General features: G+C 33.2%; 1 pseudogene; it reads right to left on the bottom strand.

Moving 5' to 3' along the window:
• Positions 1–52,786: 52,786 nt before the first annotated feature.
• LOC102131192 (ADP/ATP translocase 2 pseudogene) lies at positions 52,787–106,353 on the bottom strand (annotated as a pseudogene).
• Between the last annotated feature and the right edge of the window lie 37,826 nt (positions 106,354–144,179).

Genomic DNA, 144,179 nt, shown 5'->3' with positions numbered 1-144,179 from the left:
GAAATATGGTCATTATATATACACAAGTCAAAATAAGTATTTTCAAAGCAAGGCTATTTATTTTAAAAAATTAGCTATTATTTTAGAACAAACAGCATAGTTGATTTTTAATGAAAACTTTTCTAGAAATAAATTTACAATTCATTTATACAGATTACTGACTTCAATCACTCTCTTTTTATACTACTGTGATCACTGGAAGAATTTGAAAACATGTCACTGTGGAAAGTTATCGTTCTTTATACATGAAAAGCTATCACAAGTACTTTTAGCCAATTAAAGATTTGCTTCAGGAGGAAGTGAATTATAAGAATTTTTATCTATCCCTAAGACTAGCTGTAACAGCTATTTCTTTATTACCCACATGGTCAGACAAAAGAGAACATTTCTTCTCAGTTATATTTAGCATTGTTCAAGTTGCGTGGAAATGAAAATATTTTGCAATTCTGTTTGAAATAGTAACTGAAAAGTAACTTTAAAAATATGGCATTTACAAATTTTCAACCAGGACTACTACAAACTTGGTGCATTCATAGAATTTTCTGCAACACAGTACATGGCTTTGCCTTATGGATACTCAAGGTGTTCCTTCAAAACCTCATACTTGCATCCACTTTTCTTTGCAAGGAAATAAACTTCATTGTTATAAAAAAAAAATCCGAGTAAGCATTTAATACAAAATGGAAGTCTGCAAAGAGTCCAGAATTGCTGATTTCCTCTGGAAATTCAACAACTCATGTTCCTTGTCTAACTTTAAAATTGGGTTTTAGACATCTGAATATGAGGAGAAAATGGGGAAACTTGCATTATTAAAATAGTGAATTTTGAAAAATTTAATTAAAATGAATTTCAAATTAAATGATCTTTTGCATACATGTATGCATATACACACAGAATACACTGCTGACAACAGATGTCAATGCTGACCAGTATAGGTGACTCTGCCTCTACATATACATATAGGCCCTGGCACACAAAAAAATAAGATATATTCTTTGGACACATACTCAATACAATTAAAACGATTATATTGATTTGTACCTGCTTTAAGCAGTTTGTGGTTTTCAGTATTCTTTTTTATCATAAATTAGAAAAAATGTTATTTATTCACTTTAATAATTAAATGTTAAAATTAATAAGAATTTAACTTTTTGTTCTCATTTACAGTATATTTTAGCCATTTATTATTTATGACAAGTTTAGCATCTTCATATTATAAACCCAGACAGATAAAACAGATTTTCTTTCTAAATCCACCCCCTGCATCCATTGCCAAATAAATTATAATCACAGATGTATCACACCTCATTTAGGTTTCAACCCACTTTCACTTGATTAGGAACTTGACTACAATTTTCATTCATTCTGGAATTTCTCAAAAATAGCCTTTTAAAGTTTGAATGATTTTTGAACTTCTCTTTCTTTATCCACACATTCCTGCTGCATAATAAGGTGTTTTGAAGATTACCTAACAATTAGTATAAAACACAAGGCACACCATATGACATTAGTAAATGGTAGCTATTATTATTATTGTTGCTGTTGTTATTTAGCTCATCACAATATGCCAGGTAATGCCAGCACATCAGCAGTAAAGCTCTAATTCTCTTATCTCTAAATGTCTTATCTAGATTCAAACCAGTGGTTACAGTCTTTGCAAGTTCTGTATTTGTTTTCTTAGCTTCAAAACTTTTACTGCCTTTCTCACAGAACTGGAACTTAAATAACAATTGTATCAAGAGTAAAGCATTAACATTGGTAGGCATTGTGTTCAGTACTTTTTATGTACTTCATCTCATTTAATCTCCACAACTTTGTGCTAAGGTATTATTAGCTCTGTTTTACAGAGAAAACATAAAGGCTCAGAGTAGTTCAATAACTTGCCTAAGCCAGTATAGCTTGTCAACTGTTGATTCAGAATTCAATCCCAGCTATGTTTCACTTCCAAGGCAAAAACCTTAAATACCCTGTGGCATAATTGTTGGGGGGCGGGGGAAGAGTTTCAGGTAGACCAATTCCTGTGCAGCAACACCTAATTAATATTTTCTAGAAAATTACAATCTCTTAAATGGTAATATCTACATAATTCAGGTATAATCTTTTACCCAGTGCAGAGAATTAAAACACCTTATAAGCGTGTCAGTCAGCATTGTATGAACTATTGAGCATATAGAGTCTAAAAATTGAAGGTAAAAATTCAGATTTCTTGGTGATAATTTCTTGATATTTCTAATAAGTCTGAGTTTTGGAAGAACTCTCAATTTAATTGGACCCTTTTTTAGGTGGAGATATTTAAAGTTAAATGTTGAGCTTCTGAATAGAAAATGCTTTTAAAGCAAAATGGCCTTTATTCTTTCTTTGCTATGACAGAAACCATCTTCTTAAGAGACTGAACACAAACATAATGTGATATTTGTACATCATGGTAGGAGAAATCTAAAGTTTTATAATTACTTAAGTTCTATGTATCATTGGACAACATGACATCATGTTATTAGTAGAAATGATGTGTTCCTAGTGGTATAATTGAGGGATTTCATTTTTGTAGGAGAATGCAACAGCCTCAATGACCTATTTCATTATAACCTGACAATTTGAAGTGTTAAAAATTTGAAAATTTTGCCTAAGTCATAATGGATATAGCATATATGATGTCTTACAATATTTAAAAGGACCATGCTCTTAGCAATATTTACCAAGAGGGAGGATAGATGGGCAAAACCAAAGTGCAAGCTAAATAATAAGTCACTGAATACACAATTGCTCAAATAAGTGAATAATAAAAGTAGTCATAATTTTATATGGTACTATAGCTTATAATGTGCTTTCAAAAATATTCAGACACTTATTTTTTTAACAAATAATTATGGAGCAACTATATTTTGTAAGCGTGAGGTTATTAAAATTAACATGATAAGCTCCTTTTATTCAAAAATGTTATGGTCTAATAGAAAATACAGATAAGTAGGTGATTTTAACATATTTCCTAGCACAGTATCTAACACATAATAAAAAATAATGCTTCTGCATTGAAGAAAGAGTAAATAATGAGCATAGCATAACTGAGTGATACTGACTAAAGTAGTATGATTAATAATGCTAACAACAACAATAACTAAATATAGTTATAAGGCTGGCAGCTGACATTTATTGAAGGATTACTATCTACAGGACACTGTACTGACACTTTACTTGTGCTGTTTCTTTTAGTTCTTACAGCAGCCATATGATGTAAGAACAGAAGTAGTTACATAATTTGCAAGACCCAGTGCAAAGCAAAATTGTGGGGCCTTTTATTCAAAACCTACCAGTGTAAAAATGGCAAAAGGTAAGCATTAAGCCAAAGGCAAGAGGCTCCTAAATATGGGGTCCTATGCAACTATTTATGTCACATGCACATGAAGCCACTAAAATCATAACTATCCTCCATGTAATACTTCAGGAAATAAAGTACACATTTATTGGAAATGCTTGCTCATATATTTTTCTAAATGTTTGTAAACCACTGCTTTATGACAATATTCTTGCTATAGCATGTAGGATAACTTAAAACGGATAAGATTGGATTCAAAGGCCAATTCAGAGGCTGTTGAATTAATCCATGCTGGTGATGATTATCTACTTGGCTCATACGGAAAATTAGAGTTATAACACTAATATTGATGCCCTAGTATATTCCTTTTCAATAATGGGATTATAAAGTCCTGGCCGGGCACAGTGGGTCACTCCTGTAATCCCAGCACTTTGGGAGGCTGAAGTCGGTGGATCATTAGAGGTCAGGAGTTTGAGAACAGCTCAGCCAATGTAGTGAAACTCTGTCTTTACTAAAAATACAAAAATTAGCTGGGCGTGGTGGTGCCTGCCTGAAATCCCAGCTACTTGGGAGGCTGAGGCAGGAGAATTGCTCAAACATGGAGGCACAGGTTGCAGTGAGCTGAGGTTGCACCACTGTACACCAGCCTGGGCAACAAGAGCAAAACTCTGTCAAAAAAAAAAACAACAACAAAAACAAACAAACAAAAATCTCAGTACTACCTTTTCAAGGCTATTCTAGGACATTTTATTTGTAATGTCCTAAGCCTAAGTATTCTTGTAACCATTTCTCTCGGGGGAGAGTTATTATAAAAAATATTTTACATTGTTCTAAGTAGTGTAATATTTGAATATTGCTCAAAGATTGAAATCTGCCAAAATTATCAAGCTTTTGGTGTTCGAACTTCGGCCTGAATGAACTGTACTTGTAAGCCCAGTTAGTGAAGTAATACTTATCTAGGACACCAGTAGTATCATAAGCCCCTCAACTGTCCATACTCATGCCACCATCACAATCCTGTTTGTGTTACAAGATCCTACCCCAGGTGATTTCTTCCATTGCTGAATTCCTTCACACCCTTTATATTTTAGTTCATTGAAATTGTGTTCCATTTAAAATACAGCACCTGGACTTTTGGCTAAACACAGAAGATGAAGATGATATCAGCTTCCTACCAAAAACAAAGCACACTAAAACACTAAAATGCCTTAGCTAGATATTAGAAAGAAATATATCCAAAAGAATAAAGAAGAGAAGAGACAACTGGATGTCAAAATTTTAAAGCATAAATGTCAATAAATGTTGCCAAAAGAAAAACTGAGAGATAAGTGGTCACTGACAGAGCAGGTGAAACTGAAACCTAAGTGTTGGCAGAGGGGAAGCCCATGAGGACCAAGTCAATCTCTCACGCAGAACCTGCACGTGTGTGTGGAGTAGAGGCACTAGGAACTCAGAGTATGGAAGTGGGGGGAGTTCTGAAAGAGAAAGGATCTGTTAAAAAAGCAACCCCACCGAAATCCACCTTGTAGGAGAGAAGACTTTTATGCTCTTGAGGTATAAAATCATAGACTGTAGATCAGTAACTTCAGAACCTACTGAAAGGGTGGTAGGTTGTGAAAGTGTGATAGGTTCTGAAGTTACTGATCTATAGAGTCTCGATTTTATGCCACAAGAACATAAAAGTCCTCTCTTCTACAAGGGTAGGACCAAAAAAGTCTTCTCGTGTTGCACTAAAGGTGGCGAGATTAAGTCAAATTCTCCGTATTAAGTAACAGTGGCAGCCCCTTGTCACACACTGACTCCTAGTGCATGCATATATGTATACACAGACACACACACACATATTCATATATATACACATACGTACATATATATACACATATATACATATATACAAATATATACACATATATACACACACACACATATATACACACACATAGAAGCTTAGAAGACTAGGGCAAGAGCAAGCTGAATTCCCCTCTGGAGCCAATAAAAGACCAATGACAGATTAAGAGAAAGATTTGCAAGTATTGATATTTGGAGGCCATTCCCTAATCTTCTACATTGAATTTCATTCATTCACAATTCCCACCAGGCTCACAGAACTTCCAGAGAGTACACTAACACCTCATAGTTTATTATGAAAGTACAACTAAGAATTGTGACACATTTGAAGGCAATATCAAATAAAAGTGGACATGAATAAAACAGATATAAAGTAGAAGGCAGAAGAAATTTAATTCTTACAGCAAGAATAACAATAAACAATCAGATAATAGAAAAGGTGTTTTTAATTGAAATTTGCTAGAATATAAAAATATATAAACATAAATGGTGAAAAGACATTTTGGAAAATCTCCAAGAAAGTAAAATGAAATAGAGAGTTATATAAATTCATAAAATCATAAATCATTGCAAAACTTGAAGATCAATTGTGGGAAAGCCTGGGGGGAGGAAATTGTGAAATAAATGATGTAAGAATACTTTTCAAAGTTGAGAGACATGAAATTTTCAATTCAAAGAGCACACTGGGTACCTGGATAAAGAATTTTAAAATACCCATGTTAACACATCAATAATGACTATATTGATATGTCAAAGCCCCTGAGAAAAAATTAACAATCTTAAAAACTTCCAGAGAGAAAGAAAGCATACACAGACAAAATCATGTTAAATAATGGTGTTACTTTATTAAAGCAACCCTGGAAATTAGAAGTCATTGAAGAAACCCTTCAAAATCCAAAGGACATTTATTTCCAATATATAATAATCTTCTCATATGATGTATCAAGTGTCAGCATAGAATAAAGGCATTTCTACAAATGCCACTCTCAACAATGTTGCCTCTCATGCTTCCTTTCTCTAAAAGCTACTTGGGTAATGTTACTTTAACAAATAAATTAACAAAATCTAGCAAATAAAACAAGAAGAAGAAATACATACGGGGAACGGCAAGAACTCTCCAGCATAATGGGCTTGGACATCCGTCTGAAAAATCACTGCAGATTGCTAGAGAATGGGTGCTTAGGAGGAGATAGAGTTCCCTACTATCACAAACACCCAAAAGAAAGAAAAAATCTATTACTTCATATGCGTCCAACAAGGGGTTTTACTATTACTCTGAATAACTTTGAAGAAAAGTAACAATTAGTGTCTAGAGAATCAAGCAAATGAAAAATAATAGCACACATTACATTCAAAAAATGTTGAACAATGTAGGTAACATTACTATTGAGGCTCACTGTCTTACTGTCTTTGTTCTTACCCTCTCACCATCATTGCTTTAGTTTATCTCTTCCCTACTATGACATTTGTATTGTGAATAGTTTTCTTACTGTCATTATTACTTCTCTCTAATCTATTCTTCAGCTTGCAATTAGAATGATTTTAAAAATAAAATTTAAAAATCGGTTGGATTACTCAGAGAGGAAACAGTTTCACATAACATATGGTAATTACCAAATGTGAATGTTTTAGCTTAAGTAAAGGGGACAACTTGAAAAATAAGTTTAGAGATATGGCAATACAACTATAAATTATTGTTCATGAGTTTTGATTCAATCAGTGAGAAGTTAGCTGATTAAATAAGGTCTTGGAACAGAGACGAGGTAGGAAAGCAGAGTTTTAAAAGCCCAAACTGTTTGCAATATAAAGGTACACGTGAGTTACAGATATTTGTTTGGTGATGCTTACAATTCTTTAGAAGCAAAATGGGAAGATCATTGGTTAACTCAAGACGGGTGGAAATATGAAAACATAGGGAAAGAATGCATTTAAGAATGAAAAATGAACTTGGATGTTGTGATAAATTTGACATACAGTGTTATAAAGAGGAAGGAGTCAGTTATTCTGTTGTGTGGTGTTAAAAGTTTTTCTCCATTAAAAAAAAATATATTTTTCTTTACAAAAGAAAAAAAGACATAAAATTGAAGATATCCCACTGTGAAATTCAAATGTTGTTAACTTCTTGTACAGGCTGCATCGTCAGGTTCTATTGTTAATGAGGAAAGAGAATGAAAAAAAAAAATAGAGCTAGCTGAGTACTTGTTATTCATTCATTTACTCAGTTATTCACTAAATAATTAATTGGAGATTTTGATAAGACAACAGAAGGATTATTTGAAAAATAAAGGAAATAAGAGCTTATACATTTATGGAAGGATATATCTAACAATCAATACAAATTTACAGGTAGGGTTCTATTTGCGACTGTTAATAGCTCATCACTAGAAATTGATCTGACTGTAGTCAAATTTATCCAAGGAAATTGTTATAATTTTGGTCTAGATAACAATTCTTATCAGCTGATACTCTAGTCTGAGGTCCATGCTATATGGGGTCACTTCTTTTTTCACGGAACCTCTTGCAAAGATTGTCTTGATGCTGCGTATCACACCAATTTGTTTCCCACCAATGTCAGTTTTTAAAAATCTGTATATAGTTACTAAAAATTTATTTCTAAAAGTAGTTTTTACTTTTTACTCTCTCTGAGAACCCTGATTTCTGCCTCCATGTTGTGCTCCTGTGTTCAAGTATGGGTTTTAAACAGTGGTTTTCTTTGGATACAAGTTAAAAATAATCCTTCCCTCACAAAGAAGCCAGTAATGACATTATAGTTTTTAAACATCGTTATTAAACACACAGTTTGTTTTTAATGATGATCACTTTTCAGCTAATAGCTCACAGGCTACATAGTATGAGTTATGTCAACTCTACCCAAGTAACTGACAGAGAAAGTTCTTCTTATCTTCTAATTAAATTGCTTTAACCACTGATTATGTTTCTTCACATGAATACCTTTTAGACTGCTTTCTGGTCTTACGCAAGATTTAAAGTGCCTCAGAAACTTAATATTTTTCCTTTGTTCTCCTTACCTGTCTCCTGGGAAACTTTGTGAAAACTTTAGCCTGAATGGGAAGAGTTTAAATGTTTATATTAGTACACGCTAGTCCTCACAGCAGAAAACTTTGCTTGCTTTTGTTAATTGAATTCTTTTTTTGGTTATGATTTATAATATTCCAGTGTTTCTAAGAATTATAGAATATACACAAAGACTTACAACTGACAACTTTCTGATATCCTCTTTTTAATTTTTTATGGGTACATAGTGTATAGTGTATACATGAGGTACATGTCATATTTTAATGTTTTAATGTGTACATAGTATATATATTTGTGGGATACAGGAGTTATCACTTGAATATAATTTCTTTCTTTTGGGCATATACTCAGCAATGGGATTACTGGATCATATGATGGTTTAAGTTTTAGGTTTTTGAGAAACCTTTATATAAGTCTCCATAGTGGTTGTACTATTTACTTTCCCACCAACAGTATACAAAAATTTTCTTTTATCTACATCATTGCCAGCTTGTGTTGCTGCCTGTTTTTTGAATAAAAGCCATTTTAACTGGGGTGAGATGATATCTCATTGTAGTCTCGCTTCATATTTCTCTGATGATCAATGATGATCATGTTTTCATACAACGGTTTGTCATTTGTATGTCTTCTTTTGAGAAATGTCTATTCAGAAATTTTATCTATTTTTAAATTGGATTATTAGAATTTTTTCTTATTGCATTGTTTGGGCTTCTTATATATTCTGGTTATTAATCCCTTGTCAGATGGGTAGTTTGCAAATATTTTCTTCCATTCTGTGGGTTATATCTTCAGTTTATTGATTGTTTACATTACTATGCAGAGCCTTTTTAACATGATGTGATCCATTTTGTCCATTTTTGCTCTGGGTGTCTGTGCTTGTAGGATATACTCAAGAAATCTTTGCCCATACCAATGTCCTGGAGAGATTCTCCTATGTTTTCTTATAGTAGTTTTATAGTTTGAGGTATTATATTTAAGTTTTTAATTTTTTTTTAAATAAGTGAAGAGATAGTGGTCTAGTTTCATTCTTCTGCATGTGAATATCCAGGTTTTTTTTTTGTTGTTGTTGTTTTGTTTTGTTTTTTAGTGCCATTTAATTAAGAGACTCTCCTTTTCACAATTATGTTCTTGGCTCCTTTTTTCTAAAATGAATTCACTGTAGATATATGAGTTTAGGTCTAGGTTTTCTATTCTGTTACATTGGTTTATGTGTCTGTTTTTATGCCAGTACCATGCTGTTTTGATTAAAATAGTTCTGCAGTATAATTTGAAGTCAGGTAATGTGATTCCTCTGGTTTGTACATTTTGCTCAGGATGGCTTTGACTACTCTGGGATTTTTGTGGTGCCACATGAATTTTAGGATTTTCTTTCTGTTTCTGTGAAGAATGTTGTTGTTATTATTATTATTATTATTATTATTATTGGTCAGGGATTTCATTGAATCTATAGATTGCTTTGGGTAGTATGGACATTTTAACAATATTGATGATTCCAATCCATGAACATGGAATATCTTTCCATTTTTTTGTGTGGGTCATTTTCAATTTCTTTCATCAATGTTTTATAGTTTTTATTGTAGACATCTTTTACTTCTTTGATAAAATTTACCACTAGGTGTTTTATTTTATTCATAGCTATTGTCCAAGGGATTATTTTCTTGATTCCTTTTTCACATTGTTCACTGTGGTCATAAAGAAATGCTACTGATTTTTGTACATTGATTTTGTATCCAGCAACTTTACAGAATTTGTCCTAATATCTTTTTGGTAGGGTCTAGGTTTTTCCAAATGTAAGTTACATCATCTGCAAACAAAGATAATTTGACTTCTTCTTTTCCAATTTGGATGCCCTTTCTCCCTCTTTTCTGATTGTTCTACCTAGAAACTTCAGTACTATGTTAAATAACACAAATGAAAGTGGTGATCCTTGTCTTATTCCAGATCTTAGAGGAAAGGGTTTCAGTTTTTCCTCATTGAGTATGATACTAGCTGTAGATCTGTCATATAGGGCTTTTATTGTGTTGAGGTAAGTTCTTTCTATACTGAGAATTTTGACAATTTTTGCAATAAAGTGATGTTGAAATGTATCCAATGAATTTTCAGCATCAATTGATATTATCATATGGTTTCACCCTTTATTCCATTGATAGGATGTATCACATCATTGGAGTAAGTATGATGAACCACCCTTGCATCCCTGGGATAAACACCATTTGATAATAATGAATCTTCTTTTTAATCAGTTATTGAATTTTATTTGCAGGTATTATTTTGAACAGTTTTGCATCAATGTTTATAAGAAATATTGACCTGGAGCTTTCTTTTTTAAATTTGTCTTTGATTGATTTTGTTATCAGAGTAATCTTTTCATGATTTATGGTCATATTCTGTTTCTTTTTTTTAGGTTTTGTCTTGAAATTTATTTTCTCTGATGTAAGTATAGCTCTCTTGCTCTTTTTTTAGTTTCCATTTTCATGGAATATCCTTTTTCATTCTTTTGTTTTCTGTTTATGTTTGTGTTTATAGGCGAAGTGTGTTTCTTGAAGGCAACTGATCATTAAGGACTTTTTTTTTTTGTAATCTATTCAGCCAGTCTATGTGTTTTGATTGGAGACTTTAGTCCTTTTACAGTCAATGTTATTATTGATAAGTAAGGACTTATTCCTGTCATTTTGCTATCAGTTTTCTTGTGATTTTGTGGTATCATCTTCCTTCGTTCCTTTCATCCCATCTTCCTTATACTGAAGGTAATTTTTTGTTGTATTATAATTTCTTGCTTTCTGCTTTTTTGTGTACTTGTATATTTTTTATTTGCGGTTACCAGGAGGCTTGCTAATAACATCTTATAACCTGTTATTTTGAATTTATGACAACTTAACAGTTAATAATAAACTAGCAAAGAGCCACTCAAAAAACTATACACTTTAACTTTATCCCTTTTGCTTTTTAAGTTTTCATTGTTTTTATTTATATCTAATTGCACGGTTTATGTCTTTAAAAGTTGCTGTAGTTATTGTTTTTGACAGGTTTATCTTTTAGTTGTTTCAGTCAAGATATAAGTAGTTTACACACCAGAATTACAATATTGTAATATTTTGTGCTTTTCTATATACCTACTAATGCCCATGAGTTTTGTACATTCACATGATTTCCTACTGCTCATTAAAGTCCTTTTTTTTTTTCCACAATAAACTTTCTTTAGCATTTCTTGTAGGACAGCTCTAATGTAAATAAAATTCCTCAGCTTTTGATTGTCTGGGAAAGTTTTTATTTCTCATTTATGTTTGAATAATATTTTATTATTGTATTGTATTATGCTCTCCTGGCTGTAAGGTTTCCACTGAGAACTCGACTGCCAGATGTGTTGGTGCTCTTTTGTATGTTTTTTTGTTGTTGTTGTTGTTGTTTTCTCTTTGTGTTTTAAGGATATATTCTTTGTCTTTGACTTCTGGGAATTCGCTGATTTACTATCTGGAGATAGTGTCTTTTGGGTTAAATCCACTTGGCATTGTATGATCATTTTCTGTTTGGATATTGAGATCTTTCTCCAGGTTTGGAAAGTTCTCCATTATTATCCCTTTGAATAAAATTTCCACTTCAATCGCTCTCTCTATTTCCTCCTTAAGGCCATAACCCTTAGGTTTAATCTCTTGAGGGTATTTCCAAATCTTGTAGGAATGCTTCATTTTTTAAGTTTTTTCTTTTGTATCCTCTGAATGTGTATGTTCAAATAGTATTCTTTAAGCTCTCTAAATCTGTCTTCCGCTTGGTCATTTCTGGTGTTAAGGCACTCTGATACAATCTTCAGTATGACAATTGAATTTTTCAGTTCCAGAATTTCTGCTTTATTTTTAAATATTATTTTAATCTTTTTGTTAAATTTATCCAATAGGATTCTAAGTTCCTTCTTTGGGCTATTTTGGATTTCACTGAGTTTTTTAAAAACAGCTATTTTGAATTATCTGTATGAAAGGTCATATATCTGTCTATCTTGGATCAGTAACTGGTGCCTTATTTATTTCCTTTGGTAAAGTCATATTTTCCTGCATGGTATTGATCCCTGTGTATGTTCATCAATGTTTGGGCATTAAGGAGTTAAAGTATTTATTGTAATCTTCACAGTCTGGGCTTGTTTATGCCTCTCTTTTTGGGATGGCTTTCCAAATATTCATAGAATTTTGAGTGCTGTGATTTATCTCCTTGGTCACTGCAGTCATATCTGCATTAGGGTGTACTCCAAGGCCAGTAACACTGTTACAGACTCATGGAGACTCATGGAGGTACTGCTTTTGTGATCTTGGTTAAGATCATAGAAAATTTCCTTGATTTCCCAGAAAGGGCTCTTGATCTCTTCCCTTACTTTTCCCCAAATGATCAGAGTCTCTCTCTCCTTGCTGAGCTGCCTGGAGCTGGCAGAGGGAAGACACAAGCACCCCTCTGGCCACCACCACTGGGACTGCAGTGGATCAGAACTGAAGCCAGGACAGCACTGAGTCTCACCCAAGAGGTGTGGCGCCAACTGCCTGGCTACTGTTGATGTTCACTCAAAGCCCAAGCGCTCAACAGTCAGCAAGTGGTGAATCCAGCCAGGCTTGTGTTCTTCCCTTCAGTGTGTCAAGCTCCCCTCTGGCCCAAGGCAGGTCCAGAAATGCCATGTAGCAGATGTGGCCTGGCGTTAGGAGCCTAAGGAATCTACCTAGTGCTCTATTCTACCGTAACTGAGCTTCACCCAAGCAGAAAAGTCCTTCCCACTTGTCCCTCTCATTTTCTCACACAGAAGGAGTCTCTCCCCATGTCCACCACTGCTGTAAGTCCATAGGGAGCACTGCCTGGCTATCTCTGACGTTCATTTAAGGCCCAAAGGTTTTCCAATCAACTGTGTTTCATGTTACCAGGCCTGGGTCTTTGTGGCCTAGATTTCCATACAAGTTTATTTAGGCCCCCAGAGTGCTTTAACCTGTGGTGATGGGGTCAGGCGGAATTCAGGCTCTGATCGCTAGGATGGTTGATTCTTCCCCAGATAGGACTGCCAAAATGCTCCCTCTGTGTGTACTGGCTGAATTCTCCCTCTGTTGCTTTCCACCGTGACAGGACAGCACTGAATTCCAATGCAAAATCTCACAATCACTGCGCTGTCCCTCCCCCAAGCACACTGATTCTCTCTCTGTCACAGAGCTGCTGCTAGGATATAGGGGAAGAGTGATGTCAGCAATTCAAAACCATCTTTTGTACTTTATTTAGTGTCTCTTTCCTTGACATAATTTTAAAACCAGGTACTCATATTGCTCACCTGAGTTTTGTTTTTTCCTGAAGGTGCATTTTTGTGGTTGTTCAATTTGGTGTTTCTGCAGAGGGTTCCTTTTGCCTATCTTGCTCCATCTCCTTTCACATTCCTTCTGTTAATGTGTGGTTTCAGTTGTAAAATTCACACTTTGCAGAGAACTATTTTTTTTTTTTTTTTCCAGTGACTGAGATATCCATTATCATGATAGCACAGAGATGTTACTGCTAATGTTACGGACATTATGACTTTCTGATATATTATTTAAAATACGGCTTGTGTCTAAAGTACACATCTTGGTTTATTTGTTCCTCTCCTCAATTTTTTAAATACCTATTGCTTAGATTGTCTTAATCTTAACAATACAATTTGCCAGGCAGTTGCGAGAAAACCGAGAAACTGAATTTTCCTTGTTACTTGTTTTCTTCAATTCTAATGCCCCAGGGCATAAACCACCCAAAAGGAGCTTCAGAGAAGGCTTTGAGCTAGAGTAGAAAAGGCTAAATTGCCCCTCAGGGTTAGAATATGCTTCCAGACAATATGTTTTCTTGACATCTGTAGATCTCACTGATGAGCTAAGGAAGAAGATCTCCCAAGAGATACCAGGCAGAAAAACCACTCTGAGAGGATCAACTTCCATCATCTTGATTGACAGAGTGGGGCAGCTCTTCCCTGAAGTCTGTAATGCTACAATTTAGATCTTAGCAAACAATTGATAAAGAATTTTTTCCCTATTTTAGATTTTTGTCTTCTCCTCATTGTTCATTTGGGTGCAACTGTAACAGAATTTGCTAAACTCTGCATTTTATTTCTGAAGTGGATTTTAATTATTCTGTCATAAACTTGCAGTGGAATATCAGGCAGGTGACATATCTCAGTTCATTGCCTTGGTTTCCTGGGCAATTGACTGAAATGACAAATTACGAAAAATGGCTACACTAAGCTGAAACAGTACATTAACAGTCATTTCTACAAGAACAGTAAAATTGATGTTATAAAAATGTGCTATAACACAAACAATTGCTTTATAGCAGGACTCTATAACTTTCTATTTTGTCTAAAATAATCTAAACAAAATAACAATTGTATGGATAAAAGGTGAAATAGGACATCAGTAAGAAAACTTGTTTTGCTAGTGTATGGATGGTTTTAGGATAAAAAACTGAGAAATAAAAGAAGAGATACAAATTTAATGAATTTGCATTCATGGGTGTGTTCTAAAAATTTTTATATAGACCATCTATATTAGTCAGGTTCTCTAGAGAGACAGAACTATAGGATAGATGTATATATAAAGGGGACTTTATTAAGCAGTATTTACTCACACTAGGGTGAGTCCCACTATAGGCCGTCTGCAAGTTGAGGAGCAAGGGAGTCAGTCTGAGTCTTAAAACCTCAAAAAGTAAGGAAGCTGACAGTGCAGTCTTCAGTCTATGGCTGAGGGCCCAAGAGCCCCTGGCAAACAACTGGTGTAATCCCCAGAGTCCAAAAGCTGAAGAATTTGGAGTCTGATGTTCGAGGGTGGGAAGTATCCAGCATGGGAGAAAGGTGAAGGCCAGAAGACTCAGCAAGTCTGCTCATTCCACCTTCTGCCTGCTTTTTCTAGCTGTGCTGGCAGCCAAGGGGATGGTGCCCACCCAGATTGAGGGTGGGTCTGCCTCTCCCAGTCCACTGATTCAAATGTTAGTCTCCTCTAGCAACAACCTCAAGATAACCCAGGGAAATTACTTTGCATTCTTCAAGCCAGTCAAGTTGACATTTAATATTAACCATCATACCATCTTAATCAATCTTCAAAAACACAAATTATGCAATTGATATAAATTTTAAAGGAGAAGGGCACATCACAGCCCAGGTGAGGTTTCTAAGGAAAGGAGAAATGCACAACAGTTTTTAGAAAATGATGTTGTTGCTGCATATGAATTATGTTTTCATTTTCTATTGTCTTGAATAGGGCAAAGAGGAAAATCAGGTGACAAATTGCTAGTTAGTGAGCAACTGAGTCATTCAATTTAATGTGGGAACTGTGAAGGTGAACGAATGATTATATCAAAACTGTTCTAAATTATCATAAACAAGGGAGGGGGCCAACTCACAAGTTTTGAAGACAGTTTATTAAATTGATTTAAATTGATAATAGGTAAACATCAAGTAGTAATACATAGCTTTAAAATGAGACCATTAGCAAATTGAGATCACTTTATTTAACACATAAAAATTCTTCTGTGGGGAAGAATAATATATATGTGTAATTTGGCTTATATTTCAGACAATAATTTTATTTGTGTTTATGTGGGCCATGTGAAAGAAGCAGTTGTAGAGCCTATATAATAATCACATCTTCAATAGCACCTCCACACTACATGCATTCAATTCTGAGTTTCTTCTTGAGGAATCTTCATTTTGTCTCTACAAATAAAAATTGAATGCATTTTTGCCAAACATGAATTGGGAGAGTTATTTTCATGGCTACATATTAAAAATAGTTTGAACTTTTTAGATCTTATTTTTACATGAAGGTTTGGGCAGGTGTGCATAACTTAAATCTGTAGACAATACTGCCAAAAACATATATGTCTTTTTGTCTTAAAAAATGTACTTTTAATAGTCTGGATTGGGAACCCAGAAAACGGGTTCAAAACAATGATGTTCTTGCACTCTATAGATAGAGAATTTTGTGGAAGAAATTTTGTTTCTAAAATCCAACATTAATAATCTTTTTAAAAGATTGTAGGTTGAAATGCTGCAATAAATTTATTACAACATTCTTTTCTTTCTTCTACCTGTTTGCTTACTTGAAGCTATAAGCTACTAAAAAAATATATTACAAAATATCTGCTGTATTATAAGGATTACACTGCTTTTTATTTTTTAGCAATAAAATATATATATCTATATATTTAAAGCTAAAAAATTGGCTATGATGACTTTCAATATTTCCATTTATTTAAATACCACCAACAAATCCAAGGAAGATATTTACACATAGAAAATATCATTATCACACACATTCATGTGAAGATACCACCAAATGGGCTTTGTGTGAGCAATAAAGCTTTTTAATCACCTGGGTGCAGGCGGGCTGAGTCCGATAAGAGAGTCAGCAAAGGGTGGTGGGATTATCATTATCATTAGTTCTTATCAGTTTGGGATAGGCAGTGGAGTTAAGAGCAATTTTTTGCAGGCAGGGGATGGCTCTCACAAAGCGCATTCTCAAGGGTGGGGAGAATATTACAAAGTACCTTCTTAAGGGCAGGGGAGGATATTACAAAGTACGTTTTCAAGGGTGGGGAGGGTGTATCTACAAAGTACATTCACAAGGGTGGGGGAATAACACAAAGTACATTATCGCAAGGGTGGGGAGGGTTTATTGTCACAAAGTCAATTGATCAGTTAGGGTGGGGCAGGAACAGATCACAATGGTGGAATGTCATCTTTTGTGGATCTTCAGTTGCTCCAGGCCATCTGGATGTATACCTGCAGGTCACAGGGTTTATGAGGGCTTAGCTTGGGCTCAGAGGCCTGACAATCCTTTATTTATTCTGCTTTTGTGATGATTTTGGGGGGCCTTCAATAATCTGAGCTTCTAAATATCCACAGGATATAATCATATTTAGAAATTCATAAAAATTGACAATGGGAATGGACTCTCTATTGTATGGAATTCTCTGCACTCTCTACTGCTTGGCTGAAACCACCTAACAATTAGCACAGTGAGGGAATCAAGTACTTGGGGAAATGTTTTTTTTTTTTTTTTTTTTAATGTATAAACTAGGGCCAGATGCGGTGGCTTACGCCTATAATCCCAGCACATTGGGGGGCAGAGGCAGGAGGATCACAAGGTCAGGAGATCGAGACCATCCTGGTAACACAGTGAAACCCCGTCTCTACTAAAAATACAAAAAATTAGCCGGGCATGGTGGTGGGCACCTGTAGTTATAGGTACTCGGGAGACTGAGGCAGGAGAATGGCGTGAACCCAGGAGGCGGAACTTGCAGTGAGCCAAGATCCTGCCACTGTACTCCTGCCTGGGCGACAGAATGAGATTCTATCTCAAAAAAAAAGAAAAAAAAAGTATAAACTACATTAATACTAGATTACCTTTTGTCTCATTAATGTGATGATATGAAATATGTTTTATAAGAAGTCATCTCACCATTACACACCCACACACCCACACCCACACACACACAACTTACTAATTTCAACAAAAATATGCATTCACCCTAGGCTCATGTAATTTAAATATGGGCATAAAATAACAAGACGTAAAGTCCAAAGGAAGTCAAACTTTTTTAGCATATAGATGGCTGCTATAGAGTAGGCATGTTATAGGGGTAAAAACAAAGAAATTGAGAAAGACATATTGAAAGATTTATATCTCAAGACATCAATATATACCTCCCAAATCAAAAATAATTATATTCCTGTAGAAAGCGTAACGTTTCACCATTCAAAATCAGTTACATAATCTGTCTTGGTAATTAATCAATGAAAAAAATATATTGGTCTTCTAGTGAAACACTATTTGAAACACTGACGACTTCACAATTGAGAAAATCATTTAGACAAAGACATATTAATGCCTTTAAAAACAATACAGGTATTGTATAGGACATTTAGCCTTTAAGATTTTAAAAACGGTAAATTTTAAAGGTTTATCAAGAATACCATCATAGTTTTTTCATGATAAAAAATTACATCAAATATTTTTTTCTTATTTTTAATATACTAGTAATTATAGCTAAGAAGTAAAATTTATATTCTGTTGTTGATTATCAAGATATTTAAAAAATGTATTTCTTCCTTGGAAATTTACTTTACCTAATTTGTATTCATTTTATTTATTCTAAATGATTTTACATTTGTTTTAGAAACTAAATCAGATACAGAAAAACATATTCATTAATTTTGATAATTTTTCTGTTAAATGTGTAGAGGAAAACCTGCATGAAACTGAGTAAGTAGAGGTTGTGTCTTCTTTAATTTTGTACTAAGTCTCTAGAGGCATTTACTAAAAAAAATACTTTTATTTGGTTTTGCAGGAACAGAATTTTATTTGTTAAAATGTGGCCAATCATAAGAATAATGTGTCTATTACTTTCTTAATTAAAAAATGGTTTTATTCCTGTTAGGAATATTTAAATGCTTCTTGTCTAGGAATTTGGGGAGAAATTATAAGTATTTATTTTCTAGAAATGTCTATTGCAAACGTGAAAACAACTTTTATATGAATTATATTATTAGGTATATTTTTATTTTAGCTTTTTTCCCATAATCAATAACATTGAAATAATTTTAATAGTAAGCTCTTTAATTGTAAAGCATCCTATTTTTTTACAGATGGTGTTTTGCTGTCTTGCTCAGGCTAGACTTGAATTATTTGGCTCTAGTGATAATCCTTTGGCTTCAGCCTCCCAAGTAACTCAGACTATAGGTGCTTGCCACCACGCCCAGCTAAAGCACCCTTTTGAATTAAACATTGGGGTAAACTATGAACCTTATGTGCCTGGAATTTTTTTTTTGGACAAGGAGAATATTTTAATTCATTCTCTTTTTTTGAAATTACATATTTTGGAATATTTTTCCTTCCTCCTTCTGAAAAATGCTTGTGTGTGCCATGAAGTAAATATTTTGTTGACGCAGTTTTGTACCTGGAACACAAAGCCCTCATAAGAACATGTTTAAACAAGGTGAAACATGTACCAACACTAAGAAAATTAAACATGTACCAGCACTAAGAAAATTTTATGACTGGAAGAAAATATATAGAAAAACTTTACTTCTTAATGTCAATATAATATTCATAAAAGAAAATGATTAATAAAAATGTACATGGGGGTTAATACAACCATTACAAAATTATATTCAGTATATTTACACCTTCATTCATTTTAGAAGTGGATAAAAAGAATCACATTATCTTATTTTCACATAATTTTAACTTTAAATATTTTTAGTAACAAGTATAGAGAAAAATGAACATTGCCTTTTAAAAGACAAATGAATCAGTTTTTTTTTGTGTGTAAAAATGTGGGTCCTTAATGTAAAGATAGAGGTATTTGTGTTAATCTTTAGTATATCTTTTAAAACTCTATGACATTTAGTAAATACATGTTTTAAATTCATTCTTCAGATTGAGTTATGGCAGTAGAGAAAAGATGTGCACCATTAGCTTTTGTGATATTTTTATGAGAAGTACTAAGTTAAAATAGTATAATTTAGAACTGAAGAACTTTGAGATGTGTATTACAGAAAATACTAAATATTCTTAACATTTTATTTAATCATCTCAGTTAATTTTTATCATGTTGAATAACCTAAAATCATAAGCTTAAAAAAGTCAATTATATTTTCAAATAATTTTTGAAAGTATTTTTTAAAATGTGAGGATAAAAAATATCAAAATTCTTATTAAAATTTTAAGATTAACTTAAGGGACATTTGGGAAGAAAGACATTAAAAGATATAATTTATATCCCATACTGTGCTTTGTTTGGAAATATTTAGGCCATTGATCATAGCTACTTCAATCTTACCTAATTACTAATTTAAGAAATAAAAGAATACTGAGTTGAAATGTATAAGTTTCTTGTATAGATAAATATATATTTTATTATTTTATTTTATTTTATTTTATTTTATTTTATTTTATTTATTTATTTATTTTTTGCGACGGAGTTTCGCTCTGTTGCCCAGGCTGGAGTGCAGTGGCACAATCTCGGCTCACTGCAACCTCCACCTCCTGGGTTCAAAGGATTCCCCCTGCCTCAGCCTCCCAAGTAGCTGGGACTACAGGCATGTGCCGCCATGCCTGGCAAATGTTTGGATTTTTAGTAGAGATGGGGTTTCTCTATGTTGGCCAGGTTGATATTGAACTTCTGACCTTAAGTGATTTGCCCACCTCAGCCTCCCAAAGTGTTGGAATTACAGGCGTGAGCCACTGCGCCCGGCCCTTTTATTACTTTTTTTTTTTTTTTTTTTTTTTTTTACTTTCTTACAGAGTATTACTGTGTGTGGGGTGGAAAAAGGAAAATAAAAAGAAATAAAAATAAAATAAATATAAGATACAGAAAAATACATTTATTAATTTTGATAAATTTTCTGTTTTCCGTGTAGGGAAATACCTGCATAAATTTGAATAAATAGTGGTTGTGTCTTCTGCTATTTTTTGCCAAGTCTCTAGAGGATGCAATATAAATTCCCATCAGAATCCCAAAGGCTTTATTAAGCAGTGGTGACATAAAATGAAAGGGAGAAAATACCAGAAAGTACACAAATATAAACTAATATTATCAAGCTGATAAATGCAAACATGCTATTCAGTACAAAGTGAAGCAAATGGGATAGAGAATAAAAAACTTTGTACAAAGAGATTTCCTTGAGTAAATGACAGCATATATTTCTTTAAAGAAAAAATACAAAGTAATTGGGTAAACAATTTTCAAAAAGCCAGTTCTGGACAGAGGGGAAAGAAGAATACAGCTTCTTTATTTTACATATACATAGTGCAAAGGTAGATAGGGTCACCACTAGAAAGAGTATGAATTCCAGACTGAACAGCTTAAACAGCATCTTTTAGGTTATAGAAAAAAAATAGTTAATAGTTTAAAAATGTGGAAAGAGAAGGTTCAATTTGCATTTGCTAATGTGTCACTTGAAGGTGTATCAGTAGAATGAGACTGGAAAAAAGAAGTCCAGTTCTTTAATAATGGTTGAGCTCACAATAATGAGGGCCTGAATTAAGTTATAATACTAGGGTCAGAAATTAGAATTGACAAGTCTTGATGATTGATTAGATGAAGTAGCAATGAGAAAAGTAATCTATGTAGAAAGATCACCAAGTGAAAAAGAAAAAAAATATTTAATGGCATAAATTGAGAATGAAGGGTTGAAAGACTGAAGAAGAATCCAGAGAAAAAGTGATCTTTCAGAAATGATGGAACTAGAAGAAAAATTTCACAGAGAATAATGGCAACCATCACACAAAGATTCAGGAAATTTATAAAAGAGCATTTTTAATAAATATAGCATATAATTATTGATGATTTATTCAGTTTAACTATATTTAAATGGTCTGATTGCAATGACATGAATAGGGGCTAAAAAGCTTTTGAAGAAATAATGCTTAAAAGATTCTAAAATTTGGCCGGGCGCGGTGGCTCACGCCTGTAATCCCAGCACTTTGGAAGGCCGAGGCGGGCGGATCACAAGGTCAGGAGATCGAGACCATGGTGAAACCCCGTCTCTACTAAAAATAGAAAAAATTAGCCGGGTGCAGTGGCGGGCGCCTGTAGTCCCAGCTACTCGGGAGGCTGAGGCCAGAGAATGGCGTGAACCCGGGAGGCGGAGCTTGCAGTGAGCCGAGATTGCGCCACTGCACTCCAGCCTGGGCGACAGAGCGAGACTCTGTCTCAAAAAAAAAAAAAAAAAAAAAAAAAAAGATTCTAAAATTTATTGGAAACATTAGCATACAGATCCAAGGAGTTCTACATAAGTCAAGCAGAGTAAATATAAAGAGAATCACATCTAGACTGGCCACGGTGGCTCACGTCTATAATTCCAGCACTTTGGCAGGCCTAGGCGGATGGATCACCTGAGGTCAGGGGTTTGAGACCAGACTGACCTATATGGCGAAACCCCCCATCTCTACTAAAAATACAAAAAGTTGCTGGACTTGGTGGTGCATGCCTGTAATCTCAGTTACTTGGGAGGCTGAGGCAGGGGAATTGTTTGAACCCAGGAGGCAGAGGTTGCAGTGAGTCAAAATCATGCCGCTACACTCCAGCCTGGGGGACAGTCAAGACTCCATGCCTCTCCCACCCAAAAAAAGAAAATCCACATCTGATATATTACAGTTAAAATACTAAAATCAAGTAGAAAAATTATTTTGAAAGCAGCCAGAGGAGAAAATAAGAGCATTACATACAGGGGAACCATGATATGAAAACATGACTTCTCAGCAAGACAATGGAGACTTAAAGAAAACGAAAAACTATTCTAAAACTGCTTTTTAAAAAAGTCTGTCCAAAATTCTTTATGTAGTAAAGGTAGCTTTTAAATCATAAGGCAAAGCAAAAACATGCAAACATACATAAAAATTGAATGAATTTCTAGCCGTTATACCTACAGTATGGAAAATATTAAAGAGGTCTTTGGTATGATGGGGAATAACATAAAATAGAACCCCAGTTCCATAATAAGAAGTGAATATCACCAAAAGTAGTAAACATTGGAGTATGTAAAAATATTTTTCACTCTTCTCATATTTATTATAAGACAATGACTATTTAATGTAAAAATTGTTAGACAAATATAACAGGAATAAAAGAGAACTTTCTCCGTCTCATAAATAGCATCAGGAGCTCCTAAAGTTATCCTTATACTTAATTGTGAAACAGTAAATGCTTTTATTCTAAGATTGAGGTAAAAGCTTTGTTGGTAATTGTTGCACGCTATATTAAACATTACACGAGGTAGACTGTGTAACAGAGAAAGAAAATAATTGGCATAAATATCAGAAAAAAATAAGTAATTATTTAATCCATTTGAGGAGATTTTTGTTTATGATATAACGTGGGAGTCTAATTTCATTTTTTGCATGTGGATATTCAGTTTTTTCAACATCGTTTGTTGAAGAGACTATCCTTACCTCATTGTGTGTTCTTGTCATCCTTGCTGAACATCAGCTAACTGTACATGTTTGAATAATACTGTTTGTTTCATACTGTTTTAATTGCTGTAGATTTGTAATATACTTGAGGCTATAAAACTCCTTAAAAAATAATAGGTGAACATGTTCTTGACATTGGTTTTGGCAATGATTTCTTGGGTGCGACACCAAAAGTACAGGCAACAAAGCCAAAAATAAACAAATGGGATTTTATCGAACTGAAAAGCTTCTGCACAGCAAAGAAGAAAAAAAAAAAAAAACAAGCAAAGTGAAGAGGAAACCTACAGAATAAAAAAAGATATTTGCAAAACATCTATCTGTTAAGGGATTAGTATCTAAAATATAGAAGTGTCTCTTACAACTTAATAGCAAGAAAACAAATACCCCAATTAAAAAATTGAGCGAATGACCAGCATAGACTTCCCCTCAACCAAAGAGCACATGTAAATGGCCACCAAATATATGAAAAGGTGTTCAACATCATTACTAATCAGTAAAATGCAGATCAAAGCCACAGTGAAATATCACCTCATGCTTGTTATGATGGTTATGATAAAAAAGATGAGAGAAGTGATGGTGAGGTTGTGAAAAAATGGGAACCTTTATACACTGTTGGGTGGGAATGAGGAATGGTGTAGCCAATATTAAATATAGAATGAAAGTTCCTCAGAAAATAACAAAAACAACAAAAAAATACTAGCACCACCATATGATTTAGCAATACCGCTTCTAGTTATATATTAAAAAGAATTGAAATCAGGATCTTGAAGAGATATCTGCATTCTCTCATTAACTGCAGCATTACTCAAAAAAGTCAAGATATGGAAATACCCTAAATGTCTATTGTCGGATGGACAGAGAAAATGTGCCATATAAACACAATGAAATATTATTCAGTCTTAAAAATTAAGGAAATCATTCAATTTACAACAACATGGGTTAAATTAGAGGTCATCAAGTTAAATAAGCCAGTAACAGAAGAACAAATGCTGCATGATTTCACTTATATGAGGTATCTAAAATAATCAAACTGTTTTACAAGAGACACAGAAAATAGTGATTGCCAGGAGCTGGTTAGAACAGGGAATTGGGAATTGTTACTCAATGGGTATAAAGTTCCAGTTATGCAATCTTAATAAATTCTAGAGATCTGTACAATGTAGTATTATAGTTAATAATACAGTATTGTGCACTTTAAAATATACTAAGGGGATGGAACTCATGTAAAATGTTGCTACCACTAAAACAACAACAAAAACAAAAACACGTGTACACACATAGAAGAACACAAAGATATATTTGAAAGTTTTGGATATGTTTAGTATCTTGGTTGTGGTGATAGCAACATGGGTACGTGCACATGCCTAAACTCATCAAAATGAATATGTTAAATATGTGCAATTTTTATGTATCAATTATACTTCAAAAAATCAAAAAAGAAAGGAATAAGTAATGTTGCTATTAGCAATGATATGCATAGTTGTGTACATCATACGTAAAATCTTAAGTAATTTAGCACAAAAATATTAAGACAAGAAGTGAACTTAGTGTTCTTGCTGAACACAGGGTCGATATACCGCTTTCAATCTTTATTCTAGTAGCAAGGAAATAAAAAGAAAGTTGTAAAAGTTGTACCATTTCCAATAATATCAAAAAGTAAAATACTTAGGAACAAATTTAAGAAATGATATTTTACAATACTACACTGAAAATATTAAATGTTGCTGAGAGAAATTAAAGAGAATCCATATAAATGAAGAAATACATCATGTCAATATATTCAAAAACCTCATTTTAGTTAGTTTTTAATTCTCCTAATATTAATTCATAGATTCAATGTGATGCAATCAAACCCCAAAAAAGCTTTAGTGTTTTAATTGAAAAATTAATTTTTTATATGGAAAAGGATAAGACCAACAATAAATAAAATGGTCTTAATGAATTGTGTTAAAGACTTAACTACTAAATATTGATACTTATTTGTATTTTAAGTTTAGTAATAGAAACAGTGCAGTATTGTTGTGAAAACACATAAATAGATCAATGAAACAGAGCAGAAAGTCAAAAAGTAGACTGACATATACATAATATGTTATGCAGGATAATTGTTCCCCAAAGATTTCCACATCATAATCTCCCAAATCTAGGAAAATGTTATCAGTAAGGAAAAGAGAATTCAGGTTGCAGACTAAATTAAAATTCTGAATCAGCTGACTTTAAAATAGGGAGATTATCCCAGATCATTTAGGTGGGCCCAATATAATCACAATGCTTCTTAAAAGTGGATGAAGAAAACAGAAGACAGAAATGTGACTATCGAAGGTAAAAGCATTGGCCTGCCCCTGCTGGCTTTGAAGGTGGAGAATGTGATCATGACACAAAAACGTTAAGCCAAAAAAGCAAGAAGCAGTTTTTCCTCTACAGCCTCCAAAAAGAATCACAACTCTGACAACAGTTGATTTTGCCTAGGAAGACCCAGGTTGGATCCTATCTACACAATTCTATGATATCAATTTGTGTTGTTTTCAGCCATTAAGTTTATGGCATTTTGTTATAGGACCAAGAGAAAATTAATACAAATGTTCCCTTAATTTTCTACAAAGGTTCAAAGTTAACTGCATGAGGAAATGAAAGTTTGTCAACAAATGGTCTTACAATAACTGGGCAAAAAAAAGGCTGACAAACAAACAAACAAAAACCAAAGATTTATGAACCCAACCTCATATCTCACAAAAAATTAAATGAGCACAGTAATTACATTATCACAGCTGTAAAGCCAACGCCAAGTCATACTGACTTTGCTTTTGCTTTCTCTTACTGCATCTATTCTAAAATCTAAAACCATATAGATTTCAGAATAAAGGATAGCAGCATATTTTTGCTACCATCAGATGAGCAAAGGTCTTAGGTTCTATGTGCAAAGAACCATCTGATAGAAGTCTGATATATTAACAACAAAAGATAAATAGTCCAATGAAACAATAGGCCAGAGCTTAAAGAGACATTTAACAAAAGGAGATTTTCAGAAGACCAAAAGCACACAGAAGCTGTTAAGCACCATTAGTCATCAGGGAAAGGAATCTTAAAACAATGATGGGACGTCACTTAACATTCTTCAGTTTGACTAAATTAAATCAATATTGGTGAGAATTTGGGACAACTCAAAATCTCAGAGATTTCTGTTGGGATTGTTAAGTGATACATTATTTAAAATGGTAGGTGCAGCAAACCACTATGGCACATGTATACCTATGTAACAAACCTGCACGTTCTGCACATGTATCCCAGAACTTAAAGTAAAAGAAAAAACAAACAACAACAACAACAACAAAATGGTTTTTCTGTTTTTTGAATTTGAGCATATACATATCCTAAGAGTCAGTTATTTCAATCTTAGATATTTATCAAAGGGAAATAAAAACATATTTCTGCAAAAAGACTTGTACATGAGTGATCATAGCAACTTTATTCATTTATACCCTCAAACTTAAACAATCTGAATACTCATAAACAAGAAAATGCATACATAAATAATCCTACATTCAGAGAATACTAGCCAGCAGTGAAAAATAATGAACTACTAATTTATAAAAACAGTAGGAATAAATATCTAAAACATTGTGTGAAGCAAAAGAAGCTAGACAAAAGTTTCACATTGCATATTAATTCATTTATGTTATAAAGTTCAAAATTAGATAAAACCAAGAAAATACAACACAGAAAAGTCTGAAAGTCTGTGCCTGGGGAGCGCAGATTGCCTAGAAAAAGGAACATTATGGGATGCTATAACTACTCTCTATTTTCCATGAGGTAGTGCTCATTTAAGTGTATACATTTAACAAAATTCATGACTTATACAATTAAGGTTTGTGTGATTTATTCATGTAAATTTTATGAGACCAAAAATAATTCTGGAATGTATGGAATAGATTGAAAGAGACAGAGTAAAAGCAACTGTAGGGGGTATAAGGCTATTACAGTGATTCGGGCGATAGATGATAAGCAGTTGCTCAAATCAGGTATATAATTCCATAGCTGACAAAATTATTTGGCCTTTGCTTAAATTTTTAGATAAAACCAACATTATCACCCAAGAGACTGGTTATAGAAAGTGGTGAGAAGATGTCATTATCACTCAAAGGTTTTTGCCTTAGTGACCGAAAAACTGAAGTTGCTATGAACTGAAATTTGTAAGTTCATAAAAATGACAAATTTGGATGAAAGAATGTTTAATTTTTAAAATGTGTTTAGTTTGATTCACTAGACATTTAAGAGAAGATGTCAAGTAGGTAGTTGGGTATATGGATCAGAGGCTCAAGACAGAGAACTAGGAGGGGAGCAGTACATAGCTAGTATGTAACACCACAAGACTGGTTGTATTAATAGAGTGGTAAACAGAAAATAAGACAAGACCTGAGCCCTGGGGTTTTCAAGTTCTTAGGAGTGAGGGATACCAGGAGGAACTTACCAACAACAACAACGAAAAAGAAAGACAGTGAGTAGTAACACAGGAAATACAAAAAAAAATATGGTAGGAAGGAAAGGTGATCAATTATGTCAAAACTAATGATGGGTCAAGTAAGATGAGGAAAATAACACATTGGATTTAACGATATGTTAATTTTTTTGTCTTGAAAATAGTTTCAAAGATATTTTCTAAATAGAAGTCTGTTGTACTGGTTTTAAGAAATAATGAAGAAAAGAACTTTGATACCATAAATATGGACAACTTACTTAAGAATTTCCCCTGTGTGGGAGAGCGTTGTCCCACGGTTAGATGAAGGGGAAGGGTAGGTGTTCGGTCAATTTAAAAATTAATGTGAGAAATAAAATCTTTCTTCCAGTCTGTGTAGAATAATTCAGTAGAATTTTAAAAAATTATAACATAAGAGGGAAAAAAGATGGTGGAGTGATTTCCTTTAATACATAAAAGGAGACAGGATTTAATGCATGTATAGGGGTATAGCTTTAGGTGAGAGCATGGATGTGTCATGTGTGTTAAGAGTCAGGTAATCAAAATGTGTACTGTTGCTGCTGGCAAAAGGGTATATATGAAGTCTGGAATTCTTAGATGTTCCTTTCTATTTATTTATTTTTTGTCTCCAGTAAGGTTAGGTGAGTATTTTATGATCTTATTGAAATAAGAAGGAAAATCATCTGAGTGGAGTAAATTTAGGCAAGGATGTGCTGGAGTCTGGGGAGGAAAGAGGTATGAAATAGTGTTCTAGGATCCTGGGAAAATAAAAGGGCTATGGATATGGAATTAGAAATGCTCACTGGGCAACATCAAGAGCTCACTTAAAGTCTGTTGTCAGGAATTAAAAGTGAAGCTTAGTGTAATCCTTCACATGTATGGACACAGAACTGGGTGTGGAAAGTTGGATAGATGCAAGATGATGCTTTTTGTTTTTATTTTAAGAGTATAATAAAAGTGCCACTGAGCATACAATGTAAGCAAGGGAGTAATTAGAAGAATTAGGTATTTACTTATTTAACAATTATTTATCAGTTGCCTTTTGTGTGCCAAACACTATCCGAGGACACTGAGATACATAGGAGAGTCAAAATGTAGACACCTAACCTTATTGGAAATAGAAAGTAAAATGAAATAAATAAATTACACAATATGCTAGAAGATAGTATGCTAGAAGATGAAATGCACTATTAAATAAAAGATAAATAACAATTAGGCTATAGTAAGGAGGAATTAAAATGCAGGATGAGAAGATTTGTTAAATAGATTGGTCAAGTAGGACTAATTGAGAAGATGAGGCCTGGGGAAAAAAAAATAAAACAAAACAAAAGACGAGAACAGGTGAGCCACTTAGTTAAGTGAATATTTGAGGAACAGGTGAGAAAAAGGCAGTTACATGTTAAAGGCCTTCCAGGAGGACTATGCCTTCATGTTTGGAAAATAGCATGGCAGTCATCGAGACTGAAAAGTGTGAGCAGAAGATAGTGTAATTGGAGAGAAGTGAATCATTTAGCTTACATTTTAGAGGGATTTCTATTGCAAGGTGAGAAATAGAAGAAACCACGAGTGAAAAACAATGAAAAGTTTATTGGATCATGGATTGGAGGTCTTGAGGGACCTGAGAATTGTTGGAAATACTGGGAAGAGTAAACTTGAAAATTAGGAAGAGGTAGTCAGAGAGTAGTATGCAGGCAATTTAATTTACGCAAATTCATACAAGGTCATACAAGGTCTTTAGTGTATGATCTGGGGAACAAGTGGTTGAAATCTATTTTCTATTATCATTGGTGGTGACAAGTGAATGTAATGCAAAGGCCAGATTATTTCTCTTTCTTTTTAAATTATTTTTTTCTTTTAAAAATATGTAAATTGGTATAATCATGCCATGAATGAAATGAATTGGTCAGAGTTAAGGAGTTAATAGGGTTTGTTAAATGGCAATCAGTATCCTAAGTTATATACATAAATGAGCATCAAAATTGGAATTTTTAAAGGGAGACTGTCTTAAAGCAACAATGAGAAGCCAGTGAGGAGAAGAAGCATTTGAACAAGAACATTTGTAGTGCCTCAAGATGAGCTATACCCAGTGTTATATAAACATACATCAGAGGTATCTATGGTGCAATGTGTGGGGTAGAAATGTAGGGCTCCCTGGAAGGACTGATGCTTAAGCTGAGACATTAGGCGTAATTCAGATCTAGAGAAGTAAAGAGAAACCATAATACAGTCAAAGGTATAGAAAGAAGTAAACAAAAAGGTTTTAAAGAGAAATAAAGTAATGAAGTAAAGTCAATGGTAAAGGATTAATTTGCAAGTTTGATGGAGTTTATGTCACAAGGGGATTTTTGAATCCTAAAGATATTTTTGGGACATATAAGATTCTAGATTTTTTGCTAAAAGTAATATAAAGACATTGGTGAGTTGGAAGTAGGAAAGAAATGTGATAAGATTTGCATTTCACAGTAAATTACTCTAAATATGGAGAGGGGTCTGAATTGGAAGAGCAGTTTTTAAGCAGAACATCCTTAGCAGACAATTGACTGATGGTGGAATTCAGTCTGGTAGAGGGTCTGCAGTTGAATAGCATACATAGATAGCAGGTAAGAGATTTGGGACTACTGACTGGAAAATGTTTAAATTATGAGCCACAGGGAGAGAAGTGAAGGGGTGGTTGAGAGATAGGAAGACGTAGAGAGGTTCATGAGAAGGAGAGTTTAATATTAATGTCAAAATGTAGGAATGATAAAAGCACTTGAGTGATTAAAGTGGAAGAGACCGGATTACCTAAGTGACTTCAGAGAAAGAAAATCTTGGGGTGATAGCAAAGTACATAGAAAAAGATGATGAACAAAGTGCACAGGAAAAGGAAAGAAGATATAGGGGTTACAAAGCAGGCAGGCCATAATATTGAAGAGACTATATTAACTTTCTTGATGTGTTGTGGAAGATGCAGAGCCAAGTGGCAAATCTTCAGTAAAAGAAATAGGTTAGCTTGTCAGTTGGAAATCAGCAGGAACTAATGGAGATAGAAGGTGGGCCCTCACAAAATATCTAAAATCATAAAGAATTTTTTGATATGTATTTTTGAATAAAAATGTAAAGTAGTAGTGTCATTTAGGAGCATAGAGGTCCAATCCTAACTCTTCACACTTAAGTATGTTGAACAATGAAGGAAAAACAGATTTCATTAAGTGTTATTTTTCAACAAAGTTCAAAGTGTAAAAGTAAGGTTTCATAAAATAAAATAAAAATAAGGTTTAAGAGTGCTTGGTAGAGTCTTTTCTAGTATGGGCCAGGCAAAATGGCTCCAGCAAACAAGGGTGAGGATAAAAAGAAGAGTTCTTCTGCCATCAACAAGAGAATGATCAGAGGATACTCATAAATGCACTTATGGAGTGGGGTTCAAGAAGCATGTTCCTTGACAACTCAGAGAGATCCAGAAATTTTCCATGAAGAAGATGGAAATACCAGATGTACTATTGACACCAGGCTCAACAAAGCTGTTTGAGCCAAAGAAATAAGGAATGTTCCATACTATATTCATAAGTGATTGTCCAAAATACAACAAATAAATAATTTATTAAACAAACTTTATACATTGGTTAACTATGCACACTGAAAAATCTACAGATAGTCAACATGAACAAGGAATAGCTGCTCACTGTCACACAATGTTAGGAAACCATACACACACAATGAGTACAAGGGAGAGTGCTGTCATGGAAATGAGGTTTTAGAAGTTACAGTAGAATGTCTAGAAAGGGAGGAGAATCCGTGAAGACTGAATTTGGAATTCGTTTGGATAAGGCACTATGGAAATAACTTTGAAGAAAAATAACAAAATGATTCTATATAGTGCATGGTGAAAAGGAAAATTAGGAAATATGGTATATATTTTGCTCTCACAAGTTTGTAAGATAATTAATTTTTGCTGGAAATATTTCATTTATTTAATTAAGTCACTTTAACATCCGGCTTTAAGATATGTTGAATGGAGATCTTTAATTAACATTGTTTACGATCCTGAAATTTTCTTATTAGGATTTCTTTTGGGTAATATATTCAGCATAACTCAAAGAGTTTTTAAATTCATGTTTACTGAATCCATTATATTTAATGAAAATCTACTTGTTATTTTAATGTATAAGATAGCAATACCTCCTTATAACTTCTGTTCAAGGTTAGATCTGAACTAACCTGGTCATAGATTTTTTAAACAGAGAATAGCAAGATAAATGTGTCTTATAAATCTATGTGAAGGGGTTTTGCCAAGTGCTTTCATTTATTAATCTTGCTCTAGTGATGAAAAGGTTGGTGTTTTTATAAATTACAGTGAGCATGCCATTTTTAAATTCATGCTTTAAATTTTGACTATATTTTGCTAGTGAGCTTGTCTTTATTGAGACACTACTACATGTGTAACGATGTGCTAAGGGCTTTTGGAGACTAATAAGCACATACACTCTCTAAAAGCTTAAAGCTTTATTAGAGATGCATGGCCCATACAATGTGTCAGGTAAAAAACAATATGAATTATGAAATGTTAGTCATGTGCTACAGATTATAGGCCACTATTACAAAACAGTATACTATGGTTTGAATGTCCTCTCCAAAACTCATGTTGAAACTTAATCTCAACTGTGACAATATTAAAAGTTGAACCCATTCATTGATTCATGTATTAAAGGATTAATGAGTTAATGGGTTATCATGGGAACGGCATTAGCAGCTTTGTAGAAGGACGAGATACCTGAGCTAGCATGCTCAGCCTCCTCACCGTGGGATGCCCTGTGCCATCTCAGAGCTCTGCCGAGAACCAAGCAGCAAGAAGGCTCTCATCAGATGCAGCCCTTCCCTCTAATGAGAATTTCATTTCTCATTAGTCACCCAGTTTCAGGTATTTTGTTGTCAACAGAAAACTGACTAAAACACAGTGAAAACAAAATAATAATCAAGTAAGGTATTAGGAAGAACTAATTGGGAATGATTTTTATTACTGTGATTTGCAACCCTTTTGAAAATTAGTATCTCATATTTATAATGAATGTTTTTTGTCTTCACAATAGTTGTAATACAATTCTTTAGCTATTAACACAAGTCCTGTGATGAAATCCGATGAATAAACTTTCTTAAAAAGTGCCAGTAAAAAAGATTTGAGCTTACACCTAAGTTCTATTTTATCAGCTTTTTTGCTTTTGGGAATTTCATTTTGTGTGAAAATGGAAATAATAATTAACTAGTGTAAATATGAGGATTAATAATATGCACTGTTATTAAATGTATGTTAACTAAACAATTGCTGAGAATACAAAGATGTGATTCTCATCTCCAGAGTTTGATTAGATAGAAATACTTTGCGTCGTTATTTGTCTTCCATGTGTTTGCACTGCTTAATAGCTGTAGGGAACAAACTACGTAGCTTCTTAGAGAACTCAACAGTGGGAATTATGCTACTGCATACTCTGAGCTGTTACCTTTTTATTTGGTTTTATTCATGAACACCTGTTGTAAGTATATGTTACCTGCACTGTTGCTACTAAAAATATGGAGCACCATATGTGAAATATATGGGAAAGAATAAAAGAATGGTGAACAAATGGGAACACTAAAATGGTGGTATTATTTCTGCAGTTTCTTCCAAGTTTCCAAGCCTAGGAGAGAAAAGAACGATAATTCAATATTGATTATATACACCAAAGCATGTTGTGTCCCCAAACAATACTGTTAACAAACGTAGGAACAATAGAAATAATTATACATCTGATGTGAATTTATACCAGAAAAAAGTCACACACCAATAAAGTACTTTTCTTAAATAAGTTTTGTATTTTCTTACAAAAAGTTATTAAGTTGTTGCTTTACATTTATTTTGATGCGTAACTTCTAGTAAGCTCAAGGTGGGCTTTTCCACAAAGGCAGATTGTCTCCTTTTCTGAACTAAAATCCAAATTTTGATGTCTTTATGGAATGTTTTCGTACCTCATAGTAAATTTCAGTAACAACCTGTACCTGGTCTACTAGGTTAGGGTTCAGTAAGCCTAAGGAACAGATGAGCTGATTGCTAGTCGGCCAGTGGTAGCTCTTTGTTTCAGCAGGAATTTGCTTTATAGTGGCCCACATGTACAACCAGCTTCATTCGGTGATGAGGAGACCTCTAAAACCATACTTCCACTTGCTAAGGCACACGCTTTTTTTTTCTTCTTTATCCAGGACTGTATAATAGAAGTGCAACACAATAGATGGGAGAAATGTCTTTCTTGTGTGGTCCTTAATGACCTCAGAAACTACTTAGCCTGACCACATTTTGGTAGATGCTTGAGATCTTTCTGACCCAGCAACACACTGTCTGGGTTTATCCTGAAAGGGTAATTTAAAACCTTCCACAAAAGTGGAAGGTATATCTCTGGAAATACAGGAACAAGCTGTAAGTGCTCTTCTTATTCCTATCTACATTGTGTAATTTTGTGCAATAACCCTTTGCCAAATTTGACCTTAACAGTTCTCCTTTCAACCACTGCCATTATATTCATTGAAGCAATACTGTATTTAGTATACAATCATCTCCATAGAATAACCTTTCCCAATATTGTGTTTTAATGTATTTTTATGTTCTTACCTTTTTTTTCTTGTAATGAAAACCATCTTGTGTTTATTTGAGTTACAAATAGGACAATCTCAGTCAAATGTCAATATCTAACCTAAAACTACATCTTAAATACTCTTCTTTGTATTCTTTCTTTGTTCCTTTACTCTGCCATAACACAATTAGAAATATCTTACTTTCTTAAGAAAAATACTGCAGTTTTTATACAGAAAAAGATTCAGTTATATCACAATATTATGTCTAGCTCCTTTTAAAGCCATATTGTATCATATAATTTTGTTTACATTGGTGAAATTATGTGATTGCTATATATTTTATGTATAATTAAAATCTTATTTTATTTCTTAGATTTTGTGCTTTAAAATCAGGTTGTATGTCTGTAATAATCACTTTCAATGGAACCAAATGCAGTTGTGTGTACAAAAATACAATATTTAAATATAGAATTCATTTGTCCATATTGTGTTCTTTATATATTCTTGTAAAGTATATAATTTAATTTATATTTTATTTTTATATAAAGAACTGTACAAAAAGGAAGTATAAAGAAAAATAATAAAAATGTTGAAGTATGTGGTTTCTGAATCTCAGTGACTGAGTTATTATTTTGTCTCAGCCTTTATACCCTCTGAAGTTAAAAGTGGATTATTTTTAAGAGAAAAACAATTATTCATAGTTGGGCTCAGTACTTTTATGGCACCCCCTTGGTTGCAGTGTTCTGAAAATAAATGTAATTGAAGAGAGAGAAAATAAATTCATGCCACAAGACCTGTGATCTTTTACAGTCAGTATTTTTTTGTGTGTGCCAATATTATTATAGTGTAGGAAAAGACTGATAAAATATACCCATATAATTTCAGTGTGGCAATTCAATTTCAATATAAGAAATGAATCTAATAAAAAGAAAGGTCAAGAAAGCATCTTATCTCAATAATTAACAATATATTTGAAAGAGCTAGCTCAGACAAAATTCATAAAATTAGTGAAGTTTGGCTTAGGAGCTTTTCAAAATCTCGGTTCTTCTCACCATATCTTCCCTGCTGTCCACTGACATCTTCAGGTCCTTCTGTCCAGGACCATTCTTGTGGGCTTGACCAGACAGTTTGACTTGACATCCACTATGGAAGAGTCTGGTGGGTGGGTCCCAGGAGACTCCAGACAATACTTCTAGGATATACATCAATTCAAAACTATTCTTACAATACTCCGATTGTTTGGTGTTTTTTGAAGTCGCATGATGTGATAACAGTATAAAAGGTTGAAATCAGAGCTTATATGACAATTTATTTGTCTTCTTTAATCCAGACATAATTTACAAAAATGTTAAGCAGTGACACTCTTCTCATATTTTTTTGAAAAAACATTTTTTCATTAAAAATATGGTATTTATGTTTATATATGGGCTTGTTATTGCCATTTTAAAATTAGCACATAAATATTTACAACCTTATTAGTTTTAATATCGAATACTAAATATAAATAGCTATATACTATATGAGCAAAAGCTTGTGTTGGGAACCTTAATTAGTTTTAAGGGTCCAAACAACTCGTAAACAAATTTAAGAATTGACATGCTAGTCTAAAATACTGAGTGGTGTCAAGTAGGACACTGAGTGAATATTTCAGATAATAAATTTGTATTTTATAGGAGCCTCCTGGATATTGATACTTTATTCCAAAGTAATAAAGATAAGAATGATTAAGTAATTTGTGGCAAGCTATTAAGGCAGATTTTATTGTGGAGATGGGAGAGTAGTATGGCCAGGGAAGACAATACATGGTCTACAGAGGATTCTACCTACTTGTTCCAGAGCTGGCAGATGTGGGTTTGTCTCAGATTCCAAATGCATCTTGCAGAATGCTACCATGAGATGGGCTGTGCACTTTAAAAGTGGAGCAGGTAGCAGATGGAACCCCGTGTGTTTAAAACCATTTTCTGAAATTGTGAATTTTTTTTTCTGTTCTGAAAGGATTATTATAATTACATGTACTATTTTGGTTAGTTCTATGGAGGAAAATGTTCCAAGTATGTCAAAGAAACTTGATCTAATTTTATTTATTTAGTTATTAAAACACGATAGCATTCCCAAGATACCTGAATAATTTAATTTTATTAAGCAATTACAATGTTTATGTCTGATTAATTTTCTGTTGAACTAAAATAGTGTGTCAATAAACTGTAAAAACATCAATATCCAGCTTACTTATGTGGAGTCCGTGTTGAAAATCAAACTGATTATTTTTTGGAAGCTTAATAAAAATGGCCTTTGAACTGCCCAGATGGAAAAAATCTAAATACAATATAAACAGCAAAAATGTTAGATGGAAATACTAAAAAAAATCTGTTAACTGGCCTGTTTATAAAAATACTGTAACTGTTGAAATTTTATTTTAAATTTGGCTAAAATTTTTTGCTCAATATTTTTATTTATTTTAGTATATTTTGCAAATATTGCACATGGACTGCTGATATATTTTGCTTGGTTAATTTGGTCCAAATTTTTAAACTAAAAAAGTTAAGATAGTTTATAAATTTTATGAGTATATGCATATATATATATATATCCATAAAAATTATAAAAAATATAAATAGGCTGGGCGCAGTGGCTCATCCTTGTAATCCTAGCACTTTGGGAGACCAAGATGGGTGAATCAACTGAAGTCGGGAGTTCAAGACCAGCCTGACCAACATGGAGAAACTCCATCTCTACTAAAAATACAAAAAAAAAAAAAAAAAAAAATAGCCAGGCATGGTGGCACATGCCTGTAATCCCAGCTACTCAGGAGGCTGAAACAGGAGAATCGCTTTAACTCGGGAGGCAGAGGTTGCAGTGAACTGAGATCGCACCATTGTACTCCAGCCTGGGCAACAAGAGTGAAACTTTGTCTCAAATATAAATATACATACACACACACACATATATGTGTATATATGTGTATACATATATGTGGATATATGTATATATGTGTGTATATGTATATGTATATATATAAATAAATAATGTATTCTAAATTCTTTAAAGGAAAAAAGAAAATATTCTAGGCAATTTTTTCAAACATTTGTTAAGATAAACAGTGTTCCCATGGAATTTCATAAGGATTTAGTCAAAAAACATTTTTGTAAAATAAGCCTGGGAAATATTGCATACTTTTCTTTTGTAGATTTAAGATACATGTGATTATTATACATTGTGTTCTTATATCAACATATCTCATATATCCCATAAATACATTAACTTACTATGTACACACAAACATTAAAAAGTAAAATTAGCAAAATTCATTTTAGCTTTTTAAATGCACAGACATATTCCAATAAAAGAAAATGGGTACTTTCTCTCTCTATATGTCATTTAAACATAAAGTCACTTGTTTTGGAACACTAATAAATAATTGCAAATTAGTGCTTTGAAAAAAACTGATCTGAAAGTGTTCTTTGAGAGTATTTCAGTTGGTTATAAGTTGCGTGAAAGTTGAATTTACCATTTTTGAATATCTTCTTGTCTGATGTAGAACAATATATTTTTATCTCATTTAAGTAAAAATTAATTCTATAAATGTTTTGTGAATAAATTTTATCTAGACAAATATAAAATATTTTGTATATCAAAAATATAGTAACTGCATTATTAAAATATTAAGCTATAGTCTTCAGGACTTTTCATGCTTTCTACATATGTTTTGTCCCTATTGGTTGAGATATAGAATCCATTTACTCTGATAAATATACTCTATATATAGTTCTTTTTAAAATCTGAAATATTACTACTTTTTTGGTATATTATCTCTTAGAGAATGTTCTATTGAGTAGTTTTAAAAGATTCTAAATGATTTATGATTTTGTGTGGATAACTAGTGGAGAAAGTTGACATGAGACTGCTTTATATTGAGTACTATTATCCCACTCAGTATCTTGGTTAAGTGTTAATCTGTTAGCCACTAACATGTAACATAGAGTCAGAGGAAGCAGAGGAAGCTAGTAAATCCCTCATCTTATTGGCCCAAAATAAAATACATTTCAAAGAAAGAAAGAAACACATTTTGACAAACTATAACATTAAAGAAACTGATATTACACACTTGCAATTCTCCAAGTTGGAATTCAAGAGAAAGCTTGCTTAATTAAATGAATTTGCAGTCCAACAAATGTCTTGTTCACTTTGTATGCAGTGAGCTTACCAAATTTAATTATTAGTTTATATAGTTGTTTTTCAAACTTGTTAGAATTTTCAAACACTGAATTGCACAATACTGCAGTCATTCAACCACATGTGGCTGCTGACCAATTGTAACAGGGCTAGTCCAAATTGAGATGCAACTCTAAGTATAAAATATACATTAGATTTTAAAGACAGTAAGATAAAATGATTAAAATATTTTAAGATGAGATGTATTTTGGATATATTGCATTAAGTAAAGTATCTTATCAAGTTAATTTCACCTGCTTCATTTTATTTTTTAATGTCACTACTAGACATTTAATGTGCTTCTCATTATATTCCTATTACATAATTTTGCTGTAATAGATAATTGTATACTCTGTGCATAAGGAAAGTTTTACCACTTCTTTTCCAATCTGTATGCCTTTTTAAAAAAAACTTTCCTTATTACACTTCTAAGAGCTCAAATAGACAGTTAAACGAAAATAAAGAAACAGGAAATATTCTTAATTTGCTTATTTATCTCAGAAAAGAAAAAAAGAAAGAAAACCTTTTGGTATTTCACTATTGTATAAGAGAAGATACACCAGAGAACCATTAGGAAATGCACACACACACACACAAATATACACACACACACACACACACACACACACATATATATATGTAGAGAGAGGGGGAGTGACATTGATATTTTAAGGAATTTTCTCATGTGATTATGCATCTGGGAAGTCTGAAATTCCAGGGCAAGCCAGCAGGCTGGAAATTCAGGTAAAATTTAATATTGAAACCTTGAGGCCCATTCCTTGCTTTGGGAAACCTCTGGCATTGTTCCTAAGAACTTCAAATAATTGAATGAGACCCACCCATATTATGGAGTGCAAGTAATCTGCCTCACTCAAAGTCTACTGATTTAAATATTAATTATATGTGATAAATATCTTCACACTTATATCTGGAATGGTAGTGAACAAACAACTGTAAACTATAGTCTAGACAAGTTGACATATAAAATTGACCATTAGAGTATTTAAATATGATGTTAGATGCTGTTTATATTTTGTTATCATACTGAACAAGATTCTTCTATATTTACCTAGTTTTCTAAGATATCAAAAATGTTTCATATCTTCTTCACATGATTTTACTGCCTCTGTTAGAATAAACTTATTTTTGGCATTTTATTCTGCAAATATAGGAAATTTGATTGATTCGTATTTGAATCATAAACCAGCCTTGAGTTCCTGGGCTAAGCCCTGTCATAGTCAGCTTGGGCTTCTGTAACAAAGTGCTACAGACTAAGTAACTTAAACAGCAGACATTTACTTCTCACATATTTGGGGCCTCAGAAGTCAAAGACGAATGTGTTGGTAGATTTGACTTCCGGTAAGAGCCTTCCTCCTGGCTCATAGACAGCCTTCTTGCTTTCTGTCCATTCTGACAATTTTTGCCAGTTGATGGAAATATAGATGACTTAGAATATATAGGTATATTTCTTATACATTCTTATACTATTTATTTTTACTTATGTAAGTACATTAAATAAAATACATCTTTGCCACTTGATTTAAATATATATTACTTAGAAAATATATTTATATACTCTATAAATTATTCTATATTAAATGTGATACAGTAGATTATAATTTAAATTACAATTATATAAGTTTATATCATCTACTATATAACATATAAGTAATCAATATTTCAATTAAGTGGCAAAGATATATTTTATTTAATTATTTAAATTTAATGTAATTATTGTTATAGTTGAGTTAGTTATATTATTTTGCAAGTTAATCTCTATGGGTCACTTTTTTTATACGTCTCTTCTTTCCTGTTAACAACTTGGTTAATGTATTATTTTAATTATTACATTCTAATTATTCTATAGTGTTGCTATAATTCCTGGCAATCTTTTTTATTTTATTTTATTATTTTATTTGTTGCTTTCAATTATTTATATATGCATTCTTAATTTATCATCAACAGATAGAATGGCTGTATAAATACTAGACAGAGTATACTTCAACATAAGAAATTTATAAGATCTTTTAAAATAATAAGAGGGCCAATTCATCAAACAGGTCTAACAATTCCAAAAAAAAAAAAAAAAAAAATTGCACTTAAGAATAGGGCCAATACATGAAATAAAAACTGGCAAAATAAAAGGAAGATATGACCATTATGACCATTAAACAATAATAGTTGGACTCTTAACTACTCCATTTTCAATAATGGATGCAATACCTTGGCAGCAAATCAACAAGGAATTAGAAGACCTGGATGACACGCTAAACCAAATCTCCTAACAGACATCTATGGACCACTTTTTGAACAAGAGAAGATGACACATTTTTTTTCTCAAGCACAAGTGGACATTTGCCAGAATAGACTACAAAACAAGCCTCCACAAGGTTAGGTTAAGGAATTCCACTCTTACAGAGAATCTTCTCTGAAAACAGTGGGATTAAATTAGAAATCAAGGCAGAAGAAAATCTGGAAAATTTATAATTGTATGGAAATTCATCAGAATACTTCTTAAAAAAACCCATGGGTCAGAAAATAACTCACAGGAAAACACTTAGAAAATATAGTGTGATGAGAGAAAACAAGGGCATAACATACCAAGACTCGTTGGACACAGTTAAAGTAGTGCTCAGAGTGTAATTTACTCTCTGAGCTGTAAATACCTGTATTTAAGAAGAAAAAGAATGACCTCAAATTCTTTAGAAAAGAAAACAGAGAGGAAACTAAAGCCAACACAAACAGAATAAAGTAATAAATAGAAGAATAGAGATAAATGAAAGAGAGAACATAGAAACAGAGAATAGAAATCAAACCAAAAGAAACTTTTTTGATAAGATCAATCACTTTGACAAATTTTTAGCTAGACTGACTAAGAAAAAAATGAGAGAAAATGAAAATAAAGTCAAGAATAAAAAGGGGGCCATTACTGGCAACTTTACAGAAATTAAGAAGATTATGAGAGAAAAATATTCGCAATTGCAAACCAAACAAATTAGATAATTTACATAAAATGGACTTATTTCTAGAAAGCAAAAAATTGCCAAATTGAACTCAAAAAGACATAGAAAATCTTAACAGACCTATAATAAATAAAGTGATTTAACTGGTCATCAACAACGTCTTAGAAATAAAAGGATAAGATGGCTTCATTCTTGAATTTTAGCAAATCTTTAGAGAATAATTAACATCCATCATATTCGTACTCTTTCAAAAGTATATGAGGAATAAAATTCCAAGCTCTTCTGTGAGGCCAACATTACTCTGATACCAAAGTCAGAAAAAAATACCAGAAACTAAGAAAACTACAGATTAATATGTTTTTTAATGAATGCAAGCACAAAATACTTAACAACAGCCACAGCAACACCACCACCACCAACACTGACAACAAACTTAGCAAGATGAATTCAACAGTACATTAAAAATGCTATACACTATGACCTTAAGAATTTACCTTAACAATGTGGATTTACCTTAAGAATGTAAGATTGGTTGAACATAAGAAAACGAATCAATGTACTATACCACATTAAGAGAATAAATAAGACAGGAGACCCATGATTATTTTAATAAATGCTGAAAAAGTATTTGAAAAAAATCACCATCTTTTTATCATTAAAACACTAATCAAACTAGAAATAGAAGGAAACTTTCTTAATGTAATAAAGGGCTTATAGTATATAAGTCAAATCTTAAAATAGCATTACTTATAATGTAACTAGAGCACTAATTTTCTTGCCAAATTCAATATATTTTATGTGACATACATCTTACTCAAACTCATTGGAGTCAGTGCTTAAAATAATAACAGAATGTTTCATACATGATAAAATGAACGTAGAATAGGTAATAAAAACTAGATGTGGGCTTATTTATTGTATAGTTTAGTATAAATTATAATAAAATTCTAAAAAATATTGATGGTATTGTCTGTGCTTTGGAGTTCAGCAAACTAGAGTTTAACAGAGATATATATTAAGCATTCTATAGTTATGCATTATTTTTCAAGATTCTCTTTTATTCATTATTTGGAAGATTTAGAAACTAATGATGCACTGTACTAAAACTGCCTTTCTCTTTTTGTCATAAAAAGACACACTAAAACCAGTAATTATAATTTACTTTGAGTTTGTATTTCAACTTGAGTGACATTTATTTTTATTCTTGAATTGTACATAAAGTCATTGGGGGAGAAAATAGGTTAATGCATTTAGTATGCCTGTGTTATAGGAATGAAATACTATTGCTTCAGTCATGGTGTTTGTCTACAACATAATCAGTGATATCCTTAATGGGGTTATGATGCATATTGTGGATTCATTCTTCTGTTTTATGATATATTTCTGGCAAGAGTGAGCTAAAAGTAGAGTTAGTTTCACTGTGTCAGTCATATATGATAAAGAATAGATACCTAACTTAAAGTACTTTTAAGAAATATATATATATGTATGTGTGTATGTATATTATATGTGTGTGTACATATATACATACATATATACACACACACACATATATATGTGTATATATAGCCTCACATATGTATAACCTCATGCCACCAAAAAGTTCAAGGATTGTTTTGGGTTTAGAAATATTTGGATCCATGGGCTGAGATAATTCACTGGGAATCAACCTATCAATCAGTCAAGTCAATCCATGGCTTAGCATGTCACGCTTGGAGGACGTGATTCCCAGGTGAGTCCTGAGCAAATAACCATCAAAGGCTTCAGGATTCTACCCAATTATTTTGGCAACTTCAGTGGAAAAAGTAAACCTTTTCTCAGTATTTCAATAACAGTTCCTGTAAGGTTCTTCTTGGTTTGGCTTGCTTCTCTTACGGTCCTTGGCTATCCCTAAATAACGGTGGTCAATCACTTGATATTCTAATGAGCCACGCCTGCATCATGTGCTCTAGGAATCTAGATGTGAGTCAGTCCTATCAGCACCACAGAAACTGAATGAAAAAGGAACATTTACCAGAGAAAAATCAAGGGACTTCACCAAACCAAAGGTGTATAGATATTAGACAGGCTAAAAAATTTATGTCCATATCATTTAATAATAACTGTTATGATGTTTATGCAGCTGAAAAACTGCCTTCCTCATATACATCAAATTGTTGACATTATAACTTAATTTGTACCCATGCATATTAAAAAGAAAATTCTGTAAGGAATGTGCATTTCTACAGAAACACATCTCAAATTCTACATGTGCTACATTTACACCTTGGAAAATAAAGCCTGCTGTAAACAGATCAGCAATTCTGATTCAATCAATGTTGAAAGAAGAATAAAGGTTGCTCATTTTGAAGATATGTATAATACTTTGATTTCTATAATAATTAGAAACAAAGATCAACCAGCAGCCACTCTAGGATGAAGAGTGTATCAAATAATGAGAAAGTCAGCATATTGCTTATGAATACTCACAAGCATATATTTTTAAGAAATCAATTTGTTACCCATCAAAAAAAGTTATGACTACTATAGCCTCAAAGCGGCATGAGGAATGTTGTCAATAAGCTTGAATATAAAGCAATGATACAACCTAAAACATACTCTTATTTCTCTATTTGAAATATCTTTAATTCTATTTAATTTCTTTAAAATAGTTCTTAATTTTCCAAAAATGTGGATGCCCGATCTCAGTTCTAGGAAGGATTTACCATTAGAATTCAGTAGTTTATTTTTAATCAGTATGTGCTGAATATCTGAGTATTAACTTAAAGTAAAACTGAGTAATATACAAAAACTTGGCTATCAAATTGCTCACAGTCCACTAATATTTATCACCACAAAACAGCACTGAAAAATATGTATTGAGAAAACATATGTGAGAAGGTAAAGGATTCTATATTTGGACGGGCCAAAGAAACAATATAAACAAGTATTACTTAAAAAGTGTTTTCTTTTTGTAATACACATAGAAGTGTATCTATTAAAGGAGAAAGCATTACATGAAAGAGGAATACTGTAAAAAAATGCACATTTAAAGTATAAGGCATTTGTGTAAAGAAAAGGCATTTCAATGAAATTGATTTATTTATTGTCTACGGAGTCACTCAGAATTTCTGGGAAGCGAATCTATTGCCAGGCTTTTAGAACTCTACTTAATTATCCAATAGACTTGTATTTTATCCCATTAACTAGCAATCTTCAAATATTTCTATCTCAGGAAGTTTTCACATTCTTGTAAAGACTGACAAGTCCAAAGAGCTTTAGTTGGGTTGGATAATTTAGGTGGATAGTCTCTATAGTAGAAATTAAAATGGAGAAACTGTTAAAATATTTATTTAATGTTTTTAACTGAGTTATACAAATATTCCACATATCGACACATTTCAATATAGAACAAAATTAACATTTATTAATATAATTACTAATCTTTTCTGTGAAGTCTTTTAAGTATTGAGAAGTTGTGACAGAAGAAAATTTTTCAAGATTTTAATTCTCACTTTAAACTGTACATTTTAGTATTGTTATTAGGCACCGTTGTTTGTTTTCATTGTAGTGACTGACTTTCTTGGTTCATCTTCCAGAAAATATCTGTCAAATACCCAAGTATGAAAAGTCTAGCTGTCTGTGAGTCTTTAGAATAAAAACAGTGATCAATGAAAAAATAGCAAATTCAATGCAGAAAGCAAATAATCACTCATGTGTTTTCCCAAAAACAACTGTCATATGGTATGCAGCAGCAATTCTTTATGCTTTCTTCCATTTTGTTCCTCAAAGAATAATGTAAAAATACATATTTGAGGGTATAGATTTAATAAAATTAATGTTTTGTACTGTTTTAATCAAGGACATTCTAAATGAAGAATAAAACAGTAATTTAAAAAATAATTATCAGTGTGCAGCAGTAAATATTAAAATGATTTTCAGAACGGTTTGGTGCTACTGGCTTAATTTGTGCCAAGGGGCAAGAAATTTTACCCAATGTCACTTTTGCACCATTAGGTAAAATTTCCACATAGTGACAAAGGAAAAAAAAAACTTAATGTAATTATGAATATATTTTGATCCCACAGACTCCTGAAAATGTCTTGCAAATTCCCAGGGACTATGGGTCACATTTTGAGAACTGTTGTCTTAGGTAATTAGAAGAAACAGAAAATTCAAAGCTGACATATATGAATTCCAGATATCTGCCAGGGATGGTAGTTATAGGTTTTAAAATTTTACTGCATATGATGACTTTCTTATATTTGGATTCTAGAGATTTAGTTAATTTGACCCCAAATTGAACATGATTGGAGGGAGGCAAGGTCCACGTTCTCAGTTAAGTGGCTTACGCCTGTAATCCCAGCACCTTGAGAAGCCGAGACAGAATGATCACTTGAGCTCAGGGGTTTCAGACCAGCCTGAGCAACATTGTGAGACTCCCATTTCTACTGAAAATAAAATAAAAAAAATAGCTGAGTGCAGTGGCATATGCCTGCAGTCTCCGTTACAGGTAGGAAATTGAGGCAGGAGGATCCCTTGAGCTCAGGAGTTTGCGGTTGCAATGAGCTCAGGAGTTTGAGGTTGCAATGAGCTATAATCGCACCACTGCACCCCAGTGTGGGTGAAAAAAAAAACAAAAAACAAATTATTGTTTGATATTGCAGGTTAAGAGGCAACAGGAGGCTGAAATGGATCATAATGACAATTATAAAAAGCAAGGAAAATGATTAGTTTAGAAATCAACAAAAACTGATAATTGATTTAATGGAGGGATTGAGTCAAAGTACAGTGTTCATTCATCCCTCAGGTATCACATTTTTTGACCAAGTTAGTAATGATGTTTTTACTTGAGGCGAAGTTGGCTGCCCAAAGGTGTATTGAGTTAATTCAAGACAATGTGTGACTATACATTTCACATGCTTTTTAAAAACATGTTGATGTGATGGTACTTATACAGAATAATGGTCAAGTAGAGATATATAATGAAATAGAATGAATAGTAAGAAACATTCTTGGGAAAGCAAGGGAGCTATAGAACCAATTCAGGCATCAGCCATACAGATGAACCAATTGGAGACTATGAGGATTCCTCCTCTAGCTGTGTGTATTATAGTCCTAGTATCTGAAGCTTTCATCTCTGTTCCCCACTATCCAACACACTGTGTGATATGGAGTAAATAAGTAAACAAATAAAAAGCATCTAAGGACAAAGCAAAGAACAAAATTCCAGAGAAGATAATATTTTTGAAGATGGCAGAGCAAGTACATAATGAATGGTGAAGGTAACATCACAGGAATAATATGAAATAGTCTCGTAATAACTTGATTCTAGAAATAATTTTAAAAATTATACAGGCAGTATTATAAATGAATGATGAAGAGATACTTTATATGCTACTGTTAGGAAAATTAATGAGTAATTAAAATAACTTAGTTTCACACACTGTAAAACAATACATAACAGTCAAAATAAAGTGTTAATGTTAACAACACAAACAATCCAACAGAAAAAACATAGAGGTAAATATTTATCCACTGCTATGCAAGGATTTTCTAAGCATAAAAAAAAATGAAAAAAATAGAGAAATAATTCATGCGACAAAATTAAAATTAAAATATGCAAAAAATTAGAAAAGAAAAAAGAAAGAAGACAGGAAAAATGCTAGCAACAAAGATAAAATATCAGCACTCTTATGGAGATATAATTTTTAAGACATAAACATGTAATTCTTTGCTTTTGTGTACTCCTACTTTTATGCCTTCCACCATGAAAAAGTATGAAAGAGAACACATAAGAACGTGCTACAAGAAAAACTTCTCTTCCTAGTTGCCACAATGGAAAGAAAAGTTGTGTTTATTGTAAGACGGATTAGAGCCACATCCTGTCTTAAACTCTTTATATTCACGTTCTCATTAAATTACTATTTTCAAAAATTAAAAAATGGAGAAATAAAGATAGTAATATCTGACATAAAACGTTTGTTAATAAACATGTTTGAATTAAAGCTCAAGAGAATTTTTCTTCCAACTGTCAAATGTTGAAAATTGACACCACTCAGTGTGAGTGGGTGAAAGAAACATTCCAATACATTTATCTTGTAAGAGTAAATTAGTGTCATTTTTATTTTTAATTATTTATGTTTATACTAAATGCCTAATAAATATTGGCACTTTATATTTATTATAAAAACATAAATAATATTGATCAGAGACCGAGATGATGAATAGCTAAAATTAGCACTTCGGAAGAAAAGGAAAAATAAATGTTCAAAAAGCCCATGTAATCAGTCAACATTGTCAAATGCTATGCATGTGTGGAGATGGTAGAGTTTCAAGTACTGAGTTTGTGGTTATTAGTGACATTTCACATTTCCAGATTACCAGTTTTCTATGATATATATACAATATCATCGTGAGAGAATGAGCAAGAGAAAGAGAAACTCAAGCAATAAAGAGTAAGAACTTTCCTCACTTAAAATTCCTTACCATCTTCTGCTATAGAAAATTGGAGGATATTTCTCTGTAATATTCAAGGTGATGCTTAACCCTCTCTCTGTTCATAACTTATCCTCTTCAATAGTTTGCTATATTAATTTTCCTCCTGAGTAATTTTGATATCATTATACTTCTGCTTATTTCACATGTCAGTGTTTATAATTGAATGCTTAATACTATCTCTGAGTATGAATTTGTTAAAATAATAGGCACCATATACCTGATGAATATTAATTGAAGTAATGATAAATATTTCTCCAATAGACATAAAAATGTCAACTTTGAATATCTCTGATGCTTTTCTTGTAATATATTAAACTATAATAATGTGAATAAGAGACCTATGTACAATAATGTTAAATTTTCTCACACTTCCTACTTTTTCTCATCTTTCCTCTCCTGCTTTTCTCTTTCTCTCTTACTATCTTTACAAAACATAAGTCACAAATTTAACATATTTGTTATCAGTAAGGATATTAACAGGGAAGCAATTCTAGAAAAGGATAATAAAATAACTAGAGTTCCAGTAATTCATCAAGTGAAATAAATAGTTCTCTATAGGTAATTAAGAATGATCAGCTGGATCCTCCATCTGCTCGGGGAGCATGAATTCCCTGCTCTCCAAGAAAATAGTTGTTTTTCTTTTACCCCTCCAGGAACCTACATTTTATCAAATGAAAGGTAAAATTAACACAGTAATTTGACAAGCCCTGATAAATTTTACATATTCATCTTCCATCATTCATATTCTATGATCATAACTAATTAAATATCTGCTTATATTGACACTTAATTACCTTGTGTAACATACAGATACACAATAACAGTTTGTTAGAAAATGAATATATGTTACATATGAGCATTTTTCCATTTTTCAAAATCAAAAAACGATTCCAAGATATCATCATATTTCTCCTACCTGAAATATCCAATTTCCCCTCATGTTATCTTCTGGCCATGGTATCTAACTATTGCAATACCACAGCTAGAAGATAAAATGGGGAAAATCTATGTAACCATTGGTTTGTTAATGAGTGTTTGGATAAATAACAAAAGCTCAATCATGAAAGACATCAATAAAATGGATTTCCTTTATTTTGACAAATTTACTATCCTAATACAACGTGTTCATAATAGAGAAACCTGGGTGTGAGATATCCTAGATCTCTATTATTAATATATTGAATTTTTGATAAATCTAGAACTGTAATGAAATGATACATTTATTTTAAAGAAACTTGGAGGAATATTTTAAAATGTAAAAAAATTGAGAAAATCATTTATTAAAATTCTGTAGTACACTATGTTTAAAATATAAAGCCCAATAATATGACTTGTAGGATCTTTTAATATGGTTAACAACATCCTGAATGATATATTCTTCATCAATCACTGTCTCAGCCTCATCTTGAACCACCCTTTCCCTTAATGCACATCATGATCCTACTTCCCTGTTCTTTCAGTACCACAGTTTGTAGCTGGATTGTTCATTCATTGGGATCTCCCGGAAGTGATATGTGCCACTTCTAGGCCTGGCCCATAACCCTTCCAAATGTCTCTTCTTTTCATTTCTGCCTTCTAGCTAAATAGAATGGAAATAATAATGACAACTTTGGAATCCACCAGTTGACAATGATACAGATCGAGTTCCTGAATAACTGTGTGTGAAGTAGGCCTTGATTGACCTGAAATGTTATTTGAAAAACAAGTTAATTTATTATACTCTAATCACTAAATGTTAGAAATTAATTTGTTATTTTAGCTTAGGCTTTCAAAACTGTCACAGAATTGTAGTGAGGATTAAATTACAGTAATACATAGTGAAGTTCATGGAACAAAGATTGGCACATACTAAGCACTCACTCATAGATTCTCATTCATATTATTCTTAACTGATAAATTATAGTAGTGTACATTTATGGGGTACAGTGTTATCTTTTGATATATGTACACAACATGAAATGATTAAATTAAGCTAATTAATATCTATTATCTCACATCACTTTTTTGTAGTGGCACATTTGAAATTTACATGCTTATTTTGAAATATACAATACATCATTATTGACTACAGTAATCTTGCTATGCAATAGATCTCAAAATTTTTTTCCTCCTGTTTAACTGGAACTTTGTAGCCTTTGAAAAACATCCCCTATTCTCATCCTTCCCACTCCCCCAGGCTCTGGTAATCACTATTATTTCTACTACTATGAGTTTGACATTTTTAGATTTCAGAAATAAGTTACATCATGTGGTACTTGTTTTTCTGTATCTGGCTTGTGTCACTTATTATAATGTCTTCCAGGTTCATCCATGTTGTCATGGATTTTATTCTTTATAATGGTTGAATAGAATTCCATTATATACACAATGCCAGGTTCCATTGTATACGCAATGATGTCCCAGATAGGACTCCAAAAGCACAAGGAAACACAAATTAAAATAAGTGGGATTACATCAAACTAAAAACTTCTGCACAGCAAAGGAAACAATTAACAAAATCAAGAGACAACTCTTAGAGTGGTCAAAAGTGTTTCAAATTATCTGATAAGGAATAAGTAAAAGATTCAAACAGCCTAATAACCAGAAAATAAATAATCTAATTATAAAATAAGAGAAAGACATAAGGAGTATGTACAAATGACCAATGTGTTCATGAATGAATGCTTGACATCACTAAATATCAGGGAATTGCAAATTAAAATCAGAATGAGATATAATTCATAACTCTTCTTGTTATCTGATTTTTAAATGTGCACTTATTTTAGTTATCGTTATCTGCACTGTAAATGTTTATATTTTAAGTCTAAAGTATAAAATATGATATATTTTAAAGTCTAGGCTGCAGAATTTTTATCTAATTTATCCTCTAATTTTCTACAATACCATTCTCATGCCTTTTATGGTTAAGGTCCTTAACATATGACAGGAGCTAAGATGGCTTGTACTCATGTTCTTAAATTTGAAATGTGCCATGAACTATGTATTATTTATAAGAATTATTTTCTTAAACTTTGACTTCCTTATTCATGCATAATTTAAAATAACAATATTAATAATTTGTGAACATTTTATTTGATTCCAGGACATTTTTCTTTATATTTTTAGACTACGAAGCTTTTAGGGCAGACTAGGATATTGTATATATTGAGGTATTAAGTTTTCCAAACGTATGAAACTAACACACAGAAATATAGTCTGAAATACTTTTATTCCTTTTGCTGTTGTTACCTGATCTAAATAAATGTCTTTTTTATAAACTTATTTTTTGTTACGTTGCCAAAGGATAGGCATGGTGTTAAGGATGAAGGCAAGTTATGAGCCTAACCTCAACTCTGAGGCTTAAAAAAATTCCATGCAGAATTAGGAAATATTGTGTAGCTACATTATTTAAGGAGTAGAAACAATTCTTCTTGTTGTAACCTAATGATCATGCCAATGCGAACTGTTTAAAGTGTTTCCCTAAACATCTGTTAATTGTTATGTATACAAGTCTATAGAGAGAAAAATAGAGAAATGCTGCTGCTGTAATGAGGTTAGCATCACAATCAGTAAAAGAAATCATTGCATCATCAAGAACGATCTTAATTAGACTTTTCTTTAGGTTGCATCCAGGTGTAAGAATGCCAGTAAAACATTATTAATTCTTTGTTTGAGAAATATGGACATGTACTTCCAATTTTCTGCTTGCTACTACCTATGGAAAAAAAAATAGCTTAGAAAGCAGTTTCACAACATGAAAATGGGGCTGTCTTTTTAATAAGATTTAAGTTCTATTTTGCTCATAGTAGAAGGTTTAAATTCTAGAAATAGCACAATAGTATATTTCTTATCATATCAATAAAGTAAAAAGAAATGTTTTATTGATAGCCATGCTCATACATTTTGCTCAATTTTATTGTTTTAATTAAAATATGTTTATACTATTAATAAATATTTTAATAAAATAATGAATAAATGTCTGAATATTCAGAAATTCATGAAATGAGATAAATATCACTTTTATTTGTAAATCTTTCTTGTATGAACATAATGTATTATGCTTTCTATATATATTTGATTATTTCCTTCTAAAGCTAAGTATTAAGTTGCTTTCTTTTTTAATATAATCCCATATAAAATAATTGTATCTAATATTTATATAATGCGTACTACATGTCTTGTGATATTCTGAAATCATTTAATCCTCATAGAAACTCTATGAGATGTTACTCTTATTCCATTTAAGTGAGAAAACTGAGAGGGAGAATTTAGATAACTGGCTCCAAATTATTGAGCTAGTAAGTGTCACAGTAGGAAATTGAATCATGTCTACATTTAAATTCTAAAGTTTATTTGATTGACCACTATATTCCAATTTTAAACGAATACTAGCTCTGAAAATTATTTTCATTTCCCAGAAGACTGACCTTCCTAGAGGGGCTTATCTTACTTACAGTGAATTTTTTAAATATAAATCTTCTAAGTAATATTTACATACTTGTCTTTTATCATCAACTACTTAATGAGTATGCTGTTATATAAATATAAAAGTTACATTGATTGTAAGTATATCAATCTGTGGGGTAATAATTATATACACAAAATATTACTTTTGGTAATATTAAGCATTACTTTAAAAACATATTTTAAAATATGCTCTTTAAATCAGCCATTTAATTTTATCATTCTGAAGTTGACCATAATGAATAAAATTAGAAATACATTAACAGAACTAGATGAAGAAATATGTTTTTCTGTAATAAAATCCTTTTTATTATATATTTTAAAATTATTATTTTTTAATTTCTCAAAATTTGATCACCAATTATTGCCATATTTCATGTTTGAAAATATATTGAAGGATACACAGTAAAGCTGGTAGAGGTCACTGAAAATGAGAAATGATAAAGTTTAAAAGGTTACAGGTAGAAAGTAGAAATATCAGGAATCAGAATGGTGACATGATGAGAACTGAGCAAAGCAAGAATAATGACTCAAATCTTATAGGGCCATTTCTCAATCTCTGTAAGTCACTTAAGGTATCACCATTGCTATTATCACTATTTTTGCCATCAGGAGCAGTACTCTCATCATCATCACCACTACCACCAACACTAAAAATAAAGGACAGAATAGTTTAGACAGAAATATTACATAAAATGAGAGAAAGATAAATTTGAATGGCAAAATTCCAACTTTTTAAACAGAGATCCTCAATTTGAGTAAATCTTTTCCAAAAGTTGAATGTAATAAGTCATCTTCCTCTTAACTGAGTAATGGGAATAAACCCAAGAGTATGAACTTGGTTTTGAGATTAAGGAATATGTGTTAAATATTAGCATAGTAATTATTCACAAAATTGAAAATCCATAAAAGAAAATGATTGTGCCAAGAGAAGAACGAATAAGAAAGGTGGTCGCATTCATGAAAAAAATTAGAAAGGTATTTTTCAAGCAGGAAAAGGTAGATGATAGTGCAGAATTTCAGCCATTTTAGAGTGTAACAGAGTTAAAATGTATTTGCCTTTATTTGACTTTAGTCTTGGCTATAGAGCTCTACTATGTAAATAACATATATCTTATAGTAAAGTCTAGCATGATTTGGGGTAATCTCTAAAGGGTAGGAGCAAACTCATCAAGAGGGACTATTAAAGCAATTTGAACCTATTCATAAAATATGTTTTATAGGCAGAAAACACTAAGGTTATTTCCCTTTTGCTATCTTTGTGGAGCTGGTTCTGTGCAGAGTGTGGAAACTGTGAAATGAAGAAACCATCTATGCTAGTTGTGGGGGATGGGCATCTTGGCTCATGTAATCCGGGGTATGTTATATTTTGTGATCCATTAAAGATATGAAGGGAAGAGAAATATGCATTCAACTATGGCTAGTATTTTATATTCAAACATCATCAAATATTTCACTATTTTAATGAAATAACGGTCACAACACTCATCTAAGGCAAGTTATATTTTTGGCGATGTTTTTTATTTGATTCTTAGACCTGTAGGTAAGATGCAGAACTCTATCTTGTCCATGGTCTGCAGATTTGTAATGAAACCAGACTCTGACTTCCTTATGATAGGAGTGGGAGGTGGACAGTTTCTTCTCTGGGATAGCAAATTCCAGAAGCATTCTTGGAGAATTTCTGGATTTTTCTTATTTTAGCACTAAACAGTCCAAAGGAAACTTAGCTTTTTCCTACATGATATCTATGAATTTGACTCTTTTTCTTATAAAACACTGTATATCTTTGGCCAAATAATTTTTTACCTTTACAAATAGGTGAGAAAAGAAATTGTTGCCCTGCCTCAGTTACTTTGAATTTCAGTTTAAACTCAATTGAAAACTTAATTAACTTTTTTGATGAATGCTGATGTCCGTGAAAATTCTGAACCTACTTAGATTCTCTTAATATTATTATTGTTCTTTAGAATTTACCAGAAACTTAGAAACTATCACTTTTCCTCAAGTTGATTTCTACAGAACAAGCAAAGAGGAGACTTAGTATTTTTACCCTAGCCCTGAGAAAGAAAATATTACTTGAGTTACTAGTGTTATCTTATACAAATTTAGAGAAAGATATTCTGGTTAGTAGAATTTCGATGATAATAGATTCACAAGTCACTACAAACCATTCACATATGATTCATGAGAGGATTTGACGGTGGCTACTGAGAGTTATTGCAAGGACCTAGATATTGTGACGAAATGGTAGCAGGTTGTGGATTGAGAGGTATATGCTATTTTCTTTTAAGTTTATTTTATTTTGCAGAAGCAGATATTCAAAAGAAAAAAAAATGACAAGTTTTAAGAGATTCAAGAAAGCAGTGATCTAGCTAGGCATGTAGTTACAAAAAAATAGATTCCAGGAAAGAGTATAGGTTATACTCTTTAAGTAATCTTCAAATAGCTAATACAATTGTATTTTTCTTGATTTGTAACATTGTTTATATTTATTATATTACAGTTTTCAGGTAACTGAAATAACATATGTGATTTTTATTTAGCGATGAATATTTTATTCAAGTGAGAAAATGTTCTCTATGTTTTATGCCAAAATGTTGACTGCATTTTCAATAATAAAATAGAGCATTTTCTATAATGTTTTAACTCCATTTTCAAATTCATGTATTAGTTTTTAAGAGAATACAATAATGTGAATTTTTTAAATTAAAAGTTTCATCATCATAGAAGTTATAAAGGACTTTATATGCACATTTTCTGCTAGTAAATAATATTTATCTGATAGCAATCGAGTCTTATAGGAAGATATGATGTTGCAACATGCAAATTCTACCCTTTCGAAAAAGTTGAAGACATACTCAGATTTTATAAAGTTGTTACTGTATTATAATAAACAAATGGGAAGATTAACTGGGAAAATGGAATTTAAATGACTTTTTAAAAATTGACCAGCTTTGTGGTTAGAGTCTTCAGATAATTATTGCATTTCCTGAGATAATAACTGCAAGGCTGCTTTGTAAGGTAAAAGTTCAACATTTTAATAATTACAAGTGACTATAAGGTTATGATAGACATACAAAAATCAAAATTCATCATGGCCATATTGTAGTATCTCCTGAACAGTAATAGACAAATGGAACATTGACTTTTGGTTTCTTATTCGATTTTAGAGTAATAATGATGATGATGATAATAATAATATAAAAACATATTATTGAAAAATACAATTTGGGGGATGTGAATAAGTAACATCACATTTTTATTGTGAAAATAAATATATTTTAAGAATATGTTCAGAGAATACATATGACAGATAACTAAAAATTCATAATAGATTTAAAATGTTATATTGGAAAAACATACTGCATATGGAGATGTGGGGCTAGGTGTTTGAAATCAGCAATAATACAATAAATTCTTATCAGGTCAAAGGTCAAAGCTCTTTGTAAAAAGGGTTGTTATTTTCTACCCCAAGTTCTCAATATGTTTTAAATAACCATAGAAAACAAACAATTGCCATTAATTTTATGTGTATCTGGTTGTATTTATATAATGAAGCATTTGAAGTAGCAAAACTCGTTTACTTATACTCGAATGAATCTTATAAGTTCCAAGCAAAATATCACTTTTAAAAACCTTCTCCTAAGAAAAGGATAGGATAATATATCTAGAAATTTCATGTCTACCAATAATTATACAACTTATTAAGAAGTTTCTACAGTCCAGGTTCGAATGCAGCAATATTTAATGACATGATGAAAATGTAAAATATTTGCAGTGTTATTGTTTATAAATTATTATCAATGAGATTTAGACATGCATTTTTTAATGCATTATTCTTATATTGGCACAAAAAAGCCATTACTCTATGGGTTTTAATCTAACCTCACAGTTATTTATTGAAGTTATTAATTTTATAACTAAAGGTTAGTGGAAATCAATAAACAAGTCTTCATTATATAACTCTTATAAAACACAAAATTATTTAAATGTTTACCTTAATACATTTTTAGAGTTCTTTCTAAGCTTACTATAATTTTTTTCTAAAAATGGGTTGAAATGCAGGAGAATATGTTTAAAACAACTATCACTTAAATATAGTATGCTTCAAATTGACCTGTTCTATGTAATTATTACCAAATAGGTCTTTGATATATTTCAGAGGAATGTTAATTCTTAAGTTACTTGATTTTATTAATTATCCATTGTTTTGATCTTTTTTTAAATTGATTGTCTTCTATATTGGACATCAGAGATAATGCTTTGAATTATTACCACAATATTACAAAGCAATGCTTCACAAAGTGTGGCTAAACATAAAAAGAAAGCAGAGGATAATGAAGTATCTAAAATATTCAGAATAGTGTATACTGAACTGACAAATTGTTAAACATTCGTGGTTCTGAAACACCAATCCCTTATCTGCTAAATTTCTAAAAATTCTTAATTACTGATTTTCTCTCATATTTTCAGTGCTAAAATTAGCTCTCAGAACTTGTCAGACACTGGAATTGGCTTAGTCTTTCATCTGATTGGACAATTTAGTATAGTGCTGAACAGTGGGAAATTTTCTTAATTATTTTCAACAAATATTTGCTATGCACCTTACATTGTGTACGTTTCACTAGAAAACAATGATTCAAAGATGAGGAAGAAAGCAGTCATATCCCCCAGCAATTCACTTTCACTCATACACACAGACTATCCAATAGAAATGATATAAAACATACCACTAACACAAAGGATTGGGTAAGACATTAAGGGAAATCAGAATCTTCATGGAGTACACAATGATTACTTTATATTTTATAGGATGAATGTGCAGGAGTGTATGCCAGGTAGAGAAGAAGATTAATGCCTTTCCAGAGAAGAGTAAAGAAGTGTCCAAAAATATGAGACAGTAAGCTGCTCTGGGAACTTCAGTTAGTTGGTAGCTCTAGAGTATGAATTGCAATGATGCAGAACATCTGGGAAGGAAGTAATCAGAAGTCAGAGTACAAATATTTCATTAGATGAAAAGAAATAAATTAGTATTTACTTCAGAAAATATGTGGTTGTGCATATGTCTGTGTGGGCCTTCATGCTTGTGTGTATCAGTTTTGTATAAAAGAGCTATTGTAGTTATTTTAATATTCAAAAGGGATTACTTAATCTTTAATATTGAGGGAGTCTGGACCTTTTATTGGAAGACACCAATCATTATGTACAGCGATCTACAGATCCATGGCCTCTGTTCCCTACAATCCGTTACACATTTAGTTTTCATTTTTATGTGTTAGATATTATTTTATTTTCATTTTAGTAGTTTTGGGGAAACAGATGGTGTTTTGTTGCATAGAAAAGTTCTTAAGTGGTGATTTCTGGGAATTGGTGCACCCATCACCCAAGCAGTGTGCACTATACCCACTGTGTAGTCTTTTATCCCTCATCCTCCTCCCACTTTTTCCTCTGAGTCTCCAAAGTCCATTATATTATCCTTATGCCTTCGTGTCCTTATAGCTTAGCTCCCACTTATAAGTGAGAACATATGATATTTGGTTTTCCATTCCTGAGTTACTTCACTTAGAATAATGGTCTCCAACCCCATCCAGGTTGCTGCAAATGTAAATGCCATTATTTCCTTCCTTTGTATGGTTGAGTAGTATTCCATGGTGTGTGTGTTTGTGTGTGTGTGTGTGTTTATTTATATAATCTCACATTTTCTTTTCCCACTTATTGGTTGGTTTACCAGTTTCTTGCTAGTGATTCTCAGTTGAGAGACATAATTGATTTCTTCTTGCAGAAAAATTCTCTTCTGCTGTTCGTTTTTTCATTTGTTGATCCTTCACTTGGCCAGGCTCAGTGTTTTTTGAAGCAAAATGCTTATTGTAAATAATGAACAAATTTAGATCCCTGGGGGAAGAAGTGAAAGTCACCACAGTGTAATCGTATTATCAAATTCTATCCTTTACCACTCACAACTGTTTTGTTCCTTGGTCATGTTGTTTCTATATAGAGATTTAATATTGTTTTTTTTAATTTTAAAAGATAACAACATGTATAAAGTGTGGGTATATTTAACGAGACCTTAGTTATCAACCAAACCAGATAACAAACAAATTAATATTACTAAAATATTATGAGCAAAAGTTACTAAAGACACCATAGCTTGTATAAGTTTTGAAAAAACTACTTGAAAAAAAAAATTCTATAATAAAATATACTAACAAGTGGAAAAGCATTTAACTCTCTCATTTTTAATGTTACTGGCTGATTTTATAATAAAGATTCTGAAACCATTTAGAGAAAGCACTCATAAAATTATGTAGGTTTTTTAAAGTTGAAATCCTTAAACTTTTGACTTCTTGTCACACTTGAAAAGTTATTTCTTTTTCCTGTTTCTTTCTCTTTCTCTCCTTCTTGTATTCCCTTCCTTTTCCTTTTCTTTGTCTTAAAAAAAAAAAAGCAAGTTCTGGCACATGGTAGACATTTAGTGTATGTTTTTGAATGAATGAATGACAATATGTCATTATCCTGTTGCTGTAGAATTATTTTTATTAGCATGTATTTTTAGTAATGCAAAACAGAATAAGAAAAGAAAAAGGAGATTGTTGCATCACGAAGAGCCCTGTGTTTGCATAGAATGGATGTTCAAAAAATGTAGAACTCAAAAAATATAATATTGTCATGTCATTATACATAATTGTAAAAACTTTTAGTTGCTCAAAATATTAAACAGGCATTTGTTGATGGAAAACAAATATTTACATGTCTTAGTGAATATATCTTCAATAAGTTGTTTTAAATAGTTTAGTAAAATAGATAATGGGTCCTTGCTCCTTTTGATATTTAGCTTTTGTAAGTTTGTTTTTTAATACAGAACATTTTAATACAATCTCCCAGATAGGGAAATGTATCTATATATACTATTTTATTATATTGCAGTGGGTACTCACCATCAATTTTTTGACACTATATTTAGGCATTAATGACTCTTCAAATATAAATCTAATAGACTCTCTTCAGTAATTTTCATTAAAAATCTAGAGCACTTCTCTTTATATCTTTATAGTTGTCAATATTTTATGACAGCATTTTATATTATTTACTAATTTTTAAACAGTATTACTTTTACAGGAAAATTGATAGGAAGGTACAGGGAATTCCCTCATATTATTCTCCTTTCCTCCCCCTCCCCTTGATTTCTCCTACTATTTAAATGTTGTATTAGAATGATACATGTGTTATGATTGACGAACCAAGATTGATACATTATGATTGACTACTGTTATCAACGTTACGCTTCACTCTTTGTGGTGTACATTCAATAGGTTTTTACAAACATCTTGTAACTTGTGTTCATCATTACACAATCATACAGGATCGTTTTACTGCCCTAAATACCCCGTGCTCCAACTATTTATCCTTTCCTTCCCTATTATGAACCTCTGGCTACCAGTGATCATTTTATTGTCTCCACAGTTTTGCCTTTCTCAGAAAGCTGTATGATTGAATTTATACAGTATAAAATTTTTCAGATTGACATTGTTCACTTAGCAATATATTTTTAAGGTTCTTCATCTCTTTTCCTAGCTTGATAGCTTATTTCTTTTTACAGCTGAATAATCTTCCACTGTATGGATGTGCCACAATTTATTTATCCATCTTGGCTGCTTCTAGGTTTTGACAGTTATGAGCAAAATTACTGTAAACACTCATGTGTAGGTTTTTCACATCATTTGTATAAATGACTATGATTATGATTGTTAGATTGTGTGGTTTAGCTTTGAAAGAAACTCAGTCTTCCAAACTGGCTTTGTCAATTTTCATTCCCACCAGCAATGGATAAGAATTCCTGTTGCTTCACATTCTCGTCTGCAGTATCTATTGTCAGTTCCTTCCTTCCTTCCTTCCTTCCTTCCTTCCTTCCTTCCTTCCTTCCTTCCTTCCTTCCTTCCTTCCTTCCTTCCTTCCTTCTTTCCTTCCGTTGTTTGGCTTTTCTCTCTATATATATTCAATTGACCATTCTCTCTGTAAAACTGTCCCTTGTTTGTAATCCATAACAACACTTCATTTTGCCCTACAGAGACTACTTCTAGTTCTCTTTAAAGCAATGCCTGACCGGGCGCGGTGGCTCAAGCCTGTAATCCCAGCACTTTGGGAGGCCGAGACGGGCGGATCACGAGGTCAGGAGATCGAGACCATCCTAGCTAACACGGTGAAACACTAAAAAATACAAAAAACTAGCAGGGCGAGGTGGCGGGCACCTGTAGTCCTGGCTACTCGGGAGGCTGAGGCAAGAGAATGGCATAAACCTGGGAGGCGGAGCTTGCAGTGAGCTGAGATCCGGCCACTGCACTCCAGCCTGGGCGACAGAGTGAGACTCTGTCTCAAAAAAAAAAAAAAAAAAAAAAAAAAAAAATGCAATGCCTTCCCTCTGAGATCTCATAAATATATATATTCCTCAATATGTCATCATAGATACTCTTCTTCACTCCTCATAAACCATTCCTGAGAAAGTGCATATACAAAAATGACTTCACCTAATGCTAACGCAGACTCATAAATAATCTGTAGTGGATGTCTACCTGACACTTTTCCTCAAACTTTACATGTAATTATCAAATTCATCATATTAGATTCTCCATCAAACTTATGTCTTGATTATGGCACTGCTTCCTTCTGTCAGAAACAAGCCAGAAACACACTTGCAAACTGTCAGTAATTCTAATGTGTTTTTCTTCATCTCTTGAATCCGACCACGAAATAAGACATGCGGGTGCAACCTTTTAATTATCTTTTTTGTGTGTGTGTATACTATTCTCTCCATTGTCGCTTGTATCATTCCAATAACATTTTAGGTCATATTTATTCTTTGTTCCATTAGTTCCTCATGATCTTCAAAATAAAATCACATCTCAGCATGCCCTATGTTGTCATATTTAATATATTCTTTATAATCTTTATTTCCTAGCATTGCATCTTATATTTCAGAGACATGGATAAATGTGTAACTTTTCAAAATGGACTCTTAAAGTACTTTTTTTTTTTTTTTTTTTTTGCATATTGTTCCTATGTCCTAGAAGAACCTCCCTTGTTTGTTCATTTGGCTGCTCTAACAAAGCACTATAAACTAGGTGGCTTATAAACACAGAAATGTGTTTCTCACAGTTCAGGATGCTGGAAAGTTCCGTACCAAGGCAAGATTCTGTGTCTAGTTGGGGCCTGCTTTCTGGTTCATAGATGATAACGTCTATCTGTGTCCTCATGTGGTGAAGAGTCAAGGCAGCTTCCCAAGGCCTCTTTTACATGGACAATAATCCCATTCGACGAGGGCTCAACCCACACCTCCTAATTATATTTCAGAAGACCTACTTTCTAATACCATCACTTTGGCAATTAAGTTTCAATGTATGACTTTTTGTGGGGACACAAACAATCAGACTCTAACATCTTCTGTATTTACTGCAAAAGTACCAAAATCTTTATTTCTGTAACAATTTACGCAAGCATTGTTTCTTTTATCAAGTCTACCCTAACTCTTAAAATAGTTATCTAGCGTTTACACTGTATTTTTCTGACCTTGTATTGTTGCATAAGAATTTATGACATGTTGTTTGTCTACCTGGCTCTTTACCATGTTGTAAACACTTGAAGGCAAATATCATGTTTTCTCAACTATGTAGATACCAAACAGCCTAATTTTTTGTTGAATGAGTGAAAGTAAATGACATAATACCAAGTGGCTTGAAAGATTTGATTTGGTCAATGTCACAAAATAATTTTAGCTTTAGGGCAGTTTAGCTTATTGCATTTTTGTCTTGTAAAGAAAAATAAAGAAAAATGCATGCAATTAGAAAGAAATACTTTGAAAGGTTTTGCCCTTTTCTTGTTTGAAAGGGCAAAGATGATATGTACTTCATACAACTTGTGAAAGAGAAAATATTTCTTTCATGGACAGAGAAAAATGTGACTGGTTTGTTTTCTTACAAAAAAGAAAAAGCAAAGTGAAGAAAAAAATAGATTGTTGGACTAGTATGAGTAAATAGAAGTGTTAGAGGAGAAAACTTGAGGCAAAATAATCATATATTATTTTAAACAAACTAAATAGACAACAGTTAAATACAGTGATTCAGAATAAGTGTATAATTTCAAAAATTATTTATATGAGTTATATTTTTCAGTGAGTGATGCTCTGGCACAAATATATAAAACTATACACTAAAATGAAACACAGATTGTGAAATTTTTGCTTTAGTTTTGTTTATGGTTTTGTATCAACTTTGAAACATTTAAATTATTTTACCTAGGCGATTAACACATCATAATAAATTAAAAGCTACTGTTAAATTAGCAGCCTTATACTGAAATTTTGATTCTATATGGATGGCAATTCTATTTAAAGTTTGCTAAATATGCGTTTTATTGCATTATGTTGTGATAAATTAATTCTGAATGTGCTAATAAATAAAACAGATATTGCCCTTGCAGTGTAGAAGGCACATAAAGAGGAACAAAAGTACAATTTTATATGTTAGAACTGCAGTGAAAAATGATCTGCCAAATACTACTAAGTTCTATTGCCCCTGGGACTAAGTTCAACTACCCCAAGGGAAAACATAAGTATTTTATCTAGTGTTAAGAAGACATAAGTTTTTCTAAATAATATACAGAACTGGAAGAAAAAAAGATTGTGTTAGTTTGTTTTAGAGTTATAGCTTCCTTAATTGTCCTGAAAAAAAAAATGGTTGAAAATGTTTTAAATTTGATCATAAATTGAAATTAGAATGTTTTAATATTCTAGGGAAGTTGGTTGCTTATACGAAATGTATGTCAATTTGAAAAGTCAGTTAATCAATCTGGTTAATTTTGGTGACGTACATGTACATACATACATACCTAATACAACAGTCTATGTATAGGATATCTTCTTACGTGTTGGTGATAAGTTCTAATTATCTTCTAGAGATTGGCAAACTGTTTTGGTAAAGGGTCAAATAATAAATCTCTTAGACTTTGTGGGCCATTTGATCTGTGTGACAATCACTAAACCCTGCTGGGACAGCATGAGAGCAGCCATAAATAGTATATAACAAATGAGTGTGACTGCCTTCTAATAAAATTTTATTTACAGTAACAGGTGGTGGAAGGTATAGTTTGCTGACCCTTGGTACGTATTGCCAAGTCTCTCTTGGAGTGGGAAAATTCTCACTCTCAGTTGAGAACTACTGTTAAAAAGTGACCAGGGCCACTATAGTCATGAAAACTTACTACATTACATTCTGTGTATTTAAAATAGTCTATGTTTAACACAGTGTATATTTTAAAGGTACATCCTCTGACTAAAGGTGCACAGAGTTTATGGAACCAAAACCTCAGGACATAAGCCCTATGAAGACAAGAAATCTTTAATTAGTATTCATCATTCTACCCTCAGTACTTAGCATTGTACCTTGCTTGAGTGAGATCCCATATCAATGATCACTGGTTGAATAAGTGAGTAGAGAAAAGCTTCTAAAAATAGCTACACTATCATATAGAGGTATACGCCAGTTATTGTCTGTGTCTTTTAAACACACTTTTATACACCCTTAGACCTTACAAACCATATTTGCCTTGGTTCAATATCTCCCTGTTAAGTTTATGCCAATAGAGGCTGATACACAGAGACCAGAAGATGGAAGGAGAAAGAAGAGATATGCCATATCTTTTTTTTTTTTTTCCTGTTCCTGTGAACATTGCCTTAGCAAAGCTTTTTCATCTTGGCAGTGTCACTTTGTTTCATTATTAGAAGTTTCCATGATATCCCTGAAAGTGGACCACAGACTCCACTACAGAGGCATCGTGTCAGACATCTGAGTTCCAGCTTGAAGGCCTCCTCCTCCAAGCTTCATAAGATTTAAACATGACAACCGCTGTCATTTGTTCCTTCATCCTTCAATTCCTGGTGTCAGGCATGTTGTAGGTACTTAGTAAATATTTATTAAAGAACAAATGTAGCCGCTTCCCTACCTAAGGAAATGTCTTCTTGTACTTTTTTTTTTTTTTTGTATTTTCAATTATTTTAGTAACTAGTTAATGCAGGGCCTTTGAAAACAGTATGCTGAGAATAGATAGGGCTCAAGGACAGTATCTCCAATTGAACTTTTAATGAACTCCCGTAGGCGCCAAGAAGGCGGGCAGATAAGGAAGAGCATAGAAACAAAGAACTGAGTAGAAGGTTACATCTGGGAAAAGAAAGTTTGTTTTGCATTGCATTCTTTCTGCTGACGTGGGGTTTATGTAGTATAAATAAAGTGAGGCGGAGGCTCTGGGCGCGGCCGCCATGTTCTCTGTGTGTCTTTGTCTTTTGTGTGTTCTTTCATTCTCCACCACCCCCGGCACGGACCCCAACAAATTAACAAATTTTTAAGTTAAATTATCTTTGCTAAAGTAATTGCTGTGATTTCTACACCCAGACTGAACTATGAATGATGGAAGTGACAGCACAAATATGCTCAGGGAAACAAAAACATGAATGCCAGGAGAGTTCACATGATTTAATTAAAAATATGATTTTTAATTTTTTCTTGAAAAATTTACAGGTATTTGTCAGACTAACCATGTAAGCCATAAAAGCATCTGAGGTAAAGGAGAATGAGACTCCTGAGCAAAAACACACAAGGAAGAAATAATCTGGCAAATTTAGATAATATGACAATGGTATGGTAGTTGGATGGGAGAAGTTAGTGTGAGCACAAGAGTGTTGGGAGTACATAACACTAGATTGTCTGAAGTAGCGATCATTCGTTCAGTCAGTGTGCTAGTTTTTATGGAGTAAGCAAATAGAAAATGTCCCTAAAGACACAGCATTTTCAGTCTGCTGTGAAAGACTGACATTAAATAATTGATTTTACTAATATGTGTAAGATGAAAAATCCTTAAAAAGGAATAAAAAATCAGAAAAATGGGATGAAGAATTCATAAGAAAACTAATTTAAAGAGTGGAAAGGAAGTCATTTTTGACAATGTGACATTTAAACTAAGACCCAAATAAGAAAGAATTGGCCAGAATTAGCTAAGGAAGGGAGTTTACTCTCTAACTTTGGGCTATATCCTGTGGCTTGGTTGAAAGATGGAGTAGGGAGGTTGCACAGTCATAGTTGTGTTTTGAAAAGGTTATCTTGGGAGTAGAAAGGAAAAATTCAAATAAACCAGCTTGTGCTCAAAAACCATGCTGTAGGCAATTGATGATGAGAGATTTTGCAACACAGGCAGGTAAGATGGGAAGCCTATGAGTGCAGTTCTGGAGATTCTGGAGTAATGACGAGAATGTGGGAGATGAGGAAGGAGAAAAATAGTTGTAACAACTAAATTTCTGAATTTGGTGGTGACATTATATAATGTTATTCACCAACATTAGAAGTATAAGTGAATAAAGGATAAAGTGCCTATTTTCAAAGTTAGAGATATGTCCATTACATGAAATTAGACATTTATTTATATTCAATTTGATATCTTTGCTGTGTTCTGTCAGCTAGAGTTTTAATGGCAGAGGGAGGTGTTTTAAAATCTCTAAATGTGGTTATGGATTGTATATTTTTATTTGGAATTCTGATAATAGAAGTTTTATGCACTTTCATTCTTTGCTTTTAGTTACATATGAACTTAGAATCATTGCATCCAATTAATCCAAAATCCATTCACCAACTAATCTCACTAATTTTATTTTCTGTTATTTAAAAAATCCCTCTCTATTAGTCTACTTGAGCCACTGTCTCTTTGTTGTTCGTGGGATACGTCTAGCTCCTTGTTTAGACCCATTCTCTCCCGTCTTTCTAAACACTGTTTATTATCCACGACTTTCTGGAAGTGTCTTTTCAAATGTCAACTTATTGCAGAAATCTTTTCTCTGAAAACCTCATAGAAAACAGCATTTCACTACATCAAAATCCATTCACTTGGCATGTTTTACTTTATTATCTAGCTGTTATCAATGATTTATTTGTTTATTGTTTGTTGATCCTCATTACAGTGTGAGCTTTATGACAACCAGAACTTAGTCTGCTTATTTTCTGTTGTATTCCTGGTGTCTGGCATGTTGTAAGTACTTAGTAAATATTTATTAAAGAACAAATCTGAATTAAATATTTTAACACTATCCGATAGCTCTCTTTAAGTGCATTTATAGGTTTTGTTTGAAATATATTTTGTACCGTATTAAAGTAACCCAGTGGTTCTCAACTAGGTGCATTTTGTAATCCAAGAGTCATTTTGTGATGCCTGGTGACATTTTTGCTTGCCAACACTTGGAGTAGGGGTGGTGCTATAGGTATCCAGTGCATAGAGATCTGGGATAATGCTAAACAAGCTACAAGAACACCACTAAAAAACAAATAATTATTCAGTCCAGAGTATCAATAGTACCACTGTTGACAACCCCGATATAGTTAATACCACTTTCATTTTGATTAGAATTTTTGTATAATTTTACATTATTTTACTTTCACCCCTTTGCTATTTTATGATTTAATTGTAACTTTAAAAATAATTCCTAGATTTTTATTTCTATATTATAATTGAAAATTATTCCTTTTACATTCATTTGATATATTTGGACTATGTTTTATGTATTAATTACTTCTTTTTTGTTTTCTTATTTTCTGCATTTTTAAATAAAGAGTTTTTTAGTGATTTGAATTACTTTGTATCAAATTACAACATACAGACAAAAATGCACATAAGTGTACAACTCATTAAATTTCCACAAATTGAATGCACGCATATGCCCAGTCCTCAGATAAAGAAAAAATATCAAAGGGCCACGGGAAAACTTATTTCTTGCCCTCTAAAAGTTCACTGAAACATCAACTGAAAAAAAAAAAAAAGATTAATAAGAGAAAAGACACACGAATTTCTTAAGATGTATGAGAGTCATATGAAATATCAGAACTCCAAGAAATGGCCAGATAGTTGACATTTTTATACCATCTTGAAGTTACAGAAAGAATTGGGGCTGGGAGCAGAGCCAAATACAGGTTATGATAGTAAATCCCGTTGTGGGGGCAGGATACGATATGGGAGGAAGAGAAGAGGCGGCTTGGCTAGGAAACGTGGTCCTGTTATGTAGATAACGTGTTACAGGTAGCAACCGTCAGAGAAAATGGATGGTAAATGTTTTTGTCAGACCTTTAAAGATTATAGACTCAGATATTTTCTAGATCTAGACAGGGAAGGGCCTCAGAGAAAGCCCAGCTATTTCAATGCAGGTTCCCTACAGATGCAAATCTCTCCCACAAAAGACAACTTTGCAGGGCTACTTCTGTTTGCAGACCCTCGGAACAGGCATCGTATCAAAGAAGTATATTCTGGGATGAAATATTTTGGCTTCCTTCATCGCTATCATTCCAGAAGCCCCATCATGCTTCCTTCCAGTCTTTAGACACAAAAGGAACTACTTTTCAGGTTTCTAGCAGCACAGATGAGATTTATCATTGTTTGTACTTTAGATGAACAGATTTATAAGGCATGTATCCTTCAAAGTCTGTTTTCTCTTAAATATTATGATTGTAACAGTCATCTTTATTCTTCCATGTGGTCATAAGTTGTCTATTCTTGTTGCTATATTGTATTTTACTTGTGAATATACTCCTGTTTACTTATTCAGTCTATGATTGCTGGGTGTGATGGCTAGTTTTAGGTGTTGACTGGATAAAGAAATCTCTAGAGAGCTAGTAAACCGTTATTTACCTGTGAAAGTGTTCCTGGAAGAGACAGGCCTGTGAGTCAGTGGACTGAGTGGGTAAGATCCACTTTGACTGCAACTCCAGAATGAAATAAAAGGCAGAGACGGGAAGAATTCTTGTTCTCTCTCATCCAGAGATGGGAAGGCCTTCTTCTCCTGCCTTTGGGTATCAGAACTCCAGGTTCTCTGGCTTTCAGACTCTGGGACTCACACCAAAGCACCACTCTTCCACTCCCCTCATTCCTCCAACATCTACCCTGCTTTATGGCCTTTCACCTTGGACTTAGAGTGATACCATAAACCTCTGGTTCTGAGGCTTTTGAACTTGAACTGAGCCATGCTACAAGTTTCCCTGGTTCTCCAGCTTTTAGAAGCATATTGTGGGACTACTCAGCTTCCATAACCATGTAAGCCAATTTCGTTAATAAATCTCCTGTCTTCTATCTATCTATCTATCTATCTATCTATCTATCTATCTATCTATCATCCACCCATCCATCCATCCATCCATCCACCCACCCATCCATCTGTCCTAGGTTCTTTGGAGAACCCTGAATAATATGGTAGGCATTAGAGTAGTTAACACTTTGAGATCATTATGACCAGTACTACTATGAACATGAGTATGTATTATTTGATAAACCTATGTCCACATTTAATTTAAGGATAGACCTTGGGATGAAACACAGGTCACCCCTTGTCTGTGAGGGATATGTTAGATGCCTCCAGTGGATGTCTGAAAGTAGGGATAGTACTTAACCCTATATATATTATTTTTCTCCTGTATCTAACTACTTGTGATAAAATTTAATTTATCAAGTAGGTACAGTACTTTTGCATTTGGGGGTCATTATTAAATAAAATAAGAGGTAATTTAATACAAACACTTTGATATGGTGAAAGCTAGTCTGACAATGAGACATCTACTAAGTGACTCAAGATTCACCAGTGGGTAACATGGACATGTGGATATGCTGAACAAATGAATGATTCACGTCTCAGCTGGCAAACAGCAGAGCATCGTGAGATGTCATCATGATACTCAGAATGGGGTGTAACTTACCACACAAATTATTTACTTCTGGAATTTTCCATTGAATATATTTGGACTGTGGTTGACCGCAGGTCACTAAAACCTTGGAAAGTAAAACTGTAGATAAAGGAAGATCACTATACTGTCAAGTAACTTTCCAAAGTGGTATAAATGTCTAAAGGCATACATACACAGTAAGCAAATGGATTGTACAAATGACAAACAGTATACAGAATTCTAGGTGCTCTGCATCCTGACTAACATTTGGCATTTTTCATCATTTTTTACATTGTATACATTCTGGTGCTTAGATTCATGTTACAATTGGCATTGTTGATGCCTAATGAAGTCAATACCTGTAGATATATTGTCTATTTTAATAATATTTCTTTTATCCAGATTACTATAACAATTAAATTTAATTTTTAAATTTTATTTATTTAAATTTCAACTTTTTATAGATACAGAGGGTACATCTGCAGACTTGTTGCTTGGGAATATTGCATAATGCTGAGCTTTGGGGTATGTATCCTGTCACCTAGGTAGTGAACATAGTACCTGATAGGTAGCTTTTTAACCCACACCCTCCCTCCTTTCACCTTGTAAATAGTCCAGAGGGTCTATTGTTCCCATTTTTATGCCCATGTGTAGTCAGTGTTCAACTCTCTCTTATGAGTGAGAACATCATGTGTTTGGTTTTCTATTCCTTTGTTAATTTGCTTAGAGTAATAGCCTTCAATTCCATCCAAGTTGCTGCAAAGAATGTGATTTCATTCTTTTTTTATGGCTGCATAGTGTTTTGTAATATTTCATGTGAAATGTTTATCTTCCTTCTATTGGGATGTGTAATTTTTTCTAATCAGTTTATTGGCATTCTTTATATGTTCTTGTAACCACCCAGTGGATTTATCTTGTCCACTGCTCGGAAAAGCCAATGCACTGAGAACTGCAGGTTTTTGAAATAGAGAAAATGTTTAATAAATGTAGAGGCTGCTAAATGGGAGAATAGAGATTATTACTCAAATCAGCCTCCCTGAAATTTCAGGGACTAGGGTGTTTAAGGATAATTTGACATGCAGTGAGCTAAGGAATGTGAAATGCTGATTGGTTGTGTGAGGGATGAAATCATAGGGGCATCAAAACTGTCTTCTTCCTGTTTCCTGTTCCTGGGTGGGATTGCAGAAGTAGCTGAGCCAGTTTTCTGGTCTGGGTGATGTCAGCTGGCCCATAAGAATGCAGTGTCTGGAAAATATCTTGAACATCAGTCTTGGGTTTTACAATAGTAATGTTAACTGTAAGAGCAAGTGGGGAGGTTGGAAAACTTGTGACATCTGGCTACATGACTCCTAACCCATAATTTCTAATCTTATGGCTAATTTGCTAGCTTTACAAAGTGTTCTGGTCCCCAGGCAAGGAGGGGTGTTGTTTAGAGAAGGGGCTGTTGTCTTTGTTTCAAAGGTAAACTGTAAACTAAATTCTTCCTTTGGTTAGCTCAGACTACACCTTGGAATGTACAAGGGCAGCTTGGAAGTTAAAGACAAGATGGAGTCAGTTAGGTCAGATCTCTTTCACTCTCATAATTTTTCTATGTCATGCTTTCTCACTGTCATAATTTTTGCAAAGGTAACTTCATTCTGAATTTATCAAATATGTGTATTGTGAATGTCTTCTTTCTGTCCTTGAGTTGCCAATGAATTGGTTTTTAACTATTTTATTTATCCTATTTTTTTGATTTAGAGTATATGCATTCTATTTAAATTACTTTAATGATTACCCATAAAAATTTAATATACACAAAATTCTATAGTCAGTAATTTTCTCTACACTGTTTTCAAAGGATATATGTTGTATATCTGTTCACTCACCTCATGAGAGATATGCTATTTTTCCTAGTATTTTATTTATATCTTTGGTGTTTTAGCTCTACAAATTAGACATTAATATATCATTACTTTATATTTTCAGTGTTACCTAAAATTCACTCACATATTGAATATTTTCTTGTTTCAATTCTTCTATGTTAAATTTGCTTTTTTCTAAACTATCTTTTATAGAACATTTAATCTCAAATTTACCTTATATAAGAATAAAATGGAGGATTTAATAAAATACAGATTGTTGGGCACCAGCCTACAGTTCTGATTCAGTAGATCTGGAGTGAAGTCTGTTAATTTGCATTTCTAACGAGTTCCCAGGAGATGCAGATCCTGTTGATTTGGAGACCATATTTTGAGAACCACTGCTTTAGAAATTCTTTCAGTGAGATTCTGTTGATGTTAAATGTTCTAAGATGTTGTTACTTGCTTTTTTCTTTTACTTATAATTGTCTTCTGTGTCTAGTACAGTTTCCAAGACAATGTAGGCACTCAAATTTAAATATTAATTAAATGCTGAAACTGAGGTATGATGTAAAATTGATTTTTAAGTATAAAGTCCTCACAAAATAAGTGATTGGGGTTTTTAAATTCCTTGTGAGTTTATAACACTAAACTTAAGCCACAAAATATATGTTCAATATTTTGAAAACAGTTCTTTATGAATTTGCCTTAAAGAGAGAATGCATTCTAAGGAAACATATAGATACTTTCTCATTCTGCATAGAATTACTTAAATATTTCATTTTTTCTTATGTTTATCTTAAAATCTCTTCTTGGTAATATTTTACATCAGTTATATTATAGAATTCAGAATGGTTAAAAGGTGGGAACAGATGCAGGGTGAATTTCTGGAGGCAGTGATAAATGGTGGAGACAGAACATGATCAACATCAGAGTAGAATATAGTAGATATTCTTATGGATTGTTTTCATTAAAAACTAATTTAATTTTATATTAAGAACTACAGAGTTTATTTTATAAGTAGGATTTGCAGAACAATTTCTAAAAATGTTTTATATACATTATAAAAAAGTATGCTTGCAGGGATTTTTTTTTTTTTTTTTTTTTGGTGTGTAAATATTCCCTGAACTTTAAACTTTTAAAAATCCAAGTATAATAGGACCAAGGATAGAAATAAATTTGAAAAGAGAAATAATGATACAATGAGAGTTTCTTTTTAAAGGCACATATTAGAGTTACAGGTCAGGACTTTATGGATTTTAAGAATCTTCTGGAGGGACACAGGGGCTCATATCTCTAATTCCAGCACTTTGGGAGGCTGAAACAGGAGGATCACTGAGGCCAGGAGTTCAAAATCAGTCTGGGCAAGACCCAGTATTTACAAAGAATTAAAAAATTAGCCAGGCACAGTGGTGTGCACCTGTAGTCCAAGCTAGTAGGGAAGCTGAGGAAGGACAATCACCTGAGCCTAGGAGGTCAAGGTCACAAGTGAGCCAACATCATGCTACTTCACTCCAGCCTGGGAGACAGAGCAAGACCCTGTCTCTTCTTCTAAAAAAAAGAAAAGAATCTTCTATTAGGTTATTAATAAGCTACCTGATTCAGAAACTATTGAGGAGAGGATAATTTTAACAAAGACAACCTCTTATGCTATCATAGTTTAGATATGTTCATGTAGTTATAGGCCAATTATTTATGTAGACTTTCTTTATTGCTATCACATGATAATTACTTTACTATCTACTGAAATTTCTGCATATTACATTGTTGTTATTCTTAATCAAATTAATTTTAAGCTCAGTGCATTTGAATATAGTCATAATTAATTATGAAAATTGCTATACATCACTTACAATTTACTAACTTGTTATGAAATTTTGTATAGTTATAGAGTAACTCTTTTGTACTTTAGAAGAAAGAATTTCAAAATAACATAGCAATTTTTTTCTCATCTGTCATGGAAAACTATTTAGCAGTTAGTTAACATTATGTAATGAACAGTAAAGATGAAGTCATTCCAAATATTGTTGGAGTATTTAAACAGAATTTATAAGAACACAGATAATTAGAGTAGGATGAAGAAACTAATATAATGTGAGATTCAATAATTCAGTGGCAAAAAGAAATGGTAGAGAAAAGTATGTGCCTTGTGTTTCTAACTGAACAGAATTAAAGATTTAACCCTGTTAGAAAGTCAGATATAACCAGGATCATAATAAGTATAAAATGGATCATTTAATGAATTTTACTCAATAGTTAATTCTTATTTTATCAGCATTTGTTTTGTACTGATACATTAACGAGAATTATTAGAAGAATTTATGGAGTTCTTAAATTTACAAAGGCTTTAGCTCTTTTATTATTTTCACCTATAGTATTTTATTTCAGTTGGAAAGTACATCTTATTATGGAATCATTAACTGTTGCAATTTTTTCCTTTTTCTTTTTTTGAATGTTTTAAGACTACTCTCACCAAAATATGTACTAACCCTAAAGCAATCAATAAAATTTTGAATGTAACTATTGAAAAACTTTAGATTATAGCTGTGGATTTTTATATTTAAAAATATTATTTTATTTCATTAATGTTTTCTATGTGTCTCTAACAGAGGCAGTGGTTATCAGCCTACATAATAGTTGTTTTTGCTTTGTATTATACCCTTAGAATAGTCATTCAGATAAAGGCTTTAATAATATATTGTCTTCTTCCTTCACCTCCTCCTTGTCTTCCTTTTCTTTCTCTCTCCTTCCTTCTCTTTCTCCTTTTCCTTCTGTTTGATTAATACTTCAGTTTGGATTTTTCTATTGACTTGACATATAGAGGCCATGTATGCAATCACCTCATATATAAAATAATCTTCACCCAAATTTCTATAGGTAAGAGGAGTATAGGAGAATCTATAGCAAATTAAAAAGTGAAGATCTCTTTGTTGGTATATATTAAAAATCACCTTCTATAATTTAGTTTGTCAGGTAAAATTTGGTAGTACCAAAACAAAAAACATATTTATGAAAGAAACCTACTGTGGTTAAAATATACTGTGATAATTTACTTTTAAAAATTGTTCTCTTTTTTGAGTTGGTACATAATTGTACATATTTATAGGGCAGAGTGTGATGTTTCAATACATTTATATGATATGTAATGTTCAAATTAGGGTAATTTGCATATCTATTACCTCAAACATTTATCATTTCTTTATAGTAAGAATATTCAAAATTTTCTCTTCTAGCTATTTTGAAATATCCAATATATCATTATTAACTGTAGTCACTCTACTGTACAATGAAACAATGAAACACTAGAACTTATTCCTCCCAAGTGTGACTTTGTACTCAATGACAAAGCTTTCCACATTCCTCCTCTCCCTCATTTCCTCACCAGCACATGGTAACCACTGTACTATTCTCTGTTTCTAGATCAACCTTCTTAGATTCCACGCATGAATAAGATCATGCAGTATTTATCTTTCTGTCCTTGGCTTATTCCACTTAACATAAAGTCATCCAGGCTCATCCATGTTGCCACAAATAACAGGATTTTGTCCTTTGTTAAAATGCTGAATGATATTTCAATGTGTACTTATACCACATTATCTTTATACATCCATATGTTGATGGACATTCAGGTTGACTATCCTAGCCATTGTGAATAATACTGCAATGAACATGGTAGAGAATATATTTCCTTGAAATATTGATTTCATATGCCTTGATTATATACCCAGTAACAGGATTGCTGGATCTTATGGTTGTTCTATGTTTAAGTGTTTTAGAAACTTCCATGATATTTTCCATAATGGTTGCACTAATTTACATCCCTCCCAACAGTGTATGATTTTCTCTTTCTTCACATTCTCACCAGCATTGCATTTGTTATTTCTTGTCAGTTTGAAAATAGCCATTCTAACTGGGGTGAGACAGTAGTTCATCGTGGTTTTGATTTGCATTTTCCTGGTATTAGAGATATAGAACATTTTCTCATATATCTGTTGGCTGGTTGTATGTCTTTTTTCTGAGATACATCTATTCAGATCTTTTACCCATTTCTAAGACAGATAATGATGATGATGATGATGATGATAATTTACTACTGGGTTTCTTGAATTTCTTATATATTCTGGGTATTAACATCTTGTCAGATGCATAGTTTGTCAATATTTTCTCCCATTCTGTAGTTTGTCTCTTTGCTATGCTGATTGCTTCCTTTGCTATGCGGAAGCTTTTTAGTCTGATGTAATCCCATTTGTTTGCTTTTGTTGCTTATGCTTTTGATGTTTTATCCAAAAAATCCTTGCTCAGACCAATGTCATGAAGATATTCCCCTATATTTTCTTATAGTGGTTTTATAGTTCCAAATTTTACATTTAAGCCTAATGCATTTTGAGTCGTTTTTAGTTGATTTTTGCAACTGGAGAGAGATCAAGGTCTAGTTTCATTCTTCTGTATGTAGATATCGAGTTTCCCATAGCCATTTATTAAAGAGACTCTTTCTTCATTCCCAATGTGTGTTTTTGGCACCTTTGTTGAAGATCAGTTGGCTGTAAGCATGGACTTATTTCTGTAATAATGTACTCTTTAAAATATCATTTATATTTCTTAATAGACATTGATGATTAATACAGTTCTATTAAGTACACCTTTCCTGAATCCTTACTGTCTAATTGGCATTTTGGTAGGCAGAGAAGATATAAAAATTAAATAAGACATATTACTTCAAGAAGTTTATATTTCAGTGAGGGAGAGTCAAAGATATAAGCAAAATGTCCTATTCAGTCCATGAATATGTTCCAAGGGCTTCCCTCTCCAAAGTCCTTTTCTTGATCATAGATCAATCTATGTGGTCTATTTCTATCCAACCTAATTTAAGTGTCTTGAAGGAGCTAAGCTTAACTTCACTTTACACTTTGTTATCTCTCAATAACCCCTTTAATCAATGACATTACGTTTTTCCCCTACATTGTTCTTAAAGTGGTAAAAATAAAATCACTAATAACATAGTAATTGCCAAAGTCAATAGCCATGTTTTGACCTTTATCTTCATGGACATTTTGCAGTGTTCCGTCACAGTTAATGATTACCTTCTTTCAGACACCCTTTCCTTTGTTACCGTTCTTGTTATTGTACCTGCCTAGCTCTCTTTTCATGTGTATGAAAATTCCCATTCAGTCTCCTTCATAGGGCACCTTTTCTCTGCCTTTTTCTCACATTTTGGTGTTCTGAGTTTCATCCTGATTTCACAGTTCTTAGTAATTCTGTATGCCATAACTATGTGAATTTGCCTACTCAAATGGATGCAAGTTCCACACAAATAATAAAAAATTCAAAATTTTTACCTCTGACCAGACTTCTTTTTGAGATTTTATTCTTAAGTACGATTTTATTTAAATGTCTACCTGTATCCCTAATAGCAATCTCCATCTAGCTCAACATATTCCAAATTCTTTCCTTCTTAATCGTATCCTATTTCCCTATTATTTATCTCAGTGGCATCGAGTTTTTAATCTAATCATTGAAGCTGGAAATCAAGAACCATCTCTAAGCTACAATATCCTTTTTAAAAAATCATCAAGCTATGCCTTGTTACTCACTGAATGTTTCCACACGTTTCAAGTCACTCCCGACAGAACCATTAATAACCATCTTGACCACTAAACCTCTTCAATATAAACATATTCTTGTTTCTTCATATTTATCCTCTGTGCTCTTGTCTATTTAAAATGCAAACTTGACAATATACCTGATAAAACCTTTTTTGCATAAAAGTCTTTTTCTATGTAGATTTAACACTATAGAATTCACATTCCTAACTATAAAGTTAACAATTATATGAATGTCCCTTTACTCTTCAGCCTCATATTTTGCCATTTCCAACCACACAGTGTTTAAGGGGAAAAACTCTATGCAAACTGTGTCTTTCCTTTGTTCCCACAGCACAACAACAATCAACACAGAAGAAGACTACTGTGACTGAACGTGTGTAGATTTTTCCCCATATGCCAAGCAACAGGCATCAGCTGGATGTCCTCCCATCCATCTCCAACACTATCTTTCTGGAGAAAGAGCTGGAGTTCCCACTTCAGACACTGCTCCACTTCAGACACCAGCGGCAAGTCCAGCCCTCCGGAACTTCTGACCAACTGGTTTCCAGTTGAAGTTTCTATGGCCCCCTCTTTGGGCTTAATTAATCTGCTTGACCAGCTCACAAAACTCAGGGAGACATGTTTGCCTTTTTATTATAAAGGATATTACAAAGGAGACAGATGAAACAGTGCTTAGGGCAAGGTATGGGGGAAGAGGTGCAAAGCTTCCACGCCCTACCTAGAGAAGTCAGTCTCCAGTAACCTGCACTGTTCAGCTACCTGGAAGCTCTCTGAACCCAGTCTTCTTGGGTTTTTATGGAAGCTTCAAGACATCAGCTTCAAGACATCCTTCCTCCAGGGTATAGGGAGGACTTTTTCTGGGGAGGGTCTTAGAACCCACAATCACGAAGATGGGGAAATTAGAGTCCTGCCTTAAGGCAGGTGAATGGACTGCAGGAGAGATTCTGATTCCTGAGGCCTGTCCCTGAAGCCTAAAACATCCCCCATTCTAAGTAAAGACTGTAAGATGCTGTAAGATGGGCTATTGCAGTTAAGAACTAGGAAATGTGCACAAAACCACTGCATATTGTAATACCACACAGAGACTCTGTCCTGTGTGGACAGGACATAAGCAAAACTAAATAGCTTATGGTTATACACCAAATATCCTTTTGACCCCTGGCTTTAATCCTGATGTTTTGTTTGCCAGGAGTTTGGTTTATTTCCACTTATCCATTTAGCTTCAGCAGAAGCAACAATGCAGTTCTACAGAATTTATTATCTAAGTCTTTCATGGTAGGTTCAGAGATACCTTTTCATCCATCTGTTAAATCATATTTGTACAGTGATCATTGTATTTAACCCATTAAGTGTTGAAACAATATTATTTAAAAATGGAAAAGTTTGGAATAGCAGAAATAGGAAATTACAGAGCTTAATTCATATTTTCAGCACAAAGTGCAGATCTTCTGATAGATGTAACAGTCGTTAAATGAAAACAAACAAACAAATAAATAAATAAGGAGCAGGGAGGCATGTAACACAGGTGAAATAGAGCCTGGCATAGAATTAGGTCTGGGAAGACAGATTAGAGATTCACTATGCAGGATGAGGGAGCAGGAACAAAGACAGATTCAAATAAGAGAAAGACCATGGCCAATTTTGGTACCTGGAGATACTCAATAGAATTGAGGTTTAGAATATAACTTAGGAGCTAAAATTAAAGGAGATGAAGCAGCAAATAAAAGCAGAAGCAATGTCATGTAAGGCCTAGCATAACATTTTGAAATGTTACCCTTTACATATTGAAATATTACAAACAAAGAAACAACACAAAAGAGACGACAAATTGAAATTGGACAGGGGTCTCTCCAGTCACTTTCTAAGTCTGTATTTGAGTATATCTCAATTTAAAATAAGTCATTTTGTTAAATGTTAATAAGTCACATGATTAAAAAAAAGTAGACATGGTAAGAAGAGGGATGATTTACTAATACTGAAGGAGTGTAATTGACCTGAAGAGGAGAATGGCAAAGAATTCTTGCTAGGTTAGAGGATTAAATATGCTTTTCGTGTTGCTAAATATTAACAGTGCATTAAATAGTTTTTGGAGAATATATTCTATTTTGGACATACTGAGTTTGACTTGCTTGGAACATGCAGATTGGTGACAAAGATGAGAGTCAGCAAAATAATCTGGGTTGGAAATGGAAATTTGAGGCGTCAAAGCAGACAGATGGATGGATGAATAGAGAGAGAGAGAGAGAGAGAGAGAGAGAGAGAGAGAGAGAGAGATAGTAAATTCACGAGAGTAAATGAAAGTACCAAAGGAGTATCTATCAGTGGGAATGAAAGAGCTAAGAATGGATTTCCTGATAACACCAATATTTAAAGGCCAAAAGATTAAATGTAGAAAATAGGTCAAACATGCAGAAAATAACAAAGAAATTGTGTTCAAGGTCCTCTCGGTGATGAGTGGTGTTTATATTTTCTGCTCATTGAGCACTCACCTCTTGAATGCAATAGTCAGTGGAGGTCATGATTTTAAAAATATAATTGTTATAACCCAATTCAGATGGGTTATAAAATCTGAATTATAACATAATTCAGATGTTATAAATATTATATAACATGTATTATATATAATATAATGTTTATATTATATATAATATAAATTATTATGATTTAAATAATAGAATATAACATTGATATTATTTATTATATAATATAAATATTATAATTTAAGTATAATATTTATATTTACTCCATTTATTTATAATATAAATAAAATATAAAATGACATAAATATAATTATATTATGTACTATATAATATAAATTTTATAATTTAAATAATATAAATATATTTATATTATATGTAATATAAATTATATAACATAATCTAGATGTTATAAATATAAATATTTTATATAATTTTAAAACATTATAAAAACACTAAAGAGTTTTTTTTTTAACTTAGAAATGCAGAAAGAAGAGTGTTAGCTACACCAACCAACCTCTCCACTGAGAACTATAAAAGCTAGATAAAATATATTTAAATCATTCTAAGTGATGACATTGAAAGACACCAAGGCAGGGAGAAATTGTGGATTCAATCATCAAGAAAAAGGAAAGCCCAGTGGAGTAATTCATTAATTTGACTTCATCCTCAAAGTAAAGTGAAATTTCTAAAAGCTGCAGCCAAAAGTTCAAAAAGATAAACAGAACTTTTGGAAAATAAAGCTGGAGTAGACGATAAATAAATAACTAAGAATTTTAGTCTCACCAAGAAAGAATTTTACTAAACACAGTAGGCTAACCAACCGATAGCATAAGAATAGCTACAACTTAGGAATAGGAGTATACCTCTTAGAAATGCATAACACATGGCCAAAAGGACACATAGAAGAATACCCATAGCAGCATTACTTTCGATAGTTCCGAACTGGAACAAGCTGAGTGGCCATTAAATTTGATATATTCACACAATACAAAATTTTGATATATTCTCACAATAAAATTCTGCACAAAACACAGCTACATGCAAACACCAAGATTCACTTTATTTGTATATATTGGAGAAGTAACACATATCATAAGTCATGTCTTAATTTTTATAAAGTTTAAAAACTAGAAAAACTAATCCAGAGTGTTAGATGACGAGATAGATATTACCTTTGTGTTAACTTGATCCAGATAGTGATTACATGAGTATATTTACTTTGTATATTTTTTTTGTGTGGGTTATTCTTTAATAATACAAAGTATATTAAAATTATACATTTTAGGCTCATTCTCTGTAAACTATTGGTGTTACTACTTGATGTCATATGTATCCTTAACTTTATATATATATTGCTCAAAAATTTCTTGAGCAAGACTCCACAAGCACAGACAACCAAAGCAAAAATGAACAAATGGGATCACATCAAGTTAAAAAGCTTCTAAACAGAAAAGGATAAAATCAACAAAGTGAAGAGACAAGCCACAGAATGGGAGAAAATATTTGCAAACTATTTGCTGACAAGCGATTAATTACCAGAATATATAAGGAGGCCAAACAACTCTATAGGAAAACAATAATTCAATCAAAAAATACCAGAAGATTTGAATAGACATTACTCAATAGAAGACATACAAATAGCAAACAGGCATGTGAAAAGGTGCTCAATAGCACTGATCATCAGAAAAATGCAAAGCAAAACTACAATGAGATATCATCTCTCCCCAGTTATAATGACTTATATCCAAAGGACAAGTCATAGCAAATGCTGGCAAGGATGTGGAGAAAAGGGAACCCTTGTACACTGTTGGTGGGAATGTAAATTAGTACAATAGCTATGGAGAACAGTTTGGAGGTTCCTCAAAAAAAAAAACTAAAAATAGAACTACCATATGATCTAGCAAACACACTGCTGGGTACATACCCCAAAGGAGAGGAAAGCATTGTATCAAAGAGGTCTGTACTCCTATGTTTGTTGCAGCACTGTTTGCAATAGCTAAGATTTGGAAGCAATCTAAGTGTCCATCAACAGATAAACAGATAAAGAAAATGTTGTATATATATACAAGGAGTACTATTCAGCCATAAAGAATAATGAGATCCTGTCATTTGAAACAACATAGATGGAACTGCAGATAATTATGTTAAGTGAAATAAGCCAGGCACAGAATGACAAACATTTGCATGTTCTCACTTATTTGTGGTATCTAAATTCAAAATAACTGAACTCATAGACATGGTAAGTTGAAGCATAGTTATCAGATGCGGGGAATTTTAGATGGAACTTGGGGGGGAAGGTGGGGAAAGTTAATAGGTACAAAAAATTAGAATGAATAATATATGCGATTTCATTGCACGACAGGGTGACTCTAATCAATAATTGAATTGTACATTTTAAAATAACTAAAAGTGTGTAATTTGATTGTTCATAAGACGAAAGATAAATGCTTGGGGGAATGGATAAAACGCAAAAATCAAATTTAATATCCAAGCCTAAATGTAAAAGTGATTTCATAGCTCCAAAGCTTATCCCCCTTACCAAATATTAGGATTAAGCAAGTCACTATGTACTGGAGTGACCAGGTCCTTTTCATAACTGCCAGGGATTCCTAGCCAGTCTTATTACAATGCTGGGTACTCAGAACCCACTGTTGGAAGGATGAACTGAGGACAGACCATTGACCTCAAATCTCTTGCATCGATGCACTGGGCCTCCACAACACCTACACGTAATCCAGTAGCATCGCAGCAGGGGGCCCAGGTCAAGGCCCACAGGCCATGTCCTTTTCCTGCTTTCTCATTGCAATCTCACTGCAAATTTCAGAGTTTTTGCTGCTTCTAATGTTTTCTGTCCCCTTACCCCCCAGAAAGAACTGCATGTTGAACAGGTGGCAGAAACCTAACATGTCCAAACTCAATTGCGAATCTTCTCAGTAATCCTTTCCATGTTATAATCTTTCTCATTCTAATAAATCAAATCTCATTGTGTCAGGTACTTAGATTTAAAAAACATTATTTTTTCTTGTATATTCTCTTATGACTCTTCCCTTAGTATAATTTCAAGCTACACTGACTTTCTCGCTGTTTCCAAAACAGACCAATGACCCCCTGTCTTCAGGATCTTTGTATTTCCTATTTCCTCTTCTCTTATCCTAGATATCTTCATGACTTACTCCCTTGCCTCCTTCCGGTCTCCATTTCAAATGACACTTAATCTGTTAGACTGTTCCTGGACACAAGTTTGAACTACAGCTAATTCTCCCACACCTCCTAACCCCTTCTCCTGTTTCAGTTGTTTTCTCAACAGGTACCACTATTTAACATTCTATGCACTGTGTTTGTTTATTGTCTGCCTTTTTATTGGAATTGGAATGTAGACTACACGAAAGGAAAGGTTTTTTTCTTATAATCCATAATATATGTCTATTGTTTACAACAGTGCATGGCACATGAAATATGGTTAATAAATATTTACTGAATAAAATATACTGAACTTAATGATTCTATTCTATCATTTTCCTTTTTCCCCAATCCCATTTTGTATTCTAATTTTTTTTTCATTGTTCATCTATATGATTTTTCTTTTTTGCCTTCTTGATTAGAGGAAAGCATTAACAACTTCTTAGTGGTGGTACTATATTGTACTCAAATTATCTCCTTTTTAAAACTAGGTTTAAGGTGCCTGGTTCAAGGAGATTATTGTTTGCTCATGTGTCAATTTTTGCAATAAGATATTTTTAATCGTATGAATCCATTCTACAGAACTAATAATTTATTCAATACAATGCCTGTACATGCTTAATAAATGCTGTTTTATGAGTAAACAATAGAACATTTTAGTAATATTTTCATTTATCCCAAATTTATAACAGAAAATAGAATAATTACTCTTCTCCTTTATTATAAATACTGCTCAAATATTTGGGGTTACTTGTATCTTATTTTTCCCATATTTAATTTCTTATACCTTTGAACATAAATTAAACCTTAAAACTTAAATCGTGTTTGCTATTGTCTTTATTCCTTCTTTTTGAATAGTTCTGATGGTGAGGTTTTTACAAACTGCTCATAGTATATGGAGTCTCAATAGTTACTTAATGCACTGATAATAGGAAGTTCTCCTTAATATCCAGCATGTGTTTATTTATAATATTAATATTTACAAGAAAATCACAGCAGCAACATGTAGAATATATTTGGTTCCAGTTCAGAGTTACACATACAAATGCTCCAAAATGCACCATAAATGGAAGACTGAGTTCCTTTTTAAAAAGCTTAATGGTGAAAGACTTGGAATTGAAGGAAGCATGAGAGGCATAAATGGGATGCTTCAATGGGGCAGAGCAGGGATGAATTAATTGGACATTCACATTCATAATGGAGAATTAACACAGGTCAAAAATTATTATGTTTCAGAGAAGGAAGAGTAAAATCTAGACAGTTATTACTGCTTTATGGACACCAATTCTTGACCTGTGGGCTAGAGCACATGCTATTATTTCTTTCTGAATTACAGTGAGGTTAGAATGTATGTATAATGAATCATGAGGAATCTTTTTAACGATTTTTAAATACATCTAAATAACAAGTAGTACAAATTTACTAAAGAATGTGTTCCATCATTAAAGACTCTTGCAGAACAATCCTATGTGGATTATATTTAAGACAACTGTAATTTGTTGAAATTAATCCTCTCATTCAGGGGAGATGAGAGATGTTATAAAGGTCCTTTTTTCTGTTTAATTAGTCCTCGTTCCAAATCCTCCACATAGCCCTGAAAAATCTATTTGTACATTAGTAAAATCCAATAAAATTAAGGGGTGGAGATGAGGGATTGGAGGAACTAAAACCTGTAAAGAATAGGCATTAGGAGAGTAGATAATAGAGTCATGGATCTTTCTAAAAGTCACTGTGTTTGGGCGGAGAGGATGTTTTGGAGAGGAAGTGGCATACAGCCAGTCCTGACTTTCAGGTTAAGTGTGGTAGATATGTGCTTATACAGCTATCTATTAAGCCTTTAAAAAGTATAATGTTAATAAGTTTTGTTAACTCTTTCCTTATCTTTCACCTTTTAAAACATGCAGCTAAATTACCAACTCCTTGGACATAAGGGTGACAATGCATGCTAACTTTTTTTCTTTTGTTATTCACAATGGAGCATATATCATCAATAGCAGAAACTAGGCGGCGGAGCAAGATGGCCGAATAGGAACAGCTCCAGTCTCCAACTCCCAGCGCGAGCGACACAGAAGACCCGTGATTTCTGCATTTTCAACTGAGGTAGTGGGTTCATCTCACTGGGGAGTGCCAGACAATCGGTGCTGGTCAGCTGCTGCAGCCCAATCATCGAGAGCTGAAGCAGGGCGAGGCATTGCCTCACCTGGGAAGCGCAAGGGGGAAGGGAATCCCTTTTCCTAGCCAGGGGAACTCAGACACACAACACCTGGAAAATCAGGTAACTCCCACCCCAATACTGTGCTTTAAGCAAACAGGCACACCAGGAGATCATATCTCACACCTGGCCGGGAGGGTCCCACGCCCACGGAGCCTCCCTCATTGCTAGCACAGCAGTCTGTGATCTACCGGCAAGGCAGCAGCGAGGCTGGGGGAGGGGCGCCTGCCATTGCTGAGGCTTAAGTAGGTAAACAAAGCTGCTGGGACGCTCGAACTGGGTGGAGCTCACAGCAGCTCAAGGAAACCTGCCTGTCTCTGTAGACTCCACCTCTGGGGACAGGGCACAGTAAACAATAACAAACACAGCAGAAGCCTCTGCAGACGCAAACGACTCTGTCTGACAGCTTTGAAGAGAGCAGTGGATCTCCCAACACGGAGGTTGAGATCTGAGAAGGGACAGACTCCCTGCTCAAGTGGGTCCCTGACCCTGAGTAGCCTAACTGGGAGACATCCCCCACTAGGGGCAGTCTGACATCCCACACCTCACAGGGTGGAGTACACCCCTGAGAGGAAGCTTCCAAAGCAAGAATCAGTCAGGTACACTCGCTGTTCAGAAATATTCTATCTTCTGCAGCCTCTGCTGCTGATACCCAGGCAAACAGGGTCTGGAGTGGACCTCAAGCAATCTCCAACAGACCTACAGCTGAGGGTCCTGACTGTTAGAAGGAAAACTATCAAACATGAAGGACACCTACACCAAAACCCCATCAGTACATCACAATCATCAAAGACCAGAGGCAGATAAAACCACAAAGATGGGGAAAAAGCAGGGCAGAAAAGCTGAAAATTCAAAAAATAAGAGCGCATCTCCCCCGGCAAAGGAGCGCAGCTCATTGCCAGCAATGGATCAAAGCTGGACGGAGAATGACTTTGACGAGATGAGAGAAGAAGGCTTCAGTCCATCAAATTTCCCAGAGCTAAAGGAGGAATTACGTACCCAGCGCAAAGAAACTAAAAATCTTGAAAAAAAAGTGGAAGGATTGATGGCTAGAGTAATTAATGCAGAGAAGGTCATAAACGAAATGAAAGAGATGAAAACCATGACACGAGAAATACATGACAAATGCACAAGCTTCAGTAACCAACTCGATCAACTGGAAGAAAGAGTATCTGCGATTGAGGATCAAATGAATGAAATGAAGCGAGAAGAGAAACCAAAAGAAAAAAGAAGAAAAAGAAATGAACAAAGCCTGCAAGAATATGGGATTATGTAAAAAGACCAAATCTACGTCTGATTGGGGTGCATGAAAGTGAGGGGGAAAATGGAACCAAGTTGGAAAACACTCTTCAGGATATCATCCAGGAGAACTTCCCCAACCTAGTAGGGTAGGCCAACATTCAAATCCAGGAAATACAGAGAACGCCACAAAGATACTCCTCGAGAAGAGCAACTCCAAGACACATGATTGCCAGATTCACCAAAGTTGAAATGAAGGAAAAAATCTTAAGGGCAGCCAGAGAGAAAGGTCGGGTTACCCACAAAGGGAAGCCCATCAGACTAACAGCAGATCTCTCGGCAGAAACTCTCCAAGCCAGAAGAGAGTGGGGGCCAATATTCAACATTCTTAAAGAAAAGAATTTTAAACCCAAAATTTCATATCCAGCCAAACTAAGTTTCATAAGTGAAGGAGAAATAAAATCCTTTACAGATAAGCAAATGCTTAGAGATTTTGTCACCACTAGGCCTGCCTTACAAGAGACCCTGAAGGAAGCACTAAACATGGAAAGGAACAATAGGTACCAGCCATTGCAAAAACATGCCAAAATGTAAAGACCATCGAGGCTAGGAAGAAACTGCATCAACTAACGAGCAAAATAACCAGTTAATATCATAATGACAGGATCAAGTTCACACATAACAATCTTAACGTTAAATGTAAATGGACTAAATGCTCCAATTAAAAGACACAGACTGGCAAACTGGATAAAGAGTCAAGACCCATCAGTCTGCTGTATTCAGGAGACCCATCTCACACGCAGAGACATACATAGGCTCAAAATAAAGGGATGGAGGAAGATTTACCAAGCAAATGGAGAACAAAAAAAAGCGGGGGTTGCAATACTAGTCTCTGATAAAACAGACTTTAAACCATCAAAGATCAAAAGAGACAAAGAAGGCCATTACATAATGGTAAAGGGATCAATTCAACAGGAAGAGCTAACTATCCTAAATATATATGCACCCAATACAGGAGCACCCAGATTCATAAAGCAAGTCCTTAGAGACTTACAAAGAGACTTAGACTCCCATACAATAATAATGGGAGACTTCAACACTCCACTGTCAACATTAGACAGATCAACGAGACAGAAAGTTAACAAGGATATCCAGGAATTGAACTCATCTCTGCAGCAAGCAGACCTAATAGACATCTATAGAACTCTCCACCCCAAATCAACAGAATATACATTCTTCTCAGCACCACATCGTACTTAATCCAAAATTGACCACGTAATTGGAAGTAAATCACTCCTCAGCAAATGTACAAGAACAGAAATTATAACAAACTGTCTCTCAGACCACAGTGCAATCAAACTAGAACTCAGGACTAAGAAACTCAATCAAAACCACTCAACTACATGGAAACTGAACAACCTGCTCCTGAATGACTACTGGGTACATAACAAAATGAAGGCAGAAATAAAGATGTTCTTTGAAACCAATGAGAACAAAGATACAACATACCAGAATCTCTGGGACACATTTAAAGCAGTGTGTAGAGGGAAATTTATAGCACTAAATGCCCACAAGAGAAAGCAGGAATGATCTAAAATTGACACTCTAACATCGCAATTAAAAGAACTAGAGAAGCAAGAGCAAACACATTCAAAAGCTAGCAGAAGGCAAGAAATAACCAAGATCAGAGCAGAACTGAAGGAGATAGAGACACAAAAAACCCTCCAAAAAATCAATGAATCCAGGAGTTGGTTTTTTGAAAAGATCAACAAAATTGACAGACCACTAGCAAGACTGATAAAGAAGAAAACAGAGAAGAATCAAATCGACGCAATTAAAAATGATAAAGGGGATATCACCACCGACCCCACAGAAATACAAACTACCATCAGAGAATACTATAAACACCTCTATGCAAATAAACTGGAAAATCTAGAAGAAATGGATAATTTCCTGGACACTTACACTCTTCCAAGACTAAACCAGGAAGAAGTTGAATCCCTGAATAGACCAATAGCAGGCTCTGAAATTGAGGCAATAATTAATAGTCTACCAACCAAAAAAAGTCCAGGACCAGATGGATTCACAGCTGAATTCTACCAGAGGTACAAGGAGGAGTTGGTACCATTCCTTCTGAAACTATTCCAATCAATAGAAAAAGAGGGAATCTTCCCTAACTCATTTTATGAGGCCAACATCATCCTGATACCAAAGCCTGGCAGAGACACAACTAAAAAAGAGAATTTTAGGCCAATATACCTGATGAACATCGGTGCAAAAATCCTCAATAAAATACTGGCAAACCGGATTCAGCAACACATCAAAAAGCTTATCCACCATGATCAAGTGGGCTTCATCCCTGGGATGCAAGGCTGGTTCAACATTCACAAATCAATAAACATAATCCAGCATATAAACAGAACCAAAGACAAGAACCACATGATTATCTCAATAGATGCAGAAAAGGCTTTTGACAAAATTCAACAGCCCTTCATGGTAAAAACGCTCAATAAATTCGGTATTGATGGAATGTACCTCAAAATAATAAGAGCTATTTATGACAAACCCACAGCCAATATCATACTGAATGGGCAAAAACTGGAAATATTCCCTTTGAAAACTGGCACAAGACAGGGATGCCCTCTCTCACCACTCCTATTCAACATAGTGTTGGAAGTTCTGGCTAGGGCAATTAGGCAAGAGAAAGAAATCAAGGGTATTCAGTTAGGAAAAGAAAAAGTCAAACTGTCCCTGTTTGCAGATGACATGATTGTATATTTAGAAAACCCCATTGTCTCAGCCCAAAATCTCCTTAAGCTGATAAGCAACTTCAGCAAAGTCTCAGGATACAAAATTAATGTGCAAAAATCACAAGCATTCTTATACACCAGTAACAGACAAACAGAGAGCCAAATCATGAATGAACTTCCATTCACAATTGCTTCAAAGAGAATAAAATACCTAGGAATCCAACTGACAAGGGATGTAAAGGACCTCTTCAAGGAGAACTACAAACCACTGCTCAGTGAAATAAAAGAGGACACAAACAAATGGAAGAACATACCATGCTCATGGATAGGAAGAATCAATATCGTGAAAATGGCCATACTGCCCAAGGAAATTTATAGATTCAATGCCATCGCCATCAAGCTACCAATGAGTTTCTTCACAGAATTGGAAAAAACTGCTTTAAAGTTCATATGGAACCAAAAAAGAGCCCGCATCTCCAAGACAATCCTAAGTCAAAAGAACAAAGCTGGAGGCATCACGCTACCTGACTTCAAACTATACTACAAGGCTACAGTAACCAAAACAGCATGGTACTGGTACCAAAACAGAGATATAGACCAATGGAACAGAACAGAGTCCTCAGAAATAATACCACACATCTACAGCCATCTGATCTTTGACAAACCTGAGAGAAACAAGAAATGGGGAAAGGATTCCCTATTTAATAAATGGTGCTGGGAAAATTGGCTAGCCATAAGTAGAAAGCTGAAACTGGATCCTTTCCTTACTCCTTATACGAAAATTAATTCAAGATGGATTAGAGACTTAAATGTTAGACCTAATACCATAAAAATCCTAGAGGAAAACCTAGGTAGTACCATTCAGGACATAGGCATGGGCAAAGACTTCATGTCTAAAACACCAAAAGCAACGGCAGCAAAAGCCAAAATTGACAAATGGGATCTCATTAAACTAAAGAGCTTCTGCACAGCAAAAGAAACTACCATCAGAGTGAACAGGCAACCTACAGAATGGGAGAAAATTCTTGCAATCTACTCATCTGACAAAGGGCTAATATCCAGAACCTACAAAGAACTCAAACAAATTTACAAGAAAAAAACAAACAGCCACAGCAAAAAGTGGGCAAAGGATATGAACAGACATTTCTCAAAAGAAGACATTCATACAGCCAACAGACACATGAAAAAATGCTCGTCATCACTGGCCATCAGAGAAATGCAAATCAAAACCACAATGAGATACCATCTCACACCAGTTAGAATGGCGATCATTAAAAAGTCAGTAAACAACAGGTGCTGGAGAGGATGTGGAGAAAAAGGAACGCTTTTACACTGTTGGTGGGATTGTAAACTAGTTCAACCATTATGGAAAACAGTATGGCGATTCCTCAAGGATCTAGAACTAGATGTACCATATGATGCAGCCATTCCATTACTGGGGATATACCCAAAGGATTATAAATTATGCTGCTATAAAGACACATGCACACGTATGTTTATTGCAGCACTATTCACAATAGCAAAGACTTGGAATCAACCCAAATGTCCATCAGTGACAGATTGGATTAAGAAAATGTGGCACATATACACCATGGAATACTATGCAGCCATCAAAAAGGATGAGTTTGTGTCCTTTGTAGGGACATGGATGCAGCTGGAAACCATCATTCTTAGCAAACTATCACAAGAACAGAAAACCAAACACCGCATGTTCTCACTCATAGGTGGGAACTGAACAATGAGATCACTTGGACTCAGGAAGGGGAACATCACACACCGGGGCCTATCATGGGGAGGGGGGAGGTGGGAGGGATTGCATTGGGAGTTATACCTGATGTAAATGACGAGTTGATGGGTGCAGCACACCAACATGGCACAAGTATACATATGTAACAAACCTGCACGTTATGCACATGTACCCTACAACTTAAAGTATAATAATAATAAATAAATTAAAAAAAAATAGCAGAAACTAAATATCTCATGAATCATGAATGCTACACTAGATGGCCCTGAATCTTAATTTAAAGCAGATACTAAGCATTTTTCCTTTCATCTTACATAATTAATATTTGTAAAGAAGAACAGTATTTGGAAATCATTCTTGTATTTTACATTTCTTACATTATCAGATCTTGCAGGTTAGTTTCCCAGGAACCAGAAGCCATCCTCTAGAGAACTGGCTGCAGCCGATTTTATAAATTTTACTTATCCTGGGGAAGTAGAATATAATGCAATGCATTACTCTACAAGATTTGTTGTAAAGAACATTTAGAATATTCAGCATAAGTTTTTATTCCAGACACATCTTCATAAGTCCTTCCATTTTTCCAAGGGCAAAGAGTGCCTCGTATTTATGATGTTTTTCATGCTTTAGAACTCAGCTGTAAGAAATCTATTTCTTTTCAAGGAAAAAGCAAAAGAAGAGAGTGATTAGGAGATACTCTGAATAAATGCAGCGGCAAAATATTCCACCAAAGACTGCATATCCTATAAAGAGGAAATGAGAGAGGAGGCAGAGAGAGAGAGAGTCACAGAGACACACACACACACAGAGAGAGAGAGAGAGAGAGAGAGAAATAAAGAATAAAATAGATATTTGTGCTGAAAATACTGAAGATTAGTTAATCTTGTATACATGAAATTTTCTAAGAGAATAGGTCGTAAGTACTCTCATTACAAAAGAAGTGGTAACTGTGAGAGGTGATGGATATGTTATTCAGTTTGACTGTGTTAATCATTTACAATGCATGTCAAAGCATTACCTTGTTTACTTTAAATAAATACAATTTGTATATGTCAATTATACCTTATAAAGCTGGGAGAAAATTTAAAAAGAAGATACCTCTCTCCCAAGACAGAGTAAGAACTGTACCTTTTGGATAAAAGCATAGACTTTATAGGATTAAATATGTATTCAGGTTTCACAAAAGCAAAATATTTCTCTATGTCTCGATTGAAACAATTTCTAAATTTCGAATATAGAAAGCATTTGTCTCTGTGCCATCACCACTGAATATTGATTTTTTGGTAATGTTTGACAAAAATCAACTAGAAGAACAAAAGCTATCTACATCTACACCTTGACCACAATTATGATCTCATAATTCTAATACAATTTCTTTAAATTTTGTGTATACAAAAATCAGAACGAAAATGTAAAATTCATTTGGAAATATTTGTTATCTATAAATACAACCAGTTATTTTTTAAGTAAAATAACATGTAATTTTTAAAGTGTCTTAAAGCTTCTCCAATCTAGTTTGCCTTCCACTTGGTTCAAATATAACAACAAAAAAAAATTGTATCATACCCTAAATGAATATTTACGAAACATCAGTGGTGAGTCAAGTTAAAGTATGAGTGAAGAATCCTGGGAATGGTACAGTCTGCATGACGGAATGAACAGATTACAGAGCTAAACTGTATTAGAAGGCAATTTTGTCCAGTAGGAGGCTTGGGCTGAAAAACCTGCTTATTTGTTTATGAAGTCGTCTCCAATGTCACTGAAATTTGCCATAAGTATTTCCAAGCCTCTTTAGGCTTCTAGTTGCTCTTGAGAGCAACATCTGTGGTCTTGAGAACATGGAGAAGTTCAATTGTCACAGAAGGGAAAAATCACTGAATTATTCTACAAATGGAATCAGTTTATTAGGACTTCAACTATTGGAAAGAAAGTGATTGAGGGCTAACACAACAGGTTTTAAGCTGTTAGTTAAAAATATTAAATTTAGAACTTCCTAGTCTGATTCTGATCCTAACCAAATTTATGTTTAAGAAGTTAAAGGAATTGTTGCAGTATTTTCTTAGCACCCAAAGATAGAGTCAAAAAAGTGTAGGCAAGATGTTACAAGCATTGATAATCACTGTCTTTTGGGAGGTGATGGATAATAGAAAGTTGAGCAGAATTAACATAATGATGAAATTAAAGTTCATTACTTGATGTAAAAAAAATGTATAAAACTCTGATTACTACATATATTTATTAAGCACTTTTTAATATTTGCATATGCACTCTCAAATACTCATAGCTCTGGTATAGGTTCCATCTTGGAATTTTTAAATCAAGTATTTGCACAAACAATGATAATGAAAATGACCATTTAGAGGATACCAATCACATGCAAATCACTGCATTAGAAGCTTTTCTTATTTTGAATTCTCACAATTATCTGAGTGGAGCATCTGAATCTCCACTTAATACACGATGAAGCCAAGTCTCAGACTGCTTAACTTACTCAATTTTATAAAACCAAAGAGTGACTAAGAAGCTCTCTAAACTTATGTTGATATGAGTCCAAAACCTATTCTTTGTATACAAAAGAGCATTGTTTTATAAATAAACAAACAAGTACATCTGTCTTTATTTGCTTTTTACTTTATGGCAAGGATAGGCATGGGAAGCTATTTATACTATGTTTCCTCCTGGTTAGATAACAAAATATTTACTTTTATTTACATTCTAGCAACCTCTCATTTGCTGCCCTCTCATATTGGTCTACGCTTCTGTGAGGAAAATAACTGTTAAGTTGCTATTTACTTAAGTGTTTGCTAGCACAGAAATATTATCATGCCTATTTGAGGCTGTAGCAACATGCTGGTAAGATGTATTGATAAGAAATAAAGCCAGAATATCATTAAAAAAACTTAGTAGTCTATTTGTGTTGTCATATTTCTATACTTTACATTTTAACAGTGCAATACACAGTGCAACAATTCCTTTAATTTCTTAAACATAAATTTGGTTAGTATCGGAATCAGACTAGGAAATTCTAACTTTAATATTTTGAACTGTGTAGTATCTTTTCTTTATAGTTCCTACGTGAACTATTATCTACATGTTATTGCAGCATGTGGAAGTCAAAATACACCCATATTAGGTGACCACCTAACATCATGAGAGGATTTGGGGAATTTAGAGCTCAAGGCACATGTATTTTACTAAGTAGAGGATATTCAAGGTGATTTTTTAAAGGTAGACTTAAAACTTGAAAGAAAATGCACTGCAAGATATGGGGTTATGTTCTTAATATAACTATAGGACATAGCTGATACCTAGTGATGTAATTTCACACTATCAGTAGAACAGGACAAAATGATATTGACATATGAAAAATACTTAAGGTCAAAAAATTTTTAAAAAGATATCTGAGATGTAGCCGTTATTTTAGAGACAATCGTTAATATTTGGTAGCAAGACCATGCAAATTGAATTATCTTTAAACACCTGAACACTGCAATACCTACAAACAAAATCTAAAATAATAAGTTTATAATTGAATACCATAATTAAAAAGCAGTATAAAAAGAAGTATAAAATATGACATGGTTTTAGATAAAATTACCTTCTAAATAATATAACAAACGAACTTAAAATGTCTAAAGACAATAGCTAAACCAAATGATAGCCTGGTGGCATAAAGTAACAGCAATTAAAACATAGCTTTAATATAAAATTTTAATATGATTTTATTTCTATTATTTAAAATGAATTGAAAACATGTCAGAAATATCTATTTTATTTTTGAAAATTTACTTTTGCATTTTTATTTCAGGCAATGCTGTTTATACAACAAATAAAAATAAAGTATTTGTTGCTGTAGGCAATTCATTCTGTGGTGGATAACATCCGTGCTACCTGATGTGGGGCCTGAGGCCCCGCATGATCTTACCCCTCTTGGTAGTTCTAGTTTCATTTTCTATTACGTATCAGGTTATATGTTTAAATAGCAAGCATTCTGTTAGACTATATCAAACAATTATACTTTTATCTACCTGTTTTTCCTCCCTGTTACACCATATTAATAGTAATTCAATAAATTCCTACCCTGTCTTGCAATTGGTGTCTTCTGGCTTGTGAGGGCAAAGCATTCCTTATTTATGTCTTTTTTTTTTTTTTTTTCCCAAGTGTAAACCGTAGTTTCTGCTTCAGTGTGAGTGCATCATAAAATTTTTGTAATATTCACATTCTGTGATGCTGCATGATGTTCTGGAATATTCTGAAATGCCATAGTTTGGGAGAAAAATAATGTTTAAATGACCACTACAAAGTATCTTTTTTTTTTCTTTTTTTTTTTTACCGTGAGCAATTTCACTAAAAAAGTTCCAGGAAAGTGCCTCTATATTTGCATTACAGGAACCTGCTAAACTCCTGAAGTTGAATCAAAACTATGTGCATATGTGTAACTGATTTAAAAAGATATTTAATAGTTTTTATCAGATTCTAAAAAGAATTATTATACAAAAGAGTTCTAAAAGCCATGGACACATTTCCCTGACGATTTATCATGTCTGCTGAATTACCTGATGTCACATATATTATAATTCTCACCTCTCCAATCCTTCTACCTATAAACCGCTTAGAGTCTTACATCCCTACAACAAATGATTAGCAAATTCTTAAGTTAGATAATAAGTAAATAAGGCAGAAAAGAGTAAAAATATTAAAAGTAAAATATGAACATATTGTTAACGATATGAAAGGGTTGTTCTTGTAAATAATGGGTATGGTTTTCTCTGTTTACTGAACTCTGTTTTATAAAATTAATCCCACTAAATGAGAATTTTATAAGATGAAAGAGTAATGCTACAAATTTATAAAATTTCTTTGGCAATTAGTGAATTTAATGAATACATTTGTTTTCTCTTACCTGTGCTAAATGGAATAAGAAAGTTTAGAACGTATCCCATTAAAACATTAAAATTTTTTGAAGCACCATGTTTGTTAAAAAGTGGACTTCAGAGATAAAGAAAACAGCAGTCATAAGTGGTCCCATAACTACTGTGTTCATATACTTTTGTTAATCTATGTGATCATCAATATTAATTTGTTTGCAAATTAGTTTATACTATTTCTGTTATTGAAAGGATATAATTTATTTAAATCTTATTTTCAAAATGAAGTTTGAGAATAACATAATTGTTACTTCTACAAAACTGTCAACTTATTTTAAAAGACTTAGTAAAAATATATTTCTAAAATTATTTGTATTTACCTTGATGAGAAAAAATCAAGTGTAAATATTAAGGGGAATTATAAAAACCTAGAATTACTTTTCTTTCCATTCTACCAAGAGTTAACCAAGATGTTGTATATGCCTTAACAATTCTCAAACATATTTTGTTGCCACTAATACATATTTTGATGCCACTAATATATGTCTACTGCAAAAATATACTATTTTTTATAACTCTCCAATTTTGAACAAGTGTCTGATATACCATGTTTAAGTTTTTACCTTAGATTTTTATAACTATCATCATGTTTATAGGCTTATAAATAAATATTGAAACCATAATTTTGGTTTATTTATTTTGGCTACTTTTGGTAACCAAAAGTGAATTGGTGTTTACTTTTAAAAATATGCCACGCCAGGTGCGGTGGCTCAAGCCTGTAATCCCAGCACTTTGGGAGGCCGAGACGGGCGGATCACGAGGTCAGGAGATGGAGACCATCCTGACTAACACGGTGAAACCCCGTCTCTACTAAAAAAATACAAAAACTAGCCGGGTGAGGTGGCGGGCGCCTGTAGACCCAGCTACTTGGGAGGCTGAGGCAGGAGAATGGCGTGAACCCGGGAGGCGGAGCTTGCAGTGAGCTGCGATCCGGCCACTGCACTCCAGCCTGGGCGACAGAGCAAGACTCCGTCTCAAAAAAAAAAAATAAATAAATAAATAAATAAATAATAAAAATAAAAATAAATATATGTCAATCAGCATTAACCATCTTTCTATCAGAATCATATTTCTCCATTAATTTCCATTTCTTTCAAGTATTATTGTTTTATAATAATCTACATAAAATTTCTGAAAACATTTTGCTAGATTCATTCAAGCCTCTTCTCTTCAAAGCAATACAAGCACACTGTTACATTTAAATATTCCAGATCTACTTTGTTGGTTGTAGGTATGTAACTTTGTTTCTGAGATCTCTATTCTGTTCCATTGATCTATACTTTTTTTTTTTTTTTTTTTTTGAAACAGAGTATCACTCTATGGCCCAGGATCTCAGCTTACTGCAACCTCCTCTCATGCGTTCAGGCAATTCTCCTGCCTCAGCCTCCTGAGTAGCTAGGATTAAAGTTGCACACCACCACACTTGGCTAATTTTTGTATTTTCCTTAGAGATAGGGTTTTACCATGTTGGCCTGGCTGGTCTCAAACTCTTGACCTTAAGTGATCCACCCACCTCAGCCCCACAAAGCATATGTTTATTTTTATACCAGTACCACGTTGCTTTGTTTACTGCAGCAGTGTAGTATAATTTGAAGTCAGGCAATGTAATGCCTCTGGTTTTGTTCTTTTGCTCAGAATTGCTTTGACTATTTGAGCTCTTTTTTGATTTAGGTGAATTTTAGGATTTTTTTTTTTTCCAATTCTGTAAAGAATGATGTTGGTAGTTTGACAGGACATAGCACTGAATCTGTAGGTTGCTTTGAGCAGTATGGTCACTTTAAGGATATTGATTCTGCTGATCCATGAGCATAGATGTTTTCTATTTGTTTATGTCAGCTATGATTTCTTCCATCAGAGTTCAGAGGTCTCATATCTCCTTGGTTAAATATATTTCTAGGTGGTGTTGTTGCCAATATAAATACATATATGTATATATAGGTCTATACACACACACACACACACACACACACACACACACACACATACACCATGGGATACTACTCAGCCATAAAGAATGAAATCATGTCTTTTGCATGTCTTTTGCAGTAACGCAAATAGAACTGGAGACCATTATCTTTAGTGAAATGACTCAGAAACAGAAAATCTAAAACAGCATGTTCTCAATTATAAGTGGGAACTAAATAATGAGTACACATGGACATACAGAGTAGAAAATAGACATTGGAAACTCCAGAAAGTGGAAGGGTGGGAGGCAGGTTAGGGATGAAATACTAGCTTTCGGATACAATGTACAGTATTCTGGTGATGGGTACACTAAAATCCCAGAGTTTACCACTATGCAAAAAGTCTGTGTAATGTAGCTGCACTTGTACTCCTAAATCCATAGAAATAAAAAAATTAACTAAAAGTAAATATTACACATTTATAACAAAGTGTCACAATTTTCTGTCTACCCCTTTTTAATAATAATTTCTCTTCCATTAAGGAAAACATTTTTACATTTAAAATTTACTCTTTCAGTATGTATTCGATGTTAATGAATTTAAAATTCTACTAGTTTGTGCTTTTCTCTTACATTTTAAATATAACTTACTGTATTTCTCCTTACTCTATTGTGCAAACCCATGCCTAAATTCTAACAAAAAATTTAACACAATTTTTGGATAATACTCAATATCAATATATTTATGTATATATTGTGTACAGCTGAACCGTTATAATATGTGACTTTCTGTCAAAATTTTTAATCTTTCTGAATTATCTGAGGCTTGCTTTGTATGCTGTCTCTCTAACTGATCTTCGTATCTCCTGACAAACTTTAAACAGTTAATTGCATCATGTAATCTATTAATTTAATGTTTGATTGTTTTTTGTTGTTGTTTTTTCCCTAGAAACCTCACTCTCGAAGCCTCTGAATTCTTGTTCTAACTTAGGCTCAGTGTTAAGTATTCCTACTACACATATCTTATTGTGGGACTTTGCTTAACTCTCCATTGTAAGGGTTTATTTCACTTCTCTCCTGTGTTGGGTGCCCTGTTTTCTGCATTTCCATGTCCTTCATTGACTTTACATCCTCATTTCAATAGTCCACGTCATCCTGTTTCTGGAAAAATTTTTGGAAAATGTTATATGTAATGTATAAACTTTATATGATGTAGTATAATATACAATAATATATTTTACTCTCCTACTTTTGAATAAAGTTTGTTTAGAATTCTAAATTAGAAACATTCTTTTCCCTCAGAATAGCTCCATTGTCTCATTTTCCTTAGATATGGAAGCTTGTTTACTTAGAGAATTTTTTTCTCCAATAGTTATTTTAAAATAGCTTTTATTTTTCATAATTTTAAATAATTCTTTTTGAATAATTCAGGGATTCAAAAAGTTATAAAATAGTATAGCAAATAAACATTAACTTAAGATATTATGCAAAAATATTGTAGCTGTACTGCTATGCCACAATGAGATTGCTGATCAAAGAGTACATCTCCCATTGATGAAATTAGACATTGCTAAACTGCTCTTATTTTCCTAATTTGGTATACGAGAGTTGCTTTCATTCTACATTCCTCCAAACACTTAATTTTGCTAGATATGAAAATTCTCCCAATATCAAGAGCAGAGATCATGTTCCATTGCTGTCTTCATTTGCATTTTTCTGATCGAGTTAGAACATCCTTTATTATGTTTCATGCACTTTCCTCTTTTCTGTGCAGCACTTTCAGTGTCCTCATATTAATAGAGCCAAACTCAGCTTCTAGATGTGAGGCATAGATGACGTTGATGTCTGTCCCATTGACATTTAGAATATTTTCTTCATTTCTACTATGCACAGATTCATTTTGTTTCTTTAGCTCAATTATGTGTTTGGGGCACAGAAAAATACACATACATACACATGAACAAATATAAATACATTTATACACACATACATATACTCATATTACATATACAATATTTCTGTCATTTGTCAGTTTTCTAAACCACGTTGAATCAAGTATATGTTTTTTCAATAGTCAAAAACAGATTTAAATATTTATTTTTATTTGATTAAAAATCAAATTGTAAGTATTTGAATTTATAAAAGTTGAAGCTATCTAGTATAATTTATGAATGTTTTAAATCACCTAAAATTATTTTGATTTTGTCACTTGTAACACCTATTAATTCATAAAATTAGAGTTGCTATGTTTAGCTAATGAAAACACAGGATACCAGTTAAAATGGAATTTCAGATAAACAATTTTTATTTACTGTAAACATTTTCTAACTGTGTCCAGATTTAACTGGGCATATTTATCCTGTATATTTCATGGCAAAGTTAACTAAATCTTATTCATAGTAAATTTTTTGGCAAATATTATAAACATGTTTTTAACAGTTTCTTGAATGTTGCTTCTCTGGTGGATTTTTCTTCTCTCCTGTTATTTTCTAGTTTAGCAAAATCAGCAATTCAAAGGGAAATGTATGCTTTTGAGTGCCAGTAGCCATCCCAGATGATTACAACATGTGACTGCAATGAGGGTAGTATCATATGATGCCTAAGAGATTGCTGGGTTGAATTTTGTCCTCAATATTTAATAACTCTGTGAATGTAGGCATACTACATAACCTCTCTGTGCCTTGGGTTCTTCTTGTGGAAATGAATTTGTATGTGTATTACATATAAAATACATGGCTCAAAAAAAGTGTCCCAGCAGGCTGAGGTGAGAGGATTGCTCGAGTCAAAGGGTTAAGTCCACGGTAGGCCACATAGCAAAACTCCAGCTTTAAAAAAAAGTATATAAATAGTATTTAGTGCATAAATATTACCCTACTATTAGCTATTTTTACATTCTTTTGAAATTATTTTTTTAAATCTACAAATATGTATATATCTTTAAAATTATTAGAATGAGAATAGGAATCACTTAGTGATTCTTGGCTTGCCAGCTTAAATATAATACATGAGAGGGCACTGAGACAAGCCATCAGATTGTCGATTTTAGACATAAGTAGAATAAGAAAGTTTGCAAGCAGCGTGTTATTGGAGAGAGACTTATTATGAACCTAATTGATATTCATCTGTGATAGGATGACTTTGTATCTGGATAGAGAAACACCAAAATATAACCAATAAAATCTTCCATTTTATATTGAGATTTTATCTTATATTTTCATAACTGGTTAAGAGCATACAGTTGAAATTGAAATATTATTCTGTCAGATTCACTGCCTAGAGAACACCATTCAGAGGTTCTTTGCCAGTAGCTCCCTGACAAGTCAAAAGACTGGTATCATTTAATTACTGTACTCCCTTCTGGATTCATTTTTACAATATCACTTAAGCCCACATAATACCTTAACTGGTGAAACTTACGACTACTTAGGCGCAAAGTTTGGGAAACACCAGTCTCCAATAAATTTTGTTGGAAAAAAATCTGAGTTTTAATTGAACCACACAATGAGTATTGATGAGATATGCAGAGTTATCATTTGGAAAGCTAGTTAGAGTAGACCCTGTGCAATTTTCCTACAGGTATGAAACAGAGAACATAGACAAAAACTCACAATGTTGTTGAAAACCAGGACAGACTGTCAATGTATGTTCAAAATGTAACAAAAATTTTTACTGTGAAACAAATTCAGCTAGATAAACAAAATGGGTAATGACATTTCCAACCTGTATTTTCTCTCTGGTTCTGTCTTTTTGTTTTGTTTTGGTTTGGTTTGGTTGCATTTTGTTTGGGTTTGATTTCCCAAATCTAGAGACAGGATATCCCTGAAAACAAAAGGAGAAAATGCCAATTTATGCTGATGAAAAGGGCTTATGTTTTTCTGGGCAAAAATTAACCTTAAAAAAGCTGAGCTGCTGTTATTTGGTGCAGGCTGCTGGGTGAAGGTGGTGTCTCCTCTTCCCTTTTTGTATTTTCTGAATGATACAGAAAAATTTATTGGATGAGCTACTAGACTAGCCGTTGCCCTAATCCAATATCCACAGACACTATCACAGTACATTTACAATCACTACCCCTGTTTGAGCTGCTTTTCTGTAGGCAGACTTTCTCCCTATTTCTCAGCACGTATTGTGATAACATTTAAAGGTTGATATTCTATCTTAATTAAAATAAAAGGAAATATATTTGAGGGAAAGTTCCAGCTAGGCAGAATCTGCTTATAACTGGCTCAGAAGAGAAATAAACAAACACATAAAATTCAGTAGGATCCTGAAATTAAGTGTAGACAGTGAGAATAGAATACATATTTTCATATTTGTTTCCCCAAAGCTCTTTCTTTTCTAGTACAGAAAGTAAAATATGTGATTTATGATCGAAATATGTAGTATAAAATATGAAACTAATAATGCAATAATCAATTACTCTTCTGTATTTTATATTCTACTCTCTCCTTTCTATTTATTTATAATATTGGTGCCTGCTCATCCAATCTCATTTTCTCACTATTGTTCTTGTCCCCATTGTTCTTGCTTTTGATCTCAATGAGTATTTTTTTTTAATTTTATGTTTTAATTGTAAATTGAAAAATTATAGTAAATATTTATTGTAAATATTTAAGGGGTACAAAACAATGTTTTGACTTATTAACACAATCTCGAATCATTAAATGAAGCTGATTGACATATCCATCACCTTAAATACTTATGACTTTTTGTTGTGACAAAATATGAAATGTACTCTCTTAGCAAATTTGAAATGTACAATATGTTATCATCTACCACATTCTCCATGTGGTCCAATAGATCTCATGGGAAAAAGTCCTTATTTCTTCAGTCTAATTGAGGATTTGGGCCTTTTGACCCTTATCTTCCCTTTCCCCTATACCCCTCCAGCCTCTGGTAAACACTTAGAAAATGTAACATATCAAGTACATGTATTTGCAATTCACATTAATTTTTCAGACTCCTATTGATAAATATTGGCCTGTTTGTGGTCTAGGATTATACAGTTTTTTGGGGAAATAAGCAATGGATCGACCTTTTCGCCTAAGTAACAAAATTCTCCCATTCATAAACTTTCAATTTCAGATTAATTTTATTTTTCTATTTTTTAAAAAAACACATAACATATGAACACATATTTATGAGATTTGTACATTTTATATTTTACCTTTTTGTAAAACAAAACCATATGTATGTAGTTACAAGGGTGAGTTTTGGAAATTTCTATTTTTTTCTAATAATATTTTTGCCTTTTTTGTAATATATAATAGAAAAAAGTATGTTTTTCTGGGCAAAATTGTAAAGTGAATTATATAAAATAATATCTGATAATACTTATTTTATACAGTACAGGACTTTTATACAGTATCTTTTTTCAGCAAACTCTTTTATACGGAATGGGACTTAAGATGATCAAATATTATCTGTGAATGTGAATATTCAGGCTCTTCTATAACGAAAGTAAGATATGAAACAAATATGTGTGTGCATGTGTGTAAATACACATGCACTTAGAATGCTTGCTTAATTTTAGATCACCCTTTCACAAATTCATTAGGTTCTCTGAGAGATATTTTTTATATCTATTCAAGGCAATTTAACATAAATAACTTTGACATGAACAAATTGTTTGTTCTTCAAATATGTCATTGAAAAGCTTTTTTTTGCAACACCATCTAAAAACAAGTGTAGCCACTGAAGACTAAAAATGTAATGACAAAGTAATATCTATCTATGGCTCCTCTCTTCTTCTGAAATAAAGTAATGATTATGTATTTGGCAAACATGTGCCGAAGTGTTTCAAAAAGGACATTTGAAAATAACAAAAGGTCTACACAAAATTTATAATGGAGAAAAATATTTGTGGAAATGCTATATAATTCACTTTGCAATATAAAAATTTTTCAAACTTTCTAATTGTTAGCTCTCCATCTTTCCAGTTGTGTGATAGTTGGTGGGTTACTGATTGACCCTTTCAAATCTTAGTTTCTGCTTGTGAATGATGAAAAGTAATAATGAAAATTACTTCATAAATGTGATTTAAAGTGAACTGAGAAAAAGAACTGAGCAAATTTCTGACTTGTAAATTATCCAGTATATGTTCATGTTTATTTTATTTTTAGTTTTTTATTCTTTTATTTATTTATTTATTTTAAATAAACTTTTATTTTAAGTTCTGGGGTATATGTGCAGTCTTGTTACATAGGTAAACATATACCATGTTGGTTTGTAGCACAAATCAACTCATCATGCATGTTTTAAGCCCAGCACCTATTAGCTGTTCTTCCTGATGCACCCGCTCCCCTTCCCCTGACAGACCCCAGTGTGTGTTGTTCCCCAGCCATGCGTCCATGTGTTCTCATCGTTCAGCTCCCACTTGTAAGTGAGAACATGCTGTGTTTCGTTTTCTGTTCCTGCATTAGTTTGCTAAGAATAATGGCTTCCAGCTCCATCCATGACCCGGCAAAGACATGATCTTGTTCCTTCTTATGGTTGCATAGTATTCCATGGTGTATATGTACCACATTTTCTTTATCCAGTCTATCACTGATGGCCATTTAGGTTGATTGCATGTCTTTGTTATTGTGAATAGTGGAGCAATGAACTTACACATAGATGTATCTTTAAAACAGAATGATTTATATTCCTTTGGGTGTATAGCCAGTAATGGGATTGCTGGGTCAAATGGTATTTCTGCTTCTAGATCTCTGAGTAATTCTCATACTGTCTTCCACAATGGTTGAACTAATTTACATTCCCACCAACAATGCAGAAGCATACCTTTTTCTCTGCAACCTCACCAGCACCTATTGTTTCCTGACTTTTTAATAATCACCATTCTGACTGGCATGTGATGGTATCTCATTGTGGTTTTGACTTGGATTTCTCTAATGATCAGTGATTTTGAGATTTTTTTTCATATGTTTCTTAGCCACATGAATGTCTTCTTTTGAAAAGTGTCTGTGAATATCCTTTGCCCACATTTTAATGGGGTTGCTTGTCTTTTCCTTGTAAATTTGTTTAAGTTGCCTGTAGACTCTGGATATTAGACCTTTGTCAGATAGATTGCAAAAATTTTCCCCCATTCTGTAGGTTTTCTGTTCACTCTGATAATGGTTCATTTTGCTGTGCAGAAGCTTTTTAGTTTGTTTAGACCCAATTTGTTAAATTTTGCTTTTGTTACAATACCTTTTGGCATTTTAGTAATGAAATCTCTGCCAATGCCTATGTCTTAAATGGTATGGCCTAGATTTTCATCTAGGGTTTTTATAGTTTTGGGTTTTACATTTAAGTCTATAATCTATCTTGAGTTAATTTTTGTATAAGGTATAAAGAAGGGGTCCAGGTTTTATTTTCTGCATATGGCTAACCAGTTCTCCCAGCACCATTTATTAAATAGGAAGTCTTTTCCTCATTGCTTGTTTTTGTCAGGTTTGCCAAAGATCAGTTGGTGGTAGGTGCAGTCTTATTTCTGAGTTCACTATTCTCTTCCATTGGGCTATGTGTACCAGTATCATGCTGTTTTGGTTACTTTAGTCTTGTAGTACAGATTGAAGTCAGGGAGCATGACTCCTCCAGTGTGGTTCTTTTTGCTTAGGATTGTCCTGGCTATTCAGGCTCTGTTTTGGTTCCATATGAATTTGAAAGTCGTTTTTTTTTTTCTAATTCTGTGAAGAATATCATTGGTAGTTTAGTGGGAATAGCATTGAATCTATAAATTACTTTGGGCAGTATGGCCATTTTCACAATATTGATTCTTCCCATCCATGAAATAAAAAATATAATTGAGTCCCATCATCATATCATGAAAATGGTTTTAAGAGAAAACTAGTAGCCGGGCGCAGTGGCTCATGCCTGTAATCTCATCATTTTGGGAGGCTAAGATGGGCAGATCACATAAGGTCTGGAGTTCAAGACCAGCCTGGCCAACATATAGACACCCTGTCTCTACTAACAATACAAAAAAAAAAAAAAATAGCTTGGCATGGTGGTGACCACCTATAGTCCCAGCTGTCAGGAGGCTGAGACAGGATAATTGCTTGAACCTGGGAGGTAGAGGTTTCAGTGAGCTGAGATCTCACCACTGCACTCCAGCCTGGGTGACACAGTGAGACCTCGTCTCAAACAAACAAACAAACAACAAACAAAGAAGAGAAAACTAGCTAGATGAATATTATTGCTTCCTATTTTCAACCAGTAAGTAGTTGCCACTGATAAATTGACAGCCATGAGTCTGTCAAGAATGCTTATGAAATATTATATAATACCACATGCCTGTTCACAGAGGGAAAAATTCTAGGAAGCAACCTATGGGTACTTCTTGATTTCATGATGCAAGACAAGCACAAAAGCATCACGCATGACACTGAGAACACTGGACAATGCACCCTTGAAAAATCTTTGCTTCCTTCATCAAGCGCCATCTTTCTTCAGCTGTCAAAAATGCCTGTGTCCTCAAGACCAGCCTGGCCAACATGGTGAAACCCCATCTCTACGAAAAACACAAAATTAGCTGGACTTGGTGACTCACGCCTGTAATCCCAGCTACTCAGGAGGCTGAGGCAGGAGAATCACTTGAACCCGGGAGTTGGAGGTTGCAGCGAGCCTAGATCATGCCACTGTACTCCAGCCTGGGCGACCGAGACTCCATCTAAAAAAAAAAAAAAAAAAAAAAAAACCCTGTGTACATGATGTCAGTTCCTTTATGCCCTGACTGTATCACCATTCAGCAGTGAACAGTGTCAAATGGATAGGAAATCAACCCTGCAACGACAATGACAGGCTATGCAATCATCCAGCTGATGATGATGTGAGTACTCTTGGAATCCGGAAGCAATCCCTTGGCAGTGTCACAGATACTGAAGTAGGCAGCTGGGTAGATGATCATACCCTGCACAGACATGGTAAAGCCTTGGCACAGGCCTTTAATCCTATTAGATTTGTAGATATTAACCAGACAGTCACCAAGGCTTCTGAATTCCCTTTCAGCCCCAGCTTTACCCACATCCGCTGGTAGATGGGTACAGGCAAAATCCAAAGGGTACACAAAACGCGAGAATGTGGCTCCAGCACACTGCCTGATGCCAGGTTCCTTGCAACATAGTGCCAAAAGTGCATCCTCTGGTCCACACTACCCAGGAAGATCTGCTGGTATTTATCTTTGAAGGCAAAGTTGAGAGCCTGGGTGGGGAAGTATCTGATCACGTTGGCCAGGTTACAACGCCAGAAGGACAGGACTCTCTTCTCCTTGGGAATATGGACCATGCAGTCTATAATGCACTTGTATTGCTTATGTGTGGTAATTTCCTTGCTGGCATGCTGCACCTGCAGCAGCAGCTTGCACCACTTGATGGGTGCGACTGCTGCCTTAGAGATGGCTTCTACCACCCCACCTTCCAGGAAGTCGCTGTTGAAGGAGGACACAGCATCATCTGTCATGTTGAAAGGAAAGGGCAGGCAGGCTGCTGTGAGATTGGATGGGCCAGGACCTCTTTAATTTCAGGGCTTTGGGGCCTCATGTTATTTCAGAAAGTAAGCTTGCTACTTATGGGGCACATCTACGAGTTTCCAGAAAAATTATGGAACTGCAATTCTCCTGAAATATTAAGATTTGTAGTGTTAGTATATTATCTTTTTCCCTTTTAAGTTGTGGTAATAAAATATGGTCCTTAAAAGCCTGCCTTTTTGATATCTGTTGTGACATGTTTGATTGCCTAACATGCGACCAATTTTATTTAAGGATTCTTTTGTATTTAAACAGTATGTGTATTCTGAAGTTGCGGCATGCTATTCTAAATATATTGATTAGATCAAGCTTGTGAATTTTTCTATTCAAGGCTTTTGAATGTTTTCGACTTTTCTCTGTTATTAAAAATTTGAAAGATTCGGTTAAATTTTTCTGTTTATTTGGAAATCTTTACTTATGGTTCTGTCAGCTTTTATTTTCCTTTTAGTAAAAAAAAAAAAAAATCAAAACTGTGTTTTTACATGTACACAAGTTTAAAATCATGGTATTTCTCTTTTTTTCACTTGAAGTGACGTACTTATACATGGTAATAATTTTTCATGTTAAATATCTATTTTCCTAATATTAATATGACCACTTCAGTTTTCTTTTTGTTTATATTTATCTAAAACTTTACTTCTAATCCTTCCATGTGTGAGCTTAATATGAATCTCATGTAAATAACTATATTTCTTATAGCTAATCTTGCAGACTTTATTTTGTTGGTTTTATTTTATCCCTTTCTATTTATTGTAACTAGTTATAAAATTGGATTATTTCCACAACATTATTTTGTGATTTCTATAAGTCTTGATATTTTGCTTCTTTTTCTTGCCTTTCTTGCCTTATTTCATACTGATTGAGATATATTGTTTTCTTCATTTTATTTTTTTTTTCACTCTACTCTTTTGGAGATAACATCCTGAATTTCTGTTGTCTTAGTTCTTTGGAGATTTTAAGATGAATATTAAATTTGTCAAAGTCTAAAATTAATCTGGGCCAGGCGCGGTGGCACACGCCTGTAATCCCAGCACTTTGGGAGGCCGAGACCGGTGGATTGCTTGAGCTCGAGAGTTCGCGACGAGTGAAACCCTATCTCTACTAAAAATACAAAAAATTAGCCGGGCGTGGTGGCATGCACCTGTAGTCCCAGCTACTCAGGAGGCTGAGGCAGGACAATCGCTTGAACCCTGGAGACGGAGGTTGCAGTGAGCTGAGATCGCGCCACTGCACTCCAGCCTCACGACAGCACGAGACTCCGTCTCAAAAATAAAAATAAGAAATTAAAAAAATACTTATTTTAGAATACTTATATATTTATGTCACAGAGAGAAAGGTTGCCAGACTGAGTGCTCCAAGCAAGAAACATGGAAAATCTAGTGGAGAATTACAGGGCTGGCAGCACTCAAAGAGCTACCACATAATTTATGCAGTAGGTCCTCTTACAACATTATTTATTATAACACTGATGAAATAAAAATTAATTTCCAGCTGGGCCACTCTCTGTGTGGGGTCTGCACATTCTTCTCGTGTCCGGGTGGGTTTTTTTCCAGTTATTCCAGTTTCCTTCCACATCCCCCAGCTGTGCACATCAACTTAGCTGTCTTGTCTAAGTGGTCTTAGTCTCAGTGACTGTTGGTGTGTGTGAGTGTGCCCTGTGATGGGATAATGGCATGTTCAGGACTGGCTCCTTCTTTCTGCCCTGAGCTGCCAGGAGATGCTCTGGCCACCTGGGATGCTGAACTGAAATATGCAATAATAATTATCTTGTTTCTATTAATCTTTCTTAAATTTATGCATAGCCCCAATTTATTTCAGCATTTAATATTAGAAGTGTTTTGGCGTTTATTTAGAAGTCCGATGATGTTTTTGTGACCAGAAATATATTGTAGGAACTTAAAACTTGCTGATATCAATTAGCCTATGCTAAATCGGTTTCATTATACGTTGCTCCATTTAAAGTTTCAGTTTCTAAGACCTATGGACTACATAAGTAAGAATTTATTCTCTTTTTTCCCCAGCAAATTTACTTGCCTAGACAAAGAGGTTAGTCTCAAGATTGTTTCTTATGTTCAAAAAATATACACTTAAAATCTGCAAGTGGTGTAATGCATAAAGTACTGAAGAAAATACAGACTTGTTACATATATTCCAGTGTAGGGGATAATGAAATATAAATACATAATGATATAATAAATTTTAACTAAAAGTCATACAATAAATAAGTGAGATATGAGTGATTGTGGAAGTATTTTAGATAAAATGGGAAAAGATCTTTTTGAAAAGGTTAACATTTTAGCAACAACCTTAATGTATTAGAAACAATAAGCAGTAGAAACAAAAGTTGACCAACAATAACAGCAAAACGACTCACAAAAAATACAAGTAAATAAATAAATACATAATGTAAAACAATTCTAGATTATCAATATTTGCTCTTTAAAAACATGATTTTAGAAATCACTAGCTTAATAAAGCAAAGCAAAATAAAACGAAGCATAAACACGTTAAAGCTTAAATTAAATAAAAATGTAAACCACACATAGCAGAAAGTAAAAATAACTTAAGAAAGTATATTACATAGCACTCTGTAGTTTAATACATTTGAATATTTGATGAAATAAAACATTTTATAAGACTAATTGAATTATTAAGCAATATCTTAATAAACTTAATAAATAATAGGTTAATAAATAATTTTCTTCAACATACAATTGATGCAGGATATTTTCTTTACCCCTTCTTGGGACTTGTGACAGAAGTGTCTCCTTTACTCAGCCTACCCCTGTCTATCCCTTGCAGGAGGAAGCCTGCCAGCAAATGAGTGCAGTAACCTGAGCGAATGCTTTGGGGTTTTGGCAGGAACAAACCCCATTTACTCAGCTCACCAAGCTCAACCCCTTGTTGGAGGGAGCACATAGGTGAGGGAGTGTACAATCTTACTGACCATTTTTGTGTGTGGGCAGGAGCAAACTCGGTGTGGGCCACACGGCAATGACCTTGTGGGGGTCCCTGCAACCCCTGAAGCCACAGAAATCATGTTACAATGTTCTTTCTGCTCTGCTCTCCACAGATGGCTTAAGTGTTAATAGCTCATGGGAGGGCAAAGAGCCAGTGTGAAAGCCTTTTTTTGGGTATCAGCACTTATGGCTCCCTAGCTCTTGTCCTGTGTCTAGGAAAAGGGAGTTTGCACAAACAAATAGAAGACTGGTGAATGTGGAGGATTTTATTGAACAATGAAAGTGGCTCTCAGTGGGAAGGAGAGCTAGAAAGGGGATGAGACAGGCAGGTAGTCTTCCCAAGTCTAGCAGTCTCTGGCTGGACACTTCTTCATCAAGCCATCCCTCTGAAGTCAAGTCATTTCTCTCTAATGTCCAGCTGCTTCTCTGCTTCTCTCCGACTGAGTCTGGGGTCTTTATAGGGACTGGATGAGGGATGGGGCAGGCTGTGTGTAGTTTAGGAAAAGACAATATTTGAGCAGGAAAACAGGGGTAGAAGTTCTCACTTTAGACCATGGGTTTCAGGCTTTTTGGTTTGAAGGCGGGGTTTTGCCAGAGATCCGACCCTGTCTGCCTAGAATTTCTCTGCCTCCTGTCACTATCGCAATAACCAATTAGGTAATATAAAAAATTGATTAATAAAAATAAATAAATATATATATCAGTATGAGAATATTAGGAAGAAAACTTCACTGCCTATGTAAAAAAAATTTACAACTGTGATTGAAGAACTTTTAAAATGAAAATGGAGAGATGTGTCTCCCCAAAGAGCAGTTACTTCTTTAGTTCACCATCTCTGTTGTATTTTTGCATGTCACTCATCAAAGTGTGAGTAATAATCTGTGGGTGCTATGGTTTATCATGATTCTTTCTTATCTTTTTCTATATTCTGAATGTTTATCTTGGGTATTCCTTTCACATTAAAAATATTTCCAACTAAACAATCAAGCAACTGTCACTTACTAACGGAGCTAATACCTAAATAATTTAGAAAATTGTTTTAAATATTTTTTCTTAATATCTAAGGGAGGAAGCATAATTTTTTCTATATTAATATGGTTTTTAGTTTGCTTTTCTTTTTATTTTGATTCATAAATTCTCATAACAATGTCTCTTATTAATGTACTTTCTCCTTTCATTGCAAATATAATGAACAATTATTTACATTTGCTTGAGTCTTTCTTTTTTTCTACTCCGTAGGTCACTTTATTTGAGCTACTGTTGAATACCACTATTTTCCCTCCATAGAGTTCCTATAACATGGGAGCCAGGCCACACACATGCCTTCCTCTTGAAAACAAACTAATTTAGAAAGGGTGTGTAAATTACCTTAAAAAATGTGTAACGGTATTCTAAATTTCTAAGGTGCATTTCTATTTTCATTTGCCTTCATTGATTTCTTAAAAAAAAAAACTGAATTATTTGGTAATGCAAATATAAAATTCTTACATTTAAGTTTGTAGTTTAATTTTTGACTTCTCACAATTGAGAATAACCTATATTCTTGTAACAAAAATGATTTTTAAACGAAAGTGTAAGGACCATTTTTTAACCCTGAAAAACATTTAAAAATAATACAATGGAGATATTTGTTAATATTTATTTACACAATAACCCAATATTTTTCTAAGTTAAAAAATAAATCTATGTGCATTGAGTCTTTTGAAACAGTAGAAATAATATAGAGAAAATAATTACTCATGATGCTCTCTCTACTTGAAATAGTTTGTAAGCATAGTTACACATTTTCCCAGTCAATTCTTTTCTATACTTTTGTGTACATTTTTCCTAAACTTGTAAAACAATTTAAAAAGGTTTTATACTTTTTGTTTTTTCTATACTTTTTTGTATATTTTTACTTTTAGAACAGTGAGCTAATTATATTTAAAAGGCTTTCCAAACTCTCCTTTTTCCTTTGGCAGATATCATATTATTCTTTTTTATTTATTTTTAAAATTCTTTTGTCTTATTCTTTTTTCTTTCCTCCACTGTCCACAAAGGGAATCTAGATTTGTCCCGTCCTCCATACTTTTGATATTGCTAAACAACAAAAACAGCTAAGGGATTTGGAAACCACTCTGATTGGAGGTTAGAGGTTAGAGAGATTAAATGAGAGGGAGAGACAGCGAGTGAGGAGAGGAGAAAAAAAGAAAAGGAGAGAGAGGGAGAAAGAGGAGAAAGAAGTGGGGGAAAGAGGAAGAAGAGGAAGAGAAATTAGGTTGAAAATTGGCTTCTTGAGGATTATAATCAGGATCAGAGAAACAATAGTTTAATTGAAATGTTTGCAGAAAGTAACTCAAATTAATCAACATGACTTTAAAGATAAAATGTTAAGAGTTAGAAGTGCTGAAAATCTTCAATGATCCATTTGCTTGTGAAAACATACAAATTGAACTGTAGCTTTCATTGTTCGCTGTAAATAAATTTTCTTGACTATTTTAATGTGATGCATGGCAAACTTTGTGTGACTTTTCTTTGAATCCCCACATCTTCTTTTTTTTGTTTGTTTTTGTTTGTTTGTTTTGTTTTGTTTTTAACCTATGTTTTAGAGTTAAGAAAGCACACACAAATGACTTTTGTATTTGGAGCCCTTTATAGGTCTTCACCCGTTCAGTGCAAAACTTCGACATCCACAGCACCATGCTTTGCAATTCTTAACCACGCACATAGTGATCTCCTGGTTCTTATATTGGGTAATTAATAAATAATTAATAAATACACCCACAGTTTTTAGTGACATGCTTAAAATATAATTGGTGTTGAAGGAGCAAATACTAGCGTGTCTTAGAAGACATGTAGTTTTATGATTTATGTATTTAAAATTCAGTCCTTGGAACTTTTCTATTTTGGGGGGTACTTTTTTATTTTTATCACTATTAAAATAACTTCAGTCATTTTTATTTTATTTTATTTTTTTGAGACGGAGTGGAGCCTGTTGCCAGGCTGGAGTACAGTGGCGCGACCTCGGCTCACTGCAACCTCTACCTCCCAGGTTCAAGCCATTCTCCTGCCTCAGCCTCCCTAGTAGCTGTGACTACAGGTGCCTGCCACCATGCCTGGCTAATTTTTGTATTTTTAGTAGAGACAGGGTTTCATCATATTGGCCAGGATGGTCTTGATCTCTTGACCTCGTGATCGGCCTGCCTTAGTCTCTCAAAGTGCTGGGATTACAGGCATAAGCCACTTCGCCCAGATAACTTCAGTCATATTTTTAAAAATTGATTATTTTTATTAATATCATTAAAATTTTTAGAATTTTTTTGAAATAATTATTTCTTATTTTAAAAATAAATATAAAGATACTATTAAAATATTTCACTACTCAAATATTTACTTCAAAACACGAGCATCATATGCTAGGAAAACGTGAAAGAAAAAGCTGGGAAATATATTGTAATGATGAGTTTTAGTACTGAGTTGTGCAAGACTCCAGCATCTACTTTAACTAAGTGCTTTTTTTTGTAATCATATAATCTTCCATATCATTATATTAATGCATTATTACTAAATATGTTTTTATTGTTTTAAAAATCTCCAGAAATTAAATATTTATAACTCGTATGTCAGCATAAATTTCAATGCAGCATAAATCACAGAAGTAAATCAAACTATGATTTAACACTATACATCTATGTGCTGGTAGTATAATTTTAGAAATACACAAATATATCTACAAAATAAATAGCATTATAAGCAAATAATTTTCAAAACATTTTAATCTACAAATAATTAAATCATTGTATGGAAGAATTTTTAAAACATCTTTTCTCAATCTTCTTCTTCAAAAAATTAGTTTCTACCTGTAGTCATAAGTGTACTGTGTCATCCAAGACAGAAATCGCCTCTCTAATTTTACATATATCTCATTTTAAGTTATACTTAGACTTGTAATTTCCATATCTTAAACATCGATCTATAGTTTAAATATTTTAGATTTGTGTTCCTAATCTAGAAATTGAATTGATTGAAACCTTAAGATGTTATGTTATATTATATTATATTATATCATATTATATTATATCATATTATACTATAGTTAGCACCACATCTTCACACTAATTCTGATTCTTTGCATATATTTTTCTAATATATAAAACATTTTTCATTACTTATAATGTATATCAATTAAAAATTTATATAAATGTTTCATTACTGATAATTTACATAAACGTACTTACATGTATTTATGTTCTTGAAAAAACTAACCAATTGGTTGTTTAAAGATATTTTTTATCTTCCCTAAAAAAAAAGAAAATTCTGTTTATTATGTAACACTGTGGTAATGGTAATTGTTTCTCCACTAACAACAGATGAAATGACAAGAGACATTTCATTCTCTGCCACAGAAGAGCGATTTCAGAAAACTGTATGTTTGACAGTTCCTCATCTTATTCTTATTATAGCCTCACAAGTACCAAGTAGGTGTTACACATATAGTAGGTGCACAAATGCTTTAAAATAAAATAAATTGATATTGACCCTGTGTTTTGAGAGACATAGTCATGGAATAAGGGAAAATAGCATGTAGTTTCCTTCTGTATTCACTTTTTCATTATTGATAGATAACTAAGATAGAAAACAAATTTAAATATATTCGATATATCAAGTGGTAAAGGGTGATGTTTAGAAAAGTGAATCAGGACAAAGGGAGAAAGTTTGATAAAAGGCTTTTATACATGTGCCTTATGAATGTGTATGTGTTTGTATATGTATAGATGATATATTATTTAACATTACTGTGATGTCTCTATTATAAAAATAGCTTCTCTGTTTTTATACTATCCTCTTATCCTTTCTAATTCCCATCTGGGAAGAGGTCAAGCATTCGTTTGAGAAATAGCCAATGGTTCTAAATTTCTAACCTGCTAAGAAACATTCAGATTCTGAAAACTTGAAATCTCACCCAAAGGTGTAGTTTAAGGGCAATAGTTAGATTTATATGCTTTTGGATTTCTTTTGAATGTATCACCAAGGCATAATACACTTTACTAAGGTCTGTAATGCTTCCAAATACTGGTGTTATGTGTAGCTTCAGGTCATATTTTCTATTACAGGAGATATGAGAGTACAAAAATTGCATTGCATAGTGCATCAATAAAAGAACACTGTGAGCTTTATCTTATCTTACAGAAATTTCCAATTTGAAATGTGCGTTTTGTTGTGAAAATGCTTTAAAAGTTCACAGTACTTTCTGGCTCTACTGTCTGAGTTATACCAAAGCCATTTGAGCATAAGCTTTTGTTCTGGTTGAAGAGTTATGAACCAAAGTGGTGCTCTGCTAAAGGGGACACAGAGGGGTGTTGGGCTAAGAGCACACTGCTGCCGATAAACCAAAAGCAACTCTTGAAAGCATTCTGGTAAGAGATGCAATGAAAAAGTATACCAATTTTCACTGTAATACTGTTTTTCCAAGAAGAAAACAATAAAATAATTTATTATAAAATCTCCTAGCTTACTTCCTCAGATGCCATCTTTTAAAGAAAATTTCTATCAGTATTGTCAAAACAGCATATTTTATGGGGCTATTTACTTCACACTGAGAAGAACACTAAAAAGAATGCAACACATCTGTTTTATTTTTTTCTTACCTCTTATCAGTACCAGCTTGGAAATAATTTTATCTATTCTTTACTTTCTTGCTGTTGCCTCTATATAGCCTATTGGAATAATATTAATTCTAGTTGACAGCATATTGTTTTTCCTAGGTCATGCAAAGGTCTCCACTAGTAAGACAGATGTTTGTTGAAATATTAATGAAAATAACCCTAGAGATTATTTCATTTTACCTAATAAGATAAATTGAATTATAAAATGAATCCAAAAATAATTAGTGAAATGTAGTATTATTAGGAGGAAATAAAAATAAGCTAATAGGAAACAAGAGGAATGTTTCAGTGTTGTCTTTATGTGAATCAGTGTTACAGCCCCAAAGCAAGGACATGTTGGATATATTCATTAAATAAACTAATCCCATGTCATAACCAGGAATTTGTAGGATTTATTTACTCTTACAATGCCTGGAGTATCAGTCACAGGCAATTAAATATACAAGTAAATGTGCAAACAAATTAATTTATTAATATCTTCAGACATGCACATAGCTTTACTATGTTAGTGACCTAGAATTTGAAAAAGTGAATAAATCTCTTCAAGATTCTAATTTTTATACTTCATATATAATTTTAATTCAATTCTATAACTTATGTGTATTTTTTTTAGATTATATTTTACCCAAATGCCCAAAACCATATAACTCTGGAAATTTTTCCTACATGCTTGCTATTTGCTGTTTAGAATCTATATGGTTTACACTAAACATTTGCTCTGCTTCTTGTCAGAATATTCTAGTCCTGGGTTCTTTTTAGCCTTTATCACAGAAAATATGTATGTTTATAAAAAAAGACAATTAAAATTAAGTAAAATAGTATACATGGGAAACATTTGGATTTAATACCACTGAAATAATTAAACACCATGCTATTTTCAATTGCTTGTTTGCATTAGTTCCTACTTCTGTAGGCACATCCCCATCTTTAAATCTCTAGCAACAAGTATACAAAAGTATAAAAGTAATATGAACCATCACTGCCTGAAAGTCAACAGTAAATAGATCAGCATTTAATTGAAGAATGTGCATTCTAATTCTGTCACCCAGTGACCATGGGAAAATAATAGCACTAGTTTTTGTTTTATTTTCTTAAGTATTTTCTTTACATATTTTCTTACATTTCTTAAAACAATAATAAAATATAATCAAGGATTAAATTTAAACTCAGCACAGGAAAAGTGTTCAGAAAAGGTGAATTAGTTATCATCACTCCTTCATTACAAAAGTAACAGCTATATATTGAATTGTGCCCCTTTCAAAAAAAAAAAAAAATATATATATATATATATGTGTGTGTGTGTGTGTGTGTGTGTATAAGCCCTAACCTCCAAGGGAATGCTATTTGTCTATATATCCTATAAGGAGGTAATTAAGGTTAAATGAGGTCAGAGTGGTGGGGTCCTGAATATTGATAATAGAACTGGTGTCCTTATAATAATAGATACCAGAGAGCATGTTCCTTCTCTCTTCGCGTGTCCACAATGTAGGTCATGTGTGCACATGGCAAAATGGCAGCTGTCTACCAGCAACTCACTGAAAACTGACTGTGCTGGGATCCTGATCTCAGAATTCCAGCATTGAAAAGTATGAGAGAATAAATGTCTGTTGTTGATATCATCCAATCTATGGTGTTTGTTAGGGCAACCTGAGCAGCCTAAGACAGTAATACAAAAAACACACAAGCAATACTGTGTGCTCACAGTTATTTTTCAATGAAGAGAGATTTGCATTATTTGTTACTTTTTTGACCTATCAAAGAAAACAAGCTATAAGTATGTATTCATTAAGACTTTACAACTACTATTACATGTGTAGTTCTTGGCCCTGACGCTGGACAAGTGATGCTACCATGTCCTGGGGTGAATTTAAACTAAGTTCTAGGATTCTGAATTCATCAGCAAAATTAAACTATGTATTTAAACAACCACCTAAGAGAATATACTGGAACTGATAGTTGAAGTTTTAATGAATCTCTAAATAACAGCCCTCTTTACTGTCCATGCTTGGAATAAATTGAGAATTAAACACAGAAGTCAGACAGATGGAGACCAAATTGTCAGCTTTCGTGCTGATAAAAAAATAGATCAACGGGGTAAAGGACATGGCTTAGATACACAGCCAAATGGACTTGAGAATCCTCCCTAGAACTAGGCCAACTTGTTTACCCAGTTATTAGGAAAACAGGAAAACCGCAGGCTGCTCCACCAGAGCATGACCAACAAGCTCACCACAGGTTGAGAAAACAGGCCAGCACCCATCTGTTTGTAAGGCAGACTTCCTCCAAAGGGGAGTGTTCTTCCAAACTCATGAGTCAGATAGCTCATTACTTCTACCATGGGAAAATACAAGTGAAGAGCCTAGAAAGGGAGGGCGCAAGGAGTACTCCTCCAGATAAAAAATCCTCCCATAGAGAAACCTGAGTGGGGATGATTATTTTTCTTAAGGACAGTGTCGTGTGGTGAGGAGGATGCACTTAAACTTGGAGAGATTGCGTCAGCCTGGCTCACTCTACAAGTGCTCTGCATATTTGAAGCTTCACCTGCTTTTAGAAGTTCCTTAATTCTGCTTCTATTTCCCTCTTCCTAACTGTGGTTAAGCGACTCCTTGAAATAAGTATTTGTCTTCATCATCCAGGCTGACGGTGTTTTACTTGACTATTCCATCCTTGTATTGGAACTCTTTGTGGACAGAGATTGTGACAATCTCTTTTATTGACTAGTGCAGTGCCTAGTGCATAGGCACTAAATAAATGTCTGTTGAATTTAATTTGGTGTTTTATTAAAACTACCTTTCTTTAAAAAGTACTAAGCAGAGATTAAGAACATGTGGAATTGGGACCACATTCAATAAAACATTCACTACCTAATTTTTTTTGTAGTGCAATGTGGATTTCATGACTGCCATTGCCTCTGCCTCAGCTTAAGGTTTGACTGTTTAATTCTGTCATAAACATTATCCTGTGTGCTGCATGAGTCACACAGTCTTAGACATTTCAAGTACTTTTTTTTTTCTTCTTTCTGACAAATCTATGAAAGCAAATACAGCAGGTGAAGAATGAAGTATGCTGAGTTAACGCTTCGGTAATAAACTGGCCCATCAGCGTCTTTAGTCCAAGAGGCAAACAGTATTTTTAACCCTCTTGAGAATTGTTAGTGATATTTGAAATCGGTTATGTAAAATTTTGTATGTTACCTTATAAATAAATCTGAATTCAATATACAATTTGGGAAGAAATGGTAATGTTGTCAAGGTCAGAAATAGCAGCTGAAATTACAAAATTCTTTAGAATAATGCTTTTCTTTTACATTATCTTGAGCGTAGGACACTTTACACTTTAACAGTCTCACCTGAAGTGGTTTAATATAATTTACTAGTCCCTACAACCATAAAGAGGCATAGCTAACATTAAAGGTATCCGTTTCAGGCTAATTATTCACTGTTGTTTTTTAAATATTGCTTCTCATCTTAATGTATAATTATGATAATTTTACTCAGAGTGGTGCCAGTCTCTATACAAATTCAGATTTTGAGCAGGGTCAACAGTTACATTTCCTTTTCTCAGTTTAGTTTGTTCTATTAGTTCCTGAAGAAAACATATGAATGTTGTTTTAAAATTTAATCTCTTTTTGGAGAAAATAATAAGGATAACGCAATTTAGCTAATTCCCATTTCTACATTTTTTAGTCATTTTCTCCAAGAAAAATAAAATGTCACTACCTATTAGGATAATAAAGCATAAGCATAAATAATTTATTATATTTTCAGGGTGAATTTTAATATTTACAACCACTTATATGTTAGAAATTGATAAATATATATCACATAAGGAAAAATAATATTGATTTTGTGATGTTTTCAGACTAAGATTTTCCATTTTTCCACATTGAAACATGCTAATACACTGCTTTCCTCAGTCTTCAATTTCTTTAGAGTCACATGAGAATGAGATCGTAAAGGTAAATTGGGTTGTCCAAGATCAGTATGCTTGTATATTAAGTACCTAAAATATAGGATATAAATGCCATAAAATTATGGAGAGTTCTACAAAATAAAGTAACCCACAATTGAACAGAGATACACACTTTTTCAGAGCTGGAGTTTTCCATTAATTTATGGTAAATGCTTATGCTGAATAGAAGTTTTGGCAGTTAAAATGTGCTCAACAAATATCTGTTTGGTTAAATCTCACTAATTTTAAGCATATAATACTGAAAATCTGTGTACAATGTACAAGTTGTATGTTGATTAGTATTTTCTATGTAATTTTCAGTGAATTACTCCAATGGAAAAAAAAATTATCCCAAAATACAGTCAAATCATATATAAGAACACTAGGCTTGCTTCAAAGAGCATACCCCATACAAAAACTACAGAATAAAAATCACATATGTGTATGGGTATATATGCAGTCTTTACTCACTGGGTCTAAGAATATTTTGATATGAAAGGTGAAGAGCAGAAACAAAATTATCTCTGACTAAAACAAATCAACCATGGAAAGTATCACTTTTAAGACAACTGGATGTAGAAAACTAGAAAATCACAGAATCTTGGACTCGTAAAGTAACTGAGAATGCAGTCTCTTTGTCATCATTCATTGTGTGATGTGTGAGAACTGAAGCCTCTGGGTCCATTGACAACCAATTTAAGCGGCGTCTGGAGTCTGTCAGTGTCTGTCTAAGGTCAACTTTACCGAGAGAAGTGGCATGCTATAACCATTGGATAAATTAAGATGGCAAAACCTAAAACCCCTAGTCAATCTTAACAGTACTGAGAGAGACAGAGACATTCTGTGACTCCTGATGTAGTGCAAGAGGAAGTACACATCATTGCCCATTAAATGAGCCGAGCCAATAAATCAAAACTGATCTCACCAAGCCTCCAGCTCTAAAAGTTTAAAAGGAATACGAGGAAAAGGGGGCCGCATTAAGTCACATCATAGAGAAACAACTAACCAAATCTAGCATGTGGAGGATTCATCAGAACAGATATCCTGAATTCTTTATTAAATATAATTCCAGGAAAAATAAATAGTAAGTGGAACCTATATATTTAAAAAAGGGAATGAGAGGCAAACATATATGAGCATTGTTTGTTAGGGATTCCAGCAAACCAACAGTAAAAACACACTTAGGAGACAAGTGGAGAAATTTGAATTCTGGTTGGATATTTAATGATATCAATAAACTATTGTTATATTTCTTAAGAGTGATAAATTAATTATTCTTCATATCCTTTGCCCACTTTTTGATGGGGTTGAGAAGACATGCATACAGCCAACACACACATGAAAAAATGCTCGTCATCACTGGCCATCAGAGAAATGCAAATCAAAACCACAATGAGATTCCATCTCACACCAGTTAGAATGGCAATCATTAAAAAGTCAGGAAACAACAGGTGCTGGAGAGGATGTGGAGAAATAGGAACACTTTTACACTGTTGGTGGGATTGTAAACTAGTTCAACCATTATGGAAAACAGTGTGGCGATTCCTCAAGGATCTAGAGAAGTACCATATGACCCAGCCATCCCATTACTGAGTATATACCCAAAGGATTATAAATCATGCTGCTATAAAGACACATGCACACGTGTGTTCATTGTGGCACTATTCACAATAGCAAGACTTGGAATCAACCCAAATGTCCATCAGTGACAGACTGGATTAAGAAAATGTGGCACATATACACCATGGAATGCTATGCAGCCATCAAAAAGGATGAGTTTGGGTCCTTTGTAGGGACATGGATGCAGCTGGAAACCATCATTCTCAGCAAACTATCGCAAGAACAGAAAACCAAACACCGCATGTTCTCACTCATAGGTGGGAACTGAACAATGAGATCACTTGGACTCAGGAAGGGGAACATCACACACCAGGGCCTATTATGGAGAGGGGGGAGGGGGGAGGGATTTCCCTGATGTAAATGATGAGTTGATGGGTGCTGACGAGTTGATGGGTGCAGCACACCAACGTGGCACAAGTATACATACGTAACAAACCTGCACATTGTGCGCATGTACCCTAGAACTTAAATTATAGTAATAAAAAAAAATTAGGAAAAAAATAGATTAACTATTCTTACATTTTAAAATTAGGAACATTCTTGAGAGTACATAGTCAAATATTTATAGGCATGATTCTCTACCCTTATAACCCTAAAAATTATTCAATATTTTATTTGCTTCAGAGATTTTTATTTATCATTGTTGCAAATCTTTTCATATCCAAATGTTCACTAAGGCTGGTAGGTAATCTTAACCACATTTAGAAGTTGGCTATGGTGTTGCTAATGGGCATCCTAAGATGAATTTGACTAAAGCCAATGATTCAAAGATTTTAAATATTTTTTAAGTTATTGCCAGATTAGTGGTATTCTATTGATTTTTAAATTCTATTTATTTTTAAATTCTATTTATTTTAAAATTGAATAAATACATTCTGTTTATTTTTAAATTGAAGAAACAATTTGATAGTCGTTTTTCCAACAGGAGTTGAGGAAGGAATCTCTGTGAGAGTTTTCAGCTCGGAACTCTCGTCAAAATCCTTAGCAATGTTTAGCACTTCCTTTGTATAGGTTGAAATGTGACCTCCATTAATTATCAGACAATAAAATTCATGCAGTGAAATAATGCAGCTACATTTATCAAGGATAAATTAACATATTTGTGAATTTTATATCCTGTGTGGGTGGTAAGCAAAAATTTGAGGAATAATAGCAAGTGCTCATGATTTAAAGTCTCAAATCAGAGATCACATGCTAAATATACTATCTAGAGGTAAAAATGCCCTTCAAACCCAGGTATTTATGTAATTGTGGGTGCTTTTCTAACTCAGTATATATTTAACAGGATAAAATTAATATCAATTTCAAGTTGGTCATAGTTCATGGAAGGGCAAATCTTTATCACTTTGTATTTAATTATCATTTCTGACTTATTCAAGCCCTTTGTCCTCCTGCTTCTTTTTTGGTGGCAATATGTCCCTAATAATTATCATGTCTGTCTGATGATTTTCTTAAAAATGAAAAAGAGCTAAGGCACAAAGTAAACTTGATTATTGTTCTAGTAAAAGTTGTATGAGGTCAAAAATAAAAGAATTAGATGAAATTAGGATTTAATGACTTCAACAATCCTTTCAATTTTTTTCATTTTTTTTAGGTATCACAATTACTATAGTTTTTAGAGAGAGCAATTCTCTTTATGGGAGTGTAGCACAGGGTAATAGGGGCCATTACAGTCAGGGTAGACGGGTGCTTGCTCTGCAATTCACTGTGTTCAATTTACAGTGTTATTAAATTTTCTGAAGTCTCAGTTGCCTTATTTGTTACATAAGTGCAAAAATGATTATTTCACAATACTTTTGTAAGAAAGTAAATAACTTCTTGTTTGTAGCATACCTGGTTTCTGTCATGTGTTATAACAGGTAAGAGACAGTACCTGCATTTGAGTCCTCATTCTGACATAGATTTTTCATAGCCTTGCAACAGTTGCAAAATATGCCTCTGCCTCAGTTTCCTTACATATAAAATTAGGTTTATAATTGTATATACTTTCTGGAGTTGTGATAACATTAGCTGAGTTAATACAAGTAAAATTCTTAAAATAATGTCCAAAACATAGTCATAATCAGGAAACACAAATTATTATAATTATAGGTATTGGCAATCAATAAATATTTATTTTCATCTAATTCCCCTTGTCTTAAAAACTAAAAGTTTTGAAAACAAGAATGGTCACTAGTGGTTCATCCTCTACTCTTCTAGTTTAGTGCCAGCAAATACCACTAATAAGTCAAAAAAAAAGAGAGAGAGAGAGAAAAGAAAAAAAAAAAAGCTATATTCCTGAGCAACATGATTGAATGTATAGGGTTTTCCTAGAATAAATTATTTTCACTTTAAATATAAGTAGTTCTGCTATTTTTGCATTTTTCAATATTGAGGGTTAGGCATATCAACATAGTTTTCGAAAAATTTTGGTAAGATTATAATAATCTCTAATTGTAATGTAAGTGAATGATTGTCTCAGGTGGACTTATCAATTACGTTCTATGCTTTGTCAAAGACAACTTGGATCTGGATGAAAGTATTGTACCAAGAAGTGCATTTATCATAAAGAGAATTGGCAGTAGCATAAACAGCTTTAAACGGCCCTATGCTATGGAAACCCTCGAAAATCCCCCATAAAGCAGCTGGTTCAACTTGGGAAGAGGCTGGCTGTATCAGCAACTGGCTGTAATTCTACTGGGAAGACCTATCCATTTAGAGAGACTTCCTAACCACCTGTGAAGTCTCGTAGAATTACATTTCCAATAGTTGATGAAATATTCATAAGATACTGCTGGGAACAATGGCTATTTCTTGAAATTACCATTCTAGATATGGTCACACATAATTACTAAAATAAATACAATCATTGCTATTCTATTCCATCAAATATGTAGTTTTCTTTATAAGTGCATTTCTTTTGAAATATGATTATTTAATTCAGAAATAAATAACTGTAATCAGTGCAGGATGGTCTTATCCATTTACCTTTTAAAACTATGTAAAAATAATGTAGAAAAACGAAAGAAATGATAGAGAAAAAGTAGACAAATTTTCTGACCAAAAAAAGACATGCTTAACACATTGAAAACAGAAGCAAACATATTGGGAAAGTATATGAAGTTATTATAACATTTAAAATATAAACATGATAAAAACAGCCAAGGCATCCCTGAAGTATGCTTTAGCTTAAAATGCACAGCCTTCACCTTATGTTTCCTGCCCACCTCTCCATACTCATCCTTCCTCACATCCTTCTTCTCAAGCTCTGTGTTAGCCATGCGTGATTCCTTCTGGAGCTGAACGCATTACTTTCGAAATTGAGTGCAAAAACAATCCTACCTCACCACTAAGTCCCATCCCTTCACCAAGCAGTTTTGAAATCACTTTATCCAGGCCTCTGAGAAATGAGATATTTATCTCTCTCTCTTTGCTCTTACCATACACAGCACTCAATCACAGTACTCTGTGACTGCTTTTAATTACCTGTTGACTTCCCCTCCACGGTTAGAGACAATGCTTATGTATTAACAGCGACCAATGCAGAGTAAATACTCAGTGATTGTGAAAAAAATCAAAATCTCAATCTAAAAAATGGGCTAAGAATGTTGACAGTTTCCAGAAAAAGAATACAGATTGAAAAAATAGCAAACAGAAACCTGGATACACATTCCAGCTCACCAAAGTAACATAAATGAAACAATGTATAAATATATTAATATTATAAACATATAACATTTTGCCAATTAAAATAACATTTTAGACTATATTTAAAATGTGCCAATTAAAATAGCAAACATTAAAAAATATATAATATCAAAAATCAAATATTCAAAGAAATGGGCCTTGTCATACCATGTGAAAGAGAGTACAAATTATTACAATCCCTTTTCACAAAAAATGGGGCAAATGTGACACAATACTTTTTATTTAAACCTAGGTTTAGAAAATAACTTGGAATTCAGGAATAGCATTTTTAAAAAGAAAGATATTAAATCTAAAATAATATGAAGTAGATATTTAGAATCATTTTTATTGTCGCCTTACAGTAAAACAGTTATTAAAACTAAGGTTTATCTACAGAATAAATATCTTTTTTTAAAAAAGTAAGTTTTGTGGAGATAATAGATAATTTTAATGCTGTAATAACAGAAAAAATATGACATATTTATATTACGTAATCAGACATGTACACGTAGTGAAAGGAGCCAAAAATCTGTGGAAATGAATTTCAAATATATACTAAAATTTGTAAAATGTTGCATCAACTGACATGTTCTTCTCCCATTCCAATCAGTTCACAACTGACATCCCTCTGATTGGAGAAAATTCTCACTGAATAAGAAGGCTAGGAACATGGGCTCCAGAGAAAGAGAGCTTGGGCTTGAGACCTAGCTATGACATTTAATTGTCACAGGATCTTCAGCGACTGACTTAACTTAAATATTTCTTGGTCTCCTTATCAGTAAAATCATGATGCGATCAATTCCTGCCTTAGCTGCCTTTTTTTTTTTTTCAATTTTTATTTTAATTTCAAGGGTACATTTGCAGGTTTATTACATAGGTAAACTTGTGTCATGGAGGATTGTGGTACAGATTATTTCATCACCCAGGTATTAAACCTAGTACCCATCAGTTATTTTTCCTTATCCTCTCCCTCCTCCCAACCTCCACCCTCCCAAACTCCCCAGTGTGTCTTGTTCCCCTCTATGTCCATGTGTTCTCATCATTTAGCTCCCACTTATAAGTGAGAATACGCAGTATTTGGTTTTCTGTTCCTGTGTTAGTTTGCTATGAATAATGGCCTTCAGCCCCAACCATGTCCTGCAAAGGACACGATCTTAGCTGCCTTAAAATGTTAGGAGGTTTAAATATCTTGATACCTTCAAAGCACATACAAAAATATCTCATACAGAGCATGTGCTTAAGTGATGTTATTACTATTATTATGGTTTTATATTGTTATAACCATTTCTTAAAAGTTTTTGTTACTGGCCGGGTGTGGTGGCTCACGCCTGTAATCTCAGCACTTTGGGAGGCTGAGGCAGGCAGATCACGAGGTCCGGAGTTCGAGACCATCCTGGCTAACACAGTGAAACCTCGTCTCCACTAAAAATACAGAAAAATTAGCCAGGCGTGGTGGCGGGCACCTGTAGTCCCAGCTACTTGGGAGGCTGAGGCAGGAGAATGACGTGAACCCAGGAGGTGGAGCTTTCAGTGAGCCGAGATCACACCACTGCACTCCAGCCTGGGCAACAGAGCGAGACTCCGTTCAAAAAAAAAAAAAAAATTGTTACTGTCTGGCTTGGGAAATGTCCTTGCTTAGCTGATTTTAATAGTGCCTTTTACTTCTCCTATCACTGCATTTACAACAGCTTAGTACCCTAAATTCAGTAAGGGCATAGTCTTTGTCTATCTTGTTCATTATTACATTTCCAGTGTGAAGAAAATTTCCTCATACGTGGAAGACTTAATAAATATTTGCTGAGTTAAATAATTAATGTTTGAACCTAACATAAAACCTTTATCCTTTTTTATTAGCATTCCCTTAATCCCAGGAGATTTTCCTCATCCTCATATCAAACTTGACTCAGTATTTCTTGATGTGGTTGACTTTCTGTAAAATGACAATTTGTTTTTCAGAGGGCCTGTTATCAAAACAAATGTAGCTAAATAACTTTTTCTATATCCAGGAAGTAAAACCTCATTGAAATTATAAGCTACATGAGAGCAGGGGATTTGTCTTCTGTTTTCTTTGTATTGTCTCATAAATCCTCTATGAATAGTTTACATCTAATAAATTTTTAAAATATTAAATATTAAAACAGCATCTCATAAGAAAAGTGTCTACCTTTAAACTAGAACCTATTTGCAATTGTATCTTCTCATATCTAAAGGGATACATTTATAAAAATGATGTCTGTGGCTGTAATCTCTCTTCTTGTTCAATTAAACATAGGAAATCTTTAATAATAACACACACATTTGACTTGAGATAGAATATGAGTGGTTTTGTAACCTGGTAGTTTTTATTTATTTATTTATTTTTTTTGAGACGGAGTCTCGCTCTGTTACCCAGGCTGGACTGCAGTGGCCGGATCTCAGCTCACTGCAACCTCCGCCTCCCGGGTTTACACCATTCTCCTGCCTCAGCCTCCCGAGTAGCTGGGACTACAGGCGCTCGCCACCTTGCCCGGCTAGATTTTTGTATTTTTTAGTAGAGACGGGGTTTCACCGTGTTAGCCAGGATGGTCTCGATCTCCTGACCTCGTGATCCGCCCGTCTCGGCCTCCCAAAGTGCTGGGATTACAGGCTTGAGCCACCGCGCCCGGCTGTAACCTGGTAGTTTTTATGAAAATAGTTACTGAAAACACTGTAACTATCCAACTAGCCATCTTTTTTTTTTTTTTTTTTTTTTTTTTTTTTTTAATGGAGACCATTAGGTTAAACAAATTCACAAAGTATTTGGTCAAAAGTGTATTATGAGTCATGTGATTAATTGGTGATGTGCTTTATCTGCTGTCATTTTATATGTTGATGTTCATTACAACTCAGAGTTTATAGCATATTTTTATATTTAAATTATTCCAATTCTAGGCTATTCCCTTTAAAGAAATTTTAATCACTTGGTGGTACTTTTCATAAAGTATCACATAAAATAATATAAAAATATATATTTGGAAGATTTCAATAACATTTGCAGTTTAAACTATGTGTTCAGCAGACATCTTAAAGAGATACTATTTCAAATCATATTAACATAGTGACTATTATACAATATGTTAGCATAAGGAATGGGCACATGTAAAGCTGGAGAGTGTGTGTAAATTTTTAACATTTGAACATGTGGCCAACTTACAAAAATAACTTAAACCTTTTTGACATCTTATCATTCTGAAACAGTTCCTGGTCTTTTACAAGGACATTAAAATTAAAATTTATTTATTTTTTCCTGCAGAGTTAATAATTAGCCAATGTCAGGGAACAAAAATAGTGAGAAGTCATCAATTTTTATTGCTGTTTTGAAAAAAGGAAGGGGAAATACTCATTCTGTCATGAGCCACTGAATATTGCCATTTGATGGTGCTAAAATAGCTGCGAATGTAGAAGTAAGTATCTCTCCATACCACTGCTGGTCCTATTTTAGGAATTTAGGAAAATATATTAGATCTTTCTTCATAAAATGAGAAGTTATGGAATCTGTATACATCCAGATGTTAACTCAGTATCCAAACTTCTCTTCATTCTAGCATCAAAATTTTAAATATTAAATACCACAATAAATAATCAAATTTATCATATTCAAATGTGTACTACTTGATAAATTGGTGTACTTAGCATACAGATCTCTAGGATGATTTGAATGAATAGATTAATTATTTCTAGTAACATATTTCGCTTGTTGAATGACATCCAATGAGAGTATGTGTCCTCAATATTATAAAATAATGGGGAAGTTGAGCTCAGACTTCCTTATTTGCTGATTGTGCTGGCCCTCTACATATTGAAGTACCATTTAAAGACTCTTAGGAATAATAAAGTCAGTTCCCAACTTTCTCCTAGCTCATTTCTCTACTTTATTATTCTTGTGACCAATTTGTTGCTCCCTGAAACATTCATCTCTCCACAATCTTTAAGACTTGCTCCATACTCCTGTTTCTAATATCTTTCTCTAGCAGCCCCCTCCCCCTTTTTTTCCTTTTTGTTCTCTGCAGGCTTAATTACTAATGTATCTACCACAGATTTTCTGTTAACTGGAACATTTGCATATCCCCTTTGATTTTATAATTCTTGAAGCTTTATATGCTGCTAAACTAAGTTCCTCAGAATACTCATCATTGAATACTCTTCTCTCGTTAACATGTCTTAAAACAACTAAAATGAATTTAATACAAATTAACTTTTCATAAAATTATTATATATAGATACCTTATACATTGCCAAAACAGCGTTTATGGCATTTATTTATCATGCAACTTTAATTCGATCAGGGACAAATTTTCCTCAAGGTTTTCTCTCTCTTAGATGATATGGTACGCTGAAAGATGACTCATGGAAAAATACCCATATCCTAATTCAGGAGCCTGTTACTATGTTACTTTGCATGGCAAAGGGACTTTACAAATGTGATTTAATTATGGGCTTTCAGTTAAGCAGACTACCTTGATTTATACAGGTATACCACAGTTATCAGTTTCCCAGCTGAGCCTGCCTGAAACCCTAACCTTGACCAAAACAATGATCATAACTGATGAGAGAGCCTGAAGCAGGACACCTACCCATCTAAACAATCTCAGGATTCCTGACCACAGAAACTATATGATAGTAAATGTCCTTTATTTTAAGCTGTTAAGTTTGTGGTTATACTTTAAATAGCAATTAATAACTAATAAATGTAGGGATACAATAACTCAATGAAGGAAATAATTTGTTATTTTCCCATAACTTTCAGGTTCCTTTCAAATTTTTTGGCTTAACAGTCAGGAATGAATGTTCCTCCACTTCTGTTTCCAAATTTGCTATATTAATTTTGAAGTATTTTCAATTATCAGAAAGCACAGTTATTTCATGCCTCTGTGCTTTCATGTATTTTGTTTTAGAAAAGCTTTTAGAAAAATGCTATGCCTTTATCAAAATGGTTAACTTCTATTTAGTGTCCAATATGTATCACAAGCCTTCTATTTCTGAGAATACTTCTCTGACTACCCAGACCTACTGAAAAATCCATGTTCTGCGTTGACAGCACAGGCGAATTCTTTGTTATAGCACTAATTCTACTGTATACAAATGGTTTACACATCTTTCTCCTACATCCATCTCTAAGATGTAGGATAGTAGCCACATCTTAACCGACTTCATCCCCTGTGAATGTCCTAACAACAAATTAAAGATTAAACATTATTTTTATATAGAGACAAGCAACAGTGTTTAGTAGTAAGACTCCAATAATTTAGTTTTAAAGAAACACTTCCAAAAAAGAACATTTCTTCTCAAATGTATTTGCCACTCTTTGTCAATTCCTTTTTTGGGAACGCTGTCCTTTCTGAATGAAATTCATTAGATATTTTTTTTCTGATAAATTATTGTAAACATTATCAAACACAAGGAAAGGTTGAAAGTATTTTATAGTGCATACTCATACAACCAACACCTAGATCCTACTATTAATTTTTCAAATCTATACATGTATCCTCACCTGCCATTTACCCCTGAATCCATATTATTTTTTGATACATTGTAAGTAAATTACAGGCATTGGGATAGTTTCTGCTGAATATGTCAGCGTGCATATAATTAATTTGTGTTGCCACTCTTTGTTTAGTCAGTACTTTCGAGGAAAAATTTATATACAATAAAATGTGTATCAAAATATTCACTTAAATGCATATTAAAATGCTATTAAAATATAAAATACTGCCAACACACTAGAATGTTTTTCTATGTCTTTTTGCAGTGAGTTCCCTCCCCTTACCCTGGAAACAAACACTGCTTTTTAATTTTTTCTAACATACACTAGTTTTGCTTGTGTTACCCTTTTATATAAATATAACACAATATGTACTCTTTTCTGTTAGACTTCTTTTACTTAGCATAACAACTTTGAAATTCATCTAAGTTATTGTGTACATAAGCAATTTATTTCTTTTCATCTCTGAGTGATATATCATTTTATGTATATACTAGTTTACCAATTATCCAATTTATCAATTACACTTTTCTTGAATTGAGTTTTGCATATTATGAATATATCTCCTATGAAAACTCATGTGAAAGCATTTTTGTGGATATTTCATTTTTTCTTGGGTAAATACACAGGTATGATCCTGCTAGGTCATAGAGTAGGTATATATTTAGTTTATTAGAAAGGCTACATCTTTTCCTACGGTTGTCCCATTTTAGAGTCTCCAGATGAAATTATCAATGTTACAGTTGCTTCACATCCTTCTATTTTTGCAAACATTTTATATTGCCAGTTTTTTTTTTTTTTTTTTTAAGTTATTCTGTTGGGGAGGGTATCTCATGGTGGTTTTAATACGTATTTCTCTAAGATTAATATAGTTGTTTGTTTTAATATGTTTATTGGATGTTCATATATTTTACTATGTGAAACATCTGTTTAAAACTTCTGCCCTTCTATTTCTTTTAAATTCAGTTGCAGAAGTACATTATACAGCCTTTATATAGTTCTCTGTCAGATGCATGTTCTGTAAATGCCTTCTTTCAGGGTTTACTTTATATTCTTTTAATGGTGTTTTCTGATGTAGAGATATTTTTAGTTTTAATGAAAACAAATTTGGCTTTTTTTATGTGTATTTTTTTTCTGTGTCTGAAGAAAACATTGCCTTCTCCCAAGTCACAACATATTTTCCTATGTGTTTTTTAATAGTTTTGCCGGGCGCGGTGGCTCACTCCTGTAATCCCAGCACTTTGGGAGGCTGAGGCGGGCGGATCACGAGGTCAGGAGATCGAGACCATCCTGGCTAACACAGTGAAACCCCGTCTCTACTAAAAATATAAAAAATTAGCCGGGCGAGGTGGCAGGCGCCTGTAGTCCCAGCTACTCCGGAGGCTGAAGCAGGAGAATGGCGTGAACCCGGGAGGCGGAGCTTGCAGCGAGCTGAGATCGCACCACTGCACTCCAGCCTGGGCTACAGAGCCAGACTCTGTCTCAAACAAACAAACAAACAAACAAACAACAACAACAAAAAAACCTTTATAGTGTTAGTTAATGTGTTTAAGATCCATCTTGAGCTAATTTTTATGTTTAGAATGAGGTAGGGGTCAAGTTTCATGTTTTTCCTTAATAATATATGTACATTCCAGCTAAATTGTTTGAAAATAATTTTCCCAGTAGGTTACATTTTTTTTGTTAAAGAAAATCATATGTATCCATTCATTTTTAATATATACTTAAGATATCATTTTGCGGGATGTATTATATAGCATTCCCAAAATATCTTAGCTGTGGACTTCTGTGTTTTCATAGGTGTTGCTCATCTCTAGTATATCTCTGATTAGTATCCATTACATTATTTTTAACATAACTATTTCATTCACTATTAAATCATCTCCATGCAGGGAGAAAAAAATTCGTGTTAATTTTGTTGTAGCCATAATATATAATTCTAATTATGCTCAACACAGACATGCATTTTATTTTGAATAAATGAATGGAGAAATGGTAAGTTAAAGTACTGTTTTATCCATTGGGATTTAAATATACTCATCGTTTACAAAAGAGAATTTTTATATCTTCATTCTTAAAAATAAGGAATATGTGTATATACCTATTAGGTGGAAGTCAATTGTATCATAACAAAATAAGTATGTACAACCTTGCATGTTCTTTACAGCTTCTTTTGGAAATTAAATAAAAATGAATTAGACCAGCTGCGGTGGCTCACCCTGTAATCCCAGCACTTTGGGAGGCCCAGGCGGGCGGATCACGAGGTCGGGAGATGGAGACCATCCTGGCTAACACAGTGAAACCCTGTCTCTATTAAAAATACAAAAAATTAGCTGGCGTGGTGGCGGGCACCTGTAGTCCCAGATACTCGGGAGGCTGAGGCAGGAGAATCCCGTGAACCTGGGAGGCGGAGCTTGCAGTGAGCCGAGATTGCGCCAGTACACTCCAGCCTGGGCGACAGAGCAAGACTTTGTCTCAAATAAAAAAAAAAAAAAAAAAAAAAAAAATGATAATAAATAAATAAAGATAAATGAAGAATGTTCAATAATAGCATATGTTCAAAACTTGCTAATTTGACAGACATAGAGTTATGTACTGATAATACAGATATACCGTCCTTGCAAAAGGTCGTGATCTAGTGAACTATATGTTATTATTGGGGTTTATTATTGTTATTTAATTAACCATAAGTTTCAAATAAGTCATTAGCTTTTTGAGAAAGTGTTTGTCACCACTTGCTTAGTTATTCAGAGTATATATATTTTTTTCTTTTTACATAATATCGTTTGCTCTTTATGGAGGCTGAAAGTGTGATATATAATAAAGTGATAAGTACAAAAATGGTGAGTCTTCAATACGGGGCAAAATGTTAATACAAAGAAAATGAAACCACATCATTTTTCTCCTTTTACTATGTTCCTGATGGCTTGTAAATAGCAATTTCATCATTTTGGCTATTTAACATTCACATTTTTATCAAGTGGCATTTGTTTCTTTCATATATGAGGAGTAATTACTTGTTATGTAACTGACAAATTTGAAAGAAAGGACCTGAACATATATGATTTAATTCTTTCAGCCTGTTTCGAATGTCTACCTAAAAAACAAAATCAATGCTTTTGAAGGTTTTGTTGTTATTATTATTATTTTTGTGCTTACTAAGACAGACTCTGTAGGTAGAGTCAGACTTCATTACCTTGGGGAGATCAGTGATAAGTTCAATTTAGAATGTGATGAAGAGATTAGTTATCCTCTTAAAAACCACATTCTACAAACTACCTTTGCTACTCATTAAATGGACATATTTATTGACCTTTATCTCATTTTGATGCATGTTTCTAATATGATTTCTAATTCAGAAGAAAGGGCCAACACAGTACTTTCAACAAGTCCTGCAAGATAAGCAATATAATTAATAAGATTTTTAAGGAAGCATTAAAAAATACTAATACTAATGTGCCCCATACTGAGGGCTCACCATTTTTGTGCTTATTGCTTTATTATATATCACATTTCAGCTCCCAGAAAGATCAAACAATATTATGTAAAAAGAAAATAAAAGATTATACTCTGAATAACTTAAATATGTTGAAGATCTAACCAGGTAACTTAGGATATAGTTAGTAAGTAACATTAGATTTATTTTTAATTTTAATCAATACCTAGATTATATTATACACATATCAGAGTCTGAGAGTTCTTGTTGAAATTCACAACAGAAGTATATAAATGTTCTCCTCATGTTGTTCTTTATCGTTTTCTCAATCTGTTTCACAAGTTAAGTGAGCGTCTACACACAGGTTTTCTATGTATGCCACTTGGATGGAAATGTTTCAATTGACTTTGTATTATAATTACAAGTAAATATGAACATATTCTAGATCAACGGGGAAGAATTTAATGATGGACATGATATACAATTTTAAATACATCTATTGGAAGCTTGTTTACATCCCTTTGATGTCATTCAATTAACTGATATAATATTGAATTTTATTTATTTGGTTTTGTTTCTTTGCTTGATCTTTAATAGTATTTAAATACATTATTTTAATAGAAAAATAATAGTTGTATATAATTATGATGTATTGATATACGTATACATTGCAGCAAGAGCAAATCAAGCTAATTAACATATCCATCACCTCACCTACATATTATGTTTTGTGGTGAGTATGGTAGACATCTACGTGTAGCAATTTTGAAATATAAATATATTATTAACTATGGTAATCATGCTGTGCTCTAAAATGTATTTTCTATCTAGGAGAACTTTGAGCCTTTTGACCAGCATCTCCTCTTTCCCTATTCCCTGCCCACCTAGTCTCTGGTCACCATATTCTATTTTCTGCTTTTATGAGTTCAACATTTTGAGTAAAATCATGCAGGATTTATCTTTCTGCGCCTGGCTTATTTCACATACCAGAATGTCTTTCGGGTTCACCCATGTTGTTGAAATGACAGACTTTATTTTTTAGAAGTTGTGTGTATATACATTTTCTTCATCTGTTCACTCACTGATGGTTATTTTGATTTCCATATCTTGGCTATTGTGAAAAATGCTGAAATAAACATAGCAGTGTTTTCTTGAATTGTACTGCAACATTTTTAAGATCTATAGATCTGTAAGAGGGTTCTTAAAAATACTTTAAAATAAATCTGTACATTATTCAAGTTTGAAAAACACTGTTCTAGAAATTATAATCTACTCCTTCCAATCATCAAATTTTATTAATATAATTGTTTTTATTTTTTTAGAGGTAACTAATGTCTAATCTTTGTATCTCAATTGGAGTATGTTAGGATATAGCATCATTATAATTTCTCTAGATGCTTTTACATAGAAGACATACTTATATAATGTTCAGTTGTTGGTTTGAATGACAACTTCTGCAAAACTCTCACCCTTTCTCCACACAGCCACTGATGAAATAGAAGAAAAACAATCCACAATGTTTTTTATATGATTTTACTGTGTTAAAAGGGATTCGTTTTACAAATGCAATATATAAATTATAAAGAATCTTCCCACAATTGTCTCTGATGGTGAAAGCTTTTTGTATATGTGTGTAAAGAAGGAATGGTAGGATTTTAAAATACATAAAATATTACTATATAGTTTTACAACAGATATTTAATACTCTCAATCTCCTATCAAATTCAAAATGACCTAGCATTAATAGCAAATACCTTTGAAATATATCTTAATCACTATGATTTTACTTTTACACTCTATATTTTTATACTGCCTAAAATCGACTTTTTATTTCACTGCTTGAATATCTTTAAGCCAAACTGATTTTATTTGCTAAGAAAAATGTTTAGACGAAGTTATCAAAGAACATTGATATTTTTCCACTGACTGACAATCCATGTAACAGTTGCTCAGAGAGCTTTTCTTACTCCCAATTTTACAGCTGCCAATCAATGAGGAAATCAACCTAAATAGGTTAATTTATCAGTGCTGTTTTCGATAGAAGTTAGATATCCTCCATTTGTTGAGCTTACATTGCCTTCTGAAACAAGGATTTTAGGACTGTTCTCATATAGTGACTTAGAAAAAAGCCTGAATAATAAATAAGAAAATGAAAGTTTATTCCATATAGCAAATAAACTACAAAATAAGTTTAAAACACACACAAAAAATGCTGAAAATCTTATCAACAAAGAAGATTATTTAAGAACCAGATATTTCTTACCTGTTTACATAATGGACATCTGTAAGCTTTGGTCTTGCTATCAGTAAATATAAGGTGTTTAAAATCACTTATATTTTAAAAACAAGAAGAGTTTACTTAGATGAAACTTTTTATATTAAAAAGGAGTTTTTGCTTGAACTATGCTTAGAAATGTTGTACCTCTAAATAAATTTCTACTTACATGAAACATATGATATAAACTGTTTTTAAAAACAGTTTTCATTTTAATATGAGAAAGACTTATTTTTCCTTAAGAAAGATTTCTGGTCCCGGCACGGTGGCTCGTGCCTAATCCCAGCACTTTGGGAGGATGAAGTGGGTGGATCCCCTGAGGTCGGGGGTTCGAGATCAGCCTGACCAACTTGGAGAAACTCCGTCTCTACTAAAAAATACAAAAATAGCTGGCACATGCCTGTAATCCCAGCTACTTGGGAGGCTGAGGCAGGAGAATCCCTTGAACCTGGGAAGCGGAGGTTGTGGTGAGCTGAGATCACTCCATTGCACTACAACCTGGGCAAGAAGAACAAAACTCCATCTCAAAAAAAAAAAAAAAAAAAAAGAAAGAAAGAAAAAGAAAAAGAAAGATTTCCTTTTGCTTATTAGCATTTGACTTAAAGAAAATAATAAAATTGAATATTCATAAAGTTTAGAATATTACATTCTACGTATTTATCTTCAAGTATCCCATCTAAACACAATATAATATTTGAATATCTTTATTATATCCACAAATAATCATTCATAATTTGATTAGATCTACAGGGACAAGAATCTAACCTATATTCTCATGAAGTTTACTGATGTTTGAGCAATTCTGTTGGAAAAAAGATTAGTTTTGAGTCTCTTGTAGCTTTCCTCCATTAATTCTTGTTCTATCCTCTGAATCCTTACCAAAAAAAAAATTAATAAAGTGGCCTTCCATATGATAGCCTTCAGTATAAATGTAGACTACTATCAAGAATTCTTAGTTTTACCATCTCTGTGTCTTTGAACCATGCTATATAGCTCTTAGTTTCCATCTTATTTTTGTTTTATTTCCCTTTGTAATTTTATAGTTTTTTAGAATTGCATACTAGAACTGAATTCAGTTTTCTAGGATAAGGAAACATACAGTGGTGTGATTTGTGTTCCTTAATTCTCCATGAACTACCCGAAATTACGAGCTAGTATAGTCATGAAGATTTCTTCTGGGGATAAAGTAGATAACTTGAACTAGGCTCCAAAACCTCATAAGCTCCCCAAGTCTGCCCAATTATCAAGAAAGTAATCACTAACTTTCAGATACTCAAATAGTAAAAAAGAAAGATAACTATGAACATGTTTTCTTTCATAAATCCTACATTATCAATGTAACATTTTTAAAGGAAATTAGACTTTAAAAATTATTTGTACAAACACAGCTAATCCTAATTATTGAGAAATTCCATATTTGCTATTGAAAGATATTTGTGCTCCCCAAATCAATACTCATGGTGCTTTCACTTCACGTTATTTATGGACATGAGTAGAGCAGTGAAAATTTGCATCATCCAATATTCAGGTTTGCAATTGAGGCTGAATAAGGTGATGTCCTCTCTTTTTGTTTCAGCTCTCTTCCCTAGAATAAACTATTTTACATATATACATACACACACACACACACACACACACACGCGCGCGCGCATGCGCACATATGCACACATATATGATATAACACTCTTAAACAATTATCACACATTATTTTACCTCCTTTTTTTCAGTGATTGCTGTTTAGGAACAAAGCATAATACCTTGGCATTATTTCTATGACATCTTAGCCCATTGTTTCAGTGTATCAAAAACTTTTTAGAACAAAAACTTATATCTCCTATTGTATGTTTATTCAATTGATTAAAAGCCCATGTAAATATTGTGGCCATATATTCTAGTCATGTTTTAAAAATGTCATGACAAATATTATCAGTTTGTCTGAAATATACACCATTTATTTCAAAACTGTTTATTGACATTCTATTTGAAAGCATTTTGCCATCGATTTTGAGGATATAAAGAAAAATAATGCCAGGGAGTTTGTTTTTTGTTTTTTTGTTTGTTTAGTTGGTTTTTAATCAGAGTATTTTGCAGAGAAGTTGAATGAACTAGGTAGGAAGAGATGCATCAATGTATAATGAAAAAAAAGGAGTACACATTTTATAGTCAGAAGACCAAATTCAAGTGCCAGTTATGTAACTTACTAGCTGTATGATTTTGGTCAAATTAATTTAATGTTTGTGAGCTTCAGGTTTTTCAGTTATATAATGAGAAAAATAAAATCTGCCTAACACAGCTGTAATCATGATCAAATGAACTCATATTAGGAGAAAGTGTCTAAAGTACTAGCAAAATATAACTGTTGTATTTTGTATTTTCATACAATATTAAGATTTTTGTTTTATTATATATTTAAAGAGTAAAACATGTTTTTAAATATGCATACACATAGTGAAATAAAATGTTTTTTAAATATGCATCTACATTGTGAAATGATTCCTATAGTCATGAAAATTAATGTGGTCATTATGTCATATAGTTACCTCACTTCTTTTTGTGTCAAGAGCACAAAATATCTACTCTTTTAGCAAAAATTTGGACTATAATCATTATTATTAACTATAGCACTCACATTGTACATTAGATACGTAAGGTTATTTATCCTACATATCTACAACTTTTTACCCTTGTGCAAAATATCCTCATTTCATCTTTCATTTTCCCACCCCTAATAACCACCATTTTTTTTCTATCTCTGTGAATTTCCCTTTATGTTTTTCTTTTTAAAAAAAAAATTCCACTTATAAGTGAGATCATGCATTGTTTTTCTCTCTGTGCCTCTTTTAACATGTCTTGCAGATTCACCTGTAGTTTTTCAAATGGCAAGATATCCTTTTTTTAGGCAGAGTAATATTCCTTTGTATATATATACCACATTTTCTTTGTGCTTTCATCCATCAACAAACACTTGTAGTCAGTTGTTTCCATAGCTTGGCTAATGCAAATAATGCTGCAATAAACAGGAGACTGCAAATATCTTCAGGAGGTGGTAATTTCATTTCCTTTGGGTATATACCCAGAAGTGGACTGCTGAATCATATGGCAGTTGGATTTGTACTTTTTAGAGGAAACTTAATACTGTTTCTGTAATAATGGCACCATTTAACATTTCCACCAACATTGTAGAGTTCCAATTTCTCCATATGCTTGCCAACACTTATTTTGTGTTTTTGATAATAGCTTTACTTAACAGGTATGAGGCGATATGTCATTGTGGTTATGACTTGCATTTCCCTGGTGATTAGTGATATTGAACATCTTTTTATATACCTGTGAGTCAATTATATGTCTTTGGAGAAATGTCCATTCAAATTATTTGCACATCTTAAAAATTAGTTTACTGTGTTTTTTCCTTACTGAGTCATAAGAGTTCCTTAAAATATTAACTCTTTATCAAATATATGATTTGCAATAATTTTCTCGCAATCTGTAAGTTGTCTTTTCATTCTGGTGATTGTTTTCTTTGTTGTCCAGAACCCTCCTTAGTTTGATGAATTCTCATTCATTTATTTTTGGCTTTGTAGTATGAGCTCTTGGTGCAATATCTAAAAAGTCTACCAAGGTGAATGTCAAAGAGCTTTTCTCCTGTATTTTCTCCTAAGAGTTGTGTAGCTTCAGTTTTTACAGTTAGGTCTTTTATTAAGTTTGATTTGATTTTTGTGTATGATCTAAGACATGGGTCCAATTTAATTGTTTTGCATATAATCTATTTTTCTCAGTATCATTTATTCAAGAGAGACTCTCCTTTCCTCATTGTGTCGTCTTGGTGCACTGGTCAATCATTAGTTGTTTGTATGTGCCTCAGTTTATGTCTGGGCTATGTATTCTATTCCATTGGTCTTTGTGCCTGTTTTTATGCCTGTAAAATACCCTTTTGATTACAACAGCTTTGTAATATAATTTGAAATCAGAAAGTGCGATGGCTACAATTTTGTTTTATTTTTTTCAGTATCACTCTGTCTATCAGGGTCATTTGTGGTTCCACAGAAATTTTAGATTTTCTTTACTATTTTTATGAAGAATGCTGTTGTAATTTTGGTAAAAATTGAATTGAATTTTGTTATTGCTTTGAGTAGTATAAACCATTTAACATAATTTTTTTCAATTTGTAAATGTGGGAAATTTTATTTATTTGTGTCTTCAATTATTTTCATTCAAACTGTATAGTTTTCAGTGTATAGATTTTTCATCTCATTTAAATTATTTGTAAGTATTTTTCATGCTATTGTAAATGCGATTACTTTATTTTGTTTTATTTTTATTTTTTGAATAAGTCCTTATTTACACAAAAAATGCAACTAATTTTTGTAGGTTGATCCTGCAACTTTATTGAATTTATGTATTGGTTCTAACAGTTTTATTATTTACTCTTGGGAGTTTTCTTTTTTTTCTTTGTTTTTGCTTTTGTTTTTGAGATGGAGTCTCCCCCTGTTACCATGCTGGAGTGCAGTGGTGCCATCTTGGCTCACTGCAATCTCCACCTCCTGGGTTCAAGCAATTCTCCTGCCCTAGTCTCCCAAATAGCTGGGACTACAGGTGCTCACCACCATGCCCAGCTAATTTTTCTATTTTTAGTAGAGATAGGGTTTCACCGTGTTGGCCAGGATGATCTCCATCACTTGACCTCATAATCCACCCACCTTGGCCTCCAAAAGTACTTGGATTACAGGCATGAGTCACGATGCCTGGTCTGGAGTTTTCTATATATGAAATTGTATCATCAGCAAGTAAAGATAATTTTATATTTGTTCGCCTTTTTTTGTTTGTTTATTTGTTTGATGGCTCTTGCTATTACTTCCAGTACTGTGTTGAATAAAAGTGATGAAAGTGGGCATCCTTGCATTGTACTGGATTGTAGAAGAAAAGCTTTTAGTTTTTTCTCATTGATTTTGATGTTAGTTGTAAGATTTTCATAAATGGTCTTTATTATGTTGGGAACATTTCTTTCTCTACCTAAATATTTATAGTTTTTGTAAAGAAACATTGCTGGACTTTATCAAATGTCTTCTTTGCATTTAGATTATCATGTAATTTTTCTCTTTCATTTTGTTAATGTGATGTACCACGTTGTTTATTTGCATATGTTAAATCAGTTCTGCATGCCTGGGATAAATTCCACTTGATCATGGTGTAGAATTATTTTGATATATTGTTGAATTTGGTTTGCTAGTACTTTATTGAGGATATCTGCACCTATGTTCATCAGAAATACTGGCTTATAATTTTCATATCTTGCAATGTCTTTTTCTGGCTTTGGTGTTGTATTAATGCAACGCTGGCCTCATCAGATGTGGTTGGAATTATTTTCTCTAGCTCTATATTTTAGAAGCGTTTAAAAAGGAATAGTATCAATTCTTTTCTGAATGTTTGGTGAAATTTAGAGGGAAAAGCATCTGGTCATGGGCTTTTTTATGTTGAGAGGTTTCTAATGACCAGTGCAATCTCTGTTTGTTGTTGGTCTCGTCAGGCTTTCTATTTCTCCCTGAGGCAATCTCAATGAGTTTGTATTTTTCTAAGAATTTATTAATTTTATCTAGTTTATTCAATTTGTTGTATTTTAATTGTTTGTGATAGTCGCTTATGATCATTTTTATTTCTTAGGCATCCATTACAATGTCTCCACTTACATTTTATATTTTATTTGTTTTAGTCTTCTCTCAGTTTTACTTAGTCTGGCTTATAATTTGTCATTTTGTTTAGAAAAACAATGTCAGTTTTATTGATTTTTTTTTCCTACAGTTTTTCTACTTTTTATTTGTTTCTGATCTGATCTTTGTTATTTCCCTCCTTCTGCTAACTTTGGCTTTACTTTGTTTCACTTTGTTAAGTTCTTGAATGTGTGATATTGGGCTACTTGAGATCTTTCTTCCTTTTTAAGTTTTTAAAGGGTATTGCTGTAAATTTCCCTCTTAAAATTGCTTTTTCTATATCTTACAGGTACTGGCATATTTTGTTTTCATTGTCATTTGTCTCAAAATATATTTTATTTCTCTTTTGATTTCTTCTTTGACCCGTTAGTAGTTTGGATAGTACTGTTTAATTTCCACATAGTTGTTAATTTTCCAAATTTTCTCCTGTTATTAATATCTAGTTTGATAACATTGTGGTTGAAAACAATGTGTGATATGATTCCAGTCTTCTTAAATATGTTAAGACTTGTTTTGTAGCCTAATATATGGACTATGTTGGAGAATATTTCATGTGCATTACAGAAGAATGTGTATTCTACTGCTATTAGATTAAATATTCTAATATATGTGTTAAGTCTATTTAGTCTAAAGTGTGGTTCAAGTTCAATATTTTCTGCCTGGTTGATCAATCCACTGTTGAAAGTCAAATATTACTACTTATTTTAAAAAGGCAAGGTTACACATATCTTGAATATTTTAAAATCATATATTTTTAAAGATAGAGATATAATTTTGTTTTAGTATCAGAAAAGTTATGTCGACTTAGATAATTACATATGGTTAAAAATAGTGATGTATCCATTACTAGAGACTGCATAGGAGATACAACCTTGATTGGAAAAACAAATTTCCAAGTTTTATTTTGGACACAGAGTTTAGTTTTTCCATAAAGGAAAGTAAAACAATATAATAGTAAGTTGGAATATTTAGGGTTTCATTTATAATATTATGGGTATTATGTTCATCTTTGTTAATAATTTTGTAGGCCATAGAGTGAATATAAATTTTTAAATTGAGTTATATAAAGACAAATCTAGGAAGTCTGTAGGGTGGACTAAAATGATATGATACTGAAGGATAGAAAATAAAATATATTAGTTCAAGGATGAGGGAAATCTATACTGAATTAAAATGGTAGTAACAAATGAAAACAAGACTTTAAAAAATTCAAAAGATTGTATCTTTAAATTTTCTTCATTTGATTTTAAAATTATAAAACGAATTCATGCATATTTTAACAATTAGAATTTAACATGGAATGTAGAGTTGCAAAGTAAATTTTCTTCCTGGTTTCTTCCTCAAACACTCACATACACACAGATATACACTCGACAGTCTCATATCCTCAAGGTAATCAATTTTTGACAACCTAGTGTATAACTTTATATTCTATTATTTCTATATAAGTAAAGATATAAAGACACTTGTGTCCATATATTGAGGATTATTTGACTTGTCTTTTTTCAAAAGAGAATTATACTATATATATTGATGTTTTAGATGACTTTATTAGAGCTTGGTAATGGATTTGATAATAGATGACTTGAGAGAGGAAAGTAGATCAAGGACAATAGGAATTTTCAGCCTAAGTAGGTAAAAATAGATCCTTGCAAAGAGAAGAAAAAATGTGAGAAAGAAGTACTTTTTGGCAGGAAGGGGTAGTTTAACAATACATAGTCATTTTAGTACGTGTTCCTAAAATACATGATTCGAATTAATATAATGGGTATATTAAGAATATATCTTCATATGTTTGTCTTCAGAAAAACCAATACCAGGTTTTAAGCCTCATTTATTTTATTTACTAAGCATTTATTTAACAACCTCTGTGTCAAAGATACGCTTGTTGCCAGCATGATGCTTACTTTCTCTTGGTGAGAAACAAAATGTACAAACAAAAAAGAGAAACAAATAAATAGAATAAGTGATATTCAAAGGTGATAACTGACATGTGTATTAGTAAACCAGGAAATATAAAGAGGGTGAAAGGATGCAGATAGGAGAGGTTGCAACTGAGTTGAAGTCTAAACAATTCAGTGGAAGCCAATCTTTTCTTGTACATGCCTCTGAGTATCGGTGACTATTGTGTTTGTGCGTGTGTAACCATATATATGTATATAATTATTACACACCTGAGGCTGCGTAAACAAATTACCACAAACTCGCTGACTTAAAATAGTAGAAGGTTATCTTACAGTTCTAGAGGCCAAAATCTGGCAGGACCATTCTCTATCAGAGGTTTCTGTGGGAGAACTCATTCTTTGCCTCTCACCTTCTGATGGCACAAAACGTTTCTTGACATGTAGCTGCATCACTTCAATCTCTACCTCTGTTGTTCCATTACCTTGTGTTCTCTTCTGTAAAATTTCCCTCTGCCTCACTGTTGTAAAGTTGTTGGTCCTTGGATTTAGGGTTTACTTGGATGATCCAGTGTAAGCACTTCCTTCCAAAATTCTTGATGGATCACATACCTTTGCCATTACGCTAAAATCACCCTTTACCACAGAAATTAATATTCATAGGTTCCAGGAATTAGGATACGGGCATATCTTTTTTTGGGGGGGCCCACATAGCTTAATAGAATTTATGTACTGTATTAATGTGCCATAATTTTACATACATTCCTGTTATCCAATAGTTTATGAGAAATTTTACTCCTTTTTTTCCTAATTATACAATGGCTGTCACAAAAATAAGTGAGCCACAGATAGGCATTTGATTTATCAAGTATTCTGTTAAAAAATCAATGGTATGGTTGAGAAAGTTATTATTGAAAAAATATAAATGTTTTATTTGAGAAGAGAAGAAAAAAATAGAAAAGGAGATCAAGTACTAGGTTTGAGCATGTTAGCCAGTGAACATTATCTTGTTTATTTGTGAAAAGTGTCATATATTTTTTCTCTTGAATATTTTAGTTTTGTTATTTCTATATCCTAAAATTCATAAAATACTTTATGTA

This window comes from Macaca fascicularis, chromosome 17 (assembly GCF_037993035.2).
Source record: "Macaca fascicularis isolate 582-1 chromosome 17, T2T-MFA8v1.1".
NCBI lineage: Eukaryota > Metazoa > Chordata > Mammalia > Primates > Cercopithecidae > Macaca > Macaca fascicularis.
This window is presented reverse-complemented; position numbering and strand designations above follow the sequence as displayed.